Below are 118,801 nucleotides of genomic sequence, written 5' to 3'. Positions count from 1 at the left end.
TCCCTCCCAATGTCCTTCCAACTCTCCCTTCATCCCTCCATCCAAAAATATAAAAAGCAACATGCAATCATTTCAAAGATTTTACTGAGTTAACGTTTATATAAGGAAATGATTCAATTTAAATACATTCTTTAGGCCCTAATCTATTGATTTCACATGACTGGGAATACAGATATGCATCTGTTGGTCACAGATACCATGCTGTCAAACACGTTGATCCAGAGCATCCCAAACATGCTCAATGGGTGACATGTCTGGTGAGTATGCAGGCCATGGAAGAACTGGGACATTTTCGTCATCATGGAATTGTGCACAGATCCTTGCGACGTGGCTGTGCATGATCATGTTGAAACATGAGGTGATGGCGGCAGATGAATGGCACGACAATGGGCCAAGGATCTCGTCACGGCATCTCTGTGCATTCAAATTGCCATCAATAAAATGCAATTGTTCGTTGTCTGTAGCTTATGCCTGCCCACACCATAACCCCACCACCACCATGGGGCACTCTGTTCATATTGTTGACATCAGCAAACCGCTCGCCAACACAACGCTATGCACGTTGTCTGCAGTTCTGAGGCTGGTTGGATGTACTGCCACATTCTCTAAAGTAACTTTGGAAGCAGCTTATGGTAAAGAAATTAACATTACGTTTTCTGGCAACAGCTCTGGTGGACATTCCTGCAGTCAGCTTGCCAATTGCACATGCCATCAAAATGTGAGACATCTGTGGCATTGTGTTGTGTGAAAAAACTGCACATTTTAGAGTAGCCTTTAATTGTCCCCAGCACAAGGTGCACCAGTGTAATGATCATGCTGTTTAATCAGCTTCTTGATATGCCACACCTGTCAGGTGGATGGATAATCTTGGCAAAGGAGAAATGCTCACTAACAGGGATGTAAACAGATTTGTGCAGAGAATTTTAGAGAAATTAAGCATTTTGTGTGTCTGGAAAATGTCTGGGATCTTTTATTTCAGCTCATGAAATTTGGGGCCAATGTTGTGTTTATATTTCCACCTCTCTCTCTGCCTATCTCCTGGAGGAATCTCATCCTTCAGGAGACTTCAGAGGCAGCGGTGGCTTTCTGCAGGCCATGGCTGCTTACAGGGTTACCAACCAAACCTGGCTTAAAGGGCCATTTTTAGCAGAAATTACTGCTAATGTTCCTTATTTGAAGATTTCCTCTTTGGCTTATGTGTCTGGGTGGTGGTGATGATCTGCCTTTCATAAGTGGCCTGTATGTCGCTGAAAGCCCACAAACCCCACAGTTACAATCCTTTTAACCCAGGCCAGGCCTAGCACCCACCCTGCCTCAAGCCTGCCTCGCACACACACACTCTTGCCTGGACCCCATAGGCATCCTCTGTTTGTTTTCTCTGAGTAAGTAATCATATAGAGTCCGAAATACACTATTATATAGATTACTGGCATGTTTTCGAACCATCTCTCCCTGGTCAAGTGCCTCGTTAGCCCATGCTGTTTGTGTACATGTGTTTATATGTGCGTGCTCGCACGTGTCTATGCCTTTGTGCTCCCTTGTAGCTCTCTACCCCGCTCAGTAGTCAATCACATGAGTTTCGTGTCAGTGTTGGTGGTGTTGCAGAGCGAGGGATGTTGACTGGTCCCGTGCTGACCGGATGAAAGCTCTCCTCTCTTCCCTCTCTGTGATGGAGATTAATGGTAGTCTAGCGCCACTTCCCTCCTGTCTTCTGCTCCTGTCTTCGTCTGGGTCCCAAGTGACACCCTATTCCCTATCTAGTGCACCTAATAGGGAATTGGATGTCGTGTTGGACTCGGCCTTCGTACCGGCCCAGGGTTTCGAAGCCGCTCAGCAGAACACAGCGAGAGGCCGTGGTATCGGGCCCAGAGGGAGGTGGACCGGCATTGGTTAACACTGCTCGGCTGCGGTTCAGTACACACACACACACACACACACACACTGTGTGCTACGTGTCAACGCGACCCAGCTGTGTAATGTGTCATCGCCTCTGCACTGTGACAGATGGAGATCTGGGTCTAATTCCACTCTGCGATATCTCCAGATAGATGAACCAGACACTCTCCTCTGCTAACTGTGTTTTCTCTCTCCTCTGTGTGTTGCAGACGATAAAGCACCTGAGGACGGCAGAGTTTAAACCTTATGTGGTGTTCGTGAAGCCGCCACCCGTCGAGCGCCTGCGGGAGAGCAGACGGAACGCTAAGGTCATCTCAGGCAGGGACGACAAGGGATCTGCCAAATCATTCTCCGTAAGTCACTTCAGCAAAAACAATGAAATGTTTTCGTATTGTCAAGAGAAGAAACGTTTCACCTTGTCAAAAAGCTGGGACAGAAAAGCCTTGCGCTTAAAAGTTTGCATCTTTTTGAAGTAAAAACAATGTCACACAACGTCAGAAAGTTGAAATGACTGGCTATTGGTGACGTGGTGGGAAGGATCAAACTTGATCATGGGGTGTAAAACACGTTTTGAAGAACAGTACTCCTGTAAAACAGGCAGTTTTAGAACGTCAAACAACTTCTTCTTTTAAAGGTAAGAAATCCACCAAATGGATAATGATTGGCTAATTGCGTTGGAAGCACACTTCCCACTCAGACATCTCCAGTGAAAAGTGATGTGGTCTTTGTGTGTGTCACTGTGTGCGGGCGTGTAATGACACGTTATAAGGTAGGATCAAAGGTCATCGAGCAGTGTTCGTGTACCACATGACCAAGCTGTAGGGTTATCAGAAACCCATCTAACACAAACTTTATCTGGGGCTCTGGGGGAGCTAGTTGTGGTGGTGAGGTCATATTTACTACCTACAGCTTTCTGTTGCAGGCTAGGGTGTATGTGTGCGTGCGTGTGCGAGCATTTGTGTGTGTGGTTGTGTGTGTGTGTGTGGTTGTGTGTGTTACACACTTTTCCTCCGCAGCAAGTCGCAGCTCACAGCCGGGCCCCACATGAAACCAATTAGCAGTGGTGCGTTGCCGTGGTGGCGGCGTAGACGTGTGGCAGCTGATGGCTTTCCCAGCCCGCCGGGTCATCAGGTCCGGCGCTCGCGTGTCTCTCTCTCTCCGCTGGGCCACGCTACGGGCCAGAACCCAGGTCACAGCCACATGCCGGGCCGGGATGGAGTGATATGATGACGAGAGAGAGGAGAGAGAGGGTGGGGGGGAGGGAGAGGGAGAGGGGTAGGAAGAAAGCGTGAGGGGGGAGAGAGAGTGGCTGTCATGTTGGAGGCGTGGAGGCATTCCACGCGCCAGCGCTGAAGGTCGTGTCAACCGAGCTGGGGGAGGGGAGAGGAGAGGAGGAGGAGGTTTAGACCGGCAGGTGCAGATCAGATCGGCTGGCGGCTCAGTGGGATGTCTGCCTCGGCCTTCGCGGCCCCGCAGGGCTCTGGGCCGCTCTCTGCCTTTCGTCTGTTCTCTCTCTCCATCTCTCCCTCAGTGTGTCTGCTCTTTTCAGCTCAGAGCATCAGGGCCTGCCCCAAATGGCTCCATATTCCCTATATAGTGCACTGTGGGCCCTGGTCAAAAGTAGTGCACTATTCAGAGAATAGGGAGCAATTTAGAGCGCCGCCTCAGCCCCACTTTGAGGTGTTACTCCACACATACCTCTGTGTTTTCACCATGACCTAACCTAACACACAGCCCAACGCGGCTCTGGAAAAGGACAGGGTTAGACACAGCTGCTCTTAACTCAGAACATCCTTCGTTGAGCCGTCACTAAGTTACACAGTACCGTCACTGTTTTAAACACAACATGTCAGAGGGACAGCATCTCTTCTAAAAATCATCCTTAAAGCATTAGATGATGACATAAATTCACCGGTCACCTCACTGATATACAGACATAATGTGTTAAAGTCAGAAGCATCACTTTGTCCCCCAGCCGTGTACAGACTACACATCTCTGAGGTCGCTGATATGTTTTTGTTTCATCTCAGTAAGACAGGGATTTCTTCCCGCCAAGCTCTTGGGCTAGAGGACATAGGTAAACAGTTCCATCATGCATGATGACAGCCATCCTGAGGGGTGAGAGGTCAAACAGAGAGAGGTCAGAGGTTTTGCTATCGACCTTTATTTGACCTTTGGGTGAAAGTAACCCTCTGCTCTCAGTATAACTCATGTGAACAGTGAGCAGTCGTTGCCAAAAACAGGGCAGACTTTGACATTGATTGCCCTGGCCTATAATACCTTTATTATATCCAGAGTTCAGAGCTCAGGTAACACATCCAGCCCCAGCGTTTTATTTTGTTACCTGGTTGAAATATTTCCTGTTACCAAAGCCCTTTCTGTAACCTTTTGTGGAGATTGACAGACAGCGTTTTAAACCATCAGGTGCCAGCTATTAAAGAAAGAAAGACTTTGTTTGGTGGAAATGTCACTGCTGGATAATATTCTCCGTCTGCTATATTTCTTTCAGTCGAGACGAATGTTAGAGGCAGCAGGTCTGGTCATTGTCCCATCCAGACTACTGGAGAACAGACGTTTCATTGTTTTAACAGAGCCGGCTATGCTTTATTTTACCTGAATGCATTCATATCTGTTTTCAAATAGGGCTGACGTGAAATATGAGCCCAAAATCAGTTATGATACTGTAATACGATAATGAATATGTCCATATTCATATTCCTAGTAAGAGCAGTATAATAAGTAAAGGGTTCATGTGATAGGGCTACTTACTGATGTCTTAACTTTCCCTCTAGCCAAGCAATGACATTCTGTCTTCTTTGAGAGAGAGTAAATCAGGGACCTCTTGCCGAACCAGATCTGTTCTGATATTTTATATCATTTTAATACAGAGGGCAGGTGCATTTTATGGGTATGAATAAAAGCAGATTTTCCGTTGAGGGCCTGACCTCCGAGGGGATGGCCAAGAGACATCAGGACTGAGAGGAGACCTTATCCTGGCTCAGTACCATAGAGATCTCTCTCTGTTTCTCTGTTTCTCTCTCTCGGTCTCTGTTTCTCTTGGTCTCTTTCTCAATTTCAATTCAATTTAAGGTCTCTATCGCTCTCTCTCTCGGTCTCCGTATCTCTCTCTCTCTCTCGCTTTGTCTCTGTTTCTCTTCCTCAATTTCAATTTAAGTCTCTCTCCCTCTGCCTTTGTTTCTCTCTCTCTCTGCCTCTGTATTTCTCTCTCTCTGCCTCTGTTGTCTCTCTCTCTCTCGGCCTCTGTATCTCTCTCGGCCTCTGTATCTCTCTCTCTCGGCCTCTGTATCTCTCTCTCTCGACCTCTGTTTCTCTCTCTCTCTGCCTCTGTATCTCGCTCTCTCGGTCTCTGTTTTTCTCTCTCTCTGACCTCTGTATCTCGCTCTCTCGGCCTCTGTATCTCTCTCTCTCTCTGCCTCTGTATCTCTCTCTCTCGGCCTCTGTATCACTCTCTCTCGGAATCTGTATCTCTCTCTCTCTCGGTCTCTGTATTTCTCTCTCTCTCTCGGAATCTGTATCTCTCTCTATCGGTCTCTGTTTCTCTCTCTCTGCCTCTGTAGCTCTATCTCTGCCTCTGTATCTCTCTCTCTCAGTCTCTGTTTCTCGCTCTCTCTCTCGGTTTCTGTTTCTCGCTCTCTCTTTCTCTCGCCTCTCTATCGCTCTCTCTCTCTCTCGGCCTCTGTATCTCTCGGTCTCTGTATCTCTCTCTCTCTCGGCCTCTGTTTCTCTCTCTCTCTCTGCCTCTGTATCTCTCTCTCTCTGCCTCTGTATCTCTCTCTCTCGGGTGTCTGTTTCTCGCTCTCTCTCTCGGTCTCTGTTTCTCTTCCTCAATTTCAATTCAATTTAAGGTCTCTATCTCTCTCTCTCGGTCTCTGTATCTCTCTCTCTTTCTCTTTCTCTCTCGGTCTCTGTCAGGTCTTTCTCTTTATCTCTTTCCCCATAATGGCCTGCTATGGTCATAGAGAGGGAGACTTGCCATGTCATGGACACTGACCGCCTGGTTGACATGGAAACGGCATACACAGCGTCTCTAGGGCTTCTTCTGTCCATGTCCACCCCACCGTCCTGTTGCCAGTTCCTGGTCTAATGTCCAAAGGGTTGGAGAGCTGCTGGCAGCAATAGCTGGTGGTGTGTCCCAAATGGCACCCTATTCCCTGCGTAGTGCACTACTTTTGACCAGAGCCCTATGGGTATCGGGTGCCATTTAGGAGCACCCTGGGTCACTGTGTCCACGTCCAACCTCCATCCTTTCCAAGGGCTGACCACAGAGGAAGGTTACCAAGGGTCAACAGCCTTGGATCACCGGAGGGAATATATGGTGTACGGACGGACCGAGCCACTTCAACTTCCTCTCAGCCCTGACCAACAAACCTCCTGCTCCCTCCTCAACCTCTTCCCTTCCTCCCAGACGGAGGAGGATAAAGCCATCATGTCTTCTCTCAAAAGACAATAGACCGTGAGATAATGTGGGTGGATTTATTACTGCCTTGTACAGTAGACAGTGAACACAGTGGAAGAGAAAGCTGTACGAGGGCTGTGTCGGAGGCAGAGTGGTATGTTTGCGGAGACTGGCTTGAAAACGAGTTATTGTCGTGTCATGGCGACCGTTTAATTTTAGCTGCACGACTAATCAACTATGAGGTGGAAAACCGCGAGCCGCGAGTAACTCCTGGCTCGGAGCTGTTAGGCTGACAAAAAGGAGACATTCTAAAATTGTAGATTTTAATGAGTTTGTGTGTGAATTTGTGTGTGTGTGTGTGTGTGCGCATTTACATCAGTATGTGTGTCTGTATTCCTGCCTATGAATGTGTCTGTATATATGTATTTATATTTGTGTGTTTGGCAGAGTCAGTGGAGATCTGAAGCTCAGTATTCCTCTAGTAAAAGGAGCTAGCTAAATGTAGCTAGCCGCTCTAACCCTGCCATGTTCCCTGGGTTTGAGGCTGGAATGGACCAGGCCATATAAACATATCACCGTGCAGTATAATACCATGCCATCAGAGAGGGGAAACTGTGAGGAGGTAGCTAGCCTGGTCCCAGATCTATGTGTGCTGTCTTGCCAACTCCATTCATGACAGTGACCATAGGAGTTGCAAAACAGCACAAGCAGATCTGGGACCAAGCTAGCGGTGAGGCCAGGAGTTGTATAGCTACTAGGTTCATGTGCCCAAGCCATTTCCATTTCTGAAGCCCTCCCATTTTTAATGCCTTGTCCACAAGCAGTCTTTGGCCTGTCTCCATAAAACCAAAGTGGCATGTATCAATTATGGACCTTCTACTTGCTTTGTCAGTTATAGATATGTTTAGTATTTTTCCGTTTTAAGTCATATTTTATTTCTCTTCTGAATCAGATCTGCTATATGTAGCCAAATGAGGAAATAATGAAAATTCCTTGAGGTTTTGGACTCTGTGTGTTACGGTTTACGGTTTTGTAAAGTGTGTGTGTCCTTCACTTACACGGGGCTGTTTGGGTCAGTCTGTTTATCTGTGTTAATGGCTGTTATGTTTGTTTATGTGTATGTCTCTCTCGTCCCTGAGATTCTCACTTACTCATGCCCTTTAGTCTTCATAGGCCATCAACAAAAGCTTGTCCCGAAGATAAGCAGAAAATAGATGTCTTTCTCTCAAAATGGACAGTAAAATATACAGTTTATTAGGTACACCATCTAGTACCGGGTCGGACCCCACTTTGCCTACAGAACAGCCTGAATTCTTTGGGACATGGACATGTTGGTATCAAGGGACCTAACGTGTGCCAGGAAAACATTCCCTACACCATTACACCACCGCCACTAGCCTGTACCGTTGACACCAGGCAGGATGGGTCCATGGACTCACGCTGCTTACGCCAAATCCTGACTCAGCCATCAGCATGACGCAACAGGAACCGGTATTCGTCGGACCAGGCAATGTTTTTCCACTCCTCAATTGTCCAGTGTTGGTGATCACGTGCCCACTGGAGCCACTTCTTGTTTGTAAGTGATTTAGCCCATCCGTGACAAGGACCGATGAGTTGTGTGTTTCCGAGATGCCGTTCTGCACACCACTGTTGTACTGCGCTGTTATTTGTCTGTTTGTGGCCTGCCTGTTAGCTTGTATGATTCTTGCCATTCTCCTTCGACCTCTGTCATCAACGAGCTGTTTTCACCCACAGGACTGACGCTGACTGGATGTTTTTTGTTTGTCCCACCGTTCTCAGTAAACCCTAGTCACTGTCATGCGTGAAAAGCCAAGGAGGCCAGCCGTTTCTTAGATACTGTAACCGGCGTGCCTGGCACCAACGATCATACCACACAGTCGTTTACTGTAGGTCACTCGTTTTGCCCATTCTAACGTTCAATTAAACAGTAACTGAATGCCTCGATGCCTGTGTGCCTGCTTTATGTATATACAGTATATTAGAAAAGTGAGTACACCCCTCACATTTTTGTAAATATTTGAGTATATCTTTTCATGTGACACCACTGAAGAAATGACACTTTGCTACAATGTAAAGTAGTGAGTGTACAGCCTGTATAACAGTGTAAATTTGCTGTCCCCTCAAAATAACTCAACACACAGCCATTAATGTCTAAACCGCTGGCAACAAAAGTGAGTACACCCCTAAGTGAAAATGTCCACTGAGTGTATATTTTATTCCATTCTATTCTTGTCCAACAGGAGGAGGACTTCCTGGAGATGGTGAGCACCGCCCAGCAGATGGAAAGCCAGCACGGCCACCTGTTTGAGAAGATCATTGTCAACGACGACCTGACGGCGGCATTCACCGAGCTGAAGGTGGCTCTGAAGAAGGTGGAGACTGACACGCACTGGGTCCCCATCAGCTGGACTCACTCCTGAGAGCCACAGAGAAAGAGTGAAATACCGTTTGGAGAAAGAAGGATATAAAAAGGGGAGGGCTTTTTAATGAAGTTGGTTCTGTGTCCACTGCGTAGGTGGTGGGTGCTGTCGGGTTTAGGATGAATCGTAACACAGCTGGACAGCAGAATGGGCTGACTTGATGTGTGTCCCAAATGGCACCCTATTCCCTATATAGTGCACTGCTTTGTCAAAGTACTTTCCAAATAGGGAGTAGAGTGCCATTTGGGACGAAACCTGTCTCTGTCTGGGTCTTCCTCTGGGCCCTGTCTAGCTCAGTTAACATGCAACACGCTGGACATCTGAGGGTGGGGCTGGTCTGATCTGGTTCTAGACCGCTGCACTGTCTTCTCATCAGATCGGTGTGACTGCCCATCAGTGCTGTGCCAGAACGTACTGTAACTTCGGACTCCTTCCTTAGTGTGTTTTTAACATTAGTTCATAGAAACCTAAGGGATTTGTATTGTTCTGTGGATGGTGGGTGGTTTGTATATTAATGCAGAATGGGGGAACAGATGAAAATGTTTTTTTGCCTTCAAGTCTTAAACTCAGCTTGGGTCCGAAACGGAACCCTATTCCCTATGTAGTGCACTTGTTTTGACCAGGGCCCATAGGGGATAGGGTGCCATTTCAGACACAGCCTCAAACTCAGATAAACGTTTCCCTTGTGATTTCTAACGCTTCCATAGTCTGCTACACCAAGGTATCAAAGCAAAAACATGGCAGGGACAGTACACTCAAAAAACGGCAACAACAGGTGTCATTTTATTTAAGATAAATTAATATATTTGAATATTTTTCTGCAGTTTTACATACCTTTTTTATATATAACATATCTATAGCATCATGACACTGTAAGCTACAACCTGAGGTGATTTCTGATGTTACTTTGACGTTGGACGTTTTTTCAGTCAGTGTTATGTCGTCGCACCTCAAATTCCCAAGGTCCTATTTACACCGCGTGTATTTAAATGGCAAGCTATTCTTTTGACCAGAGCCCAATGAGCCCTGGTTAAAAGGAAATAGGGTGCCATTTGGGACACAGCCTAGGTGTTTTCTCATTTTATTTTAGGGGCTTTTTTAAATATAAAGCCCTCCACCCTGCCCTACTCATGATTGTGCCCAGGCAGCATAACAGTTTGCTATTTCAACCAGCAGACGTTGGCTCGTCGGTTGTTAGTCAAATGTTCTCAATCTAGTATAATTAGGGTGGAGTTAGCGTTATTTTACCCTCATAAAACAAGGAACCTAATAGAGGGGTCCATGGCGCAAGTAGATTTACAACAGACAGAAACACAAAGTAGCTGATTTTAACTTTGCACGGTTCAGGTTATATAGAGAAAGGTTAGAGTCGCTAGTTATTTGCAGGATTCCTCCACCCCTCTCTTTCTAACCCTCCTGTCTATCCCTCTACCATGTTCCTCCTATACAGTATGCTGGCTGTATCCTAGGGTTATGTGTCTAGACTAGAGCCTGTCTTCGATTGTTTGATGAGAGAATATTTGTGTGTACCATATCTAGGGTTGCGAAATTGCTGGGTGCAGTGACCTCAGTGCCCCTATGTTCTCTCTCTGTCTCTCTCCGTGATTTCACACTCTCACATCACCAATCATGTGGCGTTAGTTCGTTAGCTCTGTGTTGAGCTAAGGTCATCATGAGTCATGACGATGCACCAGAGCGATCTCGCTGTCTGTCTGGTGTCTCTTCTCTTTTACAGCAGGTTTCCCTCTATCCCTCGCTTCCTTTATCCCAGTGTTTTTGTTCATTTCAAATGTTCTTAGTATCGCAGATACACCTGTTCTGTATTTTTCTGATTATCAGGAGATTGTGTATCTATTTAAACAAATATATTTGTTTGAGGTTAAGCCACTACAATACCATGTTTATCTACACTACAGGTTTAACCCTCTAGTTTCCTCATTCTTTTATTTCATGTTTATATGATGTTAGGTTCATATTTACCCTCCAGCCAGCCGTATCAGAGTGCTGTCTGTGCAGATATTGTCCTTCTGACTGTACATTCAATTACTGTGAGGCAAATTGTGTAATTACACTTTTTTCTTTTTATTTGTACATTTTATATAAAAATATTAAACCAAATGTGTATTTTTCTAAGATGCTAATAACCAGTATGGAAAACTAGAGTTTGTAATATGGCAAGTGAATGATGATTGTAGCCATGAGTTAATTTTCCTCTCATAGGATCACGACAGTGACATGGGACGCTTGGGGTTATCACAATCTTGTATGTCTAGAATTTGTTTCTGAGCCATTTAGCGCAACTTTCGCTCGCTCCGATAAAGACGAAAAACACCTACACGGAGTGCACACTTGTGTAAATAGAACTGAGAATGTGTCCCAAAAGGCACCCTATTCCCTTAATAGTGCACTACTTTTGATTATAGTGGTGCACTATGTCGGGAATAAGGTGTCGGGAATACGGTGTCATTTGGGATGTAACCCCTTACGGAAAATCGCATGATTCCACATGTGGTGATATTTCACATGAAGTTTCACATGTTGATTTCCACATGTAAAATCACATGAAACCATGTGTTTTTCTCACACTTCACTAGAGGCTGTTTGCCTACTAATCTCACTACAACCCCCCTCCATGTCGCTGATCACTACTTTGTTTCCTGATCACTACTTTGTTTGCTAGATCCTTCTCCCTCCTGTATCATGTCTTTGCCTCTTCGACACTACTCTCCTCCCTTTCCGCATCCTTTGACTGTCCCCTTTCCTCCCAGCCGGCTCAACCTTCCCCTCATGCTCCGGGGCTTAGTGACCTACTGCTTGCCTACAGAACAGGGCCCCAAAAGCATCTTAAGGCTAAGTTTATCGTTAGAACATTTGCTAAATCTCTAAACTGTTTCCTCGGAACTGTTGCACACTAAGACCAGTATCCCTTCTTTTCTGTCCAAAACACTTTAGCGTGATGTCTCTCTCATTATCTCTCTCAGAATGGTCTTCTTGACCAAGGTAGCTCACTCAACTGAGACCGCTCTCCTCTGTGTCACAGAGGGTCCACGCTGTGACAAAGATGACTGTCCTCTGTTCATCCTCCTAGATCTATCTGCTGCCTTTGACACTGTGAACCATCAGATCCTCCTCTCCACCCCCTCAGGGCTGGGCGTCTCAGGCTCTGCACACTCCTGGATTGCATCCTACCTGGCAGGCTGATCCTACCAGGTGGAGTGGAGAAGAGTTGTCTGCACCACATGCTCTCATTTCTGATGTCCCCCAGGGCTCGGCTCTAGGCCCTTTTCTCTTTACACCAAGACTCTTGCCTCTGTCATATCCTCACATGGTCTCTCCTATCATTGCTATGTGGATGGCGCTCAACTACTCTTCTCCTTCCCCCCCTTCTGACACCCAAGTGGCGACACACCTGTGCATACCTGCCAGAGATCTCAGCTTGGATGTCGGCCCACCACCTCAAGCCAAAAACAGACAAAACAGAGCTGCTCTTACTCCCTCTCCCAGAGTGCAAAGAACCCCGGCGTGACCCTGGACAGCACCCTGTCATTCTCTTCAAACATCAAAGTAGTGACTCACTCCTGCAGGTAGAGTACAACCTTTCCTCACACAGGATGTGGCGCAGGTCCTACTCCCATCTAGACTCCTGCAACTATGTTGGCTGGGCTTTCCGCTTGTGCCATCAAACCTTTGCAACTTATCCAGAATGCCTCAGCCAGCCTGTTGTTCAACCTTCCTAAGTTCTCCCTTGTCACCCCACAGGAGCTGCCCCTCCTTACCTTCAGGCTATGCTCAAACTCTACATCCCAACCCGAGCACTCTGCTCCGCCACCTCTGGTCTCTTGGCTCTCCCACCCCTACAGGAGGGCAGCTCCCACTCAGCCCAGTCAAAGCTTGTCTCTGTCCTGGCACCCCAATGGTGGAGCAAGCTTCCCCCTAAAGTCAGGACAGCGGAGAACCTGAAAACATCTGAAGCCCTTTTCCCACCTGCACTGAATTTGCTGATAAATACTTTGTTGGCGGAAAATGTACTTGATAAGATTCTGATAGGTTGTCTTCTCGCCTAGCTATTTTAAGATGCATGCACTAATTGTAAGTCAAATCAAAGTGTATTTGTCACATGTGCCGAATTCAACAGGTGTAGACCGTACAATGAAATGCTTAACCATCAATGCAGTTTTAAGAAAAATATCTAAAGAAAAATAAGAAATAATAGTAACAAATAATTCAACAGCAGCAGTAAAAGAACAACAGCGAGGCTGTGTACAGGGTACTGAGTCAATGTGCGGGTGCACCGGTTAGTCGAGGTAATTGAGGTAATATATACATGTAGATAGAGTTATTAAAGTGACTTATGCATAGATAATAACAGAGCGTAGCAGCAGTGTAAAAGAGGGGGGGGGGGGGTCAATGCAAATAGTCTGGGAAGCCATTTCATTAGGTGTTCAGTAGTCCTATGGCTTGGGGGTAGAAGCTGAGCGCCTGCTAAATTACTAAAATATCAAATGTAGTACTTCACATGTGATGATATTTCACATGTTTCACATGTGGATTTTCACGTGGTTACCTAACTTTTGTGGATTCAAATTTTCACGTGAGATTTCACAGGTGATGCCCTGCAAATGAGTCATTTTGATACACACACAGTGTTTTTAACATGAGTGTTTTCAATGTATGTTTTAGACACACTTTGAAATAGAGTACCAGTCAAAAGTTTGGACACACCTTCTCATTCCAGGGTTTTTCTTCATATTTTCTCTTCTACCATGTAGAAAATTGTACAAATAAATAAAAACCCTTGAATGAGTAGGTGTGTCCAAACTTTGGACTGGTATGGAGCAGCTACAGATTGACCCTTTGTGAGTTTGAGTTTGAGCATATGTCCATTAGGCCTATGGATTTATTTATTTTTATCAGCATGAATTAGATTGAGCACTAAAAGCCCCACCTATATTCCATAGGCTTGGATCTGCACTATGCAGCTGTTGCAGGAGCATTATTTTTCATTCACTGTCCACTGGTTTCAAAAACAGTGATTGATAGGCAGCTTAAACTTCTTGAATTCAAACATTATTGGGTTCAAATACACATTTTAGATTTGTTAACAGCCATCCACAACAACCACAATCTGTAAGGTGCAAATAGCTTAATCAAATCACATTGTGCTGGTCACATACACATGGTTAGCAGATGTTATTGTGAGTGTAGCGGAATGCTTGTGCTTCTAGTTCCGACAATGCAGCAGTATCTAACAGGTAATATCTAACAATTCCACAACAACATCTAATACACACAATCTAGTAAAGGAAAACCTAATATCTAACAGGTAATATCTAACAATTCCACAACAACATCTAATACACACAATCTAGTAAAGGAAAACCTAATATCTAACAGGTAATATCTAACCATTCCACAACAAAACCTAATACACACAATCTAGTAAAGGAAAACCTAATATCTAACAGGTAATATCTAACAATTCCACAACAACATCTAATACACACAATCTAGTAAAGGAAAACCTAATATCTAGCAGGTAATATCTAACAATTCCACAATAACATCTAATATCTAACAGGTAATATCTAACAATTCCACAACAACATCTAATACACACAATCTAGTAAAGGAAAACCTAATATCTAACAGGTAATATCTAACAATTCCACAATAACATCTAATACACACAATCTAGTAAAGGAAAACCTAATATCTAACAGGTAATATCTAACCATTCCACAACAAAACCTAATACACACAATCTAGTAAAGGAATGGGATGAGAATATATAAGTATAAAGTATATGGATGAGCAGTGACAGAGCGGCTAAGATGCAATAGATAGTAAAGAATAGATAGTGAAGGATACATTATACATACATATGAGATGAGATATGTGAACATTATTCAAGTGGCATTATTAAAGTGACTAGTGTTCCATTTATTAAAGAGGCCAATGATATCAAGTCTGTAGGGTAGGCAGCTGCCTCTCTGTGTTAGTGGTGGCTGTTTAACAATCTGATGGCCTTGAGATAGAAGCTGTTTTTCAGTCTCTCTGTCCCAGCTCTGATGCACCTGTACTGACCTAGCCTTCTGGGTGGTAGCGGGGTGAACAGGTAGTGGCTCGGATGGTTGTTGTCCCTGAATTTTTTTAATTTAAAAAAAAAAAAAATGTTGCCTTCCTGTGACATCGGGTGAGAGAGCAGCAGTGTGATTCACATCAGTGCGCTATGTAGATATCAATAACTTGTGCCTTTTTTCAATGCTGATTTGAATGTCATACAGGAAACAGAGAAGTGTCAAAAAATGTTCCGCAAACATCCTTTCGGAATTTAGAAGTCATCCTCGAAGTAATCATCTAGTTTTTCTCAAATATTTGGAATCTGATTACAATATTTTTGCTGGTAACGTAACTGATTACAGTTACCGTTTTTTTGGTAATCCCTTACGTGTAAAGGATTACATGTAATCCGTTACTCCCCAACCCTGCACATACACTACAGTCACAACACACAGGCCTCCTTATTGTCCCTAGAATTTCTTAGCAAACAGCTGGAGGCAGGGCTTTCTCCTATAGAGCTCCATTTTTATGGAATGGTCTGCCTGTCCACGTGAGAGACGCAGACTCGGTCTCGACCTTTAAGTCTTTACTGAAGACAATTGAGTGTAGTCTGGCCCAGGGGTGCGAAGGTGAACAGCAAGACACTGGAGCGACGAACCGCCCTTGCTGTCTCTGCCTGGCTGGCTGCCCCCTCTGCACTGGGATTCTCTGCCTCTGATCTTATTACGGGGGCTTAATCACTGGCTTACTAAGTGCTCTTCCGTGTCGTCCCAAGGAGGGATGCTGCACCGGTTTTTCCATGAAAACATACATGAAATGAGTTGCAAAATGAATAGGAAATATTGTCAAGATGTTGACAAGGTTATAAATAATGATTTTTAATTGAAATAATAATTGTCTCCTTCAAACTTTGCTTTCGTCAAAGATTCCTCCATTTGCAGCAATTACAGCCTTGCAGACCTTTTGGCATTCTAGTTGTCAATATGTTGAAGAGATTTCACCCCGTGCTTCCTGAAGCACCTCCCACAAGTTGGATTGGCTTGATGGGCACTTCAAATTGATCCCACAACAGCTCAATAGGGTTGAGATCCGGTGACTGTGCCTGCCACCCCATTATAGACAGAATATCAGCTGACTGCTTCTACCCTAAATAGTTATTGCATAGTTTGGAGCTGTGCTTTGGGTCATTGTCCTGTTGTAGGAGGAAATTGGCTCCAATTGAGCGCTGTCCACAGGGTATGGCATGGCGTTGCAAAATGGACTGATAGCCTTCCTTCTTCAAGATCCCTTTTACCCTGTACAAATCTCCCACTTTACCACCACCAAAGCACCCCCAGACCATCACATTGCCTCCGCCATGTTTGACAGATGGCGTCAAGCACTCCTCCAGCATCTTTTGTTCTTCTTTGTGATCCGAACACCTCAAACTTAGATTAGTCTGTCCATAGCACTTTGTTCCAGTCTTCCAGAGTCTGTGTTCTTTTGCACATCTTAATCTTTTTTTTTATTGGCCAGTCTGAGATGTGGCTTTTTCTCCTCTCCTCTTTCTATTCTGGTTCCAGACAGTTTGCGCTATTCTGTGAAGGGAGTAGTACACAGCATTGTACGAGATCTTCAGTTTCTTGGCAATTTCTCTCATCGAATAGCCTTCATTTCTCAGAACAAGAATAGACTGATGAGATTCAGAAGAAAGTGCTATGTTTCTGGCCATTTTGAGCCTGTAATCAAATCCACAAATGCTGATGCTCCAGATACTCAACTAGTCTAAAGGCCAGTTTTATTGCTTCTTTAATCAGTACAACAGTTTTCAGCTGTGCTAACATAATTGCAAAAGGGTTTTCTAATGATCAATTAGCCTTTTAAAATGCTAAACTTGGATTAGCTAACACAACATGCCGTTTTAACACAGGAGTGATGGCTGCTGATAATGGGCCTCTGTACGCCTATGTAGATATTCCATTAAAAATCTGCGGTTTCCAGCTCCAATAGTCATTTACAACATGAACAATGTCTACACTGTATTTCTGATCAGTTTGATGTTATTTTGATGGACAAAAAATGTGCTTTCAAAAACAAGGACATTTCTAAGTGACCCTAAACTTTTGAACTGTAGTGTCTATCCTGCCTGGTCGGACGGGGCCACTCTCTTTCTCTCTACCTGCTATCTCAACCTGCTGTCTCAACCTCTGAATGACCCTGCTGGTCATCTATGAACATTGTTCTTCAAGATGTTCAAATCTGCCATTAATGGCCATGTACTATGTCCAACCAGCACAAACAGAAGAGGACTGGCCACCCCTCAGAGCCTGGTTCCTCTCTAGGTTTCTTCCTAGGTTCTGGCCTTTCTAGGGAGTTTTTCCTAGCCACCGTGCTTCTACATCTGCATTGCTTTCCATTTAGGGTTTTAGGCTGGGTTTCTGTACAGCACTTTGTGACATCAGCTGATGTAAGAAGGGCTTACATTTGATTGAAACCTGATTGAAGGGTGACGAGGAGGAAAGAGGTGGCTGGAGACATGCCGAGGGAGGAGTGGGGGAGGAGAGAGTGGGGGGAGGTCAGGGAGAGGTAATGGTACTCTGTGAGGAGGCCAAGAGGAAGGGCTGAAAACAGTTTTTCAGGAGGACTCACTGTCCTCTTCCCCTTAATTGGAATTAAGCAGTGACTCACTCACTTACTCACCAGGCTCCACAGTATTGTGTGTGTCCTAAATGGCACCCTATTCCCTTTATAGTGCACGTCTTTGACCAGGGCCCGTAGGGTAGTATAGTAGTGCACTTTAAAGGGAATAGAGTGCCATTTTGGACTCAATACTGTAAGTGGGGACATGACAAGGTGCTGGAGCTGGCCTGTCATGCCAGGCTTTAGAGGTAAGAGAGCGAGAGAGGGAACAAGACAGAGAGGGAGACTGAAAGAAAGAGGAAAGAAGACAGAGTTCCACTTTGGTGTTACCTTCCAAAAGCCATCAAGCTCAATGATCCATGTTTAACAGCAGAAAAATACCCGCCTCACATCGTCCCTTGGGCGTGGGAAACTAGAGCCGTGGGAGCGCGGGCCCAGTGACAGGTAAGAAAGGTTTTTAGAGACTTCTAAGTAAAGCGCTGACTTTACTTCCATTTCCCTCCACGTCAACAGTTACGTTAACGGTGCCCACTGTCTGGGGTGCGCCTTTATATTCCCTTTATAGTGTACTACTTTTGACTAGGGCCAGACAGGTTGCAGACACACAGTTTGGGGCCTGCTGGCTAGCTCTTCTGGGTAAAAATGTCCCTCTCTTTCCAGCCTGCAACGAGCCAAAGTGACTGGAGCCACGTCCATCTCCTCTATCGCCACTCTCCTGTCCTCTCTGGTTTAGATCTTCTCTGAATGGCTCACAAAGTATGTGCCCCAAATGGCACCCTATTCCCTACATAGTGCACACTACTTTTGACCAGGGCTCATAGGTCTTTTGTCAAAAGTAGTGCACCATAAAGGGAATAGGGTGCCATTTAGGACACAAAAAGGCTCAGATCGCTTTCAATCTACAGTACACTTCATTAGATTGAAACCTTATTTTTTTTGTTAACCCACTACCTCACCCACTAGATAGTGTTTCATCCTTGCCTGTTTATTTGACCATGTCCACGTTTGAGTGTTTGACCTCTTGCCCGTTCCCGTATGTTTTGATAACACTCAAAACAATGTACATGAGGGTGATGGGTTCCATGTGAATTCCAAACGGTTCTCCTCAGCAAAACACCCTAGTATCTGATGTTCTAAGACATTCTGTCATGGGGGGGTTTGTGACTGACACAGCGTTTTCTCTCCCAGCACACTGACATGTAGATGTACTCTAAGTCCTCCTGTCACGCCTTCTAGAGGCCCTATGGGGAAGGAAGAAGTGCACTTGCTCAGTCAGATGTAAGTCATGTCGGTGCGAGGCCCAGAACATAATTTGTTCCCACTGTTACGTTTCTCCCACTGCCACGGGACAAGAAGGGGGCTGCTGATGGAATAGGACAGAACTATCCCCCACATTTCTCCCCCTTTCTCTCTCTCTCACTCACCCTCAATCACATGAATCAGGGTTGATTTGACAGATGGTGACGTCACAGCGATCAATTAATTGTGTGTTTGTGTCTAGGCAGCATGAATCTGAAGTTGCACAGCCCTAACGAGGTGATGAGATCTGCAGTTTAAATACATCCTTATAAAGGTGAATAAACATGCGTGCCTGTATTAGTCCATGACTGATTTAAGAAAACAAATCTTCCTCTCTCTACCTGGTCCCTGGAGAGCAGCTACTCTTATGTGACTATTGGTTTTTAATTGGTTTCCCCAATTATGATATGAATGTGACTGAGCTCACAGAATCAAAAAGCTGCCCTTTTCCTCATTTTGTTTTGTCTCTGATCCACAAGATTAATGTTGGACTCCGCAGGGCCTGTCGTACGTTTTCATGAATCGCTCTCCATCTGCCTTTTGATGTATTTATTGTCATGTCCATAAATGCCCATATTAACTGGGCTAGGGCCGAGGTGGAGAGAGAAAAACAGGAGATTATGTTGTGGGAAAGCCAGACACGAGGCACAGCGACATGTCACAGAGGTTCCTACTGCGTACCCTCTGATGCTTTTCCGAAACCATTAAGGCAAAGTGACTCGCCCTCTTCGATTTGATATACAGTCCAATTGGTTTGATTTACTGCTCTAAATTACGACCTCAGGGCCAATATCCTGAACCCTGCTCAACGTGATAAGTCCTTGCATTCGCTGCATGACAAATTGTACATCATGCGCATCGGAGGAGGGGAGGTAGAGGGCGTGTCCTGGGCTCCTGCTGAGATCAGATCTCTTTCATGAAGGTTCTCTTCTTAAAATAACCTTTCTCTTTCTCTCCCTCTCTCCATTTTATCTCTCTGTCTCACTATTTCATTGTTTCTCTTTTTCAATAGTAGCCCATTCCATCCTGTTCTGTCCATACTTTCGTGTTGTGATCTGGGCCGTCATCGTCGCAGCTCTGTTTTCCTCATCCCTGGTAAATGACCTTGACCGGAGGGAGAGTTCCAGGCTGCATTCCAAATGGCACCCTTTTCCCTATGTAGGACACTGCATTTGACAAGGTCCCGTAGAGCTATGGTCAACAGTAGATCACTATGTAGGGAGCCATTTGGGACACCTCTCCAGTGCTGGCTGGGGCTTCTGCCCACCATGTGTCTCCTGCTAATTAACGACACATTACCTCATGTCTGTAGGCAAAGGTCTTCAGGCCCCGTTACTTTGAGCTGTATTACACAGTTACAGACAGGGTCTGGGGAACCAAGGAGAGAACAGAGGATGCCCTTCATACCTTTCTTCATGTCTGCGTCCCAAATGGCGTCCTATTACCTACATAGTGCATTACTTTTGCCCAAAGTTATTTTAAAGTTATTTTTACCAGGTAAGTTGACTGAGAACACATTCTCATTTACAGCAACGACCTGGGGAATAGTTACAGGGGAGAGGAGGGGGATGAATGAGCCAATTGGAAGCTGGGGATGATTAGGAGGCCATGATGGTATGAGGGCCAGATTGGGCATTTAGCCAGGACACCAGGGTTAACACCCCTACTCTTGTGATAAGTGCCAGGGAATCTTTAGTGACCACAGAGAGTCAGGACACCCGTTTAACGTCCCTAATCCCTGTCCTGCGGCATTGGGATATTTTTTTTTAACCAGAGGAAAGAGTGCCTCCTACTGACCCACCAACACCACTTCCAGCAGCATCTGGTCTCCCATTCAGGACCAACCCTGGCTAGCTTCAGAAGCAAGCCAGCAGGGGTATGCTGCAGGGTGGTGTTCTGCAGGGTGGTGTTCTGCTGGGTGGTGTTCTGCTGGGTGGTGTGCTGCTGGAGTATGCATTGCCTGTTAGGGATGTGCAGGTTATGGTTAGAGAGGCACCCTGTGTAAAGTGAAAATGAGAGCAGGGGGTAAAAGTTCAGGTGGAAGTGGTGGGTCCATTGTTAGTATTAGTGGAATTTCCTCTGACGTGTGGAGGTAAAACAGGGTCGAGAGACCGAGGCTGTGTGAACACATTGACTATGTTACGGCGACACCAAACTGTCCACCTGTGTTTTCTTAAACTTTCGCTGTGCCGTTCCCCTCAACCTCTCTGTACCCAGTTCTTAATTATTTAGACAAACTATCATGTTTAAAGTTAGAGGAATGGTGGTCGAGGGAGGACTGGCTTGTTGTGCAGAGAAATTAGCACGGCCTCTGTGGTGTTTTGAGGGGGGGATAAGACCACCTCTAAAAATGTTATTTATATATTTTTACTATGTCACTTCACTTTGGTTTTGTGTTTCAGAGCCTAATGGGTAAGTTTCTCATCATGCCACTTTATAATAACTTTACAACCATGCTCTGGTTGGAACTTGTTGGTTAGCCCGACCACATGTAAAAAATACATTCAACAAAAATGAACCTGTTCTGTTTGGGCAGCCCATATACATCCATCCACAGAGGAATGTGTTGGTGGGCCCAGTCCAGCTTGGATGTGAATACAGAGCAGAAGTAGGCCGGTAGTCAGTCATGGTGTTAAGGTTATAACGGCGAAGGCTGATCGTCAGTCGTTTATAGCCGTTCTACTGTCGAGGGTTCTCGAGTTACCACCACGTCTCGGCAGCATCCTGCCGCAAATAAACACGCACACACCCAGCACTGGGACCGGACGCGGATCTCTGCTCTGCCGGCGATACCTTTACTGTTTAAATGTCTCTGTAGGCCCATCTAGATGAGCCATTAGCGCTCTGCTGTGGCGACGACTCAAAATAACTTGTTTCGTGGTTTTCCTCATTTATTTCATACCATAGTTTGCTGTGTTTATGGAATATTTTATTTCCATGCTCGTGTGAAGTGAGAGTACAAAAACATCCTGTTGTCATATCAAAGTTCACCACTGTACGAGCCAATAATAAAGATACTGTCTTAGGCCATAGGAATAGATGAGACATGAATAGTGGGTTTTTCAATAGAGAAAGTGATTGTGGATTGTTTCAATGGTCTTACACTGCACACGCATTGAAATCTGATCAAAATCACACGCAATGAAATCAGACTCAACTCCATGGCCATGTGCTAATTACATTTTAGACGATCGGCATACAGGATCTCAAGTTGCTCCTATAAAGACTGTGTATGCTCAGCCTCCGATTCTGACGTTGCCTCAACTCAAGGAAACTGTGAAATGCTTTGCCTGGCGTGTTCCAAACCAGGAAGCAACAAGACATTCCAGCGAAGCACGGCATGCTGATAAAACCCATACTTTTCCTGGGATACAATTGGCCAGACTGGCCTTGTAGGAGACGTGTGAGAGACGTGTAGCGTCATATCGGTGGCGCCAGTTGTGTTCTCAGAGGCAGGGTTGAGGCTGTTGCTGTTTGACACCTCTGTAACACAGAGAAATGAATCCCAAATGGCACCCTATTCCCTATTTTAATGCACTACTTTTGACCAGGGCCTTGGTAAAAGTAGTGCACTAAATAGAGAATAGGGTGCCATTTGGGATGGGAACAGAGACCCAGGTCCAGATGGAAAGGGAGGCCCTTAGCGTGACGATGACTGGGCCAGGTCATGGCAATCACCAGGACGTCCCTCGCCGCACCTCGCCGTGTCTCGCTTCGCTCCCAAAGCCTACAGCCCAGAGCCCCTGGACTCACCCAGGGAAGAACACTCACTCACAGGCCTTGTTTTGACAAGATGTCCCTCTCATTTCTCTTAGGAGTGTGGAGGGTGGTCAGACACACACGCACAAACAACGGCACGCACACACGTGAGTATGTTATTATTTCCAATCAGTGGTTCCCCCTGACTGACTCGCCTGAGCGACAAGATGGGAACTCACATGATACAATGAATGTGTAAAACACAGGAGGTGGAAAAAGTGGGAGGGAGCGGGAGAGAGGTCCAGACAGAGAGACCTGTCTGGTTTGCTGGGGAAGAATAACAAGGAGCAGTATGATATTGTATTGGGTCGTGGTGACTGGGTCCTCAGATATATGGCCAGACCTGGTTGGAGGGGACAGGGGATGCCTCCCAAAGGGTACCTTATTCCCTATGTAATACACTACTTTTTTTCAATACATTTTTTACAATTAGATACCACGTAATTGTGGAGAAAAAGGGGGTAAAAATTCAATCTTGTCTCATCGCTACAACTCCCGTACGGGCTCAGGAGAGACAAAGGTCGACACAGCGCGCATCCAACCCGGAAGCCAGCCGCACCAATGTGTCGGAGGAAACACCGTGCACCTGGCGACCTGGTTAGCGCGCACTGCGCCCGGCCCGCCACAGGAGTCGCTAGTGCGCGATGAGACAAGGATATCCCTACCGGCCAAACCCTCCCTAACCCGGACGACGCTAGGGCAATTGTGCGTCGCCGGCTGCGACAGAGCCTGGGCGCAAACCCAGAGTCTCTGGTGGCACACTGCGATGCAGTGCTCTAGACCACTGCGCCACCCGGGAGGCCTAGAGTACACTACTTTTGACCAGTACTTTTGATCCCATAGGGCTCTGGTCAAAAGTAGTACACTATATAGTAAGGTGCAGGGTTGTGAGAAGATCTCAGCCGCCACAGCGTTAAACTGTCAAACCGGACAGGACTCATATGAGCAGAACCAGGTGGTAAGAGCTGTGAAGCAGCAGCTCACCTTTGGATGGCCTTCAATGTTCAACTTCCTTAATATGTGAGCAAATCCAGTGAAGAAAATAGCCTGAAAGAACATCGCAAAAAAATGGCTGACCGTTTTGTTTGTGTCTCTTTGAGAGACCGGCATGCAGTTGAAAGAGGAAGCAGATGCAGTGAGGTTCTAGTTCGTAAAAGACAGAAGTGGGAGCAGAACGCAGGAAGGTGAAGGCAGTCTTTCAGTGTGCTGGTCGGTGTGTCATGTATTAACAGGTGTTGATGTTGGGGAGTGGTGTGTGAGTGGTCTTGGGAGTGGAGTGGTGGTGGAGTTTGGCTGAGGTCTGAAGGGAACAGAGGGTTTCTAACAGCCCATAATGAGTGATCATCTACTGGCCTGGTTGTGTAGTGGGTTGACAGACAGGGCGCACCCACACACCCCACCGCCTCCCTCTGAACCCAGCCCTTTGGAAAGGGAAATGGGAACTACCCGCAGCCTTGGGGAGGCCCAGCAGCAGCCTGGCTCTCCAAGTCTACAGCCCACATCGAAGGTCCCCAGAGCAGGCCGGCAGGAACGAGGCCGGGTCCAGTTCCTGCACCCTCTCTCTCTGGAGCGGAGCGGCTCACACGAAGCCTGCAGACAGACTGATTGGTCCTCTGTGTTCTGTGATTAGACTAGCTTCATTGTTAGCATTGGAACGCTCTCCACTCCTTGAGAGTCTCCTCTGGCGTTCATAGGCCTTCAACATTTAGCAGCTCACTATATATACTCTGTAACAAATCGTATTTCCACATTCCTGACTTCAAAGTCAGTGAGTGCACTGATGGATTTTCCCTTAACATGACTTGTCTATTGGACTTCCCCTTCGAACAGACTTTACACATGATGCATCCCAAATGGATGCCCTTTGGGCCCTGGTCAATAGACATGCACTACATAGGGAATAGGGTGCCATTTGGGACGCACATACAGACTTCTGTTTATTAACATTTCTTGTCTGTTCACAGGAAACCCTTGTCTTCTCGTGTGACTTTTCTTGCCTGCCTAACTAACTGAAGTGCCATTATTTGCAGAGAGTCAGAGTTATCCCTTTACGGGTTTCTTTTCCCTCTGTCTACATCTCACTTAGCTATACCATCGCTGGAGCGGCTGCAACAGAAGCACTCAACAAGCACCTCCTCAACCAATGGTTGGGAGGGAGGAGCGCCCGGCTCAAGAACCCCTCTCCTTTCCTACAGTACTTCTCCTCCCCCTCTATCCACCTCTCTCTGCACATGCCAGTGCCCGTCTCCCCCCTCCTCTTCCTCCTCCTCTCCCTCTCTCCACCTCTCTCCTCGCCCCACACCCAGGCGCGGCACATGGCAGTGCCTCTCTCTGCCTGTTCATGCTGAGATAGACTGACAGACTGACAGACAGGCGGAGGAACAAAGAGGCCCTGATCTCTTCCAGGGAAGATTATAAAACACAAGTCAAATTGTATTAAACCTCCCCAAGTGTTAGCGAGTGAGGCAGCGCCAAGCATGGACAGCTCTTCACACCGCAGTTTCAAAATAATAATTACGCTGTGAGAGACTGAGGTAGTGAGGAGGGAAGGATGGAGGAAGGGAGGGAGAGGGGAGGAGAGAAGTGAGTGAAGATCTGTGTTTTTGCATGCTGAATGACTTTGAAATAGTAGAACCAGCTGGTATCTCCAGGGACCTCATTTATAAACCTTACATAAGGACAAAATAGACCCCAAAATGTGCACCGGTTTTCACGCAGAAGTTGGCATTTATAGGAAATTAACTTGACATGAGAATGTGCTCACCTCCTCGCTAACTTCAGACCATGCCTACACACATCTGCTAGTGGTTGAAATATTGTATTGCAAGCTGGCAAGTATTTTGTGCAAATTTGGGATGTGATGAAAAGCTTATTCATAAAAAATAAAAAACTAGAAAACATATTAACAAGAATGCAGACATGTGCAGTTAGTGAGCAGAGTGAAAATCTGTATATTTCATTTGAGTTTCATAACCGTAATACATTCCTCACCTTTTCTGGCCATGATGGCTTCACATTCCCAAAGGAGCCATAATACAATTTATCATGTGAAGCTGTCATTTAATTGGACCTATTAGCCTAGTAAATATACTGAAGAGAAATATAAACGCAACATGTAAAGTATTGATCCCATGATTCAAGAGCTGAATTGAAAGATCTCAAAAATGTTCCATATGCATAAAAAGCGTGTTTCTGGTGAGCATTTCTACATTTGCCAAGATAATCCATCCACCCGCAAGACCATGAGTATCCACGCCAGCCTAGGACCTCCACATCCGGCTTCTTCACCTGCAGGATCGTCTGAGACCAGCCACCCGGACAGCTGATGAAACTGTGGGTTTGCACAACCGAAGAATTTCTGCAGAAACAGAAACCGTCTCAGGGAAGCGCATCTGCGTGTTCGTCCTCCTCACCAGGGTCTTGACCTTCGGCATCATAACTGACTTCAGTGGGCAAATGCTCACCTTCGATGGCCACTGGCACGCTGGAGAAGTGTGCTCTTCACGGATGATTCCTGGTTTCAACTGTACCGGGCAAATGGCAGACAGCATGCATGGCGTTGTGTGGGCGCGCGGTTTGCTGATGTCAACATTGTGAACAGAGTGCCCCATGGTGGGGTTATGGTATGGGCAGAACAACGAACACAATTGCATTTTATTGATGGCAATTTGAATGCACAGAGATACCGTGACGAGATCCTGAGGCCCATTGTCGTGCCATTCATCACGGCCCCACGTCGGAAGGATTTGTACACAATTCCTGAAAGCTGAAAATGTACAATTTCTTCTATGGCCTGCATACTTACCAGACATGTCACCCGTTGAGCATGTTTGGGATGCTCTGGATCGACGTGTAGTACAGGGTGTTCCTGTTCATGGCCATATCCAGCTATTTCGCACAGCCAATTTAGAGGAGTGGGACAATATTCCTCAGGCCACAATCAACAGCCTGATCAACTCTATGTGAAGGAAATGTCACGCTGCATGAGGCAAATGGTGGTCACACCAGATACGGACTGGTTTTCTGGTCCACGCACCTACCTTTTTTTAAAAAGATATCTGTGACCAACAGATGCATATCTGTATTCCCAGTCATGTGGAATCCAGAGATTAGGGCCTAATGAATTTATTTAAATGGACTGATTTCCTATGAACTCTGCTGATTTAACCGGTGTGAAATGGCTGGCTAGTTAGCGGGGTGCGCGCTAATAGTGTTTCAATCGGTGACGTCACTCGCTCTGAGACCTTGAAGTAGTAGTTCCCCTTGCTCTGCAAGGCTGCGGCTTTTGTGGAGCGATGGGTAACGATGCTTCGTGGGTGACTGTTGTTGATGTGTGCAGAGGGTCTCTGGTTCAAGCCCAAGTAGGGGTGAGGAGAGGGACGGATGCTATACTGTTACACTGACAGGTCCACAATACAATTGTTTTCTCTTTCAGAAACTTTTCCAGATAAATTACTGCTAAAGATTAAACACAGTCTAATTACAATAGACCCCTAGCATATGTCAGATATTCAAATATTTGAAAGTATTGGTAAGCTACAGTATTGCTGTGCGATAGGAAAACAACATTTTTTCCTATACCAAGGCAGAGCCTATACCAAGGCAGAGCCTATACCAAGTCAGAGCCTATAACAAGGCAGAGCCTATACCAAGGCAGGACATAAAAATCCAAACTTCTATTGAAAGACAAACCATTCGTATTTTGCATGCCGTGGCCTTATGCCAGTAGTTCCCATTTCTGCAGCAAATAAAGGGTGTTATTGTCACCCTAAAAGACAAATGGTGTTTTCCAGGCTGAGTTATAATGCTCTTTCACACTCACACAGTTTTAGGACATAACTGATTTATAATGGGAAACATTCCTATGGCCTGTGCGAATTTTATAAATCTCAATATTTTTGGTGTGCAGACCTTTCAGAAATGGCACACGCAGACATTTTGTGTGAAATTTCGGCAATGGTTATAAATGAGGGCCCCAGGTGAGAGAGGGGGGGGGGGGGGGTGGATGGTGAGAGGCAACAGGGATGGCAGAGTGGTACTTGGTCAAATGAGGGATACAAGCTGAGCTCAGGGATACTAGCTGAGCTCAGGGATACCAGCTGAGCTCAGGGATAGAGGTGTCTGACCTGTCTGACCTCAGATGAACCAATCAGGAAGCAGGATACGGGACATTCCCCAACAATGGTTACGACAACTGTCCAACATCTGTGAAGTCCAATATCACTTTTATTACCGTTGTTTTGAGGTTTTCCTCTTAATCTCAAAACAACTAAATGACAAACTTTTAGGACTAAATAATTGGATTTGTTCACAGTAACATGTTAACAATGTTGCTTGTAGTATCATGCTGATATATGTTCATACTGTCTGTTAGGCCCTACAATGCATTTACATTTATATACAGGGTGACATATTTAAATGTTGGTCATTTAGCAGATGCTCTTATCCAGAGCGACTTACAGGAGCAATTAGGGTTAAGTGCCTTGCTCAAGGGCACATTGGCAGTTTTTTCACCTAGTCAGCTTAGGGATTCAAAACAATGACCTTTCAGTGACTGGTCCAACACTCTTAACAGCTGGGCTACCTGCTGATGTCATGGGAAACCTGGTCAGATAAAAACATGGTCAGCTTTTTCATTCTATTTTTACATTAAATGACAGCTTGTGGATTTCAAATACATTTCTGGTGATGACCGTGTGGACATCAATCATTTGAAATGGCTGGAAACGTTCAACTTCATGGTGATACGATTTTCTAAAAGATATGTTTTGAGGTTTGACAGTGCTAGTTCAATTTCTTTTTCAAATTCAAAACCACTTGTGAAAGTGGTACAGGATTTAGCAGAGGTATTGGTGGGGTTTTGCCAATGCCACCAAATAGCAAAATAAACAAAAATAGGTTTTAATACATACAGATTTAAAGTCGTTCCATTCCATAAATCTATGTATTCATGAATCTTGTTTTACTTCTATATTTGACAAGCAACCAGCTGCTCCAAGGAAAGCATTGGCACCAACAACTTGAAATATATACACAGCACTTGAAATACCACAATTACAGGTTTACATCCATAAGAAGCCCAAGCAATGATATTCATTGTTACAGAGCAAACTGTTTCAACAGTATCTGGTTTTGTTTTTCTTACAGTGAGACTAGTTTAGTGTAGATATAATGGACTTTATTGCTTTGTATTTCATAGTTGCCCTTGATTTCCCTTCATCGCCATTGGTTCACAATGTTTTGATTCATGGGCAGTATCTGATTGGGTCTTAATCTAGAGGTTTGGCTGTAGTTCTTAATTCTTTACTGATGTAGCTATTATTTAGAGAAAACAAAGGTTATACAGATATCGGGGTATTTCTGATTCACTGACGTTGACCCATTTATATTACCATCATATCAAACCATTTGAAAATATTTCACTAAGCAGCACCCGTGAATCGCATCACACACACACACACACATACTTAACAGCCCATTAATAATGAGCTGCTCCTCAGCCTGGGTTTGTCTGTGAAGTAAAATGAAGTGCAGTTTTCTTTGGCACCTCTGTCTGTCTGCCTCACCTATCAGTCCGTCCTCACTGAACCAAGAACCAGAAGCACTTATGTATTTTCCATGTTGGTGGGAATCCACAGTAACTCATCTATAATACTGCCTGTCCAAACAGTCAATAAACTGGGTGATTATTTATAATGACCCAAATCCTGTTTATACCCCGTTTATATCTAATGATAAAATCAAGCTGCTACGGGGGTGAGGTAGTAAAATATAAAAGAAATAACCCTATTTGCAGTGCCCTTGGGCACGGTACTCTAGGCCCACTCTAAATTGTTCCCTGGAAAAAGTCGCCAAGTCTCTTGTTCATCATACCGTTAGTCACTCAGACCTGAATCTCTCTCAGAGCAACATTTGCCCCCACTAACTCCCTGTCCCTACAAGACTCAGCAGATTATAGAAGGTCTACAGCTTTAAAACAGGAGGATACGGTGATACAATGTTCTCCTCTTGTTAGAACTGTTTAGGCTATTTTTACTATTTTCTATTTTGGAAAGGTCATATATCTGAAATGTGTGTGACAGATCTTGCACTTGCTCATTATTGTGACCAGTGTCACCTCATTCCTTGCCTGGCCCGTCCTATTGGCTTGCGTCCCAAACGGCACCCTATTCCCTATGGGCTCTGGTCAAAAGTAGTGCAATATATAGGGAATAGGTTTCCATTTGTGCTGCAACCCGAGTTAAGTTAACCACGTCCCTGAACTGTGCTGAACTGCACTTGACATGAAGCCTGCGATAATAAGAGTTCTCTGGACTGTGTGAGTGTGTCTGGGAGGAAGACTAGAGCAGGAGATATGGTGTTATACTACCTCAACAGGAGGAAGACTATAGCAGGAGATATGATATCAAACTACCTCAACGGGAGGAAGACTAGAGCAGGAGATATGGTGTTATACTACCTCAACAGGAGGAAGACTAGAGCAGGAGATATGATATCAAACTACCTCAACATGAGGAAGACTAGAGCAGGAGATATGGTGTTATACTACCTCAACAGGAGGAAGACTAGAGCAGGAGATATGGTGTTATACTACCTCAACAGGAGGAAGACTAGAGCAGGAGATATGGTGTTATACTACCTCAACAGGAGGAAGACTAGAGCAGGAGATATGATATCAAACTACCTCAACATGAGGAAGACTAGAGCAGGAGATATGGTGTTATACTACCTCAACAGGAGGAAGACTAGAGCAGGAGATATGATATCAAACTACCTCAACAGGAGGAAGACTAGAGCAGGAGATATGGTGTTATACTACCTCAACAGGAGGAAGACTAGAGCAGGAGATATGATATCAAACTACCTCAACAGGAGGAAGACTAGAGCAGGAGATATGGTGTTATACTACCTCAACAGGAGGAAGACTAGAGCAGGAGATATGATATCAAACTACCTCAACATGAGGAAGACTAGAGCAGGAGATATGGTGTTATACTACCTCAACAGGAGGAAGACTAGAGCAGGAGATATGATATCAAACTACCTCAACAGGAGGAAGACTAGAGCAGGAGATATGGTGTTATACTACCTCAACAGGAGGAAGACTAGAGCAGGAGATATGGTGTTATACTACCTCAACAGAAGGAAGACTAGAGCAGGAGATATGGTGTTATACTACCTCAACAGGAGGAAGACTAGAGCAGGAGATATGGTGTTATACTACCTCAACAGGAGGAAGACTAGAGCAGGAGATATGGTGTTATACTACCTCAACAGGAGGAAGACTAGAGCAGGAGATATGATATCAAACTACCTCAACAGGAGGAAGACTAGAGCAGGAGATATGGTGTTATACTACCTCAACAGGAGGAAGACTAGAGCAGGAGATATGATATCAAACTACCTCAACAAGAGGAAGACTAGGAGGAGATATGGTGTTATACTACCTCAACAGGAGGAAGACTAGAGCAGGAGATATGATATCAAACTACCTCAACAGGAGGAAGACTAGAGCAGGAGATATGGTGTTATACTACCTCAACAGGAGGAAGACTAGAGCAGGATATATGATATCAAACTACCTCAACAGGAGGAAGACTAGAGCAGGAGATATGGTGTTATACTACCTCAACAGGAGGAAGACTAGAGCAGGAGATATGATATCAAACTACCTCAACAAGAGGAAGACTAGAGCAGGAGATATGGTGTTATACTACCTCAACAGGAGGAAGACTAGAGCAGGAGATATGGTGTTATACTACCTCAACAGGAGGAAGACTAGAGCAGGAGATATGATATCAAACTACCTCAACAGGAGGAAGACTAGAGCAGGAGATATGATATTATACTACCTCAACAGGAGGAAGACTAGAGCAGGAGATATGGTGTTATACCTCCTCAACAGGAGGAGGAACAGTAGTCCATACTCTTCATCACTTGTTTCATTTCAGTGTTAACGGTTTGAGTATCGAATACACTGTAGACGGATGGAATCCGATAGCAATGTACCTGGCACACAATACCTTTCTCCAGTAGTCCTCAGCATGTTACCATGCAATTCATTCAACAGCTCCAGTCAAGCATTGTAGCAGAAGCATGGAGACTGGTTTTGTTTATTTGGGTGTATTAAGTTAAACGCTAAGTGCATCTAAGACCCAGCAGGTGCCCTAGACCACAGAGCCATATTTGTTTTGAAAAGGTTCTGGAAGCCCCAGACGGTTCCATTTAGACGTTTTAACAAACAGAAATTAGAGTTGCTAATGAGTCCTTGAGTCAGAAATATTAAGGCAGTCCTTCATTCTCCTTCTCTCCTTATCCTTTTGTCTCTGATTCTCTTTTCCCATTTCCTCTATCCAAGCTCCTGTCTGGACTCCTGTGCCCTGAGTCTGTACACTCTCTCTCCTTTTAGCCTGACCTAATACCCTGCTGTGGATATGTGGATTTCTCCTTCTCTTTGTTCCTCTCTTACTCCCCCCCCCCCCCCCCCCCCCCCCCCCCCTTTCCTCTATGTCCTATACACAAGCATGTGTATCTGGGCTCTTGCTTTGCCCGAACCACTGGCCTGATCAGGCACCCTGCTGTGGCTACGTGGATTTCACCTTTTCTCTTTGTACCCCATACTCTACACTTCTCTCTCTCCCCCTTGCTTCTTTCCAAACTCTTACACAAGCCTGTCTGGCCTCCTGTACCCGAAACCACTTCTGCTCCGGCACCCTGCTGTGGCTACGGGGATTTTTCTCCATGCTTCTTAATTTAGACAGACTACCTTGTTCCAAATGAAATACCTGAAACGGGGAACTAATAAATCTTCCCTTGTAACAACAACAACACTCAGGATGATGTTTCTTGATTTCCTTTTCTTCTCGGGATGAGCTACGGCTTCTCCCCAGGGATATCTCAAATTTCTGTCCAGCATGTTACCTACGAGAGAGAGAGAGACACACACACAGAGAGAGACACACACACAGAGAGAGAGACACACATACAGAGAGAGAGACACACATACAGAGAGAGAGAGACACACACACAGAGAGAGAGACACACACACAGAGAGAGGGAGACACACACAGAGAGGGAGACACACACACACACAGAGAGAGACACACACACACAGAGACACACACACAGAGAGAGAGACACATTCACAGAGAAAGACACACACACACAGAGACACACACAGAGAGAGAGAGAGAGAGAGAGAGACATGCACACACAGAGAGACACACACACAGAGACACACAAAGAGAGAGAGAGACACACACAAAGTGAGAGAGAGAGTTCACAAACTTGTTCAACTAACACACTGAAGCCTCAGGACCAGAACATCCAATCAATCAGAATAAACCAAATTACAACACAGTCAAAACAAAACTACATTGCTTATTGGGAAACACAAGCACAATGCAGTGCTATCTGGCCCTAAATCGACAGTACACTGTGGCTAACTATTTGTCCATGGTTACTGATCAAAACCTTAGAAAAACCTTGACAAAGTACAGGCTCAGTGAGCACAGCCTTGCCATTGAGAAGGATAGACACAGGAAAACCTGGCTCCCTGTAGAGAAAAGGCTGTGCAACCACTGCACAACAGCAGAACCTGAGACGGAGCTGCATTTCCTGACAAAATGTCAAAAATATAAAACAATTAGAGAGCGTTATTTCCCAAAATGTGTTGTCCCGTTGACAATTTTGACTCTCATTATTAATATGTACATTGTTACGTCATGCCAATAAAGCGAATTGAATTGAAAATTGAAAGAGAGAGACACACACAGAGAGATAGAGGTTAATATTCCTCACCAAGAGATTCATTATTCACAGAAATGACTACATTTATTCCAAATTTTAACTTATTAAAACCAGAGGAAGAACTCAAAATACTCATGGCCGAAGGAGCAATGGCTCCTCTTGCAGCCAAATATGTATTTTCCTGCCATAGCCTGAGGGACACTGAATAATAACATCCGCATAGTAAACAGTAACTTACTTATTATTACTATTATTGTTATTACTATTATTGTTATTACTATTATTATTGTTTCTCATTCCAAACAGTAGTGGTATGGTAGTAGGGTGATGGTAATGATAGTTGTAGTACTGATGTAGTGGTGAAGACGACCATTTTTAGTTATAAGTTAGTTACAGTTTCATTTTCCATATTTATATTTTTATATTTATTACATTTATAACATATTGTTATTTTTGTATTTCATTTAATATTATTATTTACTATCATTTTATATTATTATTTGTTATTGTTTACCATTTTATTACAATATATATTGTATTCATTGTTGCTTTGGCAATATTGACAATGTTTTTCATGCCAATAAAGCTGCTAGAATTTGAATTTGAGAAGACAGACAGACAGAGAGAGAGAGGGAAAGAGACACACACACAGAGAGCGAGAGAAAGAGAGACACACAGAGAGAGAGAAAGACACACACACAGAGAAAGAGAGAGATACACACACACAAGAGAGAGAGAGACATACAGAGAGAGAGAGAGAGATGCTGAGGTAACCTCTGGCAAAAGACACCTAGAACAATCAGAGATTGGAGAGGTGTGCCAACTACTGCATCTAATATGCAGACCACTGAGCTAGACAGACCCTTTAATTCACACACACACACACACAGGGTTGCAGATTGCGTTGTACTTTTTTGTGCATTCTTATTCCATGCCGAGCCTCAGGTGGAATCATCATTTGGCATAAGCAGGACTTAGCACTGAATGAAATGAAAAAAGGTACGAATCACATTTGGCTAAAACTTAACAAAGGTACAATCTATTGTGACAATGATGTATACATATGTGCTGCTTATGCTCCTCCTTCAGATTCATCATATTATGATGATCAGTTTTTTGACAATCTCCAGACAGAAATCATTACATTTCAGGCAGATTCAGTCTTCCCAGCCTGGTGCAGGTCTATAATTTTGTTTCTGGTGTCCTTTGACAGCTTTCTTTGGTCTTGGCCATAGTGGAGTTTGGAGTGTGACTGTTTGAGGTTGTGGACAGGTGTCTTTTATACTGATAACAAGTTCAAACAGGTGCCATTAATACAGGTAACGAGTGGAGGACAGAGGAGCCTCTTAAAGAAGAGGTTACAGGTCTGTGAGAGCCAGAAATCTTGCTTGTTTGTAGGTGACCAAATACTTATTTCCACCATAATTTGCAAATAAATTCATTAAAAATCCTACAATGTGATTTTCTGGATTTTTTTTTCTAATTTTGTCTGTCATAGTTGAAGTGTACCTATGATGAACATTACAGGCCTCATCTTTTTAAGTGGGAGAACTTGCACAATTGGTGGCTGAGTAAATACTTTTTTGCCCCACTGTATACACCTTACACACACTAATTTATAAACATGTTAATAAACACGTCCACCAAAAAAAATAGGGCACAATCTTTGCTTGTTTTATTGACTTTGAAAAAGTATTTGATTCTATTTGGCACGAAGGGCTATTCTACAAAATTCTACAAAGTGGGCTTGGTGGTCAGGTGTATGACTTCATAAAATGTATGTACACAGAAAACAAGTGTGCAATAAAAATCAAAAACTAAAGAACATAATTATTTTACAATGTTGAGGTGTGAGACAAGGCGTTTGAGTCCAAATCTTTTCAACGTTTATATCAATGAATTAGCAGACATGTTGGACCATTCTCCAGCGCCAGGACTCACACTATTTGACACAGAGGTAAAATACCTGCTATATGTTGATGACTTGGTACTTCTATCACCAACCAAAGAAGGTCTTCAACAGATCCTTATCATTCTAGAGCAATATTACCATAATTGTGCCCTGGCAGTAAATTTCCAAAAAACGAAAATCATGATTTTCAACAAAAAAAAAGATGGCAGAAACACAAATATAAATTCACCCTGAACAACACCATAATTGAACACACTAAAAATGACACCTACCTTGGTCTGACCATATCTGCATCGGGAAACTTTAATATGGCAGTGAATGCACTCAAAGAAAAAGCCCGCAGAGCATTGTACGCAATAAAAAGGAAATTATTCAACATTCCAATTAGAATTTGGACCAAAATATTTGACAGTGTAATCCTACCAATAGCTCTTTACGGAAGTGAGGTTTGGGGCCACTCAATAAACTGGACTTTAAAATGTGGGACAAACATCCAATTGAAGCCCTACATGCAGAATTCTGTCTGAATATTCTACAAGTCCAGAGAAATACACCAGCTAATGCATGTAGGGCAGAACTGGGCCGCTTTCCAGTAGTAATGAAAATACAGAAAAGATCATAAAATTTTTGGCTACACCTAAATTCAAGTCCAAATTCAAGTCTGCAATTTAAAGCACTTCAAACCCAAGAGCTGAGCCCAGAAACGAGCCCTCTCAGTCAGCTGGTGTTGGACCTCACCAACCAAGCTGACACCAGCACTGCTTCAAAAGAAAGAATTCCAATAAACAAAATCATGAACCAATCAAAGGACTCATATTTACAACATTGGAAAAACTAAACAAAATCCCAAAGCCGACTAAATTGCTATCTGACCCTAAACAGTGAATATGAACTGGCTGATTATCTCTACTTTGTCAGAGATACGAAGCAGAGACAGATCCTTACCAAGTACAGGCTGAGTGACCACCGATTGGCAATAGAAACCGGCAGACATAAAAAGACATGGCTTCCCAAAGAGGAGCGTGTATGTGGTCACTGCATGACTGGGGAGGGAGAGACAGAGATGCACTTTCTCCTTTACTGTGAGAAATATTCCTCACAAAGAGATTCATTATTCACAGAAATTACTACATTTATTCCAAATTTTAACTTATTAAAACCAGAGGAAGAACTAAAAATACTCATGGGCGAAGGAGCAATGGCTCCTCTTGCAGCCAAATATGTATTTCCCTGCCATAGTCTGAGGGACACTGAATAATAACATCTGCATAGTAAACAGTAACTTACTTATTGCTATTATTGTTATTACTATTATTGTTATTACTATTATTCCAACTAGTAGTGGTATGGTAGTAGGGTGATGGTAACGATAGCAGTTTAATGATGGTGATGGAAGTTGTAGTACTGATGTAATGGTGAAGATGACCATTTTTAGTTATAAGTTAGTTACGGTTTCATTTTCCATAGTTAGATTTGTACATTTATTACATTTCTACTATTGACTGTTACCATTATATTGTTATTATTTTTGTATTTAATTGTTGTATTATTATTTACTACCATTTTATATTATTCTTCTTTATTATTTATAATTTTATTACAATGTATATTGTATACAGTGTTGCTTTGGCAATATTGACACAATGTTTTTCATGCCAATAAAGCAGCTTAAATTTGAATTTGAGAGAGACACAGAGAGAGAGACACACACAGAGCGAGAGAGACACACACAGAAAAAGAGAGAGTGACACACAGAGGGAGAGAGAGACACACACACAGAGGGAGAGAGAGACACACACAGAGGGAGAGAGAGACACACACAGAGGGAGAGAGAGACACACACAGAGGTAGAGAGAGACACAAACAGAGGGACAGAGAGACACACAGAGGGACAGAGAAACACAGAGAGAGAGTGAACGAGAGTGAGAGAGAGAGAGAGAGAAAGACACACAGAAGGAGAGAGAGGGGGAGAGAGAGAGAGACACGCACAGAGAGAGAGATGCACAGAGAGAGAGAGAGAGAGAGACACAGAGAGAGAGAGAGAGACACACACACACAAAGGGAGAGAGAGACACAGAGAGAGAGAGACACACACATAGAGAGAGCGATACACATATACGGGACACCACAGACCGGGAGGGCAGCTGCCAGACAATAAGACACACAGTGTTGATTTGCACAAATTGTTGCCGTTCATTCAGCGTAGGAAAGGGGGGTTATAATCTAATGAATACATACTCCAGTGTTATCAATCGTGGTCTGGGGCATGCTTAGCCAATACGAGGAGCCCATGGTACATATGCAGGGAATATGGTGCCATTTGGGATGCAACCATGGAGTTGTGATACCTTTCTGTGGAGGGTGGATCTCCCCATTAACTGTCTGACTCAGAGCTCACTTCTGGTGGGCTGAGTGGCTAAAGGAATGGAAGGTTCCACAGTGGTGCACAATTAAAGGTTTAGAGTCTTCTGGTTATTTTCCTTTTGCATCTACCTGAAAAGGAAAAATATGCAATCGGATCTGGTTAATCAACTAGGCCTGGTTTTTGGGTGGCCTACCAGTCTCAAAACATACCAATGCCTTTATCTCACTCTCCTGGATGATTTTTCTTTCTTCTTTTTTTGCCAACCTGAAATAACGAAATCCTTTCCATACTCAGCTTTTGAAATTACAGCCAGGTGAGGTGGCTTTTGTTTTGAAAATTAACACTTTTTATACAGTAAGAGGATGTTGCTCTCAATGACTGAATGAATGAAGTCTGAATTACTTTATTTGCCGAGCCAAAATGGGTTAAAATCTACTTCAAATAGACTATTTCCAGTTTGCCCAGATTGTATGTCTGCGTAACACTGCAGTGCCAAACCATACAGCAATCCTAGAGGATGTTTCTAAAGAAGCTCTCACATGTGTGGTTCTGGGGACACTCTACTTTTAAAAAATAATAACTTTTCTTATGAAGGCATACTCAGACTCACGCTGTGCTAAAGCAAATATCACACCAGCAGGCTGCAGGCAGGAAGGAATGGAGTTTTGCGTTTCTGACTAATGTTATTTTTGACACGCCTCCCGCAACGTTGTTGAGAGGTATCCTAGCAACTTGAGGCAGTGGTGCTTGTCTGTTTCCAAGGAAACCGACTAAACTGCTAACATTGATTGGTAGCTAGCTCGGGGTTCTCTAGAAGACAATTTCAAATAGCTGGTAAGTTGTCATATGTAAAAGATAAATGTTTACTGTACACTTAGCTAAAACATTTTATACGTTTTTTTGTGTATGAAAGCTTCAACACCTTTCAAAAGTTTGGGATGTGATGGATGTAAGCAACGCGGGGGTCAGCTGGCTAGCTAACGTTACATTAGTGAATAACCGGCTGTTAACATAGCTAGCTAGGTCGATACCGTCTTATCTGCCAGTCTACTATAACTGTAGCTAGCGATTCAATATTTTGTTGACATTTGTTGCTAAAAGTGTAATTGTCACCAATTAATCCCACATAGCGTTTCAGGACTTTGCCAGTCCCACACAGCTGCTACCATGGGGGTAGCGCTGACCAGAGCAGCGCAATGGACCACAGCAAGTTCTGGGACTGGAAAACTGGAGATCACTCCAGTCAACGAGTCTCTGCTGAAAGAGATCCTGGAGTTTGTGGAACAGTTCAGCTCCAGACACCCTCAGGAGGCCAAGCATGTGTTCAAGGAGCCGTTGCAGTGGACTACCTCTTTGGAGGCTTCTGATTTCAAAACCGAGTATGACATAAGGTAATCATGAGGCAAGCTGTGCTGCCTGTGTGCTTGGTGTAATGTTACTGACTGGGGATGTTGTCATGGAGTCTACACGTATTTTGAGCCCTGCAGCAGGACTCATATTTATGTTCTTGAATGTATTTGTTTTCTGTTCAACTTCAGTAAGGACAGGAAACATCTAGACTACTTCATCAGAAAAGTCTGTTCTTTTTTCCCCTGGCTGTCCACATTTTGCACAAGTGAAATTTGATTTCAGATCTGAAATTCCACATCTGAAATCATGTGAAACCGTGTGTTTTTGGAACACTTCACATGTGATGATATTTCATATGTGGATTTTCACATGTGACGATATAACCTTCCAAATGCGGATTCATATTTTTTCCCACATGAGATTTCACAGGTGCGAACAAAAATGAGTTGTTAGGATACACACACAAACAGTACTTTTAACATAGTGTTTTCAACTTACATATTTGAAACATTTTGGCATACATTATTCAATTGTGTTTTTTTATTTGTACAATACTTTTTATTCAACATGTCATCACCTGGGATTTGAACTCATAACCTCTTGGTTCATTGCATTCCGATCTTCCTGGTATGCCGCCACGCCTGTGTCAATGACTGATTTCACCTGTCTTTCTACACTTGGGACTTAAGTAAAGTGAATCTCTGCTTAAATATAAACTCAAGAAAAAACATTATATTTATCTTAGTGAATTAGGGGGTAACATTAAAACATGTTAATATGCCTCACCAACAGACTATACAGAAAATCCTCAAATTGCTGAAATAAGTAAATGAAATCAATGATGAGAGAATAGTCAAATCCAGAGGTTGTGAGTTCAAATCCTAGTTAGGGTCATATTGAAAAGTCAGAACTAAGTGATCATGTTAAATTTTTTACTCTATTTCAGCAGTGTACCACTTACTTTAAAACCCCCATATCATATCATTCCCTTATAAAAAAATATATGTGAAAATTGCATTTGCGTTAACATTTTCACATGTAAATAAAATAGAGACACGTCAGTTGTTCACATGTGAAACCAGATGTTCACATGTGTAACATTTTAAGTTCAAATGTTAACACCACATTTTCACATGAGGGGAATACCATGTTTTCACCTCACATGTGAATTGCAGATTCACGTGAATGGTGCGTTTGTTTACATGTGAAATTTGCAGTTTCATGTGAAAAAACTTTCACTTGAAAATCAAATTTGCATTTTCACATGTGAAAATCTACCTCGCATGTGGAATTGCATTTTCACGTGAAAAAACTGTTGAAATGTTGCATTCCCATGTTGTCACATTTATTTCACATGCGATCATGTTTTCACGTGTATAGTTTCATGTTATCACACACAGCTATATGTCCGGTGTTAAATCAACACTGAGAGTGTTATATTTAACACTGGTCCAGTGTCTATACGGGTCCACACTTTCCTCTGTTAAATTAACACACTGCTTATTGAAAATACTTTATTTCCATATTTCCCAGAGTGTCTTTTGAGTGAATTGTTAGTGACAGAGACATGGTTGTTGCATTCATCCATTGTCAGGCCTGTGGCCTTAACCAAGTGAGATCCTAACCAAATATGTTATCATTAAAATGTAATTGTTGAAGACAATACAACACATATTTCATACGGCCTTATTTTGAGGGACTAGATTTACCCTAATACAGTGGCCTGAAACTCATGGTTTACAGGCCATATCTGGCCTGCAAGTCATTTAATGCTGTCTTGCAAAGTGATGAGTAATTCCTATTGGAATCCAGCCACAATGGGGAAATCCATTTATTCACCTCCAACCTGCATTCAGAATGACTTTTCGGTTGAGAAGAAAAATATATACACTGCTCAAAAAAATAAAGGGAACACTTAAACAACACAATGTAACTCCAAGTCAATCACACTTCTGTGAAATCAAACGGTCCACTTAGGAAGCAACACTGATTGACAATACATTTCACATGCTGTTGTGCAAAAGGAATAGACAACAGGTGGAAATTATAGGCAATTAGCAAGACACCCCCAATAAAGGAATGGTTCTGCAGGTGGTAACCACAGACCACTTCTCACTTCCAATGCTTCCTGGCTGATGTTTTGGTCACTTTTGAATGATGGCGGTGCTTTCACTCTAGTGGTAGCATGAGACAGAGTCTACTACCCACACAAGTGGGTCAGGTAGTGCAGCTCATCCAGGATGGCACATCAATGCGAGCTGTGTCAAGAAGGTTTGCTGTGTCTGTCAGCGTAGTGTCCAGAGCATTGAAGCGCTACCAGGAGACAGGCCAGTACATCAGGAGACGTGGAGGAGGCCGTAGGAGGGCAACAACCCAGCAGCAGGACCGCTACCTCCGCCTTTGTGCAAGGAGGAGCAGGAGGAGCACTGCCAGAACCCTGCAAAATGACCTCCAGCAGGCCACAGATGTGCATGTGTCTGCTCAAACGGTCAGAAACAGACTCCATGAGGGTAGGTAGGAGGGCCCGACGTCCACAGGTGGGAGTTGTGCTTACAGCCCAACACCGTGCAGGACGTTTGGCATTTGCCAGAGAACACCAAGATTGGCAAATTCGCCACTGGCGCCCTGTGCTCTTCACAGTTGAAAGCAGGTTCACACTGAGCACGTGACAGAGTCTGGAGACGCCGTGGAGAACGTTCTGCTGCCTGCAACATCCTCCAGCATGACCGGTTTGGCAGTGGGTAAGTCATGGTGTGGGGTGCCATTTCTTTGGGGGGCCGCACAGCCCTCCATGTGCTCGCCAGAGGTAGCCTGACTGCCATTAGGTACCGAGATGAGATCCTCAGACCCCTCGTAAGACCATATGCTTGTGCGGTTGGCCCTGGGTTCCTCCTAATGCAAGACAATGCTAGACCTCATGTGGCTGGAGTGTGTCAGCAGTTCCTGCAAGAGGAAGGCATTGATGCTATGGACTGGCCCGCCCGTTCCCCATACCTGAATCCAATTGAACACATCTGGGACATCATGTCTCGTTCCATCCACCAACGCCACGTTGCACCACAGACTGTCCAGGAGTTGGCAGATGCTTTAGTCCAGGTCTGGGAGGAAAACCCTCAGGAGACCATCCGCCACCTCATCAGGAGCATGCCCAGGCGTTGTAGGGAGGTCATACAGGCACGTGGAGGCCACACACACTACTGAGCCTCATTTTGACTTGTTTTAAGGACATTACATCAAAGTTGGATCAGCCTGTAGTGTGGTTTTCCACTTTAATTTTGAGTGTGACTCCAAATACAGACCTCCATGGGTTGATAAATTTGATTTCCATTGATAATTTTTGTGTGATTTTGTTGTCAGCACATTCAACTATGTAAAGAAAAAAGTATTTCATAAGAATATTTCATTCATTCAGATCTAGGATGTGTTATTTTAGTGTTCCCTTTATTTTTTTGAGCAGTGTATATATCTTTTTGATTTAAGCTTTATTTTAACAGGGAAGACATATCGAGACTCAAATCTCTTTTTTTTCAATTGAGCCCTGTATGATACAACAAACAGGGCATTCGGAAAGTATTCAGACCCCTTGACTTTTTCCACATTTTGTTATGTTACAGCCTTATTCTAAAATTGATTAAATTAGTATATTTCTTCATCAATCTACACATACCCCATAATGACAAAGCGAAAACAGGTTTCTAGAAATTTTGGCAAATGTATTACAAAGGTAAATAAGGTATTTCTGTTTTTTATAAGTATTCAGACCTTTTGCTATGAGACTTGAACTTGAGCTCAGGTGCATCCGGTTTCGATTGATCATCCTTGAGATGTTTCTACAATTTAATTGGAGTCCATGTCCACACCTTGTCTACATAAGGTGCAACAGTTGGCAGTGCATGTCAGAGCAAACACCAAGCCATGATGTCGAAGGAATTGACCGTAGAGCTCTGAGATAGGATTGTGTCAAGGCACAGATCTGGGGAAGGGTACCAAAACATGTCTGCAGCATTGAAGGTCCCCAAGAACACAGTGGCCTCCATCATTCTTAAATGGAAGAAGTTTGGAACCACCAAGACCCTTCCTAGAGCTGGCTGCCCGGCCAAACTGAGAAATCCGGAACAGAAAGGCCTTGGTCAGGGAGGTGACCAAGAACCCAATGGTCACTCTGAGTTCCTCTGTGAAGATGGGAGAATCTCTCAGAAGGACAACCATCTCTGCAGCATTCCAGCAATCAGGCCTTTATGGTAGAGTGGCCAGATGGAAGCCACTCCTTAATAAAAGGCACATGACAGCCCACTTGTAGTTTGCCAAAGGGCACCTAAAGGACTCAAACCATGAGAAACAAGATTATCTGATTTGATGAAACCAAGATTATCTGGTTTGATGAAACCAAGATTGAACTCTTTGGCCTGAATGCCAAATGTCATGTCTGGAGGAAACCTGGCACCATCCCTACGGTGAAGCATGGGGGTGTCAGCATCCTGTTGTGCGGATGTTTTTCAGCAGCAGGAACTGGGAGACTAGTCGGGATCGAGGGAAAGATGAACGGAGCAAAGTACAGAGAGATCCTTGATGAAAACCTTCTCCAGAGTGCTCATTTCAGTTTGCCTATCAGCCTAGCAGAGGAGTTGATGATGCCATTCTTACACTCCTTAACATGGTCTATAGACATCTAGAGGGTGCCAAATCCCATGTCAGGGTTCTGTTTGTTGACTTTTCTTCTGCCTTCAACACAATCCAGCCTTACATTCTGGCACAGAGACTCATTCGGGACTTCTTCTTAGACGGGGGGCTGGATTTGTGGCTGTTGGACTTCCTGAGCCAATGCTCACAACGAGTCAAAATAGGTCCCCATGTGTCAGATATACGCAATACCAACACAGGCTCTCCTCAGGGATGTGTTTTGTCCCCACTTCTGTACATCTTGTAAACTAATAGTTCTAATAGTACTAGTTCCCATACTGACAGACACCTCGTTAAGTTCACTGATGACACTGCCTTGATCAGCCTGTTGCATGATGACGAGGAACATCAGGGCCCGGTCCTAGATGACTTTGTAGAGTGGTGTGAGGAATCACACTTGGTCCTCAATACCAACAAGACCAAAGAGATGTGCATAGACTTCAGGAAGCGTACAACACCTACCTCTGCAACATCTATCAGAGGCCAGAATATAGAAATTGTAGAGGAATATAAATATATGGGTGTCCTTTTGGACAATAAGCTTCAGTGGAGTAAATGTACAGACCTGATCTACAGAAAGAGCCAACAGAGACTGTACTCTCTAAAAAAGTTGGGATCTTTTAATATAGACTGTACTATACTGACTCTGTTTTACAAATCCTTTATTGAGAGTATTTGAACTTTTTGTATTGTTTGTTGGTTTGGCAATGCCACTGTCAGCCAGAGAAACATGCTGAGAAGGAGTATTACCACAGCAAGCAAGGTACTTGGAGTCAAACAGACAGGCCTGGATGAGATCTTTAAGGTCAGGGCCCTCCGTAAGGCTCACAAAATCATTTTAGGCCCAAGCCACCCCCTGTACCTGGACTTTGAATTACTCCCCTCTGGGTGCAGGTATAGGGCACCCCTCAGCAGGAAAAACAGAACGAGACAATCATTTGTGCCAGGTGTGATATCCCTCCTAAATAGCTCGGGCGAATGTTCCCATTGACCCCGTAAGGCCAGCAGGCTATTATTTTCTTCTTTAAAAAAAAAATGTTTTATTTCTTACTATTATTATTTTTATTGGTGCGTAACTGTTATGATAGTTGTGTTGTCAATCTTGTTTTGTATTTAAACGCCACTTTAAATGTGTACATGACACTGCAACAAAATTTCCCCATGGGGACAATAAAGTCAGTAAGTAAGTAAGTATCTCATTCTGGGGCTAAGGTTCACCTTCCAACAGGACAACAACCCTAAGCACACAGCCAAGACAATGCAGGAGTGGCTTCGGGACAAGTCTCTGAGTGTCCTTGAGTAGCCCAGCCAGAGCCTGGACTTGAAACCGATGGAACATCTCTGGAGAGACCTGAAAAAAGCTGTGCAGCGACACTCCCCATCTAACCTGACCGAGAGAGGATCTGAGAGGATCTGCAGAGAAGAATGGGGGAAACTCCCCAAATACAGATTTGCCAAGCTTGCAGCGTCATACCCAAAAAGACGTGAGGCTGTAATCGCTACCAAAGAGGCTTCAACAAAGTACTGAGTAAAGGGACTGAATACTTATGTAAATGTGATATTTCATTTTTATTTTATTTTTTTAAATAAATTTGCAAAAAATCTAAAAATCTGTTTTTTCCTTGTCATTATGGGGTATTGTGTGTAGATTGATGAGGGGAGGGGGGGGGGATTAATCAATTTTAGAATAAGGCTGTTATGTAACAAAATGTGGAAAAAGTCAAGGGATCTGAATACTTTCAGAATGCACTTCTGAATATGCACATTATACACAAATATATATTGGACCCATGTTGTCCAAAAAGTTACACTTTTGACTCATCTGTCCAGAGAATATTTTCCAAGAGTTTTGATGATCATCCAGGTGCTTTTTGACAAACTTGAGTCAACTTTTTGGATGAGATGGGTCCCATTATGTCTGGCAAAAACCAAACCCTGCATTCCACAGTAAGAACCTCGTACCAATGGTCAAGCATGGTGGCGGTAGTGTGATGGTTTGTGGATGCTTTGCTGCCTCAGGAACTGGACGACTTGCCTTAATAGAAGGAATCATGGATTCTACTCTGCATCAGAGAATTCTACAGGAGAAAGTCAGGCCATCTGTTCATGAGCTGAAACTGAAGCTAATTTGGGTCATGCAGCAAGACAATGATCCAAAACACACAATGAAGTCTACATGAAAATGGTTAAAAAGCAATACATTTGAAGTTTTGAAATGCCCTAGTCAAAATCCAGACCTAATCCCAATTGAGATGTTGTGGCAGGACTTGAAAAAAGCAGTTCTGCATGCAAGAGTGGGCCAAAATTCCTCCACAGCGATGTGAGAGACTGATCAACAACTACAGGAAGCGTTTGGTTGCAGTCATTTCAGCTAAAGGTGTCACAACCAGTTATTGAGTGTAAGGAGGAAATTACTTTTTCACACTGGGGAATTGGGTGTTGCATAACTTTGTTAATTAAGTAAAGAAGTATCAATTTGTTTTGTTAGGCTCCATTTATCTAATATTATGTTTTGGTTGAAGATCTGATAACACTTAGTATAACAAATATGCAAAAATAGAGAAAATCAGAAAAGGGGGTAAATACATTATCAAGGCACTGTAGATGAAGTTTACAATTTGTTACAGATGGATTAATGGTGTTTATTTAAATAGGGAAGAGAACAGGTCCCAAAATCGACCCCTGTGGTACACCTTTATGTACATCAAGAAATGCAGACATAACCCCATCAATCACGATGGCCTGAGCTCTGTCGCTAAGATAATCATTAAACTATTCACACGCGTCAGAGCTCAGGCCTATCGAGGACAACTTATTCAATAAAATAGCATGATCAACAGTATCAAAAGCTTTTGACAGGTCCACAAACAAAGCAGCACATGTCATTTAGGTGTCTAAAGCATTGACAAGACCATTAACAACTGAAGTGGTTGCTGTACTAGTTCTATGCCCAGGCCTAAACCCTGATTGCTTTACATTTTACATACATTTCTCAGATAAAAAAGAGCAAAGTTGTACATTTACCAAGGATTCAAGAATCTTAGCTAGACAAGGAAGCCTTGAAATGGGGGTGACAATGATGAAAATCCCTACTATCCCCGTCCTTATGAAGTGGCAGCACAAGAGCTGATTTCCATACTTTTGGAATATTTCCTGATAACAATGTGAGGTGTTACATAATAATCAGATTAGGCTTAGTCACCAGCTGGGTTAGGTTTAGATCATTACACATGTCTTTTAGATTGTCCGAAGCCTCTATTTCCCAATCATAATTTACGTTACCCAGAATAATAACTTTTGAATTAGTAAAGGATGACAACAAACTAGTTAACTAAGGTTAGCCGAAGGAGGACGATAGATCCCTTTAACAGTTATGGATACATTTTTCCCCAGACAAAGTCTTAAAGATAGTTGCTCGTTATTATGGTCATTTCTTTAGCAAGAGACATGGATTTCAGTAAAGAGCCAGAGAAAATATGTTTTATAAAAATGGCCACTCCACCACCTCTATCCTGTCTGTCAGCTCAATATTATACTTTTTAAAATGATTTTTTATCTATGAGACTAACTTAAACAGAGAAACTGGAACAACCATTTCAGTAACGGGTGCAATAAGTCCAAGTAACAGATTGGATTAGTTTAGAGATATGTATGTTATTTATATTTGAGTAGCATAAGATTCATTAATCAATCAATATACATGCAAAAATATAGCTATTGAAACAAACAATTCTAATAATCAACCTGCAATAGAGCATGCTGGGAAATAAGATAATGATGGCCGTGGTTTTGGTTTAACACTTCTTATTACCACCAACACTGGGGTTCGTTTACACCAATGAGTGTTAATTTCACACTTACAGAGTTAACACCTGACTCAACACTAGAAATGTTACATGGAAAAATCCACTCTGGGTCAAACTAGCCAATTTTCTGTGCATGTTGCTTTTACATGTTATCATATTAACTTCAACTAAGATCACGTGATCACATGCAATCACATGTGGAACACGTGTTTTTTCTCTAAGGGAAACCAAACAGGTGCATTTACTGTAGATTTCACTGATAACAAAAGTGCGCATTTGTTAACTCTGAGAACATTCCCCTTTCCTTCCGAAAAGCATATTTATGACATTAGCATAGACACAGAATGGAAAAAGTATCTAGGCCTAGATAGAGAAGGAAAACGGTGTGCTTGTTGCCAGTTTATGCTTAAAAATATGTGTGTTTCTCTATTTTCAGTGGCCCCACTGTAAAGTCACAGGAAACAGACAGGGATGGGCATCCTATGTTGCAGCTCACCCCTCCGAGCATTTCTGTGCACAGCTTCAGTCAGCTGTCCAAAATAGTGCAGCTGGCAACGGATAAGAAGCTGAAGGAGGTCCGAGCTTGCCTGGAAGGTAAACCATGTCAACCACAGAATGAGACTTTGCATCCCATTTGCATCCTAAATAGTCAAAGCTGCATACTTCCCATAAGCCACAGGCATAATTTGTTTGTCCTCCTTGTTATCGTCTGCTTTCATCCAATTAGAAACTGGCATCAGATTATGTTTGCAATTCTTCAGTCATATTTACTGTACCCTCCAAGCCATAATGTGGTACTTGCTAATAGCTATGTTAGTTTGAGAAAAGAAAACATTAATCTACTGTATGTCTATAATACCCTAGGCTTGGACGTTCTTAAAATAGGCCTACATCGTTTGACCTCAATGGGACAATCTGGCAAAATAAATGTGAAAAGTGAAAAAAAAATGTATGGACTTAACTATTTTTACTGTAATTTGTAGCCAACAGAGACCCTGTTGCGAAGATGCTGGGACCTAGCTTCGCCACAGTGGAGGGGGAGGACAGCTCTGTGCTGCGTCTCCTGGAGGAGGTAAAGGAGGGGGACCAGGCCAAGGAGACTGAGATCAAAGTGAAGCTGATCATCCTACTGCAGCAGCTGGACACTCAGCTCCTCAGCAACTCCCTCAAGCAGATCTCCCAGTGGGTGCCTTTCCTTCCTCCTCCTCACTCTGTCTGCAATCTCTATCAATAACAAATCAATCTATCTTAATTCACACACTGACTCCCACTCCCACTTCAGACAAGTCCAAACATATGGGTTTCACTGATTAAAAAACAGTTTCTTACCAGACAGAACAACCACAAATGGGCCCAAGATGAATTGTCTGTATTTGTTTTTGTTTTTTTTGTACAGGGAGGTTAGGCTCAGTCCTGCCGCAGTGAAGAATGATGTTGAGCTGCTGAAAAGCTTCTGCAGTGAAGGGGAGAAAAGGGTGTTGACGTCTGTTCAATACACATCAGGTTTGAGTTATCTTTCCCATTTTCTTTCTTTTGCTATTAGAGGGTAATACTGGGATATACAAAATATCTGTGTTCAACCCTGAAAAACATGTTAGTCATTATACATGTCAGATGTACTGAGACAATCAATTGTTTCACTTGCCTCAGTCGGCGCGGCACATTTGCGATGACATAACAATTAACCGTTCAGTGGAAAACGCACCACCCCAGTGATAAATGCAGTCTTTTGAAAAAAACTTCTATGCAAATAGTCTCCAACCTGTCATATCGAGCACATTAAAATAAGGTGGTATGTGTGTCACGATGCTCTGCGGGGTAGCTGTTTTCAGAGGATGATTTATCAGGGAGTGAAATCACAGCAAGCTCTAAATAACCTGGTCTTCTGTCTTCAGACCTGTAATGCGTCCCAAATGGCACCCTGTTCCCTATATAGTGCACTCATTTTGACCTGAGCCCTATGGGCCCTGGTCAAATGTAGTGCACTAAATATGGAATAGGATGCCAGCCCCTGTACTGCTCTCTCTGAGGTGGAGTTGATCCGTCGTCCTCGCTGGCGGCTCAGGGAACAGCGAGGATTTCTCCTGTGATGCTGCACACTTTGAACCCGTATTGGATCTGTATTTTCCCTCTAATCCTCGATCCCCTCATACGTTCTGTACCTTCAGGGAAAACTCACAATGTGGCCTAATTCCCTATAGAGACATTACTACTGTATGGTTAAATCCTATTGATTTAATGTACATTGTACACTGAACTGACATGCTCTGGTATGCTCTTCTTATTTTTCTGCAGATTATGAGTTCACCAATGGCTGTCGAACTCCTCCTTGGAGGCAGGTGCATGGTGAGATCTGCTACCTAGTGATAAAGCCGTGTGACACTCAGCCCCTGCACATCACCTGCAGCACAGCTGGAGTCTTTCTCAACGGGGTAAGATAGCTAGAGATAGATTAGTGTCACTGAATCACCACCAGTTTCCAGTAGACTGAGAAGCAAATTAGTTGGGGATTATGTCTGAACTGTCAAACAGAAATCCTGCATCAAGAAACGCTCTCTATTTTCTCCTTTCGTTTCAGTTTACATAAACTGAATTTCAGTCAACAGTATTCCATTCTCCGCATTAGATATTATTTTTAGTCTACAGGATGTGTTTTGTCATAAATGCTTTAGGCATCGGTCAATTAATAGTCAAGATATTTTAGCACAGAATGTTTGCCAATTGTTATGAACAAGCACGGCAAGTTAAAAATAATCTTAATCTACATTTTTATGATATAAAACGTTTCTGTTAATGATAGCCCGTAAAGTTTCCAAAACATTAGGTAAGTGTCACTGAAAAGTTTTGCGATTTATGTACTGAAGTAGCGTTAGCTGTATGGTCGAATTCCAAGTTTGCCCTGTGTTGTTAAACATTTACAACCACCCCATTGACCTTAACGTGTCTGCAATTAATCATAAGAAAACATTTTACATGCCTCAGCGTCTTTCACTCTCTCCGTCACTGCCTGATTTGCCCGAGTTAGTACATTTCCTGTCTCCCTGTCTGCTCACCTGGAAATGGTTCAATTCAGGACACTAAAACCTGTGTTCCGACATGTATGACATTGATGGCATATTTACAAAAATGACACCTAAAAGATGACAGTTGAACATATTGTGGGTGCAGGCGGTGCACACTGGTTTTGAATTCCAGCCTGTGAAGCTGCGTTTTGATACCTTGACCCTCTCTAACCTCAGTTGTTCTGACAGATATCCAACTGAGCCTATAGTTAGTCTCTAGGGGTCTCTGCCAGTAACAGTGAATAGCTTCATGGTATTATGTATTAGTAGTATTGATCTGATACATAAAATGTCATCTTGGTCTTCACAGGGCATAAGGCAGGAGGGTGAGGAAAATGCCTACGACAGAACAAGCGATGTCTACAGAGACCTGGTAACCCTTCTGAAAAGCAAGTCTCCCCATTTTGCAGAGAACATAAATAAACAGGTAGGGTTTCACGTGAAGCAGGTTGCGGGTTTTCTCCGAGTAATATTTGCTCTGCCGATAACCCCACGAAGCAGTATGCATTCGAACTGATCATAGATGACGTAATGTAATGCATAGTAGAGTGCGTTTAGGATTGTGAATCAGTGTCTGCGCTTGTCCTCCCCGGTGAGCTAGTGTCTGGTTGTCACGGTGCACAGTAACAACTCTCTGAAGCTATTGCAGCACTACCTAACCTTACTTTCCAAATCACACCAGTTGAAAAGAATGTAAAAAAAATAAAATTTAAAAAACAGTCCAGTTACTCACACAGACAGAGTCATGTGTTGCCCTGAAATGCCAGTGATTCATTCAGTAGTGCTGTTTCCTGCTTAAGTGATTTGATGAATTAACAAATCACCCCAATAATGACTTCAAGCTGTGGTGGGAAAAAATGTGTTTATCATCTGAATATCTGGACATATTTTTTTGTCACGAGTGACTCGATAATGTACTGTTGGAAAATGCTGTATAATTTACAGGCATGCTAGCTATACAGCTACAGGGGCCAAATATTTACGGAGAGACTTTGTACATTTATTTATGTTCTAGGAAAGGACACAATGTTTTATTTAATTGATTCAACAAGTATATTGAGTATTTATTAGTTTCCTCGTGTCTATTTGGACTGTCTTATGAGTAGTTACAACAAAGTAGTCTAGCTAAACAAATAAGAGTGTTTTCCCACTTTAAATCGTTCAATTCTGTTAGCAAAGACTATGGTCATTGTTGCTCTTGCTGGTTTCTCCTGGGCTGGTTTATATTCACGATCATTCTGTCCTTGAGCTATTGGAACGGAAATGTGATTAAAACTGATTTCCTTTTACCCCTTTCTGTAAATCTTGCTCTTTAAAATGAGGAGCTGGTTGAATCAACGTTGTTTCCATGTCAATTCAACAACAACAATTCTATGTGAGGACGTTGAATCAATGTGGAAAACGAATTGGATTTGCAAAAAAATCACCAACGTAAGAGAATTTAGTCTTTTTTTCCCCACCCAACTTTTTACCTCAATCCAATGACATGGTGAAATGTTTGGTTGATTTCACGTTGAATTCACATTACTTGACAACTCAACCAGTGGGACGTTGTCACACTAATATATTGTAGTTTGCAAATGTAAAGCCTGGCAGACAATAATATATCAATTTCAGGAACTGGTAAGTCCGTGCTTGCTTTATGGACAATAAGCTTAAGACAAAGGAAATGTCTTGTTTGACATACAAGAGTTGTCTGAAGCACGATCTGCCATAATAACCCCTCCTCCATAATCCATGGTCGTTCCCGAGACATTTACCATTTACATCATGTTACTACAGTGGCCTATAACAACCATTGTTCTCCCCATTTGGAAATAACGATATTATCAAGGAGAAAGAGCCGCCTCATTACTTTCAATTGAATTGTGCTTGGCCAGTCAGTGTGACTTAGTGCCACAGAGAGACAGGTTAGGTTAAGTGGCGGGTAAGTGAGGCAGTATAAACCCCAATGAGCAGTGCCAGGCCGCTGTGCTGTGCTGTGTAAAATGGCCATCCAGGCTTTAATGTTTTATGAGCCCTGTGTCTGTGAGGAGTGATGCCATGAGGTTGAACCTGTCGGTCTGAGGATGTTGGACAGTAGGCCGTAAAACACTACTGTAAATGAGGTAGCTGAGATACAAATCAAGTCACAGGATTTCTCTGCCTACTTCTTTTGCCCTTTGAAGTTGCTACAGTTATGTAGAAAAACATTGAATTGTGACGGTGAGGTGATATAAAGGGAGTGTTTTGCACTCAAATCAGGCAATGTCTTTCTGGCCTTTTTACACCCCACCAAAGGATTTTCCCTCTGCAATACTGAAGCACACTTCTTATATGAGAAAGGGTCAGCTTGACTCAGTGAAGGCTGATTGCAGATCAAAAGCCTTTTGTATTGATTGGTGGAATATCTGTAACTTGTTCAGACATACAGCAAAAAAGTATTTGCTCTCAATCTTGAGGACAAAAAACGGTACGTCTGAAACCGCTCCGGCCGGGACCTGCTCTCTGATTGTATCACCAAGAGCCCAAAATGGTTGTGATCCAAGTCAACATGAAGCCTGGCAGGGTGATAGCCAAACATAACAACACCAATCTCTGAACATGATCTACTCGTTCCCAGCGTTGCGGAAGCAGATTTTTTTTCAGTTTTATTAGATCAGACATTCTCAATCAAATAAGCAAGAGGCAGCCAGAGGAGAAGAGTGCAGCACCTGGGAAGCGTACCGCATAATGCTACTCCCTTCCTTGGTGTGTTGGACTGACAGAACGAGTGTTGGACTGACTCGTTCTGAAAATTACAACGTGATTAGAAATTGAACATCATGGTGTCTGTGTTATGCATGCGCGATCACATGCAAAAATGCAATTCAAATGTCCCGAAATCAATCTATCTCTGCTGTCATGTTCACTCTCCACACGGAGTCTCGCGGAGCTCCGCCACTGACAGCTACCCATTAGCTGACGGCTACACATTAGCTGACAGCTACCCATTAGCTGACAGCTACACATTAGCTGACAGCTACACATTAGCTGACAGCTACACATTAGCTGACAGCTACACATTAGCTGACAGCTACCCATTAGCTGACAGCTACCCATTAGCTGACAGCTGCACATTAGCTGACAGCTGCACATTAGCTGACAGCTACACATTAGCTGACAGCTACACATTAGCTGACAGCTACCCATTAGCTGACAGCTGCACATTAGCTGACAGCTACCCATTAGCTGACAGCTACACATTAGCTGACAGCTACACATTAGCTGACAGCTACCCATTAGCTGACAGCTGCACATTAGCTGACAGCTACCCATTAGCTGACAGCTACCCATTAGCTGACAGCTACCCATTAGCTGACAGCTACCCATTAGCTGACAGCTGCACATTTGTTGCACCTCTTCTGATTTTCCATCACTGTGTGGATCAAGTCATTATCGATACAAGTCCTTAACATGTGTAAATATTTGGAGTTTCAGGTGTCTCAGTGAGGGCTTGGAACGTGGCACAAAAATAATAATTGTTCCAATGATTTGGAAGTCAGCTGTAGTAAAAAATATAAAAAAATTGTCGCTGAGAAGTCTGAGGAGAGTTGCAGGCAGGCAGGCGTCAGATTTGCTTAAAGTGTGCACTTGTTTGTTGGCCCTCTAACTGCTCTGACAGAGCCCGTCCCTGTGCTGTGTGCGCTGCTGTCGTGTGCCATAGACTTTGGAATGTTTCCTTCGGTCTTAGCATATGGAGTTTGTCCATTTCAGGTATCATAAAAAGAGGTAGGGTTGGACACCTGAAATGCAGCCACGGTGGACTGAATTGGCCTGCAGTAGCTGGAAGGTCACTCTGGGTTCTAAGACACACAAGCCTTTTAAAAAGTGGCCGAGCGTGGTTGGGCCGAACGTACGAACACAGCCGTAGTATTCCATGTTAATTATTTTTCCCCTTTTACTTCTGAAAATCACAAATCAAAAATGAGCTCATTGGGAGCAATGGCAGTCTGAGGCGAACAATTTTCTGCCTAGCAGGTGTCTGTGATTATAAAACGTTCCCTGCCTGCAATCCATTCATGTGTGTCTTGTTGGCATTCTTATGTTAGGTTGTAAAGTTGGGTAAAAAGACCTTCAGAAACTTTAAAAATCATCTTTGAATAACAGTGACACAAAGGCTCTACTTTCTCCATGCCAAACTGCAAGGTTTTAGCGTGAGGAATGTAAAGAAACAATAAACGTTTGATATTGTTCAGCCAATTAATAGAGGGGGACCTCTTCTGTGTTGTAAAGCACTGGGAATGTGTCATTTTATTCCCTTCGCTCAGTAATAAAGGCTGAATTGTTATTCTGCTGCTTGGAATGATGAGAAAGTACGGTTTTTATCATGAACAGTCCCAGATACAGGCTTATAACCCTGATTCGTTTTTTATAGGGTTCTTCTTGGGCTGAGAAGAACTGAACGACACCCTTTCAGACACCAGTGTGTGATGTCTCTCAAATAAATGAATAAAGAGGCAACGTATCAGATGTACAATGGAAAATAATATGCTTTATAACTTAAAGGAATCACAATAGGCCCGAAAACTTTGTTAAAAGAACAATCATTCAGAGGAAGAACTTTTTTAGCGACCCAAGTCCATATAATTTTACGACCCAAATTTATTTCACTGCTAGCATTTTGGTGCAAATTAAGAGAGGTCCTATTTCCTCATGTCTTTTTTTCCCCCTCAACAGGATTTTGCCGTTCAAGAAGAACCTCCAACACAAAAGGTCCAACATGTGGAATTGGTTGATGCAGAGGAACAAGGCCAACCCCAGAGGTCTTACGAGCATCAGGAAAAGAATGTGCATGAGAAGGCGAGACAACAGCTTGTGCAAAACAAGCCAGGCGGCAAAAAGAAATTAGAACCATCTTTGAAATGGAAGAACCTCGGTCTCGCGTCTCCCTATGAGTATGTGATAATTCCACCCTGATATACAATGTCCTTGAAATATTGCAATGCATGTGATATGTGTGGCGGGAACTTTCTGCTCCAATAGATTTGAAGCTTTTAAGTAAGAAGGGGGTGATGCTGGAGTCAAGCACTCCGATGGCTGCGTTTGTCTCATTGTGTCTTCTCCACATGCCAGCAGTCACACATTATAAAGATATGGTTTTATATGGCGTATACATTTAAGGGAGGGCACAAATATTCCTGATTATCTGGACGATCCCAGCTAATGGATGTGTTCACTGTGTTGAACCCCTCAGCTCAATTATAGACCGAAAACTTGGGCGCGGGAGGATAAATTCACAGAAATGATCTATCGCATATGTTCTTTGATTGATAAATAGATCTAGCAGGGGTTTGAGTATTTGCAGCTGCACCTTGTGATAAGTGTCCCCATTTTTAAGAGGCAACTGGCTCCAGATAAAAGTGCCTTAAACGGCTAAGAAAGCCTAATATCCCTGCGCCTCTCTTCCCTCAATGCCTTAGATGATGATGATGTTATGTTACGATAAATAACTATTTAAAAACAGACGAATGGCTAATGATGTGTGCCTTTTATTTTATTTCATTTTTTTTTAGTGAAGCAGATGACAAGAAATCGAAAAAGAATGCAGTGAGTGAAAAGTTTGCCGAGGCACAGGAGAAGATGCAGAAGAAAGCCGACGTCTCTGTGTCCTCCTTACCTGGTCGGCATTCATCTAATAAAACGTAAGCCACCTGATGGGGATTTCTCTTCCTGCGCTGCACAAATGACAGAGCTTCCACAGTACAGCAGAGAAAGCAGCAGCCGACAGAACAGGAGATTGCTGAGTTGACAGAAAGAAAAGATTGGCGACACTCTTTTGATCTAGGATGATATTCTCTGTGGATTCTAAGTACTCTTATATAAGATAATGTGTGGGTCTGATGAACACCTTCCCTGTTCTTCCTCTGGCGCCTGGCAGCGAGGTTTCCAGCTGTCCCCATAATTGTGACAGGCCAGTATATACAGGACCTATAGTAAAGTTACTGGGTCGACTGTAGAAACTGTTCTGCCGATGAGCTTTTTTCCAAATTGCACCAGTGAAACTTGGTACACGTACAGGAGGGGACCATAGGCAGGTAGCCTAGCGGTTAAGAGCGTTGGGCCAGTAACCCAAAGTTTGCTGGTTTATATCCCAAAGCCGGCAAAGGTGAAAAATCTACCGTTCTGCCAGGAAATGAACCCCCAACAACAACTGCTCCCCTGGACGTTGATTAAAACAGCCCCCCACACCTCTCTGATTCAGAAGGTGTGGGTTAAATGCATTCAGTTGTGCAAGTGACTAGGTATCCCCCTTTCCCTCAGGGAGCCTACTGACATTACTTATGGACAGTAGTGATAGCAGACACAGGGACCGTGCTTCACTGCTTAATTAAGGCTTGGTTCAGTGTTTATCATGGCTCTGCTACGCTGCCTGGGAAATGGTCATATCGGCTGGTTTTCTCTGATAATGGCCTTCTCTGGAAATTCTATCTGTGTACATGGGAACCATCTCCCCGCGGACCCATTAGAACGTGTACCAAATTTCATTGCTCTGCGGTGCGCCGTTTTAATGATACACTTATTTGAGTGGCCCAGCTGACTTTAAAATCCATCTGCATTTCTGTTTGCGTGTATGGAAGGAAGGCGACGGTAGAGAGAGGCCCGCTCTGTGTAGTATGATGATGAATACTCCAGTTCCCCCATTACTTTCGGACCCTCTCTCTCACTTTATGCCTGGTTGCTGCTGCTTAGATCTCGAGGACGTTCAAACCTGACACTTCCATTTATTTTAATGGTGCTTGTTGCATAGAATAACATTGCCGTTATTTTAAATGGAGAAACCTCAAATATTGTTATGTGTATCATTAGAGTTATTTAAATCCTTCCTGTGAATGTACTTGTATAGTTCATTATTTTAGGGGGTAGATCAGCTTTAATATTGCATATAAATTGTAGCTCCCATCAATTTAATTGTCTGCATCATTTCCAATCCCCATATATTTTCTTTGTAAATATATACAGTACCAGTCAAAAGTTTGGACACACCTACTCATTTAAGAGTTTTTCTTTATTTTTTTGTATTTTCTACATTGTAGAATAATAGTGAAGATATCAACACTATGAAATAACACATATGGAATCATGTAGTAACCAAAAAAAGTGTTAAAGCAAATCAAAAGATAAGTTACATTTGAGATTCTTCAAAGTAGCCTCCCTTTGCCTTGATGACAGCTTTGCACACTCTTGGCATTCTCTCAACCAGCTTCATGAGGTAGTCACATGGAATACAATTCAATTAACAGGTGTGCCTTTGTTAAAAGTTCATTTGTGGAATTTATTTTCTTCTTAATACGTTTGAGCCAATCAGTTGTGTTGTGACAAGGTAGGGGTGGTAAACAGAAGATATCCCTAAAAGACCAAGTCCATATTATGGCAAGAACAGCTCAAATAAGCAAAGAGAAACAACAGTCCATCATTACTTTAAGACATGTCAATGCGGAAAACATTTCAAGAACTTTTAAAGTTTCTTCAAGTACAGTCGCAAAACCATCAAGCACTATTATAAAACTGGCTCTCATGAGGACCGCCACAGGAAAGGAAGATCCAAAGTTACCTCTGCTGCAGAGGATAAGTTCATTAGAGTTACCATCCTCAGATTCCAGCCAAAATAAATGCTTCACAGAGTTCATGTATAACACATCTCAACATCAACTGTTCAGAGGAGACTGCGGGAATCAGGTCTTCATGGTTGAATTGCTGCAAAGAAACCACTACTAAAGGACACCAATAAGAAGAAGAGGCTTGCTTGTGCCAAGAAACACAAGCAATGGACATTAGACCAGTGGAAATCTGTCCTTTGGTCTGATGAGTCCAACTTTGAGATTTTGGGTTCCAAGCACTGTCTTTGTGAGACGCAGAGTAGGTGAACGGATGAACTCCGCATGTGTGGTTCCCAACGTGAAGCATGGTGGAGGAGGTGTGATGGTGTGGGGTTGCTTTGCTGGTGACACTGTCTTTGATTTATTTAGAATTCAAGGCACACTTAACCAGCATGGCTACCACGGCATTCTGCAGCGATATACACAGATCTTTTAAAAATATATTTTATTTTATTGTTTTCCACTAACCCTACCACCTTATACATAGTATATACATTTTAGGGACACAATCTATTTTACAAGAGTTATCTTTAGTTTGTTTTTACTCCTAACCTTTCTGCTACCCTCAACCGCTCTCACCTATTTCTGAAGACCATCCAGTCCTTGTATAGTTATTACACACACTAGGTCTAGATAGTGATTTTAGCTTGTTGTATAGAATAACCTTTCAGTTATTTTAAATTACAAAAGTAAATCCTGGACATGAACCTTCATATTTTGTTATCACATGCCGACATTGAAACTCTTCTTGTGTATGAGTATGAACACACAGCCTAGATGTTGATTGTTATCTCCTGCTGGGTCCTGCTCCTCAGTAAGACCCCGGGAGGAGTTGGTGGCGCCGATGACTTCAGTGAGAGTTCATCAGAGAGTGAGGAGGATGAGGAGCAGCCAGAGCGCCGCACGGAGAGCAACACAGACCTGCCCTCAGAGTACTGGCAGATCCAGAAACTGGTCAAGTACCTCAAGGTACAGTACAGTAAAGCCTGTAGAGGCCCGGCCCTCCTCTGCTTTGGGTATTTGACTGAAAACATGTACTATTCTAGCAGGCCAGCAGTCCACAACAGACAGGGGAAAAAAATCCAGGTTATTTTCCTGTGATCCGTACAGGAATGTTTTATGAGGAGTTGAGTCAATATTTTTTCAATTGTCTAAAAAGTAGTAATGCCTTTAAGGTATTTCTCTGTGTCTGTTGTATTGTAATAGTCACAATAGTGACAACCTGAGAGAAACATAATGTTATCACCTTAACATAATTCCACATGCCTGCTTTGCGTACATTTTATGTCATTGTCAACAAACTGACGTTGGAAAAAATATGCGTTGCATTGCAAAAGTATTCAGACCCCTTGGATTTCCTCACATTTTATTGTTACAAAATAAATATTCTGTAATGTCAAAGTGAAAGAAAACAATATTTTTAGGGGGTGGATAAAGACATTCATAACTAAAATATAGTTGTTGCATAAGTATTCAGCCAATTTGTTTAGGCAAGCCTAAATGTAGTTTAACAAATCACATAATAATGGACTCACTCTGTGAGAAATGATAGGGGTTGACATTATTTTTTAATGACTACCCCTTCCTCTGTCCCCCCTACATACAACATATGTAAGGTCCCTCAGTCAAGTGTTGAATTTCAAGCACAGATTCAACTACTGTACAAAGACCGGGGAGCTTTTCGAAAGCCAGATTCAGTCTGCTTTAGCCCCGAGACTGGGAGAGGAATCCATATTTCAGCAGGACAATAACCTACACTGGAGTTGCTTACCAAGAAGAGTGAATGTTCCTGAGTGGCCAAGTTACAGTATTGACTTAAATCTGCTTGAAAATCTATCGCAAGACTTGAAAATTGCTGTCTAGCCATTATCCCAAACATCATGACAGAGCTTGAAGAATTTGGGAAAATATTGCACAATTCAGGTGTGCAACGCTCTTAGAGACTTACCCAAGAAGACAGCTTTAGTTGCTGCCAAAGGTGTTTCTTACATGTATTGACTCAGGGAGCGGAATACTTATGCAATGACTATATTTTAGTTATTTAATTTCTATTCATAAAAAACAAATGTTCAAATTTTTCTCCCACTTTGACATTACGGAGTATTTTGTGTAGATTGTTGACCAAAAATGACAATTAAATCCCACTTTGTAACACAATAAAATGTGAAGAAATCCAAGGGGTCTGAATACATTGTGTAAGGTGCTCCTGTTTTAAAGTGCCTGCTTTGTAGTAGATTGTTTATTGAAGTGGTTGGCCTGGGTCTGTGGAATTCCTGTTTCTGACACACTAGGCCTGTTTGGGTGCATGTGCGAGCCAACGCTTAGGAGATAGAAGAGAGCTGTCTAAACGCAGCAGCTGGACACGCTGTTTGCCCACACCACAGAGCATAAATGAAACGCGCCTCTGAAAGGTCTGACAGTGCATATGGTGAATATTAATGTGTCAAAACACAAAAGGACCAAATACTCCAGTGACTGACTGGAAATACCTCCATCTACTGCCTGATTTGAAAGGATTTCTCCCTTCTCTCACTCTGTGGTTACCGATCAGTTTATTTGGATAGATAGCGTTTAGGCCCATGACATGATGTAACTGCAATCATATGATATTGAGGTTAGTCATTCATTGCAAATCTGGCCCCTATACTTTAATGATAATCATGACCTAAGGTAGCTTCTCTCAGCTATGAATCGGCCATTTCAAATGTAGTAAATAAAAATGTAAAAAATGTGTGATAAATATATTTTTTTATACAAATTAAATAGATTTACGGTATAATAATTCAATATGAATTACTTTATTTCGTACCTCTATGATCTAGGCATATTAAATATTAGCAGAAACTTAGCTGTGGTACAGTATTTGGCTCTGTCCGTGTTTTTATATACTTTACTGCAATCGGTACCCCCTAATAAGATCATTCATAGGGCAATCGGTGGTTCTCTAAATGAAACATTCATGCAAAGTTCAGTTCCAGGTAGATATTTTTAGCCTAACAAAACATCAGATAATTAATGAAAATTCCCTCTTAGGAAAGCAGCAGTTACTCTCTTTTCCAAAAAAGGATTTAAAATGTAAATGATATAGAAAGAAAATGAGAGAACTTTCAAATTTCATTTTGTTTGTATACGTTATACTTTTCAGTGGGATTGAAGTGAATTCGTAGTGATACTTTGTGCCTTCAACAATATGCATTTGTAAACCTGTACTTCCCAGGCAGTATTATATCTGTCTAGGAACCACACACTGGAGTTATTTATGGGGTTTGTCCAGTAGTCATTTTATAATATCATTACCATCAGAAGCTAAATGTAATCCAGAGCCAAGTTAAATATCTGTTTTATTTTAGGAGTAAGAACAGTTTTTTTCTTCGTCTTTTCAGCGGTATAGACAGACATTTGTACTTCAGGAAGATTGAGACTTTCATAAAGCAACACATGAATGATCTGTGTTGCGTTTTAATGGTTATTTATCTAAGGATATTTAGCCAGAGTGCTAATATGTGTGCCGACAAGGCATGCGTTTAGAATGTCGTATGGAACGTGCTAATATGTATACTAATATGTATATACGTGTGCCGATGAATACACATACAGTATGCCATATAATAAGTTGTTATAATGATGTTAACATGTTGCTTGCCGCAATGACTTAAACACTTTAGATGAGACTTGTGTGGAGTAGAGTACAGTTGAAGTTGGAAGTTTACATAGGTTGGAGTCATTAAAACTTGTTTTTCAACCACTCCACACGTTTCTTGTTAACAAACTATAGTTTTGGCAAGTCGTTTAGGACAGTTACTTTGTGCAATTCACTGTATCACAATTCCAGTGTGTACCTGTGGATGTATTTCAAGGCCTACCTTCAAACTCAGTGCCTCTTTGCTTGACATCATGGGAAAATCAAAAGAAATCATCCAAGACCTCAGAAAAAAAAATGTAGATCTCCACAAGTCTGTTACATCCTTGGGAGCAATTTCCAAATGCCTGAAGGTACCACGTTCATCTGTACAAACAATAATACGCAAGTATAAACACCATGACTACGGTTTGCAACTGCACATGGGGACAAAGAAATGTCCTCTGGTCTTAAAAACAAAAATAGAACTGTTTGGCCTTAATGACCATCGTTATGTTTGGAGGAAAAAGAGGGAGGCTGTTTTAGACAAAAAAAACTTTAACCAAGTAAGATAAATAAATGTTCAATCAGTCCCGAGTGAATGAACAACAACAAAAGCTTCCTGTCCTCACCAAACTGTCCTTTTAAATAGTGTCAAGATAATGCATTAATGACAGGGTTTGTCGCGTAAGCGTTACCATCACCGCCATGAGATCTGAAGGCCCTGGGTTCGCCCCTCTTTGAGGAGACATTTTTAGCATTCTCTTTCATGTATAGTGTTGACACCCCCCTCCCAGTCCCGACACACACCGCCCCACACACGTATGGTGTGTGCTTATTTTCAATGATTAGGTTGCTCTTAAAAGAGCATCGTTGAATGGCAATGGACAGGGGCTGTGGCGCTTACGACTGCGTCCTGTTCCATTCGAGCATCCCATTGGTTCCTGCATAGCTACCTGGTGTTGCCTCCCGCCTGCTGTGTGAGTCCTCCTATCTAGCTAGTTAACTAGCTGGGTAACTAGCTAGCACACAGTGTCCTTCACTCCCACCTGCAGAACACCTGCCCTTGCCATCGTTAACAGACCTTCTGAAACAGTGCACAACAGGAGGGGAGCGCGAAATACACTGTCTACCGGTGTCCTAGCTATTGTTAGCTAGCTAGCTACCTAGCCCGCCTGCTGAGTCCTAGCTTGCTAGCTAACTAGTAGAACTGCAGAAAAATAGTGCCCGACTTTTGGGGATGGACACTGTCTACCGTTGTCCCTAGCTAGCTAGCTATGTTATCACCCCCACCTCTTCTTCTGTGGGGTTTATCGGCTGTTGGCATCCAACGTTATGGCACGTTACTGCCACCTACTGTCCTGGAGCGCTCTCGCCTGTGTACCGGAGTCCTAGCTTTTCTAAAAAATGGTCCACAAGAAGTATAAAGAGAGGTTCCTGCAGATGAAGGAATGCCCACATGTAGGACCACCCTGAATTGCGGGCCGCAATTGCACCCTACTCCATCTTGCTACTACGGAGGAGAGAACGGTGGATACTGGAGAGACCAACTCTCAAGGAATACGTTGTTGCCCTCATCCGTCAGATGCACTCCAACCCCTATGGTACATCCCAGGAACACACTGCTTTATGGCTGGGTGGTGGATTGTGTTCCCTGAAATGTTTATCGTGCTGGGCCCACTCTATGCATTTGGTTAACTTCTGGTCCCACTGGAACATCCAGCTCCTCCGCTGCGCGATATCAGAGAAGACCCCCGCTGTCCCGGGAAACATTCGGATGGCCACCTCTAAATCCGCACACCAGCCGCACCAGTGCCGTCCCTTTGGTGTGTCCCAAGTCGTCTCCACCAAGATGTATAACTAGGATGTCAGGGAGAGAAGTAGCACAGGCCCTCTGCTGGCGCAGAACACAGAGCAATTTGTGCCACTTCATGCATTGCTCTCCGAGCCACCTAAAGTGACAGTCAATAATGTATGTACAGTAAATTGTTAACGGGTAGGCTACATGTTGATTATTTTGCTGTGAATATTAAATAAATACTAATAACTACATTATTTCTGTTGCCATTTTACATTATGGTGTATTTTTACTTGACTATATTGCTGTTGTTATGTTGTATAATTGTATAATTATGAAAACCTTGGAAATTAAGTGAAGAGTAGGCATTGGTCTGAAGCTGAAAAAGAAAGGTCATTGACACCACAATGCCTACTGAACTCATGCTCTACCAAGGTTGTCCAGCACACAGCTTTGACCTACTACAGTAGCTATGTTGGTCTATTACTTCAAACATTTTGTATGCAGGTTGCTTAGGATTCAAACCTTCTCAAACTGCCTAATTCATACACTTCAGTGGAATAATGGAATGCACAGGGTCCTGCTATTAAAATAATACTGTATATCATTAGGCTGTATGTATTTTTATAAATAGGCCTATTGTAAATGTTCATTGTTGTAGCGTCACCATCTTTATTGCAAAAATAAATAGAAATACACACTTTAAGCTTTAATCACTTTAAACTTTAATCATATTCATTTGACAGAGGTAATCAACTACCCACTGATCAGCACAGAAATTGATAGAACAGGACCATTTTGTGAAACAAGTGTTTCTGAGCTTATGTCAATATTGCACAGGTAAGCTAACTGTTACAGAAGTCTACAACAGTGTTAGATGCATCACTACAGACCCTGTATTCCAGCCGGCTGCGACCGGGAGACCCGTGAGGCTGCGCACAATTGGCCCAGCGGCGTCGGGGTTAGGGGAGGTTTTGGCCGCCCGGGATGTCCTTTCGGGGCGCATGCATGCCGACTATGGTCGCCAGCTGTACGGTGTTTCCTCTGACACATTGGTGTGGCTGGCTTCAGGGTTAAGCAAGCAGTGTGTCAAGAAGCAGTGCGACTTGGCGGGGTCGTGTTTCAGAGGAGGCATGGCTCTCAACCTTCGCCTCTCCCGAGTCCGTACAAAGGTGTAAAAAAGTAGAAAAAAGTAATAATATAAATACATTTCCCTATATGGTAGCGGTCTCTCAGATTGAAGAACATACAGTAAAGTTTCCATACCACGTAATTGCCATCAATTTGCACTGTAGGTAACCACAAGCTGAAGCCAAACTGCCTCATTTTCTAGAATTAGATACATGGCAACTTAACAGTTTCATATAATATGCTGTCGCCATAGCTGCTACCAATTACCCTAATTTGTGCTCTGCTTTTTTTTTTGATAAAGCATTGGCGATAAGTGGCTTAAGTGATGATTAACAAAAAATATTTAGGTGCCAAATTTATTAACATGTTTATTACTTAGCAAACCACACTCAAAGGTTGTCTATTGTGTAAGTGTTTACAATGACGGCTAGAATGTGATCATTTTTGTTGCATAGGTGGCTTCTTCATTTTACTGCCACATAATAACACATTAGAGGATCCCTTATTTGTCCCTAATATATATTTTCATATATTAGCATTAGATCAGGTCCTTTAGTTTATATTGTCTTATAACAATGAGATTACAGTATATTTTGTTTTATGTCCTGAGGAAAAGTAACTGATGCAATCAGTTAATAAACAATAGAATTATTATGTATATTAATTTCCAAGTAAAATGTAAGATATTGCAAAGAGGACGGTGATGTAAGTAGGTGTCATGATTTACTGAAGCGTCTAGAGTGCTCCCCACGTCCATCCACGATGATGACACTTTGTTTAACCCTGGTTGAGGTTGTCCACCCTCTGCTGGTCAGTAGCAGAACTACAGACCCCATAAGTTCTCCTGCCACTCGAAAGAGCCAGGGTCAGTCTCTACACTCACATTAACTTAATTTCTACAAGTGAAGCATTATTTCCAATGAATTAGGTGTTTCGGAACTTTGAACAGAGTATTCAGCTCTGTTAACATGTTATAAAGACATTTTCAGAAATAGTTTCTTAATTAACTACCAGGGAAAAATGATGGTTGATAATAAGCCTCGGACTAAAAGGGAAAATATAAATACAACACACATCAGTTTGAACCATTATTTTGGAAACTCATAGAAATTAAGTGGGCTACTTTTGCACCAGACAAAGTCATTTTCACTATGAATGTCTGTACCTATTTCCATACTTTTTAAATTAAACAACTTTTTAGTGACAGAAAATACCACAAACGTTTGGATGCCTGACAAAACTGTATTATTTCACTAGCCGCTACAAGACAGCAGGGCCAGTCATATGCTCAACATTTTATTTTATACATGATCCTATGTCCAATGTTAAGTAAGAGAGAACCACCAATCATTCTTTCCCTATTCCTTACCCATAATGGACTTGGCAGTAGATGGCTACATTTTATTCATCTGTACCCTACATGGCTAGTCTGCTTCAGAAACGACAGAATAGTATAAACCACATGAATCCTCCGGGATGTGGCCTCAGCCAAGCTGGTTGATTCCCTCTTGCACTGACTGAGGTCGAGGAGCACAGACAGTAGGAACACAGGCAGTAGGATCACAGACAGTAGGAACACAGACAGTAGGAAATCAGGCAGTAGGAACACAGATAGTAGGATCACAGACAGTAGGAGCACAGACAGTAGGAACACAGACAGTAGGATCACAGGCAGTAGGAGCACAGACAGTAGGAACACAGGCAGTAGGAACACAGGCAGTAGGATCACAGACAGTAGGATCACAGGCAGTAGGAAATCAGGCAGTAGGAACACAGGCAGTAGGAACACAGACAGTAGGATCCCAGACAGTAGGATCCCAGACAGTAGGATCACAGACAGTAGGATCACAGACAGTAGGATCACAGACAGTATGATCACAGGCAGTAGGAACACAGGCAGTAGGATCACAGGCAGTAGGATCACAGGCAGTAGGATCACAGGCAGTAGGAACACAGGCAGTAGGATCACAGGCAGTAGGATCACAGGCAGTAGGATCACAGGCGGTAGGATCACAGGCGGTAGGATCACAGGCAGTAGGAACACAGGCAGTAGGATCAAAGACAGTAGGATCACAGGCAGTAGGAACACAGACAGTAGGAACACAGACAGTAGGAACACAGGCAGTAGGATCACAGGCAGTAGGAACACAGATAGTGGCTCCACCCCACATGTCATAGATCCAGCTCTGTGGCACAAACACACACACACACACACACACACACACACACACACACACACACACACACACACACACACACACACACACAGGTTATTACCTTGCTGTTTGCAATTAGTTGTATCAAGCAGTGAAGGTTTCAGACATTTCTGGTGGTGAGGAGGTCTAAACAATGGGGGAGACAAAAGCAGACTTTTTATTTTAATAGGTGATATCAGGTTAACACCTTTAATTAAATTGTATCCCTGATAGTTTTTGAATTGTTTGTAAAACAGTTTGAGTTCCATAATGGTATTTGATTAGTATATACATCTCTTATACAATGGTCTCTATAATTTACCTGAGGAAGGACCATTGAGTTGTTGATTAATGATGATCATCCAGCGCTGCGTGTCTGGTGTGAATTCCAGAGCGACCTTAACACGTAAATTCCCTTTATGCGATGTCTACTTCCCAGGGCTTACTTAGTACCTGTTGCACTTGCAGCATAAGAAATGCTTGTTTTATAAACTCAGCTAAAAAAATAAATGTCCCTTTTTCAGGACCCTGTCTTTCAAAGGTAATTCGTAAAAATCCAAATAACTTCACAGATCTTCATTGTAAAGTGTTTAAACACTGTTTCCCATGCTGGTTCAATGAACCGTAAACAATTAATGAACATGCACCTGTGGAACGGTCGTTAATACACTAACAGTTTACAGATGGTCGACAATTAAGGTCACAGTTCTGAAAACCTAGGACACCAAAGAGGCCTTTCTACTGACTCTGAAAAACACCAAAAGAAAGATGCCCAGGATCCCTGCTCATCTGCAGCCAGGGAAATAAATTGCAATTGTCCATACTGTGAGACTCTGAAGACAGCGCTACAGGGAGACAGGGCGGACAGCTGATCGTCCTCACAGTGGCAGACCACGTGTAACAACACCTGCACAGGATCGGTACATCCGAACATCACACCTGTGGGACATGTACAGGATGGCAACAACAACTGCCCGAGTTACACCAGGAACGCACAATCCCTCCTCCATCAGTGCTCAGACTGTCAGCAATAGGCTGAAAGAGGCTGGACTGAGGGCTTGTAGGCCTGTTGTAAGGCAGGTCCTCACCAGACATCACTGGCAACAACGTTGCCTATGTGCACAAACCCACCGTCGCTGGACCAGACAGGACTGGCAAAAAGTGCTGTCACGCCCTGATCTGTTTCACCTGTCCTTGTGATTGTCTCCACCCCCTCCAGGTGTCGCTGATTTTCCCCGGTGTATTTTCCCTGTGTTTCCTGTCTCTCTGTGCCAGTTCGTCTTGTTTGTTTTTTCAAGTCAACCAGTGTTTTTCCCGTTCTCCTGCTTTTTTGCATTCTCCTTTTTCTAGTCCTCCCAGTTTTGACCCTTGCCTGTTCTGGACTCTGTACTCGCCTGCCTGACCATTCTGCCTGCCTTGACCACGAGCCTGTCTGCCACTCTGTTCTGGTTTTGACCTTTTGCCTTGACCACGACCATTCTCTTGCCTACTCCTTTTGGATTAATAAACATTGTAAGACTTCAACCATCTGCCTCATGTGTCTGCATCTGGGTCTCACCTTGTGTCATGATAGGAGCGGGATCGATTTGGAGGTGGAGGGTTCCTCATGGTCTGGGGCGGTGTGTCACAGCATCATCGGACTGAGCTTGTTGTCATTGCAGGCAATCTCAACGCTGTGCGTTACAAGGAAGACATCCTCCTCCCTCATGTGGTACCCTTCCTGCAGGCTCATCCTGACATGACCCTCCAGCATGACAATGCCACCAGCCATACTGCTCATTTTGTGCGTGATTTCCTGCAAGACAGGAATGTCAGTGTTCTGCTATGGCCAGCCAAGAGCCCGGATCTCAACCCAATAGAGCACGTCTGGGACCTGTTGGATCAGAGGATGAGGGCTAGGGCCATTCCCCCCCAGAAATGTCCAGGAACTTGCAAGTGCCTTGGTGGAAGAGTAGGGTAACATCTCACAGCAAGAACTGGCAAATCTGCTGCAGTCCATGAGGATGAGATGCACTGCAGTACTTAATGCAGCTGGTGGCCACACCAGATACTGACTGTTACTTTTGATTTTGACCCCCCCCCCCCCCCCTCCTTTGTTCAGGGACACATTATTCCATTACTGTTAGTCACATGTCTGTGGAACTTGTTCAGTTTACGTCTCAGTTGTTGAATCTTGTTATGTTCATACAAATATTTACACATGTTAAGTTTGCTGAAAATAAACGCAGTTGACAGTGAGAGGACGTTTCTTTTTTTGGCTACGTTAATATTGGTAATCGACTGCATTCACCAGATCACGAGAGTATATACTGTATTTATGAATACTGAATTCCCTTCATTCTTTCCCTACTTTGTAATGTGAAATATTTAAAGATATTTTTCCTCTGGATATAATTTACGAGGACATTTAGTCATCTCTATCCTTATTGCCAAATCCCGCTGGTAGTGAAATGTATTGAGCAGTGAGTCCCTCCCCAGTTTTAGAACAGACGTGTTCACCTGGGTTTAAACTACTATAAACAAAACACATAGCAGCCTAACCTCTGCAGTCTTCCCTGTTATCCCCCCCTATTGTGACAAGTGTAAATCTATGAAGTATTGTTTATTTTCTGTGGCGAATCACAAATGCCCCAAAGTCACATAAATACTGTCGAAAAATGTCCTCATCATGTTATGTAAACCCTAGTCATTGGTTATGTTTACAGTTTATTCATGTGTCTTTCATAAGCTGTAGTCTTTAGATGCAGACAGAGGTTGCTTTCCAAATAGTACCCTATTCTCTTTATAGTGCACTACTTTTGACCAGGGCCCATAGGGTAGTGTACTACATAGGGAATAGTGTGCCATTTGACAGACAGTTGTTGAATTGTAGGCTATCTGCCCCCTCTGCCTGCACATCTGCCCCTATCATGCTAGCTGGATGAGAGTCAGAGACATCCATCTTAACAGATTGTCAGATGTTGTCAATGTTTTAAAGAATGTCTACAATACTTCTAGACCAAAGCTAACAAAACTGGAAGCATATGATATTTTCTCTCTGGTATCAGTTCTAAACATAGCGTTTTGTTTTTACAAGGTAGGATCCTAGCCCCCCTGAATCCTTTGAAGAGTGAGAAGGGGTGGTGGAGACTACATAAGCAGTAGATCCACTGCTGTTAATAGACAAAAGGTTCACATTTAGGCCAACGTCATAATATGGGGAACACATGTGTCCATTATCCCGCTCACAACAGTGTTTCAGGCTACCTCTTTTTGGGAACTCCTTCATATCACGGTTCACCCAGATACAGTGATTTAACTGTACTCCCATAACATGAACTGCGTAGAACTTACTGTTATCCATAGTCGCCGCCCCCCCCCCCCCCCCCCCCTTTTAAATAGCACTTCTATCTCACGTTAGTGCGTTCATTACATAAGAGATTTGAGTCTCCTCTGCGTGGGCAGAGTAATCTGTCTTGGATGGTCCTGAGTCGGAGATGTTTGTGAAGTGTGCAACTAATAAAGCAGCTTTGCAGTAGTGCCCTAAGAACTCACTGATCTCCACGTCTATCTGTGGTTCATTTAAAAGAAGAACAGAAAGAAAGAAAATGAAACAATAAGATCTGGATTGTTCACTTGCCAGGAGATTTTGACTTCAGGGTGCCGTGTCACATTTCAAAGTCATGCAACACATCCAGCTTACATCCAGCGTATTTTCTACCTACTGCGAGGTACTGTTGTTTCAATCTGGAATCAGAGGGGTTTTGTTCTGTCTAAGCTATACTGAACACAAATATAAATGCGACATGCAACAATTTCAATGATTTTACTGAGTGACAGTTCATATAAGGAAATCAGTCAATTGAAATCAATTCATTATGCCCTGATCTATGGATTTCACATGACTGGGCAGGGGCGCAGCCACTTGGGAGCCAGGCCCAGCCAATCCGGACATGTTTTTCTCCACAAAAGGGCTTTATTACAGACAGAAATACTCCTCAGTTTCATCAGCTGTCCGGGTGGCTGGTCTCAGATGATCCCGCAGGTGAAGAAGCCGGATGTGGAGCTCCTGGGCTGGCGTGGTTACACGTGGTCTGCAGTTGTGAGGCTGGTTGTGCAATTCTCTAAAACAACGTTGGATGCGGCGTATAATAGAGAAATGAAAATGTAATTCTCTGGCAACAGCTCTGGTGGACATTCCTACAAGTCACCATGGCAATTGCACACCCTCTCAAAACTTGAGACATCTGTGGCTTTGTGTTGTGTGACAAAACATTTCAGAGTGGCCTTTTATTGTCCCCAGCACAAGGTGCAACTGTGTAATGATCATGCTGTTTAATCAGCTTATTGGTATGCCACACCTGTCAGGTGGATGGATTATTTTGGCAAAGGAGAAATGCTCACTAACAAGGATGTAAACAAATGTGTACACAACATTTTGGAGAAATAAGCTTTTTGTGTGTATGGAACATTTCAGTGATCAGCTAATGAAACATCGGATCAACACTTTACATGTTGTGTTTGTATTTTATTCAGTATATTTCACATCAACAGAAGGTACACTGCAGGAAGAAGACACAATACAGACTAAGTGTCTGAGAATTGCAATTGTTGTATCTACCTTCCGCCAACTTCCTTCTTTATGTGTGTAATGCCACACTCAATCTCAACTAAATTGTTTGGTTATGTTTCCAACACTGTCAACCCAATCACCTATCATTATATAGGTCAGAGAATGACCCCAGTCACCTGTTTTACATCTTTACATTGTTTTGCACACGTTGCACTCAAGAGGCAATAAACCCAAATTGGCTCAATATCCTCTTCCTATATATTGAGGCACTTGAAGTGAAATCAAAGAAGATTTTTTTTTTTTTACTCCCAAACCACTTGTTTGCTTAGTAGTAGTTACTAAGTAGCTAATTGGGTAGAAACAAGCTTTGAGTTATTTTATGTGTGAATAGCAACTGTCATAACAGAGAGTCTTTTGAAATGCCTACTCATTATTATGTTCAATCAACATTTCAATGCTAATTTTTCTCTTGTATCTTCAACTTGGGTCATTGTCTATGGTTTCTGGCCACAGGCATCTTGAGTCCGAGTTAATGCCATTCCATATCAGATCGGTGTTTAACTGTCACAAAATAACCCCAGCAGGCATGGTTAAAGAGAGATATCAGTAGAGGGAAGGAGGGGAGACGCTGTGTCCTCATTTTTCTCAATGTCTCTTTAATTATTTTCTCTGACGTTTTATTCATTGGTGCCGTGTTTTCATTCTCATTTCAGGGAGGCAACCAGACGGCCACTGTGATTGCTCTGTGCTCCATGAGGGACTTTAATTTAGCCCAGGAGACGTGCCAACTGGCCATCCGGGATGTAGGTGGCCTTGAAGTCCTCATTAACTTGCTGGATACAGAAGAAATCAAATGCAAAGTGAGTAGCCCTCCCAGTCCCTGCTCCCTGCCAAGCGGACCTGGATGCCCTTGGGGGGGGGGGGGGAACAGAGCTGCCCCTGTGCTGTGTGTGCCAGCCTAGTGTTTCAGATACCCAGAGTACTGACTGGAGGTCCTTTAAAGACACAGGGAAGCAATTTGACTTCAATAGACCTAATGAGATGTGTGGGCGCTTTTTATACAGCATGCCTTGATATTGAGACTCTTTAGAAACTGCTGTCTATTTTTATGGGGGTTTACCTAAATCCTCTTTATTTGTGCTCTTGTTGATGGATGTTTAGCCCATGTTGTTGACATTGGCTTTGCAGTTTTTTACCCGCTAAGGAGATTTAGCGAGATGTACTCTGTGGACTTACCGTCTTCGTGCATGGTTTAGATTGGCTCTCTGAAGATTCTGAAGGAGATCAGCCGTAACTCTCAGATCCGCCGGGCCATCGCTGACCTGGGGGGCCTGCAGACCATGGTGAAGATCTTGGACTCCCCAGACAAGGACCTAAAATACCTGGCCGCAGAGACCATCGCCAACGTGGCCAAGTTCAGACGGGCCAGAAGGACGGTCAGACAGCACGGAGGGATCAAGAGACTGGTGAGTCTAGTGGGAAGATATATACTCTGCTGTAGCACAGCAGCGCATAGCCTTGCATAAGGGAACATAATGCTAATGTTATTTAGACAGACGCTTTGATCCAAAACATTGACAGTGACACATAAATATATGGGAATGTTAGCCGTGCGGGAAATGAACCCACAGCCCTGCTGATGTTCCCAGCAGCACTCTCTAACTGACCCTCTACAGAGCCAATTTGGAGTCACATGCTATAGCAAAGCAGAACCTTAGGCAATATAGTCCAATATAGTCAAATCATGGCTCCCCTCTACAGAACACAGCCCAGCAACACACAGCTCTTCTAAGTACCTCCAGTTTCCATACACTGGGTTCCCTGATACATGCCACCCTCACCCACCTTTCCCCTAGTTTTATGTTACAAAACATCAAAGTCATTGGGGGGGAAACGGATAGAATGTCCTTTGACATCCTTGGATCTGAGTTGATGTTTATTGACAGAGCGACCTGTGATTAAAGCCTGTGGGCCTTGTATATTTATCCTCAAGCACCAAATCGGATGTGCTCATTGCAGTCATTGCAGAGTGGAGAGATTAATTTCACGCTGAACTACAGACTGAGACCACCTTTGAACTGCATAACATGTGTAATAGCTTTGCCTGCTCTGTCTCAGTGGCCGTGCAGGAACTATGGCTTTAACACAGCCCTGACACACAGACCGACGCTCATAAAGGGTCACTCTGGGATTTCAACACTGTAACATCAACACGCAGACCTGCTCTTTTTCCACATTCTGAATCTCTGTTTTTTTATTCTGTCAGCCCACATAGCAATATGATTTAATTATGCACCTAATCATGGCCAGCAACTTTGCTAATCTCATTTAATACATTGCGTCAACGGAAACCACAGCTATCATTACAGCATTTCCTGTGGTTTTCACATTCACTCTCGCAATGTCTGATAGATATTTTATTTGATGCACACGGGATCGTTGAGTGTGTGTTCTCTGTGTGTGTGTGTTCGTTCCCAGGTAGAGTTACTAGACTGCGTGCCTGACTCGGCGGCCCTGACAGAGGAGCAGGAGAAGGACGTGGAAGTGGCTCGCTGCGGGGCCCTGGCCCTCTGGAGCTGCAGTAAGAGCACCAGGAACAAAGAGGCCATCCGCAAGGCCGGGGGCATCCCTCTTCTGGCTCGCCTGCTCAAGTCTCCCCACGAGAACATGCTGATCCCTGTCGTGGGAACCCTGCAGGAGTGTGCCTCCGAGGTGAGGGGCTCACTTTGAGGCTCTGGCCAAAAGAAGTGCCCTATATAGGGAATAGGGTGTCCATGTCGGGTATACCTATGGTTTAGTGGGCAGCATGTGTAGCAGATTAAGGTATTGAGTGCTACCCTGAAGAGGACCACCTAGTGATTCATCATTGCAAACCAAAACACTGTCATTGACTCCCTATGTGTTTTCCCTGAACATTCATTTCCAGAGAAGTTACAGGATTGCCATCCAGACGGAGGGTATGATTGAGGACTTGGTGAAAAACCTCAACTGTGACAACCACGAGCTACAGATGCACTGTGCCAGTGCCATCTTCAAGGTAACCATGGTTATGACTCATGTTAAGAATGTTTTCAGTCCATCATAAACAAACAAGAATAAATTGAGGCTGGGAATGTGGACAATGCACAAGCATTAGGTCAAGAAGCATCCCAAAATATGTCTAGCAATGTTTGTCTGTCTGTCTCAGTGTGCAGAAGACAAGCGTACCCGTGACCTGGTGCGTCAGTGCGAGGGCCTGCAGCCCCTGGTAACTCTGCTGAGCCAGGCAGACAACAAGCAGCTCCTGGCCGCCACCACTGGGGCCATCTGGAAGTGCTCCATCAGCATGGAGAACGTGGCTAAGTAACGTTACCCCTCCCTCTCCCTCCATCCAGGCATCCCTCCCTCCTTCTCTCCTTCCCATTATTATTAACCCTCATTATCACTACAGCCCCACTCAGACTGGAGCCTGACCAGCACCAGAGGTAAACTGTGTGTTGCTGGTCGTGGTCCCATATTTACTGTAGTGGGTGGGTGGGGGGGTGGGGGTACTTTAGAGTGGGGCATGTCTTATGTCATTGGTAGGTTGGTGTAATTACTGGTAGCCTATAAAATTAGCCTGGCCCTGACTTTGACAAATTACCCACACAGAAGTACATTTTTGTTTTGACTGATGTCCACTTAGCATGTATTGAGTGGGCAGCCATAGGTGCTCGTAATACTCAGATAATATGTTTGCAAACTTAGTGTCACGAGTCTGATGGGAATTTAGAGAGCTAACTTTAAAGTATGGGGAGATGGGTCTACAGTACGTTCCAATGGAAATCCTAGTGATAGCGGTTTGGATGGTATGCTGCAATCACGTGGCGTTTTTACGAGACCTCTCATGTGTTCATATGTGAGTCTCACTTTTTCCACTCCCAAAAGTTGTCACGTCTCGTCCTTTACGTTGTGTCTGGCCGAAGTGATTATTTGGACAAAATGTTAAGTTTTGCAGCTACACAGATTCTATTAGCGCTGATCTTTTATGTGACTGTTAGCAGGAGGAATGTGCGCTTTTCTGTCGTTAACAAAAGATGAAGTAAAGAGTTTATTTTATAGACACCCTTTGGTGTCTAAAGCAGCTCTCCTCCCATCAGTAATGAACATGGGCAAGCGGACTGAGAGAAAGCTGCCTCGAAAATGACTCCTCCATAAATGTGGGAAATGTAAGCTGACAGACTCTTAAATCATTTGTCATGTTACGGCATACCCACGTTTATTTCGTTGTCATTTAGTTGCCCTCAACAGTCACACTTTCTGGAATCTTTCCTTGGCTGGCTTTATTTTGTGTGGGATGATTTATTAAATCAGTCATTTTCCCTCAAAAAGAAATAATGCCTGAAAACCGTGCCCCGGCAGCGCTCAATGGTTGCTAAAGGTACTCCCGTGACTTGTTTTGTTGTTGCTGTATTTCTTTTATCTGTCAGAGTGACTCAGGGGACAATGCAAGCCATATGCATTCATTTATGCCACGGTAACCTCTTAATAAATTCAAGGCTTATTTTCAGAAACGTAGCCAACAAACTGATAAGGCTGTGGCTTTCTTTTTTTTTTTTTTTAAATATGTTTTTACGATAAAAGAGGCTTTTGGAGTTTTATGTGATGAATTAAGATCATGTGGAAATGTCTAGCATCTGACGCAAAAACTCTGTAGGCCTGAAAATTGCAGAGGAATTTAAAAAATAATAATAGTAAAATGTCCCAGTAGCACTCACACCGGTCTCTCTCCACTTCATATTTCATAACTGACAGAATGATATCCTACATTTAGAGTCTAAGTTAAGTCTTCCCAACTGGAAGCAAGTGCCTGTTGCCACAGTCAATTAAGCAATGATCCCATTATAGAAGCATGCCAATAACGCTCTCTTTAAAACAGGTGGATATAGATTACTATCTCTGTTGCCAAGTTCATGGTGGACAACCAGACCGACCAGTGGTTATTTTCATAAACAAAAGCATCTGTTCTGTTTGCATAGAACGAGGAGTGTTGGATAACAACAGATTTAGTTATAAAGACTAAAGAATTCATACAGGAGAGAGTTCAAGAAACAAAGTGAACCTTTCAGACTGCCCTTTCAGTCCTCTGGCTACTTAACAAGCCTTCCTGTTCAGTCCAGTTCAGATGCATATGGAATAACACAAAAATGGCAGAGTTTGGGAGCCCTTTAGAGTGCAGCCTGGCACGGCGATAAAACAAGTGAACTACACTGGCAATGAGTAATGTGGCACCCTGTGCACTTGCTCCCATTACAGGCCGCTTGTCTCAGCGTACTTACTCATAACACTGTTGCTATGCAAAAATGGTCCATAATAACAATAAATAATGATACTGATAATCACATGTAAAACCGCAATTGGTTGACACTTCATTGGCAAGCATCAAACCCTCACACTCATTAAGGGGAATGTGATAGATAACTAAGGAATCTAGTCAGTGAGAGAGTGACCCAAAAGGGCCGTATCACCCACTACAATGTTTCATTGAACAGTTGCCTTCCTGTGTAGTGTTTGTGTTTAGTTTTTTGGACGGCTCGGGCGGTTGGTGTGAATAAAGGTCGAAATTTGGCCGTGGGTTCTCCAGGAAGGCCGGAGAGGAAACCAGCATTATAAAAAGTAGACTGTTTTAATCCACACTTACATTTGCGAGTGGATCTGTTTTTTTTTTTTTTTTTTAACTCTCCCAGGGTTATTTGAAAAACATGTAAAAATGTCAAGACGCAGGTTTGGAATCACATGACCAAGTCATTACTGTCAAAAAGGAACGGCTGCAAACGGTAATAGAGTTTTTTGTCGAGAGTTGTTAAGGGCCGTTGTGTTCATTTCAGAATCAATCATGGGCCGGGTGGTGTTTCGAGACGAAAACGGTTTTAGAATATATTTGACAGAAACAGTAATGAGAGGGAGTTGAGCTTTTTTTTTATTCCCAAGTAGTAAATGAACAACTCAAACAGCCCTTGTGGCCAATAGCAGACAGTGTGCTTTCGTGTGAGTGATCTTTAACATGGCATGGCTGTACTGTACAGTAGGGGTGTGTGGGATGCAGGCCTGAGATATGTGGAGCGAGAGGGAGACCTCCCCTAAAGTCCAGAAGAAGACACATGTGTTAGCTATTTTCCTGATTAATGATGCATCAACATAAGAGATCATTGATGGCCAAAAAATATAATTATCTTCATAATTTAAGTGTGTTTGTTTTAAAGGTCTACATCGGCTAAATGCCGAGAGATTGACATTTTCCTAAGACCTGCAATATGGAGCCTATAGCCTGTATGTATGAAAGGCCTTAATAAAAAGGCCTCTCAAACCTCTTGTCTCGCACTAGGAACGTTTTGGACTGTTGTTTTGTGCAGATTTAAAAGCAGATGTATAGGTGCATTGATACGTGTCCCCTTGAACCTTATATGTGGAAGTGTTATGCACACACACAAAAGCTGTGTAAAAACTAAGCCCTGTAGCAAACAAGTGAGGGAATAACTTTGCAATGGAAAGTGGTCCTCGCCAAGACTCGGACTGTATTTGCCAACACAATAATGTTTGAGGTCAAGATTGTATGGTTCAGTTACAATTACTGACTATGCATCCAGTCCTCCTTCTCTTACCTCTCTTCCAGAGTCTAAGATGAGCAGAACACCATCATTATGTATCATAATGATACTTCTTTCTTACCTCCCGTTTCTATCTACAGAACTATGCTCACCCGACCTCTAGGCCTATTCAGGCAGCAGTTCACTCTCCTTCATTTTGTAGTGAGTTTGTTTTTCTGTTCAACGTTAGACAGTAGAATGTATCCTTCTGAAAGTCTCCCAGGCCCTTTATGATTCCCATTGAACGTCTTCGAGGCTCTCTTCCTTTCCCGTAGTCCTTGAAATGACAGACAGGCAGCTGTGGTATAAAATGACAGACAGGCAGCATTCAAATTCTTTGCACCACCAATGTGAATGAATGTGTTACTGTAACAGATGTGTTTAGAAAAAGAGCAACACAATTCGTCATAGAACTGCTACACAGAAGCCTCTCTTTGGTCCCTGTGCCTTTTGATAGGCCTTAATGATGCCTCCACTTGTATTGAGCCTACTGTTTGTACGAGGAGCTCATTCAGCCAGTTTCGTGTTACTTCTGCCAATTACGCGAGCTGGGATTGGCTGAACAAAAATAGGCATGACTTGCAGTACATTTATCAAAAGTTATTTGTGCAATTACCAGGGAATTCTAGGTCTGGGAGTTTCCAGGGACCTCACAATACGATATTATCACAATGCTTAAGAGCCGATACGATATGTATTTAGATTCTATCAAATCAACATTTATTGGTCTGGTACACAGTTTTACAGATGTTAACACAGGTGCAGAGAAATGCTTATGTTTCTTGCTCCAACAATGCAGAAATGTCTAGCAATCCAATGACTATACACACATAATCCAACATTTACACAAATAAATAAATAAAGATGAGCAATTTTAGAATCCGGAATATATATATATAAATATATATGTTTACATACTGTTTTACACACTTTATATGTTTATAATGTATTATGTTATATGTGTATATGTTTATAATGTATTCTAGTCAAGGATTCATCCTATATAACTACTACTGTACACACCTTCTGTACACACCACATCTATTCATATACTGTCCATACTGCGTATACGCACTATAATAAATAAAATAAAATAATAATATATATATATATATATATATATATATAAATATATATATATAAATAAATATATAAATATATAATATACATACACACACACACTATATATATATATATATATATATATATATATATATATATATATATATATATATATATATATATATACACAGTGGGGCAAAAAAGTATTTAGTCAGCCACCAATTGTGCAAGTTCTCCCACTTAAAAAGATGAGAGAGGCCTGTAATTTTCAGAAAATCACATTGTAGGATTTTTAATGAATTTATTTGCAAATTATGTTGGAAAATAAGTATTTGGTCAATAACAAAAGTTTATCTCAATACTTTGTTATATACCCTTTGTTGGCAATGACAGAGGTCAAACGTTTTCTGTAAGTCTTCGCAAGGTTTTCACACACTGTTGCTGGTATTTTGGCCCATTCCTCCATGCAGATCTCCTCTAGACCAGTGATGTTTTGGGGCTGTTGCTGGGCAACACGGACTTTCAACTCCCTCCAAAGATTTTCTATGCGGTTGAGATCTGGAGACTGGCTAGGCAACTCTAGGACCTTGAAATGCTTCTCATGAAGCCACTCCTTTGTTGCCCGGGCGGTGTGTTTGGGATCATTGTCATGCTGAAAGACCCAGCCACATTTCATCTTCAATGCCCTTGCTGATGGAAGGAGGTTTTCACTCAAAATCTCATGATACATGGCCCCATTTATTCTTTCCTTTACACGGATCAGTCGTCCTGGTCCCTTTGCAGAAAAACAGCCCCAAAGCATGATGTTTCCACCCCCATGCTTCACAGTAGGTATGGTGTTCTTTGGATGCAACTCAGCATTCTTTGTCCTCCAAAAAGTTATATTTTGGTTTCATCTGATCATATGACATTCTCCCAATCTTCTTCTGGATCATCCAAATGCTCTCTAGCAAACTTCAGACGGGCCTGGACATGTACTGGCTTAAGCAGGGGGACACGTCTGGCACTGCAGGATTTGAGTCCCTGGCGGCGTAGTGTGTTACTGATGGTAGGCTTTGTTACTTTGGTCCCAGCTCTCTGCAGGCCATTCACTAGGTCCCCCCGTGTGGTTCTGGGATTTTTGCTCACCGTTCTTGTGATCATTTTGACCCCACGGATGAGATATTGCGTGGAGCCCCAGATCGAGGGAGATTATCAGTGGTCTTGTATGTCTTCCATTTCCTAATAATTGCTCCCACAGTTGATTTCTTCAAACCAAGCTGCTTACCTATTGCAGATTCAGTCTTCCCAGCCTGGTGCAGGTCTACAATTTTGTTTCTGGTGTTATTTTCCACCATAATTTGCAAATTAATTCATTAAAAATCCTACAATGTGATTTTCTGGATTTTTTTTCTCATTTTGTCTGTCATAGTTGATGAAAATTACAGGCCTCTCTCATCTTTTTAAGTGGGAGAACTTGCACAATTGGTGGCTGACTAAATACTTTTTTGCCCCACTGTATATATATACACACTAATATATATATATATATAGTGTGTGTGTGTATGTATATTATATATTTATATATATATTTATATATATATATTTATATATATATATTCATATATATATATTTATTTATATATATTTATATATTTATATATATATATATATATATATATATATATATATATATTTATATATATATATATTATTTTATTTTATTTATTATAGTGCGTATACGCAGTATGGACAGTATATGAATAGATGTGGTGTGTACACACTATGGACAGTTTATGAATAGATAAGGTGTGTACAGCAGTAGTTATATAGGATGAATCCTTGACTAGAATACATTATAAACATATAAAGTGTGTAAAACAGTATGTCAACATTATTAAAGTGACCAGTGTTCAATAACTCTTGGGCAGCAGTCTCTAAGGTACAGGGTATAGTACTGGGTGGTAACCGGCTAGTAACAGTGACTAAGCAGAGTACTGGGTGGAGGCCGGCTAGTGTTGACTGTTTAACAGTCTGATGACCTGGAGATAGAAGCTGTTTTCAATCTCGCGGTCCCAGTTTTGATGCACCTCTACTGTCTTCGCCTTCTAGATGGCAGCGGGGTGAACAGGCTGTGGCCCTTGTGGCTGAGACAATTCTATATGACAATTCTATATGTATTGTGATTCGATACTGCGATTTTATTGCGCTTTGATGTTCCAAACATATTGCTCACTATCTGTCTGCTGGAGAGAGACAAGCGAGAGCATGATAACATTTGTTTTGATCAGTCATGGAAATAAAAGTCCTATAAACATGTTGGCTCACTATTTTAAAAAAGATGGACAAGCTAGAGGATGGAAAATGCCGAGTTCTGGCGCATGTACAGCCAACTAGCACTAGCTAACGCTACCTAGTATCAAATCCATACCCGGAGTCAAAGTATCCATATAATATTGTCCAAAATAATATCTGTAATATCTGTATAAATGATATCCCCCATCACTAAATTCTGCTGTTGGAGCACCATGCAGATACAGCTTCAATGGTGGCCATATGAATAGCATCGTTGTTCTACGCTAAATTCACTAAAAGTTTGCTTTGGCAGCCGCTCCGTTCATTACTGTTATACTTGCAAGAATATGTTTCGGTGGATCATGACCAAAAACCAAATGACCTTGGACACTTTCTACAATAGCCTACGGACTGTGTTGCCAGCAACCATAACTGTGAGGGAAAACAGTCATAGAACGTAACCGTACATCAGAGGTTTGTTGAGGCTTTCTGCAACCACACTATATGCCTCTTAAATGTTTACTGTCGTTTACCCACTCGGTAGTGCTGGCAAACAAAATGAAATCACAGTAAAACAGGGAGTGATCTAGTCCAAGCCACAGTGAACCTCGGTCATGCAAAGTACATGTGTGGAGAGGCCTTTGAGCAGTCGTGGGAAAACGGTCCTGTTGTTACTGGGTCAAGTGATTTGTGCTGGAAAAAATGCATCCGTTCCCAAATATATATCACTCTCTATATTATCACACTGTCACCTGGCCAATCCAAGACATTTTGACTTGCTCCACACACATTGAAACATCTACAGGATATTGATTATGATTCCGAATTGTGTCCTATTCTTAAAGCCCCTACACTTACAGTATGTCCAAAGTTACATATAACATATGAGTCTATAAAAAAAGATGGAAGTGATTGGTTGAATAAAGTGATTGGTTGATTGACCCTGGTGCTGTGCCTTTCCCCAGGTTCCAGGATTACAAGGCCTTGGAGACCCTGGTGGGTCTGCTGACAGACCAGCCTGAGGAGGTGCTGGTGAACGTGGTCGGCGCGCTGGGCGAGGGGGCCCAGAAACCTGCCAACAGGGCCACCATCAGGAAGTGTGGAGGCATCCAGCCCCTGGTCAACCTGCTGACGGGAACCAACCAGGCCCTGCTGGTCAACGTCACCAAGGCTGTGGGAGCCTGCGCCACCGAGCTTGAGAATATGACGTAAATCATAGAGATATATTTAATGTTGTGGCGTAAACCACCAACTCCGTTCAGATGATCAACAGACCCAGACCCAACAGACCCATGTATTGCCATCTCTTAAGCTCTTCAAAATGGTTCATAACCTGTATCATTAGCGGTCGTTCATCATCGTAATTGGTCCTTCTAATGTTGATAACAGACTGGTGATAGTGTCTGGCTATGATCTTAATCTTTCATCCTCACCAGGTAGGTTTCATGTTCGTCTTCAGCGGAGTGACAGTTTTAAAAGCCTTGTTTATTGTACCTGCTGCGATAAATATGGTTGTGGTGGCGCGTCCCACAGTTTTACTGTACGTCTGTGGTCATTCATGTGGCTGAACTGGTCAGAGTAGCATACCTTCAGCCGTCCAAGCCCTCGTGGCTGGAAAAACATCAACAGTGAACACACAGCTACAGTCCAGTTCTGCTAACTACAGTATGTGCCGCTTATTTGGCTTCAATGCTCCTAAACGCTGCATACAATATAGTCCCATTTGAATCTCATTGCTATTACAAGGCTGTTACAGACTGCAAGACCCTTACTTAATTAACACTGGACATGAATAAATAACTTTTATGTCTGAGTATGTTTTGTTAGGCTAGCCATTAATGCCATTGTAAGAATAAGTAATATGGTGTTGATAAGCACAGTGGTGCAATAAAAGTTGCAGAACTGTTGTTTTGAAGAAATAAGGCCGTTTCAGCAATTAGGCTAGCTAGCCTAACTTCTCCATTCACCCAGGCAGAATGTTATATCTGAACCCATTCATTCAGGGCCATGTTTTCTCATGGAATGTATATTTAGGCCTTGTCATTTTTTTAGCATTTACACTTAGTTGTGGACAGAAAGTCGTTATTTCCACAAGTGCTTTCTGTATGTCTTGTGGCAGGGTGAATTATTTTGAGGACCTGTGTGTACAGTAGTTTGCCGAGCAATTAACATAGCTCACATTTGATTGTTTCCTGCTCCAGACCACGTTTGGTCAGAGCTGGTTCTCAGATTAAGGGCCTGACCAGGCCTGCTATTGTCACTCCCTGCCTGACTAGACTAAAGGGTGATGTATGTCTGTGCTGCTCCAAACTCTACATGGTGCTCCAAATTCTTTGCAAAATCCATGTCAGTTATTGGCTTTGTTTAGCTTTGTTTTCCTGGTCCAGGCCACATGGCCAGGAAAACGTCCTGGCCATAGTTGTAACTTTTCAAAACTAGCTAATCGATGATCTACGCCTACCTGTTTGTTTTAAAATCCTTTTGAAAACAAGCGTATTTTTATTCTAAGCATTTGCACTGTGTGGCTAATGATATCATAGACAAAATATGGAGAAAATATCACATTACATTCCCTCCTAGTACTTTCTGTAATTTACAAGAAAGAACGCACGTTTTGCAAATGCCTTGAGGCTTTGTGGTCTCCTTGTTTCCATCCCTCATCCAACTGTCAGTTGTCTCCTTCATGCTAACGTGTTTCATACCTGCTCTTGTGAGGACAGAACTTTTCTGGCGCTCGATATGAAGTTTAGTTTGTTGTTGGGCTGGATTTAGGAGGCCCCTCTGACTGGAATCTTACGATATGATCCCCCAGACTGATTTATGTGCAAACGGAAGACAGATGGCGCAGGGGACTTCTCTTGATGAGTGCTCGCTCATTGCCAGTCACGGAGATACCGTGATTAGGGAGTGTTTAAGTAATTATGACAGCATTCAATGTCGGCCTTGTTGGTGGAAGCACACATGGGAAAAACGTTACATGTTATTTATACCAGACAACGGGCACATTGTGGTGTAATTCTTTGGGTTCCCAGACCCTGACTACAGCCTTGACTACAGTCATGTACGCAGCATGAAATACGGCTTATGCTTAAGTAAACTTCAACTCGGACGCCATGAAATATAGAGAGACCTGTCTACTGGCTCTGTTTGATTTGGAAAGAGGTATCCCCAGACTACCCACCCACTGTACAGTATAATGTTGTTTTGGTTCTATATATAAATATCTGTATAGACCTCTCACTTTACCTTGATTTAAGTTAACCTATGGCCTACCGTCACATAGGCACTCAGTGATTTCTCATGAAGATCCACTTTACCAGACCAGACCAGACTGAGAGTGAGTTTTTAGAGCTGTGGTGGAAACAGAATGGGGCTGGTGAAGGTTGGTTTGTCATTGAAAACCCATGCAGAACCTTTTGATTCTGCCCTGTGATGGGTTTTCAGAGCTTGGACAAATGAATACTACTGTATGGCCCAGCCAGAGCTCTGAGAAAGACGAGCACTCAAATGTTCCTCTTGACTGTGAAAGTATTTACACTGAACAAAAATATAAACACATCATACAACAAATTCAAACATTTTACTGAGTCACAGTTCATACAGTATAAGGACATCAGTGAATTGAAGGCCTTAATCTATGGATTTCACAGAACTGGAAATAGATACCTTAAAAAGACAGATACCTTAAAAAAAAGTAGGGATGTGGATCAGAAAACCAGTCAGTATCTGGTGTGACCACCATTTGTCTCTTACAGCGTGACACATCTCCTTCACATCGAGTTGATCAGTCTGTTGATTGTGGCCTGTGGAATGTTGTCCCACTCCTCTGAAATGGCTGTGCGAAGTTGCTGGATCTGCTCAATGGGTGACATGTCTGGTGTGTACGCAGGTCAATTCAAGAGCTGGGACATTATCAGCTTCCAGGAATTGTGTAGAGATCCTTGCGACATGGGGCTGTGCATTATCATGTTGAAAAATTAGGTGATGGTGGTGGATGAATGAATGAAATGACAATGGGCCTCAGGATCTCATCACTGTATCTCTACCTGCCCATACCATAACCCCATCGCCACCAATGGGGCACTTTGTTCACAACGTTGACATCAGCAAACCACTCGCCCACACAACGCCAAACACGCTGTCTGCCATCTGCCGCTACAGTTGAAGCCGGGATTCATCCGTGAAGAGCACACTTCTCCAGCGTGCCAGTGGCCATCGAAGGTGAGCATTTGCCCACTGAAGTCGGTTACAACACCGAACTGCAGTCAGGTCAGTACCCTGGTGAGGACGACAAGCATGCATATGAGCTTCCCTGAGTCGGTTTCTGACAGTTTGTTCAGAAATTCTTTGGTTGTGCAAACCCACAGTTTCATCAGCTGTCCGGATGACTGGTCTCAGACGATCCCTCAGGTAAAGAAGCCAGATGTGGAGGTCCTGGGCTGTCGTGGTTACATGTGGTCTGTGGTTGTGAGGCCAGTTGGATGTACAGCCAAATTCTTTTAGTAGATAAATTAACATGACATTTTCTGGCAACAGCATCATTTTTATAGACTTGTATTGTCCCCAGCACAAGGTGCACCTGTGTTATGATCATGCTGTTTAATCAGCTTCTTGATATGCCACACCTGTCAGGTGGATGGATTATTTTGGCTAAGGAGAAATGCTCACTAACAAGGATGTAAACAAATGTCTTCACTAAATTTGAGAGAAATACTATTTTTGTGTGTTTGTAAAATTTCTGTTATCTTTTATTTCAGCTCATGAAACATGGGACCAACACTTTACATGTTGCATTTATATTTTTGTTCAGAGTATATCACACTGACTGTGCCCACTGTAATATCACTCTCTATTATCTTTCTTTATCTCTCTCTTTCTCTCTCTGTCTGTCTCTCTATCTCTCTCGATCCTCTTTCTACTGCTCTCTATCTCCCTCTCTCTCTCTCTCTTCGCTCTTCTACTACAGGATCATTGACCGTCTGGATGGAGTGCGTCTGCTCTGGTCCTTGTTGAAAAACCCAAACCCAGATGTCCAGGCCAGTGCTGCATGGGCCATTTGTCCATGCATTGAAAATGCAAAGGTACAGTACACCTAAGAAAATGGCATTTGTTTGAATTATTTTATTATTCTCTAATGGCAACACTGCTTAACAACATGTAATACATATGTAATACATTGTAAATAACATTAAGTCTCAACCTTTCTGCAAAACTTCTCATGTTCTATTACAGGTTTATATGTGTATGTTTATCATGGTTGTAATATGTTTATCATGTTTATATCTTGGTTGTAATATGTTCATCATGTTTATATCTTGGTTGTAATATGTTCATCATGTTTATATCTTGGTTGTAATATGTTCATCATGTTTATCTTGGTTGTAATATGTTCATCATGTTTATCTTGGTTGTAATATGTTCATCATGTTTATCTTGGTTGTAATATGTTCATCATGTTTATATCTTGGTTGTAATATGTTCATCATGTTTATCTTGGTTGTAATATGTTCATCATGTTTATCTTGGTTGTAATATGTTCATCATGTTTATCTTGGTTGTAATATGTTCATCATGTTTATCTTGGTTGTAATATGTTCATCATGTTTATTGTGGTTGTAATATGTTCATCATGTTTATCTTGGTTGTAATATGTTCATCATGTTTATCTTGGTTGTAATATGTTCATCATGTTTATCTTGGTTGTAATATGTTCATCATGTTTATATCTTGGTTGTAATATGTTCATCATGTTTATCTTGGTTGTAATATGTTCATCATGTTTATCTTGGTTGTAATATGTTCATCATGTTTATCTTGGTTGTAATATGTTCATCATGTTTATCTTGGTTGTAATATGTTCATCATGTTTATTGTGGTTGTAATATGTTCATCATGTTTATCTTGGTTGTAATATGTTCATCATGTTTATCGTGGTTGTAATATGTTAATCATGTTTATCTTGGTTGTAATATGTTCATCATGTTTATTGTGGTTGTAATATGTTCATCATGTTTATCTTGGTTGTAATATGTTCATCATGTTTATCGTGGTTGTAATATGTTCATCATGTTTATCTTGGTTGTAATATGTTCATCATGTTTATCGTGGTTGTAATATGTTCATCATGTTTATCGTGGTTGTAATATGTTCACCATGTTTATATCTTGGTTGTAATATGTTCATCATGTTTATCTTGGTTGTAATATGTTCATCATGTTTATCATGGTTGTAATATGTTCATCATGTTTATCATGTTTGTAATATGTTCATCATGTTTATCATGGTTGTAATATGTTCATCATGTTTATCTTGGTTGAATCCCTCTCTCACACTGTTCAGAAGCCTGTTTATATCATCATGCAGGTCAGCCTCCTTAAGCCTCTCTCTCCTTAAAGACAATCTGGTGTCGAGAGGTTGCTGCAGGGGTGACGTTGTGTCACTGGAGGCTTACATGAACCCTCCTCTAATACAAAACAGAACACGCTGCTCTCTGTTGGTGAACTGGTGAACTGGGAAACAGGCAGCTGGCAGGCAGGCATGCAGGGAGAGACTTGGAGGAGTAATATCCTGTTCTGACTCCTCTGTTGAAAATCCTCAACATGCTCTGAGTTACAGAGTCATACAACCAGCCGCAGCTTCTTCTTACGAGCAGGGTGCCAGACAGACAGGCTGTGACCCCATTCTGCACATAAAGGCTGGGGTACATACTTCTACTGTCCAGTCCTCATGGCATAGGGCCTGCTGTATAGCATTCATATGCTTTCTGAATTCCAAATTGCACCCTATTCCCTATATAGTGCACTACTTTTGACCAGAGGGCCCATAGGGATCTAGTCGAAAGTAGTGCACTATGTAGGGAATAGGGTGCCATATGAGACTCAGTCTATTGCATTCATATAGCTATACTTCAGCCCCCCCCCCCCCCCCCCCTAATATTTCTGTCAGTGGGTTTGATTCCCAGGGTTGTTGTATAATTTTTCCAAAATACAAATGTAACATAGTTCTATTAGATTATAGCCAAGATGAACGTAAACAGCTTGTCAGTTGGACAATCTGTTGACGTTTATACAGATACATTGGGCCCAGCTCAGGCAGGTGTCTCAGTCAGGGTGAGGGGAGCTTTTCACTCGCTACAAGGAATTTTTCCGGACCAAAATTGTGACAAAAATGATCTATGGCAACCATATGGAAGAGGAGTGCCGGCCGGCTGCAGCTTGAACACTAACAAAGTTTGACCATGTTTGTCTGGACTTTACGGTGCCAATTTTTGTAGTGAATACATGAACATGCTCTTTGGTTGATTTCTGACACAGGGGCAATGACGAAAGCTAAATAGTGCGTTGGTTTTGCCTGTCGAGCGAGCGAGGGGAACCTGATACTGCTCGGTGCAGTAGTAGTTATATAGATAAAAGCCCCATGTGGTTTTAGTTAGCAGCTCCACAGTGGATTTATGAGAGGATCATGGTGTAAATGCAGCTGCTGGATGCTCCAGTCCTTACCTCTACTCCTACTCAGGCATATACAGACACATACAAGAACAGTACGCCCCACTTGTACCGGCCTGCCTGGCCAGCTCTCTCTGTGAGTAAAGCCCTAGTCATTATTGTAGTCAGCAGGGGCTTTGCAGTGAATCAGTCAATTAGCATTGTTCCCTCAATCAAGGAGGGAACATGTTGCTGCTCATGTAATGAAGTGCATTATTAACCCTAACCCTGGACACGGGCAACTTGCGATAACCTGGTTTATTTACCATTTACATAGTAGCCTATGGACGTAGGAGCCTGATTGCTTGCTTGCTGGAGAGGGTCAGGGCAAACTACTCTGCCGTGCCGCTTGGGCCCGGCTTCCTTTCCCCCTCCCTCAGACAAGGCCAAATCACGCACACCGACCAGATAATGTGTTTTCTATTTCATTTAATCTTCGGTAAAAAGGGACAGCAGGATGGCCGGGGCCTTCCGTGTGTAGCTGTATAATGCTGTGGTTTCCAGGGATCTGGGGTTCTGTCCAGGCCATGAAAGGGATCCTCACTAGTCCGCCGCCGCAGCTGGTGACTTGAGAAGCGCTTCCTCTGTCGCTGGTGAGTCGCGGCATCATCAGTATTCCTGAGGAAAGGCTTCCTGTGCTGTGTGCGCTCTCTGTGCTGTGTGGAGGCGGAGCGGGGGGTCAGCTCCTGGCTCTGGCCCGGGCACACACACACTGCCCCTCCTCTGGCACCACATCTGAGGGGAGCAGAGAGAGACACACCACCGTGTTCCGTCTTGCTCTCTGAGCCCTGGCCTGTCAGAGCTAGAAGGTTCCATTCAACACTCCTCACTGTGCAGTGTGCACAGCCACGATACCTGCTGTGGTAGTGTCCCATTGTCACTGCTTCGGTTGGATATGCCTGCACTCCTGTCCCTGGTTGAATAGGCCACTCACATTGAGGCTAGTGTGAGTGTGGTTAACCGGGCAGTTATTATCGCATTTATCTTTTATTTAACGAGGTGAGTCCCATTGAGATGCAAATCTCTTTTACAAGTGGAGCCCTTGGCCTGGCACAACCACACACAACCCCCAAAGGGAGGGGGTTATGATTCATTACCTAGACAATCATGTCTACGTACAAAAAACGAAGAAACAAGCTATATTAAATCCTCAATGTCCTAGATGGAGATATAATGTTGATGGATATGGAAATGGAGCGTTGCGTTGTGATGATTTGCACTCAGCCATCTCTAATTATACGCTTTCCATAATCTTGGTTTACTATTTTCATATTGCTGGAGAAAGGCTGGCAGTGGCTGTGTATGCCACCTTGATATATACCTCTTTTTGGTGCCGATTTTGTTGAGTTGTGATTTTAAAAGAGGCCCGATCTGCCAAGCTTCATTGAAGGCTGCGTATGTGCCCACTCTCTTCCGCTGTGGTTCCTCAGAGAGCTTGGACGGCACAGCCCCATAAGTGGCTGAGAGTCCTGTGGTACCAGCTAGCCCACTGGTGCCATGCACTTAAACCAGTGTCTACGGTGCCAGCCTGGCCTGCATGGTCGGGGAAACACACCGACTCCTTCAGTTCCTCTGCACACTGATTCCGACACCATGTTTTGGTCCTGTGTTCTGAACAGTGTAACCTACATGGAGAGGTCATTAGATAGGCCTTATGTTGAAGTAGTGTTCTGAACAATGTAACCTACATGGAGAGGTCATTAGATAGGCCGCCTTCTGTTGAAGTAGTGTTCTGAACAATGTAACCTACATGGAGAGGTCATTAGATAGGCCTTATGTTGAAGTAGTGTTCTGAACCATGTAACCTACATGGAGAGGTCATTAGATATGCCTTCTGTTGAAGTAGTGTTCTGAACAATGTAACCTACATGGAGAGGTCATTAGATATGCCTTCTGTTGAAGTAGTGTTCTGAACAATGTAACCTACATGGAGAGGTCATTAGATAGGCCTTCTGTTGAAGTAGTGTTCTGAACAATGTAAGCCTACCTGGGGGTGTAGAAAAGGGAGTCCAAATAACTCCTCATCCAAATGGAACCTAACCATTAGATAGGTCTGCTGTAGAAGGATTAGTTTCCCTTGGCCCTTGCATTTCTTAGCAAGAAATCCCATCAATTTTGCCCTGTTGATTCCTGTAAATGGCTTTTTATAACAAACGGACTATATCTCCCCTATGACATGCTTGATGAGGAATAGCTACTGGCACACCACACAGCCCATCCGTATTTACAATGGCCCTATCAGTAGAGTGGAAAGCAGGAGAGAGCCACGGCTACTCACCTTACCTCCGATTGGGCTGACTGGCACTGATGGGGTTTTGATTGTTGCTAAGGCTGATGAAAAGGCTTTTTCTTTTTCCTTAGCTTGTGTGTTTCTTTGGTTTTCTCTGCTCTGCTCAAATGCCCCTTGCTTCCCTCCCTGCCCATTACACAGTCTCCCTGCGCCACTTCATTTCACAGATTGAGAACACCAAGCTAATAAGAGGCTTTTTACTTTTAGGATTCAGGGGAAATGGTGCGCTCATTTGTCGGTGGATTGGAACTGATTGTTAATTTGCTGAAATCAACAAACAAAGAGGTACTGGCGAGCGTGTGTGCCGCCATAGCCAAAATAGCCAAAGACGAAGAGAATCTGGCAGTCATCACTGACCACGGGGTTGTACCGATGCTGGCCAAGCTGACAAACACAGTAAGTACACCTCAAAATACTTATAATCCTACTCAATTAGCCTGTGTGTTTACTGGGAATCTTCAGTCCTGTTGTAAATGGACTGTCTATGATACCATCATCTCAGTTGTAATGTAAAAGTTCACTGTAGTGTTTGAAACAAACTCTATTGAGTAGTATGCATAGCCTAGGCCCTGGTCAAAAGTAGTGCACTATATAGGAAATAGGATGCCATTTGAGATGCAGGCATAGATGTCTGTTGTCCTATTTTCTCTGTTTTACAGACTGATGATAAGCTGCGTCGTCACCTGGCTGAGGCCATTGCCCGTTGCTGCATGTGGGGCAGTAACAGGGTGTTGTTTGGGGAGGCGGGGGCCGTGGCCCCCCTCGTCCGTTACCTGAAGTCCAAGGACACCTCAGTCCACCAGGCCACAGCTCAGGCCCTTTTCCAGCTCTCCAAGGACCCCAACAACTGCATCACCATGCACGACAACGGAGTGGTCAAGGTATGTTTTTTGGCCCCTGATGTTTTCAATCACTTTTTAGCTCACAACCACTTGTCCTTTCCATACCTAGTGGTCAAGGTATGTTCAAGGTATGTTCATTAATATCTTTGCTCATGATCATTCACTTAAAAATAAAAAAAAACACTCAAAATAATCTTATGAAAAGAACACTTGATAAAACTTGTGGTTTTTGGACACGTGTGAAACATGTCCGTAAAAAAAAGAAAGATGTGACATTTCACATCAATTTTTCACATGCCAACAAATCACATGAAAAATGTAATGTGGGAAAAACAGATACGTGAGTCAGACACGTGGTTTATGGACACGTGTGATGGATTTTTCACATGTACATTTTTCACATGACTCAGACACGTGATTTAGAGATTTGAATTTGAGATTTGAAGTGCGCCATATTGCTGAATGGTACCAAAAAATAACTAAGGATCATGGTGAAAGTGGCTGTAACTAGCAAAAGATCATGGTTGATGTAGTCGTTATCATCCTGCCTGAGAGAGTTAACCATTTAGTCTCCTAGTAGCCTGCAGGCCTGTGATTGATTAACTCACCACCTGGATTCGGTCTTATGAGGCAAAATTTGAAATAGTTTTTTTTACATTGGATAAAAGTAGAGACTCAGAGCAACAAAATGGTATATCATACACTGCATTTTTGAGGAACAATGGGAAAGCAATTCTGCTTTGAAAAGTTGCTAAACATTTAAACTCACTTTTGAGAAACTGGCCTTTGAATGTATCTAGTGAAGAGCTCTTCTTTGTCTACACCCATTCAGCACCGTTCACACCCTCTTATGCTTTAGCCCCACCCATCTCGTTTTGCTTTCGGAGCGTTCTGAGCGCACACTTGACGCTCTGGCTGATGATTTGTTTACCTATGGATAACATGAAAACAACCTAACCAGTTCTGCTGGCAACAATTTAATTACACTTTTTTTGCAGATGTTTCCTGACACCAGCCATATTCAATGCGTGCTGTACACTTTAGCTTAAGAACAATGAACCTAGCTAGGTAAACAACGTGTAAGATCACACACGTCACGTAACATTAGCTAACGAGCCAGCCATCTAACGTTAGCTAGTTAAACAACAATGAACATAGTGCCAAATCATGTCGTTACTACCCTGCATGAAAATGCTGGGGAGCTAACCAACCTGGTTCAATGTTAGCTAGCTAATATTAGGCTCTAACTAGAAAAGCAAACGGCTCTGGGATACGAGTAATAACGTCAGCTAGGGAGCCAGCCAGCTAACGTTAGCTAGCTAACTAGATTGAAATGAAACCACTTTCTGGCAAAATTAGAAATGTGTAATATCTGAAAATGTAGCTAGCTAATGCTAGACTGTCTTACCTGTATACATCATCATGCATGATGGACGCCACTCCCTGTCACGGATGTCATGCCACGGTTGCTAATAGCTTGAAGATGTAAACTGGAGACAGGTGTTTTCTCCATCTCTTTAGCTATCATACTCTAATTCCACTGATTTCAAAACTTGATCCTCCAGAAAGTGGAGAGCAACACTTATGCAGCTCCACTACACAATACTTTTTTTTTTTAAATGCCACGTTCGACAGGATTACCAACACAGACTGCCCAGCTCAAATAGACAGAAGCCTTCTATATGGCAGACCAATCCAAACTCTGAACTCGGCATGTCCAGCCCACTCATTATCTCAGCCAATCATGTCTAGTGGGAAGGTTGCTGACTTTTTCTGTGGCTTAACCAAAAAGGCTCGTAATTTAACAATTGTTTTCGTATTTACAGATGGCATACAAGTTTATTATTAAGGCACATTAAATTTCACAAGTTCCAGAAGGCATTTCTGCCAAAAAACACATTTTGATTAAAAAAAACTAAAGAAACGTTAAAATGGCTCTTCTGTGAAGTCATGACTTGCGACATACATTGAAAACGGGTCACAAATGTAGTAGTCAGAATTAGTGATTCTAATGAAATAGAATCACTATTTAATTAAATATCTCGATTTATAGCAAACTTTAAAATAATTCACCGTGGGGATTGAATTTGATCATCATAAACAGCCATCTAAATTTTTGGGGTTTGGCCCATCTGGCGACCGTAATTTACATAGGCTTTCTAGGACTTTTGATACAGCTAGGTTGCTACGCAGTAGCCGACCAGAAGAGCTTATGACTTCACCCTCCAGACCAGACACTGGGTGCCTGTAGTAAATCCATTAGCTGCTCCTCTCTGTCTGTCACTTGCTCCGTGGACACAGCTCGTTCTGCATGCGCTCTGTTCATGGCGCTCTGAGTCATTGAGTATCCATAGCAACGGCTACGCTCGGGCTGCTCTGCTCAATGAAGAGACATGAGAGAGCAGTTAGCTGTTAGCTATTTTTCGTCACTCTATACTCAACATAACTCAAGGAACATTATTATTTTCTGTGAAATAATCTCTCCTGTCTGATATTTCACGAGGTTGGAAGCACTTCTGACTCCATGTTATGATCTTATTCAGATATAATTGTACTACGCAGCAGAGCACACACAAATGGCTCAGCTTCAAAGTGTTAGTGATCAATTTAGTGATAACTGAGCCCTACAAGTACCCTAATTATTGATGAAAAAACAGGCCCTACCCGGATGTATAATATCAGGGCCGTCAGGCTCGTGTTGGGTAGCAGAGCTCTAATGTGGTTTCCCAACATTTCACGTTTCACGTGTGCTTTTGCAACTGGCGGGATTAGAACCTGGGTCTCCCACGAGAGAAACCAACGTCATGACCATTCGACTCACACTCATTTTAAAGTCGCAGTCTACTACACTCACATGTGCATTTTCACATTTCAATGTCAACTCTTGCTTTCAAACATGTCTTTGCTGACATTTTCAACCTCTCCCTGACCAAGTCCGTAATACCTACATGTTTAAAGCAGTCCACCATAGTCCCTGTGCCCAAGTATTCCAAGGTAACCTGTCTAAATTACTATTGCCCCGTAGCACTCACATCTGTAGGCATGAAATGATTTGAAAGGCTGGTCACGGCTCACATCAACACCATCATCCCGAACACCCTGGACCCACTCCAATTTGCATACCGCCCCAACAGATCCACAGTTAACGCAATCTCTATTGCATTCACACTGCCCTCTCACACCTGGACAAGAGGAACACCTACTGTATGTGAGATTGCTGTGCATTAACTACAGCTCATCATAAAACACCATAGTCCCCTCCAAGCTCATCCTTAAGTTGGGACTGAACACCTGCCTCTGCAACTGGATTCTGGACTTCCTGACGGGCCGCCCCCAGGTGGGGAGGGTACAACACTGCCACATTGACCCTCAACACGGGGGCCCCTCAGGGGTGTGTGCTTAGTCCCCTCCTGTACTCCATGTTCATCCACAACTGCGACTTCAACACCATCATTACGTTTACTGACGATGACGATGAGACAGCCTATAGGGAGGAAGTCAGAGTCCTGGCAGTGTGGTGCCAGGACAACAACCTCAGCCTGACAAAGGAGCTAATCGTGGCCTGTAGGAAATGGAGGGCCGAGCACGCCCCCATTTTATTTGTATCCGTTATTTTACCAGATAAGTTGACTGAGAACACGTTCTCATTTGCAGCAACAACCTGGGGAATAGTTACAGGGGAGAGGAGGGTGATGAATGAGCCAATTGTAAACTAGGGATTATTAGGTGACCGTGATGGTTCGAGGGCCAGATTGGGAATTTAGCCAGGACACCGGGGTTAGCACCCCTACTCTTACGATAAGTGCCATTGGATCTTTAATGACCTCAGAGAGTCAGGACACCCCTTTAACGTCCCATCCGAAAGACGGCACCCTCCCTGGGGCATTGGGATATTTTTTTAGACCAGAGGAAAGAGTTCCTCCTACTGGCCCTCCAACTCCACTTCCAGCAGCATCTGGTCTCCCATCCAGGAACTGACCAGGACCAACCCTGCTAAGCTTCAGAAGCAAGCCAGCAGTGGTATGCAGGGTGGTATGCTGCTGGCCCATTCACATCGACAGGGCTGTAGCGGAGCTGGTCGAGAGCTTCAAGTTCCTCGGTGTCCACATCACTAACACAGTTGTGAAGAGGGCACAACAACGCCTCTTCCCCCTCAGGAGGCTGAAAAAATGGCATGGGCCCTCAGATCCTCAAACGTTATACAGGTGCATCATTGAGAGCATTTCGACTGGGTCCATCACCGCTTAGTATTGCAACTGCTTGGCATCCGACCGCAAGGCACTACAGAGGGTACATCATCACTGGGACCATCACTCCCTACCATCCAGGATCTCTATACCAGGCGGTGTCAGAGGAAGGCCCTAAAAATTGTCAACGACTCCAGTCGTAGACGGTTCTCAGTGCTACCGCACGGAAAGCGGTACCGATTCACCAAGTCTGGGACCAACAGGACCCTGAACCGTTTCTACCCCCAAGCCATAAGACTGCTAAATAGTTAGTCCAGCTAGCTATTTGGTTAACTATTTAAATATATGCATTTGACTCATCACATATTCAGCTGCTACTGTTTATTACCTGATCCTGTTTCCTAGTCACTTTATTCCTACTTATATGTACATACAGTATCTACGTCAATTACCCCATACATCGACTCAGTACTGGTACCCCATGTATATAGCTAAGTTTTCTTATTTTTGTATTACTTTTATTACGTTATTACATTTCTATTATTTCTCTATTTACTCGCTTTCTGCATTGTTAGGAAGGGACCATAATCATTTCACTGTTAGTCTACACCTGTTGTTTACGACACGTGACAAACAAAATGTTATTGATTTAATTCAGAACATTTATTGAGTTTCTCAGGATTTGCTTGTCACGCCCTGACCGTAGAGATCCTTTAAATTCTCTATTTGGTAGGTCAGGGTGTGACTAGGGTGCACTCCTAGCTTTATGTTCATTGAGTTGTTTATTGTTTTTGGTAGAGCATTTAAAATTAAAGAAAATGTACGCCTACCACGCTGCACCTTGGTCTTCCTTTAACGACAGACGTAACATTGGTGTGATTAATCACGATTATCGCATATTCATAATTTGCTCAAATTGAGCTGTAATTTAAGAGTTTTATATAGAAAGCATTACAAGAATATTGCCGTTTTGATTTTGTCCAAAGCATCGGTTAGCAAAATCAGGAATATTGATAAACACTTTATTTAACCTCAAAGTCAACTTGTTTGGACATCGTGTTGTTGTTTTTAGCTGTATAGATGATGTATTTAGGATGTTTTCAATGTATTTTGAACGCTTTCAGACAATGTGATTGAAAAAAATAATGTTTTTTCACATGGAACTGCATATCCGATTTTCACATGGGAATGTTTTTAACATGTGAAACCGCAAATTCCACATGTGTAACAGCAATTCACATGGGAGGTGAAAACGTGTTTTTCTTCTCACATGTGAAAGGTGGTATTAACATGTGAACTCTAATACATGTGAAAATATGGTTTCCATGTGAAATGTAAGCTCAATATGTACTATTTAATGTGGAAATTCCTCTAACATTCTCCTCACACCTTCATATAATTTCTTTTAATTTATATTTATATAATTTATTTTTATTTTCAGCATTCTGTTAGTGCACATAAAGTTAGTTTTTGCAGTTTTAGTTGGTAATTTAACACAACACGTCTAATGAATGGGGCTTGGAGCCCCATCACTCTACTATGTTTAAGCGATGTGTGAAAACACTGATAATAAACTTTGAAAACCTGTAACTATTTTCAGAGCCTTTGACCAAAGGAGCAGAAACAAAAGGTAGTTTTATTCTCGTCCGAAACATGACTCCACATTCTAACTGTCATGGGAGTTCAGAAAAGCAAACAACTCAGTGTGTGCGAAGTGCCACTTCCCTTGTAAACCCTAGATGCCATTACAGAGCAAGTCAAAAGGGTGTATCTTGGGTAACTGTTGCTAAGAGTTGTCCCTGGACATGAGAGCAGAATGTGTCAGTGACATGTTTTAGGCCAAGGAACAGGGCCAAGGAGAACAACACTATGTTATGGTGGATATACTTTCAAACGAAAGCACGGCTTCACTGAGAAGAACATCTACTAAGTTAGAAGCAGTCTAAGCTACGCCGTTGCAGTCCCTTGGTTCTAATCCATAAGTGACTGAGAATAGAGAACAGTGAGTGTTTCATACAGAATAATAGTCTTTTATTATTTTCATTTTCCGATACTTTTTCCCAAATTAGTCGTGTTTATATTTATACGTGACTTTGAAGTAAAGATTTTATGTTTAGATTGAAACTGTATTTAATGTCATGTTGTAGAGAACGGCGTAATGCAATGTTTGGGGAAATGTTTTTTAAATTAGTTTATCACATTACTTTCAGAAGGAGATTGTCACGTGAGAAAATCTTTTGTGACCACATAGGGTTAACCTACTTTTTTTTCCGACAACAACTGCAATGTAAATTATGAAGGGGTTCTGCCATTGCAGCCAAATATTTTTTCCCATGTTCATTTAATGGTGCACTTTAGCTTGATCTACTGTTGCAGTATATGTGGTTCAACACTACCCATAATTGGTAGCTGGACTGAACATTGGGTGTTCCGAAAGAGTAATGTCCAATTTTGCAAAAGTCATTAAGAAGAATGTTTTTTGTACTTCAAGCCAACACAAAAACCTGGACAGCTGTGTGGGTGTGTTTGTGTGTGTGTGTGTGTGTGTGTGTGTACGTACGTACGCATGTTTGCTTGTGAGTGTGTACGTATGTTCGTGCGTGCGCTTGTGTGTCTGCATGCCCTGCATACCACTCTTTTAATCAGTCTCTTTCTGTTTGCTCTTATTAATGTACCAGTGCAGAGTAAGTTGTTTCAACACAACTCCAAAATGTATTTTGGGATTATAAAGAGCTTAATTACGAGGGGGGAAAAAGGCAGGTTACGTTACAGCACTATTGCGTGTTTAATTTGTTCTTAATCTGAGCGGTGAAAAGGAAACACACAGGCGGCTGCATTGTTTCAGTCTGACTGGGTTCACACTAACAGTCTGCTGATATATACCTGCCTGATCCCTAGACAACATTGCGAAACATTACGACGCAAGAGCCTGTCGGTAGTTAAACACTGAGAGAGGCATTGAGGCCTAGCTGTGTTATGTACATCCTGCTTCTGATCTATGGATTGGTTTGACAGAGAATGTGTTCGAACAATATTTCCTGACTTTTTTTGTTTGTTTAATGGGTTTGAGAAGGGTTTATCAAGGAGCGATGCTTGGCTCTCTGTCGGTGTAATTTACGGCCCAGTGTAAAATTAAAGACTGCCTCTTGTGTTATTGCAACCGTATTTCAAAGTGCCTTTCTCTGCCATTGAAAAGCTCTCAAAACATGTACACCCGCAAGTTGTATAATGATTTTGTAGGATTTTCTCTCATTGCCCCTCTCTCCTAACATTCTGTTCAGTACTGTATGTAACCTTCCTCCCCAGCATTCTTAATGGTGTATAACTTAGTCCCCTAAGCTTAGCAGAGGAAATTAAGCATTGTAAAGAAAATATTTTACACTGGAAAACACATTAGTGACCCGTCTGAGTTTTTCTCATTTTTTATGTCCCTCGGTCTTAAAAATATCCAAACGCCATTTCATTGCATCTCTTCAAATTTCATAAACTGTATTAAAACCTTGTAATATTGCATGAAAAATATGAAAACATCTTTATATGAGCAGAATAAAAACCACAACATTTTTTTACAGCGTGTTTGCCTTGGCGATTTCATTAGACATTCAAAATGTTTCACTTAGAGGTTTCGTGTCTGTCCCGTTTTACAGAATGACTCAGTCTTGTGCTTTATGTCATTGTGTTGTCGTGTGTTTGGTCATTGTGTTATCGTGTGTTTTGTCATTGTGTTATCGTATGTTTGGTCATTGTGTTGTCGTGGGTTTGGTCATTGTGCGTTTTGTCGCCGTTTTATTGTGTGTTTTGTCATTGTGTTATTTATTGTGTTTTATCACAGTGTTATTGTGTGTTTTGTCATAGTGTTATTTATTGTGTTTTATCACTGTGTTAGTGTGTGTTTTGTCATAGTGTTAGTGTGTGTTTTGTCATAGTGTTAGTGTGTGTTTTGTCATAGTGTTAGTGTGTGCTTTATCACAGTGTTATTGTGTGTTTTGTCATAGTGCTATTGTGTGTTTTGTCATAGTGTTAGTGTGTGTTTTATCACAGTGTTATTGTGTGTTTTGTCATAGTGCTATTGTGTGTTTTGTCATAGTGTTAGTGTGTGTTTTATCACAGTGTTATTGTGTGTTTTGTCATAGTGTTATTGTGTGTTTTGTCACAGTGTTATTGTGTGTTTTGTCATAGTGTTAGTGTGTGTTTTATCACAGTGTTATTGTGTGTTTTGTCATAGTGTTATTGTGTGTTTTGTCACAGTGTTATTGTGTGTTTTGTCATAGTGTTATTGTGTGTTTTGTCACAGTGTTATTGTGTGTTTTGTCATAGTGTTAGTGTGTGTTTTATCACAGTGTTATTGTGTGTTTTGTCATAGTGTTATTGTGTGTTTTGTCACAGTGTTATTGTGTGTTTTGTCATAGTGTTATTGTGTGTTTTGTCATAGTGTTATTGTGTGTTTTGTCATAGTGTTATTGTGTGTTTTGTCACAGTGTTATTGTGTGTTTTGTCATAGTGTTAGTGTGTGTTTTATCACAGTGTTATTGTGTGTTTTGTCATAGTGTTAGTGTGTGTTTTGTCATAGTGTTAATGTGTGTTTTGTCCTTCGTTCCCTGGTTCTGTTGGGGAGCTCTGTGAACAAGCCTTGTTCAGGAGAGTGGAGCTTTCAGGGGCTGCTAGCTTTCCCAGAGGAAGTGTCTACCAGAGCTAAGCAGAAAAAGCGCCAAGATGAATTGTCCTTCCTGTTTGAGTTGACATCTACACTTGGTATCTCACACTTTTATAAGGATGGTGCTTTATTTTGTCCCTTTTACAAAATCAACACGCCCTCCTCTTTGCTTTACATCGCTTCCAGAGGGCAGCGGATTGTTTGCTGAAACCGTAAATCCTTGTGGACAACTTCAGCTAGCTTTCTGTATTAAAGGGGCTCTTTCATAAGACAAGCTTTGTGAAGTAAAATGATGTAAATTACAAAATGCGCGTGGTAGGTATTCCAGAGAATGGCCGTTGCCAGCTCCTAGCTCGTATGTATTTTAGGCTTTAAATCTCAAAATTATAAAAACTTTTGCACTGTTGTTGCCATGTATACTTAGTCTACTCTTTCGCTTTGCACTGTCGGTGTTTGTCTTCATTTTCTGTGCTCTACACGCTCAAACTGAACTAGTGAACAAGACAAGGGAGAGAGGGGAGAGAATAAATAGAGGGAGGGAAGGAGTGAGAGTGAGAGCAGCAGTCAGAATTTCAAACACAGCACCATCTCAGAAGAAAGATTTCTGAAGTTTCCTCTTAGTCATGCTCTGTCTGTAACAGAATGTCAGGTTGTGGACTGGATGTGGTGTGCAGATGATACCGCTAGCATACACCACTGGTGCTGCTCTCTGCAGCTAGCTACTGTATGTATGAAATACCTAGTGTGTTATGTGTTAGGCCTGTCTGACGATATGACTCAAGCCTTTCTCTAAAGTCTGGTCTGGAAGGAGGAGGAATGTCCAGTTCCAGCAGCTCTCTCAGGTTGGACTTCCTCGTGTGTGTGTGTGTGTGTGTGTGTGTGTGTGTGTGTGTGTGTGTGTGTGTGTGTGTGTGTGTGTGTGTGTGTGTGTGTGTGTGTGTGTGTGTGTGTGTGTGTGTGTGTGTGTGTGTGTGGGAAACCATAGATTTAGAGAGAGTACAGTAAACTTAGAGTAGTCTTAGAGTACAGTAAACTTTCCATGAGTCAAACCCCCCAAAATCATTGATATGAAGCTGGGTTTTTCTCTTCTGAGAAAGAGATGAGGGGAACACAGCTAAATGGTCCTGGCTCATTGGAGGCCATAGGGAACGTTGTTTACCTTGACTTCCCTTAGTAACTTCTCTTCCCCTCGACCCAGAGCTCAGCTCAGCTAAATGCAGCATGTTTGTGTTGTTTGCCCATAGCATGGAAAGAGCAGGAGGCTGAACCAGAATGTTCGGTCCCAAATGGCACCCCATTCCCTATATAGTGGACTAATTTTGCCTCTGGTCAAAATGTAATAGGGTGCCATTTGGGACGTATCCAAGGGAACGCTGGGCCAGGGGTCTGAGTCTGTAATGCCTGGTTGGTTGTCAGACCCAGGAGCTTTTCTAGGGGGATTTAGAGATCCTAACTCCTCAGGAAGCAGCAGCCCAACACCGGAGCACTTAACACTGGGACACCTCCATGTGTGATGGGAGGGGATGTGTGTGTTCGTGCATTGCACATGCTAATGCAACACTGTGCAGCAGGGCAGGCCTCCCCCTCCCCAGCTCAGCCTGAGAGCCAGAAAGCAGCCAGGGGCGGCAGCGTGCTCTGCTCCTGCAGCTTCTCTTTTAGGAGGGCAGGACTCACAAGAGTCCCTCTGAAGTTCGAAAAACCTCACTCCCCTGATTCGGTTCTCAAACGAGCGAGAGCAAGTGTTCATGTTACCATGGTTTGGGAATATTCTAACAAGTGGTGTATTATAGTCTTTGAGATCCCAGCTGGGGAGGAGGAAGAGAGAAAAAATGCAAAGAGACACGCTTATCTTAGCCCATAACTGTGCGCTTGGGGAGACCTTATTTGGCCTCGTCTGAATAACATGCTATGATGTTGGCAAAACGCTGCTTCTGGCACTTTGCAGGCATCCTCTCTTTTCACAAAAGAGACTTGTGTCTGAGCCTAGCTGCATGTTTTCTGGACCTTGTGTATATAACATTTGCGTTTCAGAGGTGTTTTGGATGCTATTTAAAAACTCGTATAAAAACCATATAAACTGATGTTACTACCACAGAAATACTAACTGATACACTGATGCATTGAAAGAGACCCGTATTCATAGGCCAACATCCATTTTTTTATTTTTTCCAATGCAGGGAATGGACTGGTGGTATTATTTTCTCAGCTTTTTGAGGGTTGTCAATGTTCTCCCGGAGTGTGTCAGTTTGTGTGCTCACTGCTCATACACGGAGAGGAGATAGAAGCCTCGTCTTTCATCTGTTTTCCTTTCACTGTTTATCTTTGAGCAGAACATTCTGGGAATGTCTTTCTCTCCGCTCTCTGGCACTGCGCTAGGCCGCTAGCTAACCACACAAATGTGCGACGCAGCCTTTTTAGTTTGCATGTAACACAAAAAGAGTCAGAGTTCAACCTCAACCTCACACTGACATACATTATGAACACAATGATAGCATGGGAACAGAACAGAGACCTGTAATGTCCCGACTAGTGGTAAACTCACCGTCAGGGCCAAGGGCAGGCTGGTTGAAATAGATGGAGATAAGAGTCAGTGAAGCATGATGTGAGGATCTATTAGATTACTTTCGAGGCAGATGTTCACGTTAAAACACACGTACAAACACACACACACGTGCACATGCAGCACATGGGGATTCGTGAAGCGTAGTCCTCATCCTGAGGTGTCCACACTTGCACCAGCGAATAGCTAGCTTTTCGTGCCGACTGGTAAGATGTTTCAGGAGGGCAGTCATGTGTGCTAGTAAGCCAGAGGTTCTGGGTCTGAGACGAATCAGGAGGAATTGGTACTCGCTAAGCAAGCAGCGTGACGTACTTTACACGCGCGCGCGCGCGCACACACACACACACACACACACACACACACACACACACACACACACACAGACACACACTATTATATTAATGATACAGTACAAACCCCATTAAGGATCTCCATGGAGAATGCCCTGCATGTGAAAGACAGAAGAATCCAACCTGGTCTCAGAGCATTTCGTATTATTCTGTACGTAAATCTGAAACACTTGATTTAATATGATATGTTACAGTTGAAGTCGGAAGTTTACATACACTTAGGTTGGAGTCATTAAAACTTGTTTTTCAACCACTCCACAAATTTCTTGTTAACAAACTATTGTTTTGGCAAGTCGGTTAGGACATCTACTTTGTGCATGACACAAGTCATTTTTCCAACAATTGTTTAGAGAGATTATTTCACTTATAATTCACTGTATCACAATTCCAGTAGGTCAGAAGTTTACATACACTAAGTTGACTGTGCCTTTAATTTCAGAAAATGATGTCATGGCTTTAGAAGCTTCTGATAGGCTAATTGACATAATTTTAGTCAATTGGAGGGGTACCTGTGGATGTATTTCAAGGCCTACCTTCCAACTCAGTTTGCTTGACATCATGGGAAAATCTAAATAAATCAGCCAAGACCTCAAAAAAAAAATTGTAGACTTCCACAAGTCTGGATCATCCTTGGGAGCAATTTCCAAACACCTGAATGTACCACGTTCATCTGTACAAACAATAGTACGCAAGTATAAACACCATGGGACCACGCAGCCGTCATACTGCTCATGAAGGAGACGCATTCTGTCTCCTAGAGATGAGCCTACTTTGGTGTGAAAAGTGCAAATCAATCTCAGAACAACAGTGAAAGACCTTGTGAAGATGCTGGAGGAAATATGTACAAAAGTATCTATATCCACAGTAAAACGAGTCCTATATCGACATAACCTGAATGGCCGCTCAGCAAGGAAGAGGCCACTGCTCCAAAATCGCCATAAAAAAGCCAGACTACAGTTTGCAACTGCATATGGGGACAAAGATCGTACTTTTTGGAGAAATGTCCTCTGGTCTTCCAAATGGACAATGACCCCAAGCATACTTCCAAAGTTGTGGCAAAATGGCTTAAGGACAATAAAGTCAAGATATTGGAGTGGCCATCACAAAGCCCTGACCTCAATCCTATAGAAAATTTGTGGGCAGAACTGAAAATGCGTGTACGAGCAAGGAGGCCTACAAACCTGACTCAGTTACACCAGCTCTGTCAGGAGGAATGGGCCAAAATTCACCCAACTTATTGTGGGAAGCTTGTGGAAGGCTACTCGAAATGTTTGACCCAAGTTAAACACTTTAAAGGCAATGCTACCAAATACTAATTGAGTGTATGTAAACTTCTGACCCACTGGGAATGTGATGAAATAAATAAAAGCTGAAATAAATAATTCTCTCTACATTTATTCTGACATTTCCCATTCTTAAAATAAAGTGGTGATCCTAACTGACCTAAGACAGGGAATTTTTACCAGGATAATATGTCAGGAATTGTGAAAAACTGAGTTTAAATGTATTTGGCTGAGGTGTATGTAAACTTCCGACTTCAACTGTATGTTTTAATTTGTGGATGTCCATCCATTTCGCATGATACACTATATATACAAAAGTATGTGGACATCCCTTCAAATGAGTGGATTGAGGTATTTCAGCCACGCGTGTTGCTGACAGGTGTATAAAATTGAGCACACAGCCATGCAATCTCCATAGACAAACATTGGCATTAAATTGGCCTTATTGAAGACCTCAGTAACTTTCAATGTGGCACCGCCATAGGATGCCATCTTTCCAAGTCAGCACAAGAACTGTTTGTCGGGAGCTTCATGAAATGGGTTTTCATGGCTGAGCAGCCGCACACAAGCCTAAGATCCCCATGCACAATGCCAAACGTTGGCTCGAGTGACGTAAAGCTCACCGCCATTGGACTCTGGAGTAGTGGAAACACGTTCTCTGGAGTGATGAATCACGCTTCACCATCTGGTTTGGCAGATGCCAGAAGAACGCAACCTTCCCCAATGCATAGTGCCAACTGTAAAGTTTGGTGGAGGAATAATGGTCTGGAGCTGTTTTAACGCTTCAGCATACAATAACATTCTAGATGATTCTGGGCTTCTAACCTTGTTGCAACAGTTTGGGGAAGGCCCTTTCCTGTTTCAGCATGACATTGCCCCTGAGTATAAAGCGAGGTCCATACAGAAATGGTTTGCCAAGTCTGATGTGGAAGAACTTGACTGGCCTGCACAGAGCCCAGACCTCAACCCTGTTATAGCAGCAAAGGGGGGACCAACTCCAAATTAATGCCCATGATTTTGTAATGAGATGTTTGATGAGCAGGTGTCCCCATACTTTAGGTCATGCAGTGTACGTTACAAATTAGAGTTTGTATGATATGTTACGAATTGCAATTTGTACAATATAATCTGAATTTGAAAAATGTATGATATGTTGTGAATTCCAATTTCTTATGGCTAACGTTAGCTAACTGGCAAACACTAACGTTAGCAAGCTGGCCAACGTTAGCTAGGTAAAGGGTTATGGTTTAGAGTCAGGTTAAATGGTCAAGATTAGGGTTAAGGTTTGGGGAAGGGTTAGCTAACATGCTACGTAGCTAAAGTTGTGGTGATGAGATTCGAACACGCAACCTTTGGGCTGCTAGACATTTGCGTTATACGCAGAGAGAGAGAGACAAAGAGACGATGGCTTTATTTGCTGCGTCGTCCTCTCTTAATATAGTCATATTCATAGCCTATCGAAGCCTATACAGCCCGAGAGAGACTGAATAACTAAAACTCTCTCCTTCATAGGACTGTTTCATGTAATGTCTGAATCTATTCCATGGATTTGGGTGTTTAAGAAGGTCTTAAGGATAATTTCCTTTGTACACAGGATACTGTCTAGAATATTGTTTGCTGTGCTTAAAGGATCCTCAGATGACAGGATGTGTCATTTCAACACTGACAAGTTGGGACACAATTGGTTGGCTGTTCAAACACCCCTGCCAATCCTAGGTCAATATTCTTGGTATACAAGACTTCAAAAACAAAACTTGCCATTTTACAGCTTTAAAGCTTACTTTTGAGTTAGTACTCAATGTAGAGCCTGAAAAATATCTAGAATATACTGTATGATTAATGCACTGTCAAATAATAATTTTGTTTGGGACTCGTGAGCTTTCGAGTGTTTAGCTTTGAGATCTAAATTAGCCTGTTTCGTTCATTATTGATGCAAACCAGAAAGCCTCCAAACTAAGTTGAGTGTGGCTTAAGAGAGCTCAATGGTACAACATTGTGATTTCATGAAGGAGCACACATTGAACAAATTTAAAATGCCCACTGTGCCGGAGTGTTTGTGCCTGTATTTACTTTTATTTTGATTTGGGACTGCAGCTGCCCACAAGCTTGATGTAGTCACTTTTTGCTCACGAAAATAGGCAAAGATAGCATACTAAAACCCATGCTATACCATAGCCACAGTGGGTTTTATTGGCAGACTTTTCCATCTCCAAAGGTTTACATGTTGTGACAGTATAATAAGTAACTCTTTTGAACACAATAAAAACGTTTTAATGTATTATTTTGATGTAAAACCCTAAATGTGGGGCCCAAAAAAAGCAGAATTTCTGGGGAGAGAAAAACCCAATGTTCTGCAAACAGATCAAACAGCAGATCCATTATACAAGTGGCAGTAATAGTCGGATATAATCTGACCTTTGGAGCAGTGGAAGGATGTCAAGTAGTGTGGTTGCTTCGTGCTCAGGTTTTTAATGCGTAGCCACACTGCTGCCTGCTAGACAAACGCTTTCATCTAAACAAACTTTGCAGAGACGGGCAGGCATGTGCTGCTTGCAGCTGTAACCCATGCCCCATGCTCATGGCCTGGTTAGGAGGTTAAAACAGGACACGCAGAGAAAGACACGCCACTGCAGCCTGACAGACTACTCACAGCTACTGTATACAGACTTTGCATTTCTCAGCAATCGTGAGTTGTAGTGCTGACCATGTACAAACTACTTGATACTTACAGTATCCACTAAATTAATACATTTAATGTAAATGCCATATCCCCATTGATTTACCGACAGCTTCATCATGATATTGAATGAGAATGAACAGATTGTTACATTAGCGACTTTGTCTCCCGCATTAGCGACTTTGTCTCCCCTATCTCCCCTGCTTCTGATTGTTACAGTAGCATCTTCAACCTGTCCTCTCCTCTCTCCCTGTACTGTAGCTCCTGTTGGGTATGATGGGCTCCACTGACGAGGTCCTTCAGGAAGCTGCCGCTGGCTGTGTGGCTAACATCCGCCGCCTGGCCCTGGCCAATGAAAAGGCACGGTACGGTTAAACAACCACCATGAACCCTCCCCCCCAGATGCTACTATGACCTCATCATCACTTTCTGGGTTACGATTGGATGTCATGGTTCCAGATCTACTCCAGTAGCCTTCCATCCACAGAGACTCATCTCACTATCCCTCTATCCTCCCCACCCATCCCACAGAATATAAGAGTGATTCCTTCTGCCTCCATCTGTAATAGCAGGAAGCGTTTATTCTATCTTACCCATGAATTTGGATGATTATTTCATTTGGATTTCATACAAACATACTGTATAGGAAAACTATGTCTCCTCTCAATTTGATAATAGCAATAAATGCTTTCTTTCTCCTGTTTTGTGCCCATGCCAGATACCCCACCACTGTTCCTGAGAGTGAAGCAGTTTAGAGCATGTACTGTGCAGTCACATTCCTTACGCAATCCACACGAGACACTGATATCTAAACAAGACCACATCTGGCTGTGTTACTCACTTCAACACAAGCACCTTAAAACTGTAAATATGTCTGCGAAACACAGACACAACCTCCAATGAGCCCTTGAGAGATATTGGAAACAATGCATTGTTGTGTCAGTATATTATATGAGCTGAGCTTATTTGCTCAACAGTGGGTCTGTCTGTATGCAACTCAAGATACTCAGAAATTCAATCAACATTGACATAAACGGGCAAAACACAGCGATAACATTGCATAATGCAATAGAAGGTCCCTCCTGCACTAAAAATATGAATCTAAACGTGTAATTGGTACACGCAGTTTCCTATTAATCACAATTACTTAATGTATTTTCCTGTTGCATTATGGGTAGGCATAGTCATCATAAGTAATTGGGAAAATGTATGTATATACAGTACCAGTCAAAAGTTTGGACATACCTACTCATTCAAAGGTTTTTCTTTATTTTTACTATTTTCTACATTGTTGAATAATTGTGAAGACGTCAAAACTATGAAATAACACATATGGAATCATGTAGTAACCAAAAAAGTGTTAAACAAATCTAAATATATTTTATGTAGCCACTAGCCACCCTTTGCCTCGATGACAGCTTTGCACACTCTTGGCATTCTCTCAACCAGCTTCATGAGGTAGTCACCTGGAATGCTTTTCCAACAGTCTTGAAGAAGTTCCTACAATTTGCTGAGCACTTGTCTGCTTTTCCTTCATTCTGCGGTCCAACTCATCCCAAACCATCTCAAGTTGTTCTAGACCTCAGCTGAATCTGGTAATGAATGATGTGGCTGTTGAACAAGTTTAGGTGACTAAATTACTTGCTATTACTTTAGATTGTAAACTGTCATGGTCAAAACATATAGATTCAATGGTTGTAAAGATGGGGAGAGGTCTGTCCGTAATAAAGAGATGCTCTGCGTTTTCGACACCACACTCCAAAAAGCAAGTTCTGCAGGCTCTAGTTTTGTCTAATCTTGATTATTGTCCGGTCGTGTGGTCCAGTGCTGCAGGGAAAGACCTAGTTAAGCTGCAGCTGGCCCAGAACAGAGCGACACGTTTAGCTCTTAATTGTAATCAGAGAGCTGATATAAATACTATGCATGCCAGTCTCTCTTGGCTACGAGTTGAGGAGAGACTGACTGCATCCCTTCTTCTCTTTATAAGAAACAGTCATGTGTTGAAAATCCCAAATTGTTTGCATAGTCAACTTACACACAGCTCTGACACACACGCTTATCCCACCAGACATGTATTTTCACAGTCCCCAAATCCAGAACAAACATTTGTGTTATCTGCCCACCCTTTTTTTTCCCCGCCCAGACCGACTACCCTCCTTTCAGTTTTGCTTTAAGTAACCTTTTGTCTTATGTAACCATACCAAATGTAACATATCATACTAATTAGTTTACTATGTTACATCTAGTCTATGAGACCAGCCTGCACAATAGGCTGCATTCAGGCCCGTGCTGTTCCTCCTTTCCTCTCCTCTTCTCTGGTCTGTCTGCTCAAGTGTCCTGCTCCTAATTAGCCTCCCAGACTTACTGTAGCACTCCACAACTCAGCCACTGAGCCACTGGGTGTGCTGCAATTTCTGAGGCTGTTAACTCTAATGAACTTATCCTCTGCAGCAGAGGTAACTCTGGGTCTTCCATTCCTGTGGCGGTCCTCATGAGAGACAGTTTCATCATAGCGCTTGATGGTTTTTGCGACTGCACTTGAAGAAACTTTGAAAGTTCTTGAAATGTTCTGTATTGACTGATCTTCATGTCTTAAAGTAATGATGGCCTGTCGTTTATCTTTGATTATTTGAGCTGTTCTTGCCATAATATGGACTTGGTCTTTTACCAAATAGGGCTATTTTCTGTATACCACCCCTACCTTGTCACAACACAACTGATTGGCTTAAACGCATTAAGAAGGAAAGAAATGCCACATATGAACTTTTAACAAGACACACCTGTTAATTGAAATGCATTCCAGGTTACTACCTCATGAAGCTGGTTGAGAGAATGCCTAGAGTGTGCAAAGCTGTCATCAAGGCAAAGGGTGGATATTTGAAGAATCTCATATATAAAATAGATTTTGATTTGTTTAACAATTGTTTGGTCACTACATGATTCCATATGTGGTATTTCATAGTTTTGATGTCTTCACTATTATTCTACAATGTAGAAAATAGTTAAAATAAGGAAAAACCAGGCCTCCCGGGTGGCGCAGTGGTTAAGGGCGCTGTACTGCAGCGCCAGCTGTGCCATCAGAGTCCTGGGTTCGCGCCCAGGCTCTGTCGTAACCGGCCGCGACCGGGAGGTCCGTGGGGCGACGCACAATTGGCCTAGCGTCGCCCGGGTTAGGGAGGGCTTGGTCGGTAGGGGTGTCCTTGTCTCATCGCGCACCAGCGACTCCTGTGGCGGGCTGGGCGCAGTGTACGCTAGCCAAGGTGGCCAGGTGCACAGTGTTTCCTCCGGCGCATTGGTGCGGCTGGCTTCCGGGTTGGATGTGCGCTGTGTTAAAGAAGCAGCGGCTTGGTTGGTTGTGTATCGGAGGACGCATGACTTTAAACCTTCGTCTCTCCCGAGCCCGTACGGGAGTTGTAGCGATGAGACAAGATAGTAGCTACTACAACAATTGGATACTACGAAATTGGGGAGAAAAAGGGGTAAAATTCAAAAAAAAAAATAAATAAATAAATAAATAAAGAAAAACCCTTGAATGAGTAGGTGTTCTAACTTTTGACCGGTAGTGTATATACACATCTCAGAACCAAAACCCTAGTGTTGCTTCTACTCGACAATACCCTTTAAATGACTCATAAACAACTGGATTTTTTCTTCCATTAAAGACAATAACTGCTCTGCTGCTTTTTCATACAAATAATGACATGAACTTAAAAAAGAGAGAATAGATTGCTTTTTATTGAAGAGAATACAAAACATAACAAAAGAGAAGGGATTGGATGAGAATGGATTTCTGCTTAAGCTCAGACATCCCTACCACTGTAGTAGGAAACTTGATGAGTGAGTGTGACCTCCTTTACCACCTCCGTCTTGTGTCCCGTGTCCTTAGAAAAAACAAACATTTCAGTTTTCATTGTTTCACCCTGCAACCTGGACTCAGGGGTAGACGTAGTATAGTAAACAAAAATCTGGGACACTCAAATTTGTATGATATGTACAGTCAAATTTCCTGCCAGTTCTTCTCTACAGTGACACCATTTATGGGAATGCAGCAGCCACTACTCTTAAACCTTTGGATTCCTTGGTGCCACTCGGGCAGTTTAAAACCCTGATGATAAATGAGTCCACTGAGGTGTGCAATTGTTTTGATTGATTGACTTTAAAAATGTGTTTATGATGCCTGTAATGTACTTGTTATTTTATCTTGTAGTTTTACCTTTTATGTCATGTCCTCAGGGCACCATTGAAAATGAGACCCTGTTCTCAATTGGGCTCCCCTGATCTTTTAGAGTCTAAGCCATTACTGCTATTAGCCCATAAAAACACATTAAATAACAGATTCATACTGTACATGGAAAAACAGTCAGAAAATAAATAAAAATGACTTCTTTAAAAAATATACATATGTCTGACCTATATACGCATGAGAGATATAAGAAAGATCAGAACTTTATTTTCCTTTTTTGGAACCATATTTAACAACAACAAAAAAAGTCTCTAAACTACAATGAACAAAAAAATTATATTCCATTCTCTGACCAGAGCTCTGGTGGACCTTCCTACAGTCAACATGCTAATTGCATACTCTCTCTAAACTTGAGAAATCTGTGGCATTGCTTTGTGTGACTAAACTGCACATTTTAGAGTGGCCTTTATTTTTCCCCAGCACAAGGTGCACCTGTGCAATGATCATGCTGTTTAATCAGCTTCTTGATATGCCACACCTGTCAGGTGGATAGATTATTTTGGCAAAGGAGAAATGGTCACCAACAGGAATGTAAACAAATCTGTGCACAAAATCTGAGAGAAATAAGCTTTTTGTGCTTATGGAACATTTCTGGGATCTTTTATTTCAGCTCATGAAACATGGGACCAAAAATGTACATGTTGTGTTTTTGTTCAGTGTGTATATATATATATATATATATATATATATACACTTAGTGTACAAAACGTTAGGAACACCTGCTCCTTCCATGACATAGACTGACCCAGTGAAATCTATGATCCCCTTTTGATGTCCACTTCAACCAGTGTAGATGAAGGGAGTCGACAGGTTGAAGAAAAAATGTTAAGCCTTGAGACAATTGAGACATGGAGTGTGTGCCATTCAGAGGGTGAATGGGTAAGACAAAAAGATTGAAGTGCCTTTGAACAGGTTATGGTAGTAGGTGCCAGGCGCACCGGTTTGAGTGTGTCAAGAACTGCAACGCTGAGTGGTTTTTCACACTCAAAAGTTCCACGTGTGTATCAGGAATGGAATGGTCACAACTGTGGGAAGCATTGGAGTCCACATGAGCCAGCTTCTCTGTGGAACACTTCAGACACTTTGTAGAGTCCATGCCCCGACGACTTGCGGTTGTTCTGAGGGAAAAAGGGGTTGCAACTCAATATTAAGAAGGTATTCCTAATGTTTGGTATACTCAGTGTATACTTCCATTAATTTTTAAAACTGGTACCGGGCTACTTTCAGACGAGTCATGTGAAGCCTGTGGGCGTCCTAATGCAAAACGACATGTACGTGTTTGTGAGAGCCTCAACTTTCTATTAGTGTGTAGCCCAAACTGTTCGGACGCTACAGACAGAAGTTGGGAGATCAGCCGTACCGACTTCAGATGAGTGATGAGATGCTTGTGAGGGTTGTAGAGGAAAAACGGAGATCATTATCGTGTCCGTGTGAGTCTCATCTTTCCATAGAGGGGTCACACTACAGAAGGCCACCCTTGTTGGATGTGGTAGATTGAGACGAAGCCCATGTAAAAAAAAACAGATGCCTCTAGCTTAGGAAGCGTTAGCTAACATGCTAAGTAGTTACAAAGTAGCTAAAATGCTAAAGTTGTCCATGGTGAAATTCGACACACAACCTTTGTGTTACTAGACATTTGTGTTATCTGCCCACCCTTTTTTTTCCCCGCCCAGACCGACTACCCTCCTTTCAGTTTTGCTTTAAGTAACCTTTTGTCTTATGTAACCATACCAAATGTAACATATCATACTAATTAGTTTACTATGTTACATCTAGTCTATGAGACCAGCCTGCACAATAGGCTGCATTCAGGCCCGTGCTGTTCCTCCTTTCCTCTCCTCTTCTCTGGTCTGTCTGCTCAAGTGTCCTGCTCCTAATTAGCCTCCCAGACTTACTGTAGCACTCCACAACTCAGCCACTGAGCCACTGGGTGTGTCCCAAATGGCACCCTATTATCTATGTCGTGCTTAGGGCTCTGGTCAAAACTAGTGCATTACATAAGGAATAGGGTGTCATTTGGGACGCACACACCGAGACTACTTACTCCTCCTGACTCCCATAAAACATCAAGGGACATGATTAATAATATCAGCCTGGCTGAGCTAAAGTAAAAAATTAGCAAAACATCAAAAATATGTGGTTAAGAAATCTTCACTCCTGTGATGTAAACAGTACCAGCTGTGACTGAGGGTTACTGTGGGAGCACGGACAGACAGAGCGAGAGAGAGAGTGAACTTTGACTTGATTACTTTGAAGAGGGAACTCCTTCCAAATATTCCAACAACGAGGAGCTGGGCCAAGGCTGAGACATAGTATCGAAACGATTCAAAACAAATAAATACCCGGTGATTAATGGCACTTTTATTACTCATGCAGACACACTTTACGACCTTTCAAAAAACATACCGTATATGAAAACAGATTTTTAGGAAATGTTTAAATGAGAAGCATTTGGTATTCTAAGCAGATGCTCAGCTCAGGCCCTTTATGTTTTGTAATCTCTCTGTTTCGCTGTTTCTGTAACACACACACACACACACTCTCACATATCTCGCACTATTTACTCTCTCTCTCTCTCTTTCTGTTAAATGTTTTGATTTGGAGGTCGCTGACTGAAAAGGATATGCATAACTAACATCATTAAACAAATGTTGCATGTTCCGCTGAAGGAAAGGAATTTATGAGACACAACTCCACTACATGTTTTAGCCATCGGTGGGTAGGGGCAGAGGCAGACCCACTGCTGCCTGGGAGTTCAAGGTGCTTAGCATTATCCACAGAGCTTAAAAATAAAAATAGATGTTCCTCTTGTCCACGATGTCTTCCCAATGTGTCTTCAGACAGGATGACCCTTGATTTACCATTTTAAAGCCTCCTTGTTATCGTAAAGAAATACTGATTTTCTCGTCTCGACTATGTTTCTGAGCCCTGTGTTGTACTGTGTTTCTGAGCCCTGTGTTGTGCTTTGAAGAGCACCAGGGAAAGTAACTAGTAAGATGGTTTCTCTGTGCTCTGGTCTGGTCCTCTGGCCCACTGGTAATAACCCCAAGGTTCAGTTGAGTGTATTAGCGGAGCCACAATCTCTCTGAGAAAGGAAACTGCCACTTTCTGTGGCCTGTCGACCGGCACAGGGACATTATTCATGGGAAATTAGAGGTTGCGTCTCCACGCCTCGGCAGAGGTAGCAATTACGTCCGGTCGGTCCCTTCCCTTTAGTCGCCATCACTGGAGATTCCATCCCGTACTTCTCATGGCTTCATTAAAGGGAACAGAAATAGTGAAGGGATATCCCTGACTGTTGTTGACCGGACCGTTGTCCCCAGGTTCAGGGAAATGTAAAGGCCTGGCTGCCACACCCACTCGACTGACTGGTACCTCTGACCGATGGCATGACCCTACTGTACACTTCACGCACAGTCCAGACTTCTGTCATTTTCTATAGGTCAGGTGATGGGCTTAACCGTGGGTCAAAGTTCATATTGACTGTTTAATATACACTGAGTGTACAAAACATTATAAACACCTGCTCTTTCCATGACATAGACTGACCAGGTGGATCCAGGTGAAAGCTATGGTGCCTTATTGATGTCACTTGTTAAATCCACTTCAATCAGTGTCAATGAAGGGGTGGAGACATGTTAAATAACGATTCTTAAGACTTGAGACAATTGAGAGACAGATTTGTGTATATGTGCCGTTCAGAGGGTGAATGGGCAAGACATACAATTTAAAGTGCCGTTTGAACAGGGTCTGGTAGTAGGTGCCAGGTTACAACTCAATATAGAAAAGGTGTTCTTAATGTTTTGTACACTCAGTGTATAATACAAGGGAATCCATTTTGAAGGAACTGGTACTGAAACATTGTGATACTAGCTGCTCAATTGTTTCAGAATGGAAGTTCTGAAAACTTCCCACATCTATCCAGGCACCCGGTTAAAATATTTCATAAAGAAACTAATGAACAGTAAAAGTCCTTTCCAAATATCAGAAGTGGGTTTTTTCTCTTTCCTTTCGAGAGCATAAGTGCCATTTTAATATAAAATCCCAACCGTAGCACAGCATTGCTTGCAATTCAGCCATTAATAACATGCAGCAGCATACACAAGGGCCTCTCAGTGTCACGTCCAAACAGGGAGAAAAACCTAAAGCCCACGGTAGCAGCAGGAGCAGGGGTTTGGAGTAGGACTCAACACAGCCTCTGTTCTCAATCTGTAAATTGGGTTTTATATCATTACAGCTCTCTCACACACACAGCTAGCGGCCAGCCAGCCAGGCCTGTTGGTAGCGTGTCGTAGCGCTCTCCTGCTGTTTGCACAGCGGGCTGTAGGCAGTGTGTCAGTTTCCTTCCCTGCGGGTCATGTGCCCTCAGAATTCAATATTCCTTAAAAGGTTAAATGCGTCTTGTAATCCGCTTGCATTACCGGGTGGCTTTTAAAAGGGTTTCATTGCCCTAATGAATCCTGACGTTCCCATCCATAAAGTGTAAATAACTAGCTGGCCCGACAATAAATAAACAGAGAAATGAGTGGGCAAATACCGCGGAGTCTGGGTCATGTTTCAAGGCTAACAGAGTAACTTCTCCATAGAAATCTCAACAACATGAATAATACCTACATTGGTATTGACAGCCCGGGCTTATGATTATGTACTTTATATGGCTTCGAGGTTTGTTGAAAGAGGAAGCTTACCTGTGGCTCTGACAGCAGAGCATTGATGGCGAGGGCATTAGGAAATATTTTCATAATGGGCAACAGGATTTATAGACAAATGATACTCAGACGTTACCTGTGACGCATTATCAGTAAAAACTGCCATAATCATTTTGTTCGAGAAATTGAACTTTTGCCCCCATCAGTACTAGTTTTAGTAGCATAAACTCAGAATAAACTATGATAAACCCAGTCTTACCCCACAACCTGGAAGGATCTAGCTGTGACCTAGCGTTTTGGAAACACTGATATACCGTAGGCTGCTACTACACATACTGTACACCTACCTTGTAAATATGCTCAGACACACACACAACCACACACACAACCACATACAGGGAGAGAGACAGATATCAATTGGTGTAGAATCACACCAACACAGCTGTAAGCCAACAGCCATCCAGGTTTTCCTCGTTGTTCAGAACCAACCTGAGAACTGAGGTCCTTGTGGCTCCCCACCAAAAAAATGATTTTCAAGCCACAGCACTTCTCTGGGTTCCAGAGGTAGAAACATGTATCGCAGAGGAATGATACCCAATCAACATGTCATCGGTGAGGTATAACAGAACTTCTTACCGAGTATCTGTGACACGCTGTTGTTCCTGTACTTTTAAAGACACATTTCCATCCTGAAATGAGTCTCTCCACTCCATGTGCTTCAGAGGTCTGTCTACTCAAAAGCTATCTGAGGACCATTAGTTTGATTGACCTGTCAATCAACCTTCCTGTCTATATTCCGCCAATCATGTCCCTGGCATTCTGTTACATCACTTGTCTCTCGTGTTTTTCTCTCTCTGACCCTCAACTTGATCGCTGTTCTTCTCCAGCTATGATTCTGACATTAATGAATGTCCTTCCGCTAAACCCCATGCATCATGCCAAAGCACAGTTCAGCCTTCTGTTTTTAGTCTGCCCAGGCCCCAGCCTAAGCCAAAGCACAGTTCAGCCTTCTGTTTTTAGTCTGCCCAGGCCCCAGCCTAAGCCAAAGCACAGTTCAGCCTTCTGTTTTTAGTCTGCCCAGGCCGCAGCCTAAGCCAAAGCACAGTTCAGCCTTCTGTTTTTAGTCTGCCCAGGCCCCAGCCTAAGCCAAAGCACAGTTCAGCCTTCTGTTTTTAGTCTGCCCAGGCCCCAGCCTAAGCCAAAGCACAGTTCAGCCTTCTGTTTTTAGTCTGTCCAGGCCCCAGCCTAAGCCAAAGCACAGTTCAGCCTTCTGTTTTTAGTCTGTCCAGGCCCCAGCCTAAGCAAAAGCACAGTTCAGCCTTCTGTTTTTAGTCTGCCCAGGCCCCAGCCTAAGCCAAAGCACAGTTCAGCCTTCTGTTTTTAGTCTGTCCAGGCCCCAGCCTAAGCCAAAGCACAGTTCAGCCTTCTGTTTTTAGTCTGTCCAGGCCCCAGCCTAAGCCAAAGCACAATTCAGCCTTCTGTTTTTAGTCTGTCCAGGCCCCAGCCTAAGCCAAAGCACTCCCAAATACTGCAGAGGTTCTCAACTGTCTACTCAAAAAGAAAAACACATGTACAAAGAGCATGAGCATGAGCAACCAAAGACAAAGCAGCAGTAAAGGTTTAGAGTCAACAACAAAGATGTGACTGAAACAATAAAAGACACGTGCAATGCATAAAACCTGCATATTCAGGTGATTCAGAAGGCATTGATGTCTTAGGAAGCTGTAAAGGAAAAACACAGGAGAGGAGGGCTAGGGTGCCCAAACAATTATTCCTTAAGACAGTGTAATAGAAAAGCAAGCCTCACGGCCACTAATGACATCTAAGATGAGTCCCAAATTGCCCTGTATTCCCTATACAGTGTGCACTACTTTTGACCAGGGCCCATAGGGTCTCATTTGGGACACATACCCTAACAATGGAGGGCACTGTAATTGGTTTAAGTACGTGTGGAAAGATTGTCCATGTCCGTATGTTCTGATTACTGTCCCAAATGTTTAAAGTCATTTAGAAAACCCTGATTGAATCGTTTTAGACAATCCAATAAAAAGTCCTTGTTCCACAAACATCAGACTTTCCTATTTTCCACGAAAAAAGGGGCAATGATTTTATCAAATATGTCTGTGGGTTTTAAAGTGGAGGCCTAGCTATGTAACCCTTACTCAGTTTGAATGGATTCAATTAAAGCCAATCATTGGTGTGAAAATGTCAGTTTAAATGAGGGACTGATTTGGGGTTTCCAGGGGGCTGTGGACTTGTGTTTAAAAAGGAATTTCGACTTTAATGGTATAAGGTGTTGACATAACAGTCAT

General features: G+C 42.8%; 2 protein-coding genes across 2 annotated transcripts in view; both read left to right on the top strand.

The window, feature by feature from the left end:
* Nucleotides 1-10,901, top strand: part of LOC139420415 (MAGUK p55 subfamily member 7-like) — a 267,762-nt gene extending 256,861 nt beyond the window's left edge. The window contains exons 17-18 of the mRNA XM_071170496.1: nt 2,106-2,249; nt 8,575-10,901. Coding sequence (XP_071026597.1) covers nt 2,106-2,249; nt 8,575-8,754 — 324 coding nt within the window. The 3' untranslated portion in view covers nt 8,755-10,901. The remainder of the gene's footprint in view (nt 1-2,105; nt 2,250-8,574) is intronic.
* Nucleotides 10,902-38,684: 27,783 nt separating this feature from the next.
* LOC139420693 (outer dynein arm docking complex subunit 2) lies at nt 38,685-108,352 on the top strand. The gene is made up of 20 exons (XM_071170915.1): nt 38,685-38,908; nt 47,790-47,947; nt 48,337-48,535; nt 48,750-48,856; nt 49,649-49,785; nt 50,726-50,842; nt 55,114-55,331; nt 55,950-56,078; nt 58,850-59,003; nt 72,043-72,189; nt 72,586-72,795; nt 73,808-74,041; nt 74,256-74,366; nt 74,517-74,671; nt 82,236-82,478; nt 86,237-86,351; nt 91,252-91,440; nt 91,704-91,925; nt 107,859-107,962; nt 108,316-108,352. Exons 1-20 carry the CDS (start codon nt 38,685-38,687, stop codon nt 108,350-108,352), a joined length of 3,210 nt encoding a protein of 1,069 aa, XP_071027016.1.
* Nucleotides 108,353-118,801: the final 10,449 nt, after the last annotated feature.

The sequence above is a fragment of the Oncorhynchus clarkii genome, chromosome 11 (assembly GCF_045791955.1).
Source record: "Oncorhynchus clarkii lewisi isolate Uvic-CL-2024 chromosome 11, UVic_Ocla_1.0, whole genome shotgun sequence".
NCBI classification, from domain to species: domain Eukaryota; kingdom Metazoa; phylum Chordata; class Actinopteri; order Salmoniformes; family Salmonidae; genus Oncorhynchus; species Oncorhynchus clarkii.
This window is presented reverse-complemented; position numbering and strand designations above follow the sequence as displayed.

What these genes read in the sequence shown, in the direction of transcription:
- LOC139420693 (XM_071170915.1), top strand. Translation starts at nt 38,685, where the DNA reads ATGGGGGTAGCGCTGACCAGAGCAGCGCAATGGACCACAGCAAGTTCT. An exon ending in GTCTGTTCAATACACATCAG is followed by an intron (nt 48,857 to 49,648) that starts GTTTGAGTTATC and finishes ATTTTTCTGCAG; the next exon opens with ATTATGAGTTCACCAATGGC. An exon ending in GGTCTCGCGTCTCCCTATGA is followed by an intron (nt 55,332 to 55,949) that starts GTATGTGATAAT and finishes ATTTTTTTTTAG; the next exon opens with TGAAGCAGATGACAAGAAAT.